At 47.7% G+C, this 120,830-nt stretch overlaps 2 protein-coding genes and 1 non-coding gene across 8 annotated transcripts in view; all 3 read left to right on the forward strand.

Moving 5' to 3' along the window:
* WFDC1 (WAP four-disulfide core domain 1) overlaps positions 1-20,009 on the forward strand; it is a 25,183-nt gene extending 5,174 nt beyond the window's left edge. The window contains exons 2-7 of the mRNA XM_066348557.1: positions 5,649-5,832; positions 9,996-10,079; positions 11,112-11,252; positions 14,740-14,781; positions 16,325-16,397; positions 19,554-20,009. Of these exons, the coding sequence (XP_066204654.1) occupies positions 5,649-5,832; positions 9,996-10,079; positions 11,112-11,252; positions 14,740-14,781; positions 16,325-16,383 (510 nt within the window). The 3' untranslated portion in view covers positions 16,384-16,397; positions 19,554-20,009. The remainder of the gene's footprint in view (positions 1-5,648; positions 5,833-9,995; positions 10,080-11,111; positions 11,253-14,739; positions 14,782-16,324; positions 16,398-19,553) is intronic.
* A 31,186-nt stretch (positions 20,010-51,195) lies between these two features.
* On the forward strand, positions 51,196-117,602 carry ATP2C2 (ATPase secretory pathway Ca2+ transporting 2). Of its 6 annotated transcripts, none has more exons than XM_066348933.1 (29): positions 51,196-51,407; positions 67,360-67,422; positions 68,917-69,027; positions 71,653-71,769; positions 74,323-74,412; positions 76,728-76,763; positions 76,872-76,933; positions 83,883-83,991; positions 92,281-92,430; positions 92,520-92,588; positions 92,921-92,996; positions 94,673-94,739; positions 99,950-100,074; positions 100,204-100,301; positions 101,157-101,258; positions 102,706-102,795; positions 105,487-105,588; positions 107,402-107,555; positions 108,832-109,002; positions 109,773-109,870; positions 109,965-110,015; positions 111,010-111,176; positions 112,335-112,403; positions 112,500-112,616; positions 113,883-114,030; positions 115,118-115,216; positions 115,372-115,513; positions 115,624-115,801; positions 116,905-117,602. In XM_066348933.1, exons 1-29 carry the CDS (start codon positions 51,309-51,311, stop codon positions 116,969-116,971), a joined length of 3,027 nt encoding a protein of 1,008 aa, XP_066205030.1. In that variant the 5' UTR covers positions 51,196-51,308; the 3' UTR covers positions 116,972-117,602. The 6 variants fall into 6 exon arrangements, with proteins under 6 accessions (XP_066205030.1, XP_066205029.1, XP_066205031.1 ...); XM_066348932.1 differs by having other exon boundaries at positions 107,399-107,555; positions 116,905-117,601; XM_066348934.1 differs by lacking the exon at positions 67,360-67,422 and having other exon boundaries at positions 107,399-107,555; positions 116,905-117,599.
* On the forward strand, positions 99,410-99,516 carry LOC136381622 (U6 spliceosomal RNA). Its single transcript, XR_010747113.1, has one exon. It is a non-coding gene; the product is annotated as a U6 spliceosomal RNA (small nuclear RNA).
* Positions 117,603-120,830: the final 3,228 nt, after the last annotated feature.

The following is a 120,830-nucleotide window of genomic DNA, read 5'->3' on the forward strand; positions in this document are numbered from 1 at the left end:
GCTCCCAACATGCACTGAGATGAGCTCGTCCCCAGGATGAGATCCTCGCTTTTGAGTAACCTCTCCAAGGACGTTCCATTAGGCTTGCACCAAACTCCGCTGTCAGAGCCCAGCGCTCAGGTCCCAGGGCATCAGGAAATGGCATTCGTCAATGCACACTGAACCTACGTCCTCTGTTCTAGAGAGAGGCTATTTTTAGAGCTTTGACGTCCAAATTCCAAAGGAAGAGCGAATAATGCTTAAAGGAAAATTGGCTTTCTTCCTGTACCAAGTACACGAGTCCTGGGGTGCACTTTTATTGGTCTGACCGTGTAGTTGCTGGAACATTCCAAAGAAGGGTAGAGCTCTTGCTGGTGGAATGAATGGGGGGTGGGGTGGGGAGGGCTGAGGGAGAGACAGGGGTAAATTAGGGGAGGTCTGGAGATTGGATTCTTTCTCCTTAAATGGAAATGCTTTCAATTTTGTTTTGATTATAAAAATGTTAACTGTAAAAGAAATTCAGACAAACAGACTTTTGTAAATAAGTAAAAATGATTTAAATTCTTCCTGTACGACATAAGCTTTGTTGACATTTTGGGGTGTGTTTGCCTGAACTTTTTCATGAAGCAATTATATTCCATGCACATTGTTTTCTTAATGGGATTTTATTAGTATTGTTTTAAAAAAAATTTTATTAGGATAAAATTCACATAACCATATTAAAGTGAACAATGGCACTTAGAACAAACACAACATAGTGCAACCACCACCTCTATCTAGCTCCGAGACATTTCCATGAGCCAAAAGGGAGACCCCAGACCAATTAGGCGGTCACTCCCCATTCCCCAGTCCCCACCCCCCAACTCCTGGCAGCCACCACTCTGCTTTTCGTGTCTCTGGATTTGTCTATGTGGGATAGCTCATATAAATACAGTCATATAGCACATGGAATCGTGTCTGGCTTATTCTTCTTGTTTTGTACCTTGTGTTTTTCATTGAACAATATATGATGAGTATGTTAATATGGTAGGCAGATCGGTGTCCTCTTTTCAAAGGCTTCTATGTTGTTCCAAGGCCCAGACAGGCCATTATTTGTTTCCCCAGCTTCCTTTGGGTGGACATCCAGGCTGTTTGCTTCAGCGGACTCCAGGCTTGGACTAGCAGAACTGGACTTCCTACCGAAGGAGCCGGAACTGACATTTCCCTAACCCGCTTCCCTAATTGTAGCAGAATGGCTCTGAAAATCTGCAGAGGCCTCCGTCACTATCTCCTAGGGGAGCAGGAAATAGCCGCCAGGCCGATAACCTTCAGGGAGTCAGTCATTTTTATCCCAGTAAGGCAAGCAGCCCTGGAAAGCTCCTGTCTGAGTTGCACTGTGAATGGAGGTCCAGTAGCTGCTTGGAAATGTTACCTGCTATCCAGCCCCTTAGCAGATAACAGATGAAAATCACAGGCTGCTCTGGGGTTTTCATGAACGTTGTCCATCTGGGGTGACCCGCTATTATTTTATTTTCTGCCGAGTGGCAATAGAGGGTTGGGCTGGCTGTGGCTGCCAAGAGTGTCAGTGCCCCGGACGCAGTCGGGAACAAAACCAAGGCCCTAAGGGCAGCATGTTGTAGGAAGAGAAAAACAAGAAAATGACGAGTCTGTCAAACACAGGGCTCCCTTGGTGGTCAGCGGTTCGGACCTACTTAAAAGCCAGAGCCAGGCAGGTATCTTGGGTGAGAGGCACAACCTGTGCAAAGGCCTAGCTGTGAGAACGAAGCTATCGTGTTCTAGGGATATCAGCAAGGCCAGGGCACTGGACAGGAATGAGTGAGGGGGAGAGTGGTGGGTGGGAGGTCAGAGACAGAGGGGTTGGGGGGGGTAGCTCAGGTCTAATCACCCATCAACTGTCCCCGACCCCCACGGGCTGGGAAGACACTGGAGGGTGATCTGTTTATTTCTTCGATAAAAGTCCATTCTTCCGGGCTGGGTAGTTCAGTTAGTTAGAGAGTAGTCCTGATAACACTAAGGTTGTGCATTCAATCTCCAGTCAGGGCACCTATGAGACTCAACCAATGAATGCATAAATAAGTGGACCAACAAATAGATGTTTCTCTCTCCCCCTCGCTCTCTCTCGCCCTCCCTCTCTCTCCCTCCCCTTCCCCTTCCTCTTTCTCTAAAAAATAACCAATTAAAAAAAATTTTAAGTCCGTTCTTTCTCAGAACTCCTGGAAACAGCCTTTGTTTAGGACCTTTTCTGAATATCACCTTGCAGGACATGAAATCTTTTTCAAAACATTTAATCCTTTAATCTGAGCCCCTTTGGGGAAATCAGTTCTTTATCACCCACCCACCATCTGTTATTTCCAAGGCACCATCTAAATAACTCAGGGAGATTTGACTTTTAAGGCGCTTATCTCTTTAGTTCTCTTTAAATTCTGAGAAACATTTGAATTTTCTTCAAAGAGCAGTGGCGCATCTAAAGTCGATCTCTCTACATGCCCCCCCTTCAGGGTATCGTCAGGGGGTCACTGGACCAGGAGGTGTCAGAGGCGGATAAAAGGTATTTCACTTCTGATCTCCAGGTTCCATTAAATTTCATAAATGAGGCTCAATGTAAAAACAGGCTAGGCGGAAGAAACAGCGGTCTCCCCCAGACCACGCATGGGTATTCTCACCCCCACCCCCCGAAAGACAGCCCGGGCAGCTGTCATATTTGATTAGGATTAAAATGGTAGAGCCCCAACATAAGTCCAATGTCGTTAATTCTGAAGAAAATGAACTAAGAGCTAATGTTGTAGGATTATGTTCCCCCTGCTTGCAGCTTGGAAATTATTCATGATGGCACTTGGAATTAGGGTGACCGGGCCGAGCAGGGGATAGTGAAAATGCTGAACTAGGAGTTAGAAGTTTCACACTCCCCTCTTTCCTTTGTTTTAAGAAAGAACCAGCCATCTCCTGAAGCCTTTCTCCTGATCTGTGAATGTTGGCTTTGTGTTCATTTTTACCTTTCACCTATAGAAGGGAGAGAAAAGGAATCCTCTGGGTGAAACTGGAGTGGGAGCCAAGAGACCCACCCCGCCTAGGCTGTTCCCCTTCCCACATGCTTATTGCTTTCTCCCTTCTCTGTCTCTCCATCTCAGCCCTTGGGGGTGGAGGATTGGGGGTCTTTTTGGGTAAGTTTGAAAAATATACTAGTCCTTCTTGAGTGCACCAATTCGAAGATGTGCGCGTTTGAGACCTATTCTCGGTGACCTGTCGCCCTCTACAGGGCACTGAGAGTAGCGCATGGAGTTAGCAGCCACAGCCAGAGATACGCCGGGATGTTCATGCATCCATCCTTGACCTTCCCTCCTTTTAGTTGCGATCAGATGGCATGTGCCATTTTGTATCTTGCCTTTTCATTTTTTACTAACATATCATAAGTGCTTATCCTATCATTAAAAATTCTTCGGCCCTGGCTGGATAGCTCAGCTGGTTGGAGGTCCATCCCCATACACAGAGGTTGTTGGTGGGATCCCCCGTCAGGAAATATACAGGAACCATTTGGTGTTTGTCTCTCTCTCCTTCTCTCTCTCTATCCTTCCTCTCTTTCTAAAATCAATAAAGTTAAAAAATTCTTCTTAAGTACTTCAATAGTTGAAAATTTTTTAATTGTCTTCTTTAAATTGAAAAGAATAACGTGCGTGGAAAAAATATATACATGTATGTACATAAATACTCTTTTGCACTAGTTATATATACAACAAAATAGTGAACAATGAGAAGAAATGTCTCTTGGCTTTAGAACTTAATTATTCTCTCCAAAGGCAATCCTTAATAACAGTTCCTTGTGCGTTCTTGCATCTCTTTAAAAAAAACATATTCTGGGCTTATACAAATAGATACATATTACATATGTGCATATGTGTATTTGAAAACATAGTCAGGAGCACAGCAAACTGTTCTTTGCCTTAATTTCTTCACAAACCACAGTGTTTGTGATCTTTCATTAGCAGGTTCAGGGCAAGTTTTGATGGCCATGTGTTGGGGACCAAAAGCCAACAGGGTCTTTGTAGTTTAGATTTTGGGGGGACAGAGGTGTGGGGAACTGGCAGTAAGCTGACAATCTGCCCAACACTCCACCTCACTTGTTCTGTGAAGTTGATAAAGGCTATTTTTCCCACACCTTCATGTTAGCTCTGGTGCTGAATTGTTTATACTCTTTCTATTCCCCATGTCCCTCAGAAAGACTGGAGATAGTTTCTTTTTATCCTTTGTCTTGTGAAGTTAAGATGTTATGTATGGTGGAGGTTTTCTGCACTTGGGAGAATTCTTGGGATGCCTTGGAAATGTGACTTTGTTTTAATGTTCTCTTTGAGTTGCTAATGGCCTCACTCTGCCCTATAAATAAAGCAGGTAGGGGGTGGTTTGATTTTTGCAAGCTATCTCTTGCATTGCAGAGAGACCTCCCGAGCCCATCCATCCTTTTTCTCTTTAAGCCTGTTTTCTTAATTCTGTGCCCTTCCGACTCAGGACCTGGAATTACTAGCCAAGCTGGTTCGCAGCAGTCCAGTCAGCAGAAGGGCATTATTTACTTGGATAGTAGAGAGGGTGAGGGTGGGGTTTTGAAATATGTGTGCATGGAAATGGGGTGAGGGGTTGTAAATAGGAATTTAGATGGCACGAGTAGTTTAGTCAGAGCAAGCTAGAGTGTTTCTTCCCAATGAACCTATTCTATCTAACTGTGGTGTGTGTGTGTGTGTGTGTGTGTGTGTGTGTGTGTGTGTAGGGATGTGTAAGATCTGCCTTCCATACAGCCCACTTTCAAATCCAGAAGCTGACAGTGTTCCAGGCAGGAATGGGGTCTGGTGTCAGAGACCCAGAGTGAGTTGCCTGGTGTCACAAACTCTCTCAACTTCCCCTCTAATGGGCTTATTTTATTGATCATGTGCCTGTGTGTCCTATATGTTAAGTACTGTGTCTCATTAACTTTTATTGAAACGTAATACCAAAAAGCACAAAAAATAGTCTGTCCAGCTCCATGAATCTGCACAAAGTGAACCAGCAGAATAGGGTCAGCCTTCAGAGATCTCTGTGTCCCTCCTGGTCACTGTCTGCTAAGTGTCCACTATCCTAACTTCTCTCACCAGAAGACAGTTTTGCCTCTTTTTGAACTAAAAATATAAACAGACTGTGTGTTCTCTCGTGAGTTGAGGTTTTTTTTGCTCAATATGCCAAGTTGTGTGAATTTATCCATTCTATGTATGATTTGTAAATTCTCAAGACTCCATATGGATTATAAGATATATAGAGAGATATATGTGTATGTGCATATGCACATTTTTATATATGCGTATAGACACATATATTCACTGATATATATATATGTATGTAACATATATGTGTGTGTGTATATAGTATATCAGGATAGATGCTTAACATACAAACTGTTCACATTCATTTATCCTTTTTGCTGCTTGAGGTCATTTCAGTTGGGGACTGTTACAAAGAGAACAACACCTGTTAATCCTCAGAGCAACCTGCTGAGGTTGCTTCTGTTGTGTTTATGAGAAGACTCAGGTTCAGAGAGGCCCATCCACTTGCCGGCGCCACACAGCTCCAAGGCGGGCCGGGATCCTAACGCAGGTCCCGCCTGCTGCAGCCGGCCAGGGGACACCATTGACGCTGCTCTCTCCCGGCAGGAGGAGGAGGAGGACGGCCCCTGGCAGCCCGGCATGGACAGCTGCCCACCGCCCCCGCGCTTGCTGCCTCCTGGCGCCTGTCAGGTGGCACGCTGCCAGGCCGACTCTGAGTGCCCAGGAGACCAGCGCTGCTGCTACAACGGCTGTGCCTACACCTGCCTGGAGGCTGTGCCACCCCCGCCAGGTAGGCGCTCCGGGGCCAGGAAAGGGGGCGGGAAGGGTGGCGGTGGTGGTGGTGGGGACCCAGGTGAACTGTCCAGCCCTGTCCTGCCCGAGAGTTCCGTCAGGGAGGAACGCAGACGGGCTTAAACTTGGGCCACCTGGGTGGGTCCACCTGTGAAATGTGGGCAGAGCGGCTGGCTCACTGAGCAAGCTTCCAGCTGGATGTTCTGAGCGCCGCTGCCTTCAGAGAGCGCCAGGCCAGAAAACATGCATTCCAGGGGATAGGGCCCTTCCTGTGAAGAAGATGGGGGATATTGCTCAGAGAAATCTAGATTCCTGGCTTTTCTTAAAATACTGGACCACATTCCCTGGGCCACCTGCTGAAGCCTATGTGCTCCTAGATGGCAGCAGGGCCCTCCAGTTCTCCATGGACCCCACCGAGTCCCCTTCACTAATGGTGCCTGGTCTTGAGGGCATTGGAGGTGGAGATCTGGGACCTTAGCAGTCCAGATGGGGTGTTCCCAGAGAGGCAGGGGGGTGCAGAATCCGGGGTTCAAATCCACGAGCTAGCTGGTCACTTCCTTAGATCCCCCCACCCGTGAGACAGGACTGAAATGAGACCATGCAGCTCGTGCTGAGTCTGATCATTCAGAAGTGCTTGGGACCCCATCAGGGCAAGGAGCAGATAATAGTATGTATGATCTTAATGGGAATCCCTTTGGGAAACAGATCTCAGGGAGTGATCTTTAAAAGGAAAGGTTTTCAGATCCCTTCTGGCGATGTTTAGGACGGGATGGAAGGGAGCACGTGGGGAACATTGAGCACTGGGATGGAGAGCCACTTCCCTCTGGATGGGGAGAAGGTGTCCCTCGGTGGTTGGTAAGGGAGCAGTAAAGTTTCCTCCACTGTCAGTTCTTCTAGGGCTGAGCCTTAGACAATAACAGCCTGCATGGACCACACCGGAGGGTTCCATGGGCCTTAATTACCAAATGAGGCCCCAACCCCTCCTCCCAAGCCAAAGCAAAAGCGACTACACTTTGTTTTCTTTGAAATGAGGTCACAGCAATGACAAGGCACTCAGCACCCTTAATGATACACATAATCACAGTCTGCCCTGCATTTGGGAGCTGCTTCTTGTTCAGAGACTGGGCTGGTCCTCGGGGCCAGGAAGCTCCTACAAAGCCCTTTCTAAGAAAGGCAACATGGCGCCGCCTCCTGGTGGAAGAAGCACATGCGGATGCTTCCCTCCAGATGTGAAAGTAAAAAAGATGCTGCCTACTTTGGACTGCAGCAGGGCACAGGAAGTCTCGCCTCACTTGCCGCCTACCCAGTTGCTTTTGAGCGGTGCACAAGCTGTACGACTGTTCATGAAATTCCGGGTGGCCTACCATACCTCATCTCGTTTTATGCTCACACAGCCCGGGGTATGGAGAAACTGTTATCAGCCCAGTTTTACAGTTGAAGACACTGAAGCTCAGAGAAGATGAGTCCCTTGCCCAAGGTCAATGGCAGGCAGAGATAGAGTTTCAATCCAGTCTTCTGTGAAGACTGAATTGCCTTAGTCCCTGAGTGCAGGGATGAGGGGTCCTTGTTCTAGCCTATATGGGGTTCCTCACTGCCTGAAACACCCTTCCCCCAGAGACACCCACACTTACTCCTCATCTCCTTCAGATCTTTGTCCATATGCGGTCACTTTCTCAGGGCAGACTTCCCTCTCTAAATGGCAGTCCCTGCTCCAGCCATTCCTTACCCCTCTTCCCAGCCCAATCTGGAATATTGTGTTTTGTTTAGTCATTGACTGTTCCCCCCACTTGCAGGTTAGCCCATAAAGAGAATTTGGTTCTCTGCTGTATTTCATTCACTGCTGTATTCCCACCATTTAGAACAGCCTCTGGGGCCCTGGCCGGTTGGCTCAGTGGTAGAGCATCAGCCTGGCGTGTGGAAGTCCCGGGATCATTTCCCGGCCAGGGCACACAGGAGAAGCGCCCATCTGCTTCTCCACTCTTCCCCCTCTCCTTTCTCTCTGTCTCTCTCTTCCCCTCCCACAGCCAAGGCTCTATTGAAGCAAAGTTGACCTGGACGCTGAGGATGGCTCCATGGCCTTCGCCTCAGATGCTAAAATGTCTCCAACAGCAGCGGAGCAACGTCTCCTTCTATGTATGCCCCAGAAGGGCTAAGCATCACCCCCTGATGGGCATCCGGGTGGATCCCAGTCAGGCGCATGTGGAAGTCTGTCTGCCCCCTCCCCCCACTTCTCACTTCGGAAAAATAAAATAAAACAGTCTCTGAGACCCTAAAAGTTATCCAAAAGTTGTATCAATGATTGATAAGATAATAAAATGACTAGTTTTCACTGGCCAGCTGGAAGAGCCATTAGTTAGTCATAAGAACAATTGTAATAATAATATTTAATACAAAGTTTCTTACCTTGGTACTCTTGGCATTAGAGGTTAGATCATTCTAACTGAGGATGTGGTGGGGGACTTACCTGGGCATTGTAGGATGTTGAGCAGCATTCTTGGCCTCTATCCTCTAGATGCCAGTAGTACCCCCACCTCACATTTTGACAACCAAAAATACCTCTAGACTTTGCTAAACAGTCCATGGAGGACAAAATTGCTTCATTGAGAACCATGCTCTAACATGAGCAGATGACTTGAAATGCACCGGGCCCTATTCTGAGCAGCTTACACACTTCATTGCATTCCCAGGGGGTGGAGAGAATGTTATCAAATGCAGATCTTGAAATTAGGACTAGGGTGTGGGGAATTTACTCAGCAGGTGATCCCAAACAGAGAGACGAGACAGTGGGCCTCCCGGCCTTTATGAGTCCGCAAATGGATGGGAAACCTCAACCAAGTCTCAGTGTTCCAAAAAGCATAGTGAAATGCATATACTTTCCCGCTGCTCAGAAGCCTTTGACCAGTGCAAAAGAGAATGCAAATAGTAAATATTAATATTTCCTATTTGGTAAAAGATAGCATTGAAAACATTTTCTATCATGTGGTGGGAAGGAAGAGGGAAAAACCAGAAGATAGAGATCGTGGCTGCTGAACCCTGTCAAGCCATCCCTCTAGTTTGGAAATTGCAAACTGTTGGTTTGTTCCTCTGTTGTTTCAGTTTCCACACTGTGAGCCGTCATCTCAGGCTCTTTTAAAGAAAAAACTAACAGCATTTTTACCAATACTAGTCTATGTATTTTCAAAGGCGCTAGACAGCACATAAACCTCTTTATTTTTGTCATATTTCTGATCTAGGCTAAAGCAGAGGTCATAAACAAATGTAACCCTAGACCAGTTATATTTGACCTGCAAAGTGCTTACAAATTTTTTTATTAGTTGCCAACATTTAAAAGCCAGAAAATTTATATTTATTAAAATACAGATTTGTAGTTTAAAAATCAGCTCTGAAAGCATTGGGAATGGCTGGCCAGGGCTGACCAGCAGCTGACCAACGAGGCAGAGACTCTCTCCAGTTTGCCATACCTGTTTGTCCTACCTGGCCTGCTTTTCTCCTTTATGTTACCTGTCTGCCCTGTGGAGGCATTTGGGTTTTCAACCCCTACTTTAAGTTTTTGAAGACACCTTCCACTCTACTCAATGGATCACTCTTCTGGTTAAAAATGTGTTGGTTATAGAACAAGCTGTGCTGCTATAACGAAAAGACCCATAAACCTAGGGGTCCAACCAATTATGTGTTTACTTCTTCCACAGTTAATAGGCCAGAGGTAGATTGATGGTCCATGCAACCAGGTGGCTCTGATCCACAGTCATCCAGGGACCCATCCTATTGCTCCACATGGTCAAAGTGGCTCCCAGACTGCAGGAAGAAGGGAAAAGAAAGACGAAAGGGATAAAATAGGCATCAATGCAAGAGCAAGACCAGCAGTTTCATGATTACTTCTGCTCACGTTCTATTGGCCAGAACTCAGTCACATGGCCACACCTAGTTGCAAGGGAGGCTGGGAAATGTAGTATCCAGCTTGGTCATCCAGTGGCCAGCCAAAACTCAAAAGTTTTATTACTAAAAGGAAAGAGCAAATGTGTGCTGGAGAACCACAGATGTTTCTCCCTCAGGGAGACTCTGTGTTTTGTCATGAAACGTAGGCTCCCCTACCCCCACAGGCTGCAGCATTTCTCAGCTGCCTGAGAAGGGCCTCCATTTAACCATGTGTTATTTTGTTAGTTTTAGATTGGCTGGTAGAGCCGAAACCTCGGTGGCTTGGCGGCAACGGCTGGCTCCTGGATGGCCCTGAGGAGGTGCTGCAAGGTACTGACAGGATGAAGCCCAACCTGACGTCAGAGCCAGGATCCCTCCTTCTCAGGCTGCCACCAAGAGTGCGATAGCAGGGCTGTCTCTGCTCCAGCGGGCTGCCTGTCCCCAGATCCTCAGACTTCTTGGATCCTCCCAACCCCAACACAGAAGGGTGGCACTGCAGCTTGGCCGGGCTCCCAGCATCCTCAGGACTCTGCCTGGGAATGGGGCTTCCTTCCGGGTGGAGAATTGAGAGGGAGCAGCTTGGGGCTTGTTTACAGATCCCTGAAATCATAACAAGGGGTTTGCTGCTTCCTGATGATGAGGCCTCCTCGGGGAGAGAGGGAGGAGAGCAGTTTCTAAAAGAACCCCATGCAGGCCCAGGGCCTAGAGAACTGTAGAGGTCCAAGTGTGTGCACTTGTCTGTGTCACCGTGATTTTGCACACTGCTGTGTGTGTGATGGTGTCCGTTAGAGTGTGCAGCTGCGTGAGAACTGTAGCCTTGTAGGACTGAGTATTTGTGCATCTGTGTTCATGTGAGTGTATGTAAGTATAAGTGTGAATGGTGGATGTGTATGTGCCAGATTTGTGTGTGTGTGAACATGTGTGTGTAGGTGACTGCATGTGTAGTATATACATGTGTGTGTTAGAACCTGTGGGATTGTGAAAATATATGTGTGATGTGTGAGCATATGTGTGTGTGTCAGGATTTCTGTGTGAGCATATGTGTGTGTGTCAAGATTTCTGTGTGTGAATATATGTGTACACATGTGACTGTAAGCATGAGCATGTGTTTCAAGGTGTGAGTGAATATATATGTATGTATGGCACTATGCATGCGAGGGCATGTTCGGGATCATGTGACTTTGGACTGTTCTGTGTTTGTGTGCATGTGTGCATATGTGCATGTGCACACACGAAACTGTGAGACCCAAAGCACAGTCTGGAACCTGGGGACACAGATGAGAGGCGGCCCTTCTAAATAACGTGCATTCACTGCCTCCATGGAGAAGCCACCTGACACCCTGGCATGTGTCCCTCCCACAGCAGAGGCCTGCAGCACCACAGAGGATGGGGCGGAGCCACTCCTCTGTCCCTCAGGCTACGAGTGCCACATCCTGAACCCAGGTGACATGGCCAAAGGTATCCCCAACCATGGGCAGTGCGTCAAAGAGCGCCAGAAAGCAGGTAAGTGTGGTGCCCAAGCCCAGCTCCTGGCTCCTGCCCCAACCTCACTCTCCTTCTAAAGCACCCCCCTACATGTCACAGGTAAAACCGCCAGCCCCCTGAATGTGGTGAAGACCTGCTCCTGTCTTCCTACTATCCTGCTCCTTCTTTCAAATCTTCTATCCTTTCCCTCTCACCTGCATGTAACACAGGCCGTCAACCGCAGCTCTGCCGCCTCCGAGCTGGCTGACCTTGGGGTCATGTGCTGCAGTCTCTGAGCCTCAGGTTCCTTACCTGTAAGAGGTAAGAGGCCACTTCATGCTGTTATGAGATTAATTTAAATCATACATGTGAAGGCCTCAGTAAACATCCAACATTTTACATCCATCTATATGTCTATGTTTTGAACTGTCTGAGAACACTTCATTTCTGCTAGGACCACTCAATGTGACTTAGTTAGTCTTTGTCTTTCGGGAGGAAGGCAATAAATAGATCAGTGAAGGGCATGAACAGTATCACTTTAGTTTACATAATTTTCCCAAGAAGGGCAAGGACAGCAAAGCTAAGACTGATGGTGGGACCTAAAACCCACGTGTGTCTCATGCAGGGGGTAAGGGTGAGAGGTTTGGTGTGGATTTAGAAGAAATGTATGGCAAGCAAAGAATCTGGAATTTCAGGGTAGCTCATCCATACCCTGCAAGGTCATGTCCCCACTTCTGCTTCTCCAAGCTCACAGAGGGCACCCCCAGTCCAGATCAAGGATAATTACCCTATTGGCCAAAAAGACACATCAGAGTGCATGGTCTGCCAAAGCTTTTTTTTTTTTTTTTTGAGAATTTATTTTTCTGAAATGTTTCAGGAAAGACACACACATTAAATCAGTTACACATGTAGAATCATTATCATTACGAATAATAAAATTCTGAGACATTAAAACTGTCTGGAGAATCCTGATCCCTGGAATTATGAGCTTTGGGAAAAAAATACCTATAAAAGGAGTTGAAGCAATTAGGGTGACTTCTACATTCCACTCGCTATTTGGGGAGACATGCAGGTTCTCCAGCCAGGTGGCCACTTGGTCCCTCACTCCTGTGTGTCCCAAATACTAGAACCTTTCCAAACCCCATTTTCCTTATCTTTAAATGGGCTTATAATAGTTAAGCTGCCATGCCTCTTACTTCACAAGCACAGAACAGAATCTTTCGACAGCAAATCAAACTGTAGGTGGAGGGGCATGAGACCCAATAGCTGCTAAACCCCGAGGGCAGGCCAGCCTGCAGGGAACATGCTGGAGCAGGGAAGAAAGGGCCAGTATCAGAAGCGAGTTGCGAGGTGCGTCCGAGTACTTTGGATAGAATGCCATCTTTATAACTGGAAAGGCCTGGCATACTGGTCCTCTCTCATCTCCTGATCTTTTTTTTTTTTTTTTTCTAAATAATTTTATTTTTTTAATGGGGTGACATCAATAAATCAGGATACATATATTCAAAGATAACAAGTCCAGGTTATCTTGTCGTTCAATTATGTTGCATACCCATCACCCAAAGTCAGATTGTCCTCTGTCACCTTCTATCTAGTTTTCTTTGTGCCTCTCCCCCTCCCCCTTTCCCTCTCCCTTTCCCCCCTCCCCCCCGTAACCACCACACTCTTATCAATGTCTCTTAGTTTCACTTTTTATGTCCCACCTACGTATGGAATAATGCAGTTCCTGTTTTTTTCTGATTTACTTATTTCACTTCGTATCATGATCTTGCTCATTTAGTTATATGAGACCCACTTTAAGGATGGAAATAAAGAGATCAATCAAATGGTGCCCGCTGTTGATAGAGTGCCTCAGAGATACTGTCTGGATGCTTTATTGCAAGCCTGTACAAGGGAAAGTGTAACCAGAAGGCAGTGTCACGTGTGCTTAAGAGCACAGGTTCAAAACCACAGCAGCGGCTTCAAATGGTACTGCTTTCTTCCCTGGTGACCTTGGGCAAGTAACCTCCCCTTTCTCAGCCTCAGTTTTTCCATCTGTAAAAGGAGCTGGTGGTGATCATGATAGTAATTGCTTCATGGGGTAGTTACAAGGTTTGAGTGAGAGAGCACATCTGAAGTGCTTGGAGCAGTTCCTGACACATAGTAGGTCCTCAAGGAATGTATGTAGCTATCTCTCTGTCTTATGGAAAAAGGAGGATGAGTTCAAGACCTTGCCCAGACAGTGCACACAGCTAACAAGGAACAGACAAGGAATTTCAAGCCTGCCCCCTGCTCCAAAGCCTGTGTGTGTGTGTGTGTGTGTGTGTGTGTGTGTTCCTCCTCCTCCTCCCACAAGAGAGATCTGAGCTTTGCAGATAGAAACGTAAATGAAGTGTCTGTTCTTGGTCCCAGGGGAGCTGTCACTTAGTCTGTCCTTGGTCCCAGGGGAGCTGTCACTTAGCAAGAATTGTTGGTACTATAGGGAGTTTGAAGACATCCTAAGTTCCAACAACTTACTTGGAGCTGAGTTTTCAGGGAGGAGTGGGGCGCTCTTGACTGGAGCAATCCAAGAAGAAGCTCTTTAGATAATTTTTTTACACTGCATATTTCAAGTCATTTTAGACTAACAGAAAAGTGAAAAGAATACAGGGTGGGGCCAAAGTATGGAAAATAAAACAAGAATTAACAAATAACAATACAAGAATAAACTCTTGTGTTGCATACTTAATAAGTAATACAAGAATAAACTCTGCTTCACGTACGCACAACTGTAAACCTACTTTAGCCCACCCTGTAGCATCTTGGACCACCATTCATCAGTTGTTAAAATATTGTCACATTTGCTTTGTCACTCTCTCTCTCTCCTCCATCCCCACTGTCTCTCCATATAAAGCTCCATATTTATTTTTCGGGACTATTTGACAATAAGTTGCAGATCTCACGCCCACAGGTAAGATGCCAGTCTCCTCAGAGAGCTGACTTCTGGAGGGGCTGATGACCGTTAGGTTTTACAGTCTGTCAGCCTGGAACCTGACTTTTGAGGGGTTCATGTGATTTTACAGTCCATCAGCCTGGAACCCGACTTTTGAGGGATTCATGTCTTTCTCAAAAGGAGAGTAAACATGGACAGGTAGTAAATCTGACTTTTCAGAGAGGAGGGTCAGGGGAATCACTGCATGTTTCTGAGTAGGTTTAAGGTCACTCAGAAGCTGAGTGCCCAAGGCCAAGTTGTGGAATGGGGCCCTGTGCTCACTTCTGACAAGTGATTTGGCAGGCTGTGTCATGTGCCCTTGAGTGGACATCCTCAAGGAGAAGTAGGAGCAGCGCCTGGGGCCATACTCGAATAATTGAGCCACTGGCTGGGGGGGGGGGGGCGTGGGGGAAAAGGAGGGATAGAAAAGAATAGGGTCACTTGTCCTGTGTGCCCTTACCAGGAATTGAACCCAGGATATCCATACACCAGGCCAGTGCTCTATCCACTGAGCCATCCAGCTAGGGTCCTTATGAACTTCCTAACAGGTGTTTAATCCTCTTACTTGTTTTCCAGACAAGCAATTCCTAAGACACACAGTTAACAAAGAATATCCAGGTAAGAGAAGAACCCAGCCTTTCTTTGCAGAGTCCCAAAAAGGACAATGAACATTTCTTGGGTGAAGTTGGGTGAAGAAGAAAAATAAAATCCCATGGACTATTATGAGAACTCAAGTTTGAAGCTGCTGAGTAGGAAAATGGCCCCAAGTACTTTTATGCTGTCAGATGCCAAGATGTTTCCATTGTGAAAAATCTCTCCTTCAACCTGGGCAGTTCTCCACGTGGACTCTGACATGTGCAGAGCCATTTCTGGCTGCAGGCTGGGAGGGTGGAGAGAGCACCTAGACAGGTGCCTAAGACAGGGACTGAGGCAGCAGCTCAGGATAACACACAGGAGACAAAATACATAGAAGCTAAGGTTGGTAAATAAAGTAGAAGACCTGGTGTCTGATGGTGGGCAGAGGAGGTATGAGTCAAGAGGAGTCCACAGCAAATAGGATTTTATGCTAAAGGTCAGTACCTGGGATTGGAGATGCTTAAGTCCCTCCTACTTTCATTCACAGAATTGGAAAATATGGCTGACACCATCATTCTATACAATTATTCATTGATCTAGCCATCCAATAATTTAATTATCTATATATTCATCATCCATTTAATAATTTATTCAGTCATTCATTCATCTATCTATCCATCCATCCATCCATCCATCCATCCATCCAATAATCCATTTAATCATTCTACCCATCTATCATATCTGATTAAGCATTTATCAAGCATTCTGTGTTTATTCATTCTTCATTCTGTTTTTTATTCTGTGCTAGAGGTTGGGGATACATCTGTGAACATGGCAGATCTATCTCTGCTGTCATTCAGCTAATATCAAACAGGAAACTCAAACAATAAGCCCAAGTAGCTTTTTTTTTTTTTTTTTTGTATTTTTCTGAAGTTGGAAACGGGGAGGCAGTCAGACAGACTCCCGCATGTGCCCGACCGGAATCCACCGGCATGCCCACCAGGGGGCGATTCTCTGCCCATTTGGGGCGTTGCTCTGTTGCAACCAGAGCCATTCAAGTGCATGGAGCCATCCTCAGCACCCAGGCCAACTTTGCTCCAATGGAGCCTTGGCTGCGAGAGGAGAAGAGAGAGACAGAGAGAAAGGAGAGGGGAAGGGTGGAAAAGCAGATGGGTGCTTCTCCTGTGTGCCCTGGCCGGAAATCGAACCTGGGACTCCTGCACGCCAGGCCGATGCTCTACCACTGAGCCAACCGGCCAGGGCCCCAAGTAGCTTTTTAATAACAGCAAGTGTGAAAGCCCTGAGGTTAGAAACAACTAAGCCGTCAGGGCAGCTGGATGGAGTGGCTAGTAAGCGCGGGGAGAGAGACAGGAAGTGAAGTCAGAATTGTGGGCAGGGCCAGAACACACAGGTGGTGGGGTATGGTGAGGAAAGGGGAGAGCCTCCAGTGGGGACTGGGGGACCTCATTTGTGGGGGAAGGGAGGACAGGGCTAGGCCGAGGCATTTGGACTTAACTTAGCAGTGTCTGGTGAGCCTTTGAGCAGCAGTCATCACGCCCGCCCTGACGGAGCCCTGTGTTTGCAGAGGGGGACTCCAAGAACGTGGCGGAACATGGAAAAGGACAACAGAGACATTTTCAATAAAGCAGTAACAGCAGGTAAGTGGAGCAATGTCAATGGTAGGGGGTGGGTTTGACCAATGGGAAGGTGAGAGTGGGGCTTTACCTGCCGGTAGAATTTTAAACTCCTTTATAATTTCAGTGTGAACATATGAAAACTTTCTGTATTATCAGAAGTGGAAGTTTCCATACCCTCTAGACCAGGGGTCCCCAAACTACAGCCCGTGGGCCGCATGTAGCCCCCTGAGGCCATTTATCCGGCCCCGCCACACTTCCAGAAGGGGCACCTCTTTCATTAGTGGTCAGTGAGAGGAGCACATTGACCATCTCATTAGCCAAAAGCAGGCCCATAGTCCCATTGAAATACTGGTCAGTTTGTTGATTTAAATTTACTTGTTCTTTATTTTAAATATTGTATTTGTTCCCGTTTTGTTTTTTTAATTTAAAATAAGATATATGCAGTGTGCATAGGGATTTGTTCATAGTTTTTTTTTTATAGTCTGGCCCTCCAATGGTCTGAGGGACAGTGAACTGGCCCCCAGTGTAAAAAGTTTGGGGATCCTGCTCTAGACCTATGTCCAAAGACTCAACTAGATTATAATTTACCTTTCCATCTCCTTTCCACTCCTTTGCCCTAATGCATCCATGAACAGGCAGACAAGTCCTCCACTGTCTCATGACATCTCTCTCTCCCTCTGCCACATGATACCATCAAGTGCCAGCTCTATGATAGACATGCACCAGCACTCATATGCTCTACAGTCATTCACAGGATCTACAGTCATTCACAGTGCCTACAGTCATTCACAGTATCCACAGTCGTTATGATATCTACAGTCATTCATGGTATCTACACTCATTCCTAGTATCTACAGTCATTCACAGAATTTATAGTTATTCACAGAATCTACAGAATGCCAGGAGTTGTGCTGGGGTAACAGTGAATAGAGCAGAATTCCTGCTGTCATGGGTTTACATCTCCTATATCCTATAGTATAAGACTAAACAAGTCAACAAGTAAGGGACAGACTGCGATAAGTATTATGAAGGACACGGACAAGCGATGTGGTGCCTAGTAACGGGTGTGGGCAGCGAGCTGCTTCAGATGGTGGTCAGGGAATCTGGGGCGAGGACTGACATCTAAGCCACAATTTAAGATGAGGAGGTGCTGTCACAGGAAGACCTGGGGAATGGGCACCCAGGCAAAAGGAGCCAGAAGAAACATCTTGAGGCAGGAAAGATCTTGGCTTAGCACAGCAATTTTCAACCATTTTCAACTCATAGCGCACATAAACTAATTTCTAAAATTCTGCAGCACACCAAAAAATATATTTTTTGCTGATCTGACCCAAAAAATTGGTATAATTTTGATTCATTCATACGGGATATCTATTGTTGTGTTGTCATTTTTTTTTTATTTGACAATCTAAGGGAAAAGAGGTTGGTGCCCCTGGCTACATAGTCAGGTATTGCATGTTTTAAAAATTCTTGTGGCACACTGGTTGAAAAACACTGGCTTAGAGGAAGCACAGGGAAGCCACTGGGGTGGGAACAGGATGGTGGCTGGGGAAGCTGGCTCTGAGGAAGCACAGGGAAGCCACTGGGGTGGGAACAGGATGGTGGCTGGGGAAGCTGGCTCTGAGGAACCACAGGGAAGCCACTGGTGTGGGAACAGGATGGTGGCTGGGGAAGCTGGCTCTGAGGAACCACAGGGAAGCCACTGGGGTGGGAACAGGATGGTGGCTGGGGAAGCTGGCTCTGAGGAACCACAGGGAAGCCACTGGGGTGGGGACAGGATGGTGGCTGGGGAAGCTGGCTCTGAGGAAGCACAGGGAAGCCACTGGGGTGGGGACAGGATGGTGGCTGGGGAAGCTGGCTCTGAGGAACCACAGGGAAGCCACTGGGGTGGGAACAGGATGGTGGCTGGGGAAGCTGGCTCTGAGGAAGCACAGGGAAGCCATTGGGGTGGGAACAGGATGGTGGCTGGGGAAGCTGGCTCTGAGGAACCACAGGGAAGCCATTGGGGTGGGAACAGGATGGTGGCTGGGGAAGCTGGCACTGGAGGAACCACAGGGAAGCCACTGGGGTGGGAACAGGATGGTGGCTGGGGAAGCTGGCTCTGAGGAACCACAGGGAAGCCACTGGGGTGGGGAACAGGATGGTGGCTGGGGAAGCTGGCTCTGAGGAACCACAGGGAAGCCACTGGGGTGGGAACAGGATGGTGGCTGGGGAAGCTGGCTCTGAGGAAGCACAGGGAAGCCATTGGGGTGGGAACAGGATGGTGGCTGGGGAAGCTGGCTCTGAGGAACCACAGGGAAGCCATTGGGGTGGGAACAGGATGGTGGCTGGGGAAGCTGGCTCTGAGGAAGCACAGGGAAGCCACTGGGGTGGGAACAGGATGGTGACTGGGGAAGCTGGCTCTGAGGAACCACAGGGAAGCCACTGGGGTGGGAACAGGATGGTGGCTGGGGAAGCTGGCACCGGAGGAAGTTCTAGGTTAGGTGCAGGCTCTGCTCTCAGATGCTGGCCAAATGAGATGTGTGCAGGTGGATGCAAAGGGCCGTGGAATTGCAGGACCAGGAGTCTTAGGTTAAATCCTTAACACCCAACCACCTCTGTGAGAGCTGAATGTCAACACGTGATAAACAAAAGCCCTTGAATGCAAGCAATTTCCCCCGGATGTCCTTGAAAGGCAAACGAGGTTTCAGATTCCAGAGTATTCAGAGACCAGGCCTCCTGGAAAACTAGAGCCAGTGGGGATGGACGCCAGCATGTCTATTACCTGCTGATGACAGGAGGAGTCCTTGGAGCAGGTCTGACCCAGCAGAGGACTATGAACCTTAAACAAAGAAGTGCTGGGGACCAGTGGGGAAGAACACGACTGGGAGAGGCAGTGGCTTTTAGGAATTAGCCAGACCTGGCTTTAAATTCTTGCTCTGTCACCATGTGACCTAGGCTAACTGACTTCAATGCTCCAGCCTCAGTTTCCGCATCTGTAAAATGGGAATGATGGGAGGGATGTTAGGAACTAAATAAGATAGTCCTTGTAGAGACTTTACAGTCAGTTTAGAATTTAGCCTCAGCAGAAACTGGCATCTCTCTGGAGGGGAAGGAGGAAAGGGATGACACAGATATGTCACCTCATGTTCCGCCTAAGCAGTGGTCATACTCATTTCCTCTTTGCTTCCTTTTCAGCTAATTTGAAAGAACATTCTTCATGTTCTGCTAAGCCTTGGAAACAGTTTTATGAAATGCTTTGACCTCCAGAGGTCATGCCCAGCTTGGCAGAGCATGACCTGAGATACTTAAAGACAGGACACCGGGCTCTCAACCCCAGTGTGGCCCTCCCTGCCTGGGTGACTTTGGGGGAGCCACTGACCAGTGCTGGGACCTATTTGGTCATTCTGGAAACGCCTAGGATCTCAGCTGATCCTTCAGCCCCACAGATGCTGCCCTGGAAGAAGTCACTGCCTTGTGAGCGTGTACGAAGCTCCTTCCTAAGACAGAGTTCAATGTCTTGTTATTTACAGCTTTATTCCAGGTTTGACTCTGAGAGGCACGTACCCATCACTTCCAGAGTCTCAAAATACACCCATGTGCTCAAAATATATTCGCTCATTATAAAATGAAAATAAACTTACCTATTATTCATCCGTGATTCATAGTTTTAACCACCTGATGACGTTAAATGGGAGGTGCTGAAGCCGTTCACTCCTGGGGGTGAGAGGGACGGTGGGTGTTCCCTGGGGTGTCAGCTCAGCTCTGCTTTCCGGTCACGTGTTAACTAGTTTAGTTACGATCCCTCTGAAGCAGACCGTGGGAGGAGGATGCAGTGAAAGCAATGTATCAGGAAAGTGCCTGGGAAAAACCGGCAGCAGGTGGAGTGGGACAGGAGAAAGGTCAGACAAAGTGAGGTGTCAAGGTCGTGCAGAGGGTAGCTTTGGTGCCAACCCCTGGGAGTCCCAAAGGCAGCCTGAGTCCCACCAGGGCCAGCTCCAGGGGCAAGAACCTGTGTGGTCACTCAGAAGGACCCTGCACTTGGTATAATGAAATTCTTAGAAATTGTTGAGCCAGGGTCCTACATGTTCATTCTGCCCATCAGGGGGAAGGGGCGCCAAGTATGTGGAAGGCTCCCAGCATCCTCCATGATGGGGAGGGGTTGCCAATCCAGGGGCAGCCTACTTCCTGCACACAAAGGGACCCGCCCCAGGGAACAAGGGCAGAGCCCTGAAGGCATCAGTTACACAATTCAAATCCCACCAGTGTCTGCACAAAAAATGGACCTGTACATACACAGGCTGTGGGGGAACTGATTCAATTTACCCCAGAGCCCGCTTTCAAAATGGACTGTGATGATTGGTATTAATAACTTGTTTGGCAGGATTCAAACATTTTAATTCCAAATGTGGAGACAACATGTGAATACCCATATTTTAAAAACAAGCTACTCTCCTGTCACCTGCCCCCTGCACCTCCCCAGCCATGCACAGACTCCCCCCATGCAATCCATATTTTCTTGGAAACGCTTCAAGTCCAATTCAAGGTGATTGATGGCCTAGTGTGTGTGCCATTTCTAGTCCCCTTCTTTCAATATTTTACTTATTGATTTTTAGAGAGAGAGAGAGGGGAGAGAGAGAGAGAAGGGGGGAGGAGCAGGAAGTATCAACTCCCATATGTGCCTTGACCAGGCAAGCCCAAGGTTTCGAACCAGCAACCTCAGTGTTCCAGGTTGACGCTTTATCCCACTGTGCCACCACAGGTCAGGCCTGTGTGTGCCATTTCTAAGCATCAGTGCATTCAGGCTGCCCAAGGATTCTTATTGTTCATGTATATGGAACATGCATGAAAAAGTCTAGTGATTCATGTAAAAGGTGTATGAAGAGGGCATCTGTCACACTACCTGGGGAGGTTTTGACCTTCCAGACACAAGCTGCATCGTGGAATTAATACATGAGATTTCTGATTTCTGTGGGGGCAAGCCAGGGGTCACAGCTTGGGTGACCCACGAAATACCCAGTGCTCCATGTGTCCTGGAAGGTCGATCTCACTGATCTGGAAGGGGCCTGGGCCTAGGTTTGGCTGTAGTTCCTGGCAGAGAGGGGGATCTAACAAGTAGCGAGGCTCATCAGGGCTGAGGACCACCAGGGTACTGTTGACTCCATGGCTGGCCATATGCAATGGAAGCAAACAATTACAACCAGCAGAGACCGAGGGTGCCTCGGACTCCTCGTGTGGGTCTCGGTCAAGGAAACCAAGCGTGTGTCAGAAATCTAAAGGACTCACCCAAAGTCACATAGCCTGTAGGTGCTGGGGCCAGGATTCCAGCCAGGTTGGTCCTGCCCACAGCTCGGGCTTGGAGACCCTGCTGTTCTGCTGGTTCTGGCCTATTGAAGCACATCCTCCAGCCACCGAGGCCTAGAGGGTAGCACTGCTAGTACGTACTCTGCTTGGGGCTCTGGAGACAGGGCGAAGCTCATCCCCACTTCTGCAGGGGAGGGGGCTGCCCAGGAGATGGGATGAAGAGATCAGACTGGTCATCCTGGTTCCAGTTCTGAGCAAGGTGCTTACCTTCTCTGAACCTCAGTTTCCTCCTCTGTGAAATGGGTGTGATGAAGGTTTCTGGGGAAAATTATGTGAGATGCTAGATGTATAGCAATAAGTGCTTGGTGGACATGGTTATAACGCCTTATTCTCATTATCTTGGCACAGTAGTCTTCTGGGGCAAACTGCCCCCGTAGAGAACCTCTGGTTGAAGCCCAAAGAGTTTCCATCATTTGATTCATCTCTAAGTTTCACTGGAGTATTTCCCTTAGGCTCAGGGTGATTAATTAACTTCTCCACTCACTCACCACCTGTTCACTCAAGCACTCAGACAGTCGTGCTGTCAATAATTATTTACCAAGCACCAGCCACCTTTTCTCAGCGTGGAACTCAGCGTGGAAAAGGGATGTCAGAAGGGCTGGATTCAAAACTGATAACCTTGGAAATGCCTTCTTGTCCCATTTATTTCACTTGATGTTTTCTTCCAATGTACAGTGATACCTCGGTTTTCGAAGATAATCTGTCTGAAAACAATTGGCGAAATCTGAAACTGACACGATTATTTCCATTATGAATCAATGTAAATCCAATTAACTTCTCCACTCATTCACCACCTGTTCACTCAAGCACTCAGACAGTCGTGCTGTCAATAATTATTTACCAAGCACCAGCCACCTTTTCTTGGTAAATCCAAGATGCACGCATTTGTCACCTGTTCGTATCCCTGAAGCTGGTATGTGTCACAGTCACAGCCAGCAGGCAGCAGGTGTCACTGGCGGCATATGAGCACATTGCCATGTGCAGGTTGAGTGTCAGCAACTTGGTGGAAACTTCCAGGAACAACATAGGAACCGCTTGTGGGTTCCAGGAACCAACAACACAGGAACAACAGAGAACCCTGGAAATTCTGTGTCACCAGGGCTCCCGGGGCTTCCGAGGGCCAGACTGGCAGGAAGACTCTGATGCGGGGAACTCAGCGTGGAAAAGGGATGTCAGAAGGGCTGGATTCAGAACTGATAACCTTGGAAATGCCTTCTCGTCCCATTTATTTCACTTGATGTTTTCTTCCAAGGTACAGTGATACCTCGGTTTTCGAAGATAATCTGTCCGAAAACAATTGGCGAAATCTGAAACTGACACGATTATTTCCATTATGAATCAATGTAAATCCAATTAATTCATCCTAGACACTTCAAAATACATACCAAAAACACATTTTATAGAGAATAACTGTAGTGTCTAATATTAAAAACAATAAGAAATTAATATAAAATGAATATAAAAGACTAATGTAAAGAATAAATGAACATTTAACATGGCATTTACCTTTCTGAAGACTCTTCTTGGCATATGGAAGATGGTGAGGAGGGGAGAGAGAGGTGCAGATACTGTGTACGCAGTGATCACTTACATGTAATTGTAGTATTAACACTCGCAATCAATAAAAAAAAAGCACAAAAACACTGGAAAGCAGTGGAATTGTTTGGCAAGGCGCGCGGGGTGATGTTCACACAACGAGAAACAACGCCACACTGAGCAGGAGAATGCGTGGGTCACCCTTTGTTTTCACAAAATCATCAGCGAGTTCACGTGGGCACACTGATGAAATCCGAGGCAACCCGTGAAAACCGAGACAAAATCACCAAGGAAATTCTCGACGAAAACGGAAACCAATGATAACTGAAGTCAACGAAAATCGAGACATTACTGTGTATACAGAATGATACATGAATTTTTTTTAATTTTTTTATTTATTTATTCATTTTAGAGAGGAGAGGGAGAGACAGAGAGAGAGAGAGAGAGAGAGAGAGAGAGAGAGGAGAGACAGAGAGAGAGGGGGGAGGAGGAGCTGGAAGCATCAACTCCCATATGTGCCTTGACCAGGCAAGCCCAGGGTTTTGAACCGGCGACCTCAGCATTTCCAGGTCGACATTTTATCCACTGCACCACCACAGGTCAGGCCTGATACATGATTTAAATCGCTGTCTGAATGCGTCTGAAAGAGGTTTTTAGTAAGTTTGAAATAGAAAGGTGAAAGCATCCTATCAGCTTAGTTGGCAGTACTTCTTTCTTTTACTGATATACACAGTTATGTTTGTGTTATACGTGTGCTGAGATGTGGAGAGGAGCGGCTCAGAAACGGTCCCTGCCTGCACTGCGTTCACATGCTAGTGGAGATTGAAACCACAGCCTGCTGACTCCAGGGGCTCTGCCCCTCTTCCCACCTCCCCAGGGAGGAGCTGGTGAGCCCCCTTCCTGGTGGAACCTCCTCCTGACGCTCACCTGCGGGCCCCCTTGTTGTGTCCTGCCCCCGGTACTCAGTCTGGAGGGGGCGCACAGATGAATCGGTGATCTCAGACAGGGAGAGAAATGCCCAGGGCCCATCTGGGAAGTGGCTGTGTGTTCTGGTTTGGAGCCTAGAGCAGTGCCCTTTGCAGCTGGCACAACCCTCCCTTGGACCTGAATTGTTTGGAAACCAGGTGACAGTGCTCCTCACCTGAGCTAAGGTCTGAGCAGAGGTCCAGCTGTCTGGGAAGGAGAGAGCTCTAGGCATGGCACTGGGTTCCAGCAATGGCCTCAGTTTCTACCACGATGGGATGGAGAATGACACCTGTCACACCTTCCTCAAGACCAAATCAGATCAAGGGAGTGGAAACAGCAGGACCCCCAGAAAAACCTGACCAGGGTCTTCCGGGGCTAAGAAGCAGAGAAGGCACAGGGTACAATGGAGGCCCACAGGGTACAATGGAGGCCCACTCTGGGATGGGAGGGGACTGAGGGGCTATCTGTCCACTGTGCTGGTGGTGATGACAGAATCCCTGCTCTAACCAGCTGGGCAAATGGTGCTACAAGGAAGGGCTGGGCTGATGGGCTTCAAGTCCTGGCTCCGACACTTGTTAGTGTGTGAACTTGCACAAGGTAATCACTGTGCCTCAGTTTCTCCATCTGTAAAAGGGAGCGATGATACTGCAGGGCTATTACGTAGAGTAAAAGTGTTAAAAATATATGCATAGCGTGCGGAGGACCCGGGTTCGATTCCCGGCCAGGGCACACAGGAGAAGCGCCCATTTGCTTCTCCCCTCCTCCGCCGCGCTTTCCTCTCTGTCTCTCTCTTCCCCTCCCGCAGCCAAGGCTCCATTGGAGCAAAGATGGCCCGGGCGCTGGGGATGGCTCTGTGGCCTCTGCCTCAGGCGCTAGAGTAGCTCTGGTCGCAACATGGCGACGCCCCGGAGGGGCAGAGCATCGCCCCCTGGTGGGCAGAGCGTTGCCCCTGGTGGGCATGCCGGGTGGATCCCGGTCGGGCGCATGCGGGAGTCTGTCTGACTGTCTCTTCCCGTTTCCAGCTTCAGAAAAATGAAAAAAAATATATATATATATATATATATGCAGTTCTCAGAACAATGCCTGGCTCACAGTGTACATTACATTAGCTTACTGCTATTGTTCTTGTTGTTATTATTACCTCTAAGAAAGAACTGACTGACCACAGCTTGGGAAGACTGGGCCTCAGCTGGGCTTCAGGGACAGTGAGAGCCAGGACTGGAGTATCTTGGTCTGTCTGTCTTCTCCGGTCAGACTGACTTTCTCCTCATGATGTGAGTGAAATGTGGCCCCGGAAGCTCAGACTCTCCATCCTGCGCACCCAGCCCCTAAATAGGACTGAAAGGAAAACTGTTCTGTGTTCTCCTGACACCCTGGGTAGCTGCCTGGATCTGGGCCTATCAACTGAGGCCAAGGGAAGAGTGAATAGGAACTGGCAGCTCCCCTGTCCCCAACGGCAGTAGGAGTGGGGGTGGGGGTGGGATGGCGCACCAAGAGGGGGTCCAGGAAAATGAGCACATGGTGGGTGGGCAGACTACCTCCTAGAAGTCCACACCAGAGACCTCATTTCACAAGGGAGGACAGCAGGAGCCCAGAATGTATTGTGACTTGCCCAAGGTCACGCACCACCAGGTAACAATAGGCGGACAGTTAACATTACTGGAACTCCATCTGCTCCTAGCACCCCCTGTATTATTTCATTACTTCTCATGGTGACCTTACACAGTAGCGGCACCTTCTGAGCACAGACCGTGTGCCAGGTGCCCTATAAGCCCTTTACAGAAACTAACAACTCATCTGAGCTCTCCTAACACACGAGGAAGACACTATCAATACCCATCCTATAGACAAGGGACCCAGAAGCATGAAGAAGTCAAGTCACCGGCCAGGGTCTCCAGCTAGTGCATGAGTAAGTGAGGACCCAGACCTATAACCTGATTCCAGGGTCCTTGGGAGGCAGAAACCTTTCCTTTTTCTTTCTTCTAAACAGGGAGAAAAAGTGTTGTAGCTTGAGTAGTTACATGAACACATATAGGTATTGTTTGAGTTTTTGATGAAGTATAGACTTCATTGTGACATTCTTATATCAGTAGCATAGAAGTAGACAGAGCTGACACAGTTACTCGTCCCCTAGGAAGTACAAGTTACAGGAGACCCTTCGGGAAGGTGTAGGCAGGAAAGGACACATTTGGGGGTTTTTTTTTGAGGCGAGTGCCATTCATTGTCAAAGTCAGATGACATCTCATACTAAGGTCTTCCACCTATATATTTTTGTCCTTTTTAAAAATAAATTTTAAAAACTTTTTATTTGGAATAATGGAACATTCATGGCTGAGTGGGACCTGCAAGGAAGTGAACAGGGAGAACCACCTCCCCTGGTGACATCTTATGTAACCACAGCAAGCACGGCACCACCACCCGGAAGCTGGCACGGGCACCAGCACAGGACGTACTTGGTTTCCTCCAGCGCCTCAGAAGAGGCTGAGAGGGTGAAGCAATCCACCCAAGGCCACCCAGCGTGGACTGGGCAGAGCAGGCCGCTGGGACATCAGAGCCCCACCTCCCATTGTCCCAGGAACTGCAGGAGGCCAATCCCACTTTGCCCAGTCCCCAGGCTGGAGTTTTCTTTCTTGCCACACAAGACCTCCCAAAGCCAAGAGACAGAAGAAGAAGAAGCCATGGCCACCACCTCTCTGGCTGCCTGAGGACTGTTTCACAGCCGTGGGGGTAGGGTGGCCCAGGCTTCGAGAGGGCTTCGTCCCTCCTCATCGGGCCTCAGAGCAAGGCTGTGAGGAGGGGTGCCAGGAAGCCAGGAAACAGGGGACAGGACCGTGGGCTGTTCCAGCCCTGCCTGCCAGAGACAAAGGGTTTCTCCAAGGCTGCTGAAAAATGCCTGGACCGCGGGGGCACTTGGCTAAAGGCAGGGGCCTGCCAGGGGCCTCACCTGCTGAAGCAGCTTTTCTATAAGAAGGAACTTAATTACAGTCTCTCTGTTCACAGTCTCTTTGTTCCCTGGGTAAACCGACACAATTACAGTCTTTCCTGGGGTCATTCTCCGTCTGAGCTGCCAGAATTAACTAACTGCCCGACCCCAAGTATTTTTCTAGAAAATTCTCACGCAGGTCAGCCAGGTAGTCAAAAGGGGAAGCAGGTGGGGCCCTTCCAGATGATAAAAGTGCAGAATAAACTATCTTATAACCCCAGGGAAGCACCTCCACCTGGGAGGAGGTGACTAGGCCCTAGGGTGAGAAGGAAGGTGAGAGGGGTCCGGCACCCAAACAGACTTCTCCCTGCAGGCACCTGTCTACCTGAAATTCCACCATTAGAGTCTCCTCTGTGGTTGACAGTGCTGAGGCCCCCTTGACTGTGGATCCCTTTCCTCTGGGAGAGGCGGCAGCCATCTAAGCCATTAGCTATGAAGAAGCCTATTGTCTGGAGGAGAAACACACAGGTGTGCGGGTTATCACAGGCCCTCTAGGAAGTGTGAGGATCGGCCATACACGGCCCTCGGTATCTGGTCGGGGTGAGACGTCAGGGCGGGCTTCTCAGGAAGGGGTGTCTGAGCTAAGTCTCTGAATGTGAGTTTCCCAGTGGCTGCCATGCAAATGACCATAACCTGGGCATTTGAACAACAAGAACTTATCTCCCACAGCTCTCCCACAGCTCTGGAGGCTGGAGGTCCAAAATCAAGGTGTCGGCAAGATTGGTTCCTTCTGAGGGTTTGGAGGAAGAATCTGTTCAGGCCTCTGTCCCATTCTTGGGGGGGCCAGCAGTCCATGACATTCCTTGGTCTGTAGATCTATCACTCCAGTCTCCGCCTCCATCTTCCCCTATCCTTTCCCTCTGTGTCTGTGTTTCATATTTCCCTTGCCCTTTTTTTTTTTTAATAAGAATACTTACCCTTAGATTTAGGGCCACCCTAAATCCAGGGTGATCTCATCTCAAGATCCTTAACTTAGATACATCTGCAAAGACCCTATTTCCAAATAAGGTCACGTTCACAGGTTCTGGGGCTCTGAGGGTTAGAATGTGGACCTATCCTTTTGGGAGATACAGTTCAATCCAACAGAGAACCCATTAGCTAAGTTAGGTGGTATGAGAAGAGGAAGGGCGTCCCAGGCATAGGGAACAGTATGTGCAAAGGTACAGACCAGAGAAGTTCAAGGAACTACATACAAACAGTTAGGCTTGACTGGAGAAAGGGGCCACTCTGGGAGTGAGAGGACACAAGGTAGAAAGTTAAGCAGGTGCAAGGCAATTTACATCTTGTGTTTGAACTTGACCCTGAAACCAATACGGTACCACCAAAGACTTTATCTGGGTAATTATCTCATCTGATTCTCCCCACATCCCTGAGAGTCCAGTAGTGTGGTTCCATTTACAGATGAAGACACTGGGCTCAAAGAAGTAAAGTCATTTGCCCAAGAGAAGACCATTAGGGAAATAAGAAAGGCAGGATTTGAATTCAGGCCACTCCTAACTTCTTCATGGAAAGATGAATGAAGCAGGGTTTTATGTGTCTGTGGAAAGTAGGAAATGGGATATCTAGGAAGGAGGAAGGGAACATTTGTAAAGCTTGCTGTTCGGTCTTAGTATGGATATGAGGCTGGGCCTGGGTGTTGCCATGTTGGTACTCTGAGACCCGCCTCCTTGGTCACAGCTGATTGGCCCAGAAACAGGACACTGACTCAAGCTAGACCAATCCTCTCACTCCCCTAAGAAAACATACTCCTGAATCTTTTTGGTGTGAGAAGGTAATGTGGCAGACGCCTAGGAGCCTGGCTCAGGAATGTGAGACCCGTCAAATCCCAGCTCTGACTCTTGTCTCAAATGTGCGGTTCTAGGCAACTTCTTGAACCTCAGTGCTTCAGCTTCCTTTTCTGGAAGCCAGAATGACGAAAACAGCACTCTTCTGCATGGCTACTGTGGGATCACATGAAATCCCGGTGGTGAAGTGTTTTGCCTAAGGCCTGGCACATAGAAAATGCTGGGCAAACGTTAGTGGGCTCTGCTGGTTGAATGAACAGAGGTGATGGTCTTAAAACAGTGTGGAGTCCCCTTCTTACTGTGAATATTAGAGAGAGGAAAACATGGGAGAAAGAGCCAGAGCGACAAGGTGGGGGTGGGGAGAGAAACCACTGGGTTCTTGACAACCTTCCAGGACTTGCTTCCAATTGATAAGGACTTGGCTGCCCTCCTTATGCTAAAGTTCAAGGAAATAACTTCACGGTCCCCAGTCATTAGCCGCCCTGACCCTGGCTCAGGCAAACAGAAATCAGTTTCTGTTGACTACAACCAAAACCAAGCCAAAAACAAAACACCAACCTAAACAACCCAAAACACCTTCACGAGGACAGTTTGGCAACCACCTTTGAACTGGGTGCCAGGGTTTCTGCCCCAGACTTGGTGACCACGTAAAGAGACACCCAGCAGGCCCAAGCCACACGGTGGTTGCTCCCAAGCAGCTGTCCTGCCCGTGACTGCCGGGGACGCCTGTGCAACCCACGGGCTCCACGTTCCACACTCAACCCTCCTGCTCCCACGGGCAGGCCCCTGGCCAGTTCCACGCTCAACCCGGGAACGCGTGGAACAGGTGCCGTGCCATGAGCGAGTCCCTGTGCATTGGGCGCTGCCCTGGCCAGGCCTGGGCTGGAGAACACTGAGAGTGGGATAAACGGGGATGACGGTCACTTCATGAGTTATGTGCCAAGCTGAGTGCTCCAGGTCTAACATCCCTCGTCTCCTCAACTCCGATATTGCAAGTTCATATAGTTACTAGGTGGAAGAGCCAGAGCTTTTTATCTACAGAAAATCAACAAGGTTGATTATTAACACTTTCAAATACAAACAAAGCATAGAAAGTGGTATAACCTTTTTGGACTCATTAGTCAGCTACCGTTGTCTCATTTATACCCTCAACTTTTTGCAAGGGGAGAGGCTGGAGTATTTTACAATAAATCCCAGACATTACACATATCACCTGTAACTGCTTCAGAATGCATCTCTAATAGAGGAGGACTTACTGTGTGTTTTTATTTTAAATATAGCCATAAGGTCAGTATAACAGGACCACCTGGATGAGAATAATCCCATTGGAACCGCCACACTGTGTGTCCTGGGAGGGAGCAGACAGCCAAGTCCTATTCTTCCATGGGGGGCAAGTTCCACTATAGCAGTGGTTCCCACAGTGGGGTCCCCGCACCAGCAGCATCAGCATCACCACTAACTCATTTGAAATGCATATTCTCAGGCCCACCCCTGCTCTACTGAGTCAGAAACGCTGGGTTTGGGCCCAGCAATCCGTGTTTTAACACACCCTCCTGGGGATTCTGATGCTAACTCGAGCTTGAGAACTACTGTTCTAGAGAAAGACAGCACAGGAGGTGATTCAGTTCTCACATTAAGTCAATTTACTTATGCAGATTCTGGCTCCTTCCCCAAAGGCTGCGAAGGGCTGTTCTTAAGTGGTACTGTAGTGTCTTCCGGCTGGAGGTGCCAAGTCTAGAGCCTCACGGTCAGTGGGTGGGAACTGGCTTCTTCTCTCACATCCTAGCTGACCCTGAACCAAAGTCTCCTCACCCATGAAATGTGCACCTGCCTCCTAAGCTGGTCTTAAGGTGGAAAGTAGTTAAGGTATACAAAGTGAATAGAATACTTCCTGCTACGTAGCAAAGATTACGGAAGGACCAGCTGTTCTTACCAAAAACAGGGATGGCAGGGCCAAGGTAGGAGGTTTAACCCACATGCCACCATAGCACACTTAGGAATAAGGTCCCAGGATGTCACCAGGGACCTGATTCTGAGGGGTGGGCCTCTTGAGACAGAGTTCTTGAGGACTGCTGGAAAGAATAAGGAGTAGTCCCCCCCCCTAGACCATGTAAGGAGGTTACAAAGCAGTGTGGCCTGATAAGAGACGGTGTAGGAGGAGCCTGTGGTAGCCCAGGGTTCCCCAGTGTCCCAGGGAGAGGACTAGAGGGGCCCTCAGTGCTACAGGAGCTGTGATGCCTCTGGGAGCCTCCCGAAAGTTCTCCTACTGGCTCTGGTCACTAGATGGCTGGGAGGGTAGGGCTGGGCTCTGAGCTAATTTGTCCCCAAGGCTTGGGAAACATGAGAAATCTAACCAAGTGATAGAAATCTTGTGTCACTGACCTCCATGCACATGAGAGAAGCCTCACAGGATTTACACCTTTGAGAGGATTGAGATGCCAGTCAAATAGCAGATCAGGCCAACAAGCTTTGAAATGGGACAACCAACCATCCACATGCAGACATTGTAGAGATTCATTATGTGAACTCACAATTTCAATTTTGAAATCTACTCTTACATTAGCTAGCCCTGACCCCCCCCCCCCCAATCCCGAAAGGGCCTAGATTCTAGGCCCTAGAAAAATAGCCTAACACACAGGTGTGGTCTTAAAATGCCGTTTCTCTTCTTTAAAAAAATTTAAAAGCAATGTTTCTTAGAAAAATAGCTGACTCCAGTGTTGAAAATGTACAAGATGAGGCTGGAATATTTTTTTTATTTTTTATTTTTGTATTTTTCTGAAGTTGGAAACAGGGAGAGACAGTCAGACAGACTCCCGCATGCGCCTGACCGGGATCCACCCGGCACGCCCACCAGGGGCGACGCTCTGCCCATCAAGGGGCAATGCTCTGCCCCTCCAGGGCATTGCTGTGCTGCGACCAGAGCCACTCTAGCGCCTGGGGCAGAGGCCAAGGAGCCATCCCCAGCGCCCGGGCCATCTTTGCTCCAATGGAGCCTCGGCTGCGGGAGGGGAAGAGAGAGACAGAGAGGAAGGGGGGGTGTGGAGAAGCAAATGGGCGCTTCTCCTATGTGCCCTGGCTGGGAATCGAACCCAGGTCCCCCACACGCCAGGCCGACACTCTACCGCTGAGCCAACAGGCCAGGGCCAAGGCTGGAATATTTTGTTTTTCCAAATGGCAAGGGCACTGTCAAAGAAGGAAACCTAGGTTTATGCCCAAAGGACTCAGAGCCACAGGAGGAAACTCCCCTGGCCAAAAACATGAGAGCAGAGCTTCAGTAAGGATAATAGTGTGACAAATTGAAACCCATCTATGTTTAAATGCATGAGTTCACAGAAATGTTTTTAAAAGTAGTGGCTCAGCCCTGGCTGGTTGGCTCAGTGGTAGAGCGTCGGCCCAGCGTGTGGAAGTCTTGGGTTCAATTCCTGGTCAGGGTACAGAGAAGAAGCGCCCATCTGCTTCTCCACCCTTCCCCCTCTCCTTCCTTTCTATCTCTCTCTTCCCTTCCTGCAGCCAAGGCTCCACTGGAGTAAAGTTGGCCCGGGCGCTGAGGACAGCTCCATGGCTTCCGCCTCAGGTGCTAGAATGGCTCCAGTCACAATGGAGCGACACCCCAGATGGGCAGAGCATTGCCCCTTGGTGGGCATGCCAGGTGGATCCCAGTTGGGTGCATGCGTGAGTCTGACTGCCTCCCACTTCTAACTTCAGAAAAGTACAAAAAATAAAAATAAAATAAAATAAAATAAAAGTAGTGGCTCAGAGGATGAGAAGGAACCAGTTCATTATCTTGAAAACGGGCAAAGGGAACGCTCCAGAAGCGAGTCTGTCTTTCCTGTACCAACTGGTAACAAATTGCAGATGAGGAAATGTATCTCTGTATGAAAGTATGCCAACTAATAAATTATAAGGGAATGGTAGAATTAGAAGACCACAGCTTTGCCAGCCCCCATGAATCAGTGGCTCTGGACATTGAGTATCAGTGAGTACTAAGGTCACAAAAAGAAACCAGCAGTCATTAAAAGTCATCCAATGAAAGAACACAGAGGCAAGAAGATGGAACCAGAGCCCCACGCAGTCTCTGGTCCCACTACCAGTTTGCAGGAAGTTCCGAGGACAAAGGGACATGCAGAACTGCACCTGGAGGTCAAAGAGCCTGGGTTTTCCAACAGATAAACTGTAAGGGAGTGGTCAGCAGAATGATGGCCCAGAACTATTCCCATTCTCATCCCCAGAATCTGCAAATATGTGACCTGATGTGGCAAAAAGGGACTTTGTAGATATGACTGAGTTAAGGATCTTGAGATGGGGTGTTGAGCCTGGATTATCCAGGTGGGTCCAATGTTATCATAAGGTTTTGAAGAGGGAGAAAGAGTCATGACCTGAGGAATGCGGGTGGCTTCTAGAAGCTGGGAATGGATTCTCCCCTAGAGCCCCTGGAAGGAATGAAGCCTGCCAACCCCTGGACTCTCATCCAGTAAGACTGTCTCACGACCTGACCTTCAGAACTGTAGGAGAATCAACGTGTGTTGTTTTAAGTCAGTACATTTGCGATCACCTGTTAGAGCAGCCCTAGGGAAGTAATACAGATGAGAAACTTGTAGCTCAGAGAAATTTAAAGAACATATCAAGTTAACAAAACAGGCATGACTCAACCAGAGTGGCATGGATGGAGGTGATGAACAGAGGAACGTAACACGCAGGAGAACGGGGACATTTGGAGGGAGGGTGAGTGGCGGAGCTCCAGGAGGTGACCAAGTCTTACTCTTTGTTCAAGCTGGTGGTTTCAAGGGGTTCACACCTGATAATAATTCATTAACCTGTACCTTTGTTTTGTGTGGTTCTCTGAGATTGATTTATGTTACATTGAACAAGGAAAAAAAATGAACAATTGCAAGAACAGACTCGTGGTGTAGACAGGGTCTCATGCTCTGCCGCTGTAGAAGATGGAACATTTTCCTCCTAACCTTGCTGGGGTTTGCTTCGCCAGCAGCACAGGAAATGGCAGAAAGAGAAAAGAAAATCAGGTCTGCAGTTTCTAGCTTACATTATGCAAAGGAGTGCGGCAGAGTGGACTTAACAACAAACGGAACAGGGATGTGAAAGTTTTTTGCATGTGCAATAAAAACCTCGGTGTGTGGTAAATGGTCGGTGTCCCTGCCCCTGACCTCAGCATTCTCCTCTGCTGTGAAAAGTTGCTTCCTGACGACACCTGGTCCCCCTGCCAGAGCCTCTTTCCAGCTGCAGGAGCAAGCTCAGCCCAGACAGGGTAGACCGGAAGCGGAAGTGCTGCAGAGCTAATGCCTCAAGAGCAGCCCTCATCCAGAGACAGGTGGAGGTTGGTGGGTCAATACCCCCTTCCCGGCTTCAGGTAGTCACCCATGAAAACCACTTGCATTCAAATCTTTTTCTCAAGATTTGCTTCTGGAGGACCCCAAAGCAAGACATTAAGAAAAAGTATAATAAGGTATATTAATTTAAACACCTGTTGCATACATAGGGTACGTGTGGTAGTTTACCGGGCAGCTTCTGCCACCACCATCGCCCCATCCCTCGCTCCTCACACAATCTCTGGCACATAAAAGGTACTGGATAACTGTTGGATGGATAGGTAACTGGATGGGGACCAGTATCTCACCTCTCGTTAGGGAAGTTGAGAAGGACAGATCTCCTTTCCTCCCCTGGCTGAGTCCTGATGAACCTGATATCCTTTCACTAAATTCCCTTTTTGCTTAAAATAACTATAACTACAGTCAGTGCCTGCTGCTTACAGCTGCCTGATTTCCAACTGATACAGGTGGAGCTTAGCATTAACTGAAGGCTAAGCAGAGCACTGAGTTCTCTGATAGCAAGGACAAAAAGTTGGACACTGAGATTAAGAAAAAAAAAAAACAACTTTCTTTTTATTTGTAAAAATTCATCAGATCCCATAATACTGGAAATAAAGAATAAATAGCATCATAGTGTTTTATTTTGTTTTGTTTTTTCATTAGAAGAAATGTATAGAACATTTAAAATGAGCAAAATAGAGACCAATAATAATACATGAGATTTTCACAGGTGCAGTGGTGTTGGGCATTAAGTTCAAAGTCATGAGCAAACGTTGAACTGGGTGCTTTAGCCTCACCTCATTTAAGTTCATTTCAGTCTCTCCTTAACAGCCCTGGTGGTGGGCACTCTTTTTCTTCTGTTCTCACTTGTAAGAAGTGGGGCTCAGGGCCCTGGCCGGTTGGCTCAGCGGTAGAGCGTCGGCCTGGCGTGCGGGGGACCCGGGTTCAATTCCCGGCCAGGGCACATAGGAGAGGCGCCCATTTGCTTCTCCACCCCCCCCCTTCCTCTCTGTCTCTCTCTTCCCCTCCCGCAGCCAAGGCTCCATTGGAGCAGAGATGGCCCGGGCGCTGGGGATGGCTCCTTGGCCTCTGCCCCAGGCGCTGGAGTGGCTCTGGTCGCAGCAGGGCGACGCCCCGGAGGGGCAGAGCATCGCCCCCTGGTGGGCAGAGCGTCGCCCCCTGGTGGGCGTGCCGGGTGGATCCCGGTCGGGCGCATGCGGGAGTCTGTCTGACTGTCTCTCCTCGTTTCCAGCTTCAGAAAAATACAAAAAAAAAAAAAAAAAAAAAAAGAAGTGGGGCTCAGAAAGTGGGTCGATTTGTGGGGGACTCTCAGAAGTCAGTGGTAGAGTGAGAACTGGCTCAGAATGGATTTTTGTCCCCTAAGTGTTACGTCAACCCTTCTGTTGACTGGAATCTTTCCCGGTCTCCCTCCATGCTCTCTCCGCTGCCTGACTTGACCCAAGGACCCGTGGAAATGTGTGAGGTTCCACGCTCTCAGGTATGGGGCTCACATGGGGTTACCAAAGGCATCCTTCCCCCGGCAGGTCTCAGCAACAACAGCTCCCATAAGCAGTACTGCTGCTAGTTCATCTGACAGCTTTGTAGGGGTTCAAAAAGAGTGCCCAACCTTTGCATGAGCATCTGCAGATGTGTGATTGCTGTCCCTGGACCTCTGCCTGACGTGCTCAAGCCTACCTTGAGCCCTGCCGTATTCTACACAGGGCTTACTCAGGGCTAGGTCATCCTCACATAACCTTCATGGCCACCGAAGGTGTATGTAATTGTCCCCCTCTTAGAGATGAGAGGCCCAAGCTGAAAAGGTGAGATACATGGTTCAAGGTCCCAAAGAAGTGGAGAAGCTGTCAAACTGCAGCCTGGGTGCTGGCCCCACATAAGGGTGTCCCATTGGAGGGCTGATGCACGGGCCACCTCTGTGGGTGTTACCTCCAGAGCGCGGACAACAGCGTGCTTGCTGTGATTACATGTCTTCCTTTCAGCCCCAACATCCAAAGCCCTGAACCAAGGGCTGCAGATGTTGTGCAACTGCCCCTCCCCCAGATGGTGGTATCCACCCCTCTCCCTGGCAGGCTGCTCTGTACTGTTTAGATCCAGATGATATCAGCTGCCTGCAGACTGACACGTGCGCTCCTTTGTGCCCTGACTGGGTCCTGCGTGCAGTGACGTTGTGACACACATCACATGAGTGCTCCCTTCTCCACTGGACCCAGAGCTCTTGCAGGGCGGGGACCATGGACCATGTGTTAGTCCTTTCCTTCTCAACATCTAGCACGGTGCAGGCACATAACAGGTCCTCAACACTGGATTATTGCATTGGGAGTGATTAAAGGGACGGGACTGAGTCTGTTTTCCTAAATAGGCTGGGAGGTTCTGAGGAGGGGCCTGAGAATCCCCGTGGCCGTCACCGGCTCTGAGCCTGGCAGCAGGGGATGGTCGCAACAGGTGTGTGAGTGAATGAATGAGCCTCTCCGTGGAGGCAGTGCCCCATGATGGGTAAGCGTGCAGGTTCTGGAATCTGACTCCAGGGACACAACTTCTGGCTTTTCCTCTTCTCTTAGCTGTGTGGCTGTGGTCCAGTCACTCAGCCACTCTGTGCCTCCAATTCTGTCCCAGGTCTGGTTCCCCAGAAGCCAATCCTGAGATAAGACTCAAGGGCAAGTGATCTATCTGTTAAGGACGTTCCTTCAGCAGCAACTGGTAAGGAAGTGAAAGGAATAGGAGAGGCAAAGGAGTGGTTTCAGGCCAGGTGCCCCGGCTCGGCCCGGCCAGCCGGGAGCTCTGGAGGGTGAGCCTCACCTAAGTTGTCCTTCCTGGGGGAAAGGAGCTGGGCTTCTGCCTTGGGCTCACTAGTCATGGTCAAGGGAAGTCCTGGGGGTAAGAACATTTCCAGGCACTCTAGTCGTGGGAACTTCTGGGTCTGGCTTTCAAAGAGCCACATGTACTGGATTTAGAAGGGGGAGTTCCCCCAGGAAGGGTCCCAGGGGATCTGGGTGGAGGACCACATCTGCTCTATTCCCTCTTCTGTGAAACAGGTGCTGACAGCAAACATGACACGAGCTATGAGGCTTTGGTGAGAGCAGACATCCAAGCGCAGCGCCTGCTGCCGAGTCAACAATATTGTGTGCTAGCATTGTTATTACCAGCAGCAAGCAACCTCTCCCCTCTCTGCAGGCTCTCAACAAATATTTATTGAATGAATAAACCAGCTTTCCTGCTAGTTAGATTGGGTTCACAGTTGCCGCCCAAACTGGTTATCAGAAGTCTCTTTGTATCCAGGCTAATTGGCACAAATGGTAGAGAGCCAAAGCCGGGAGGAAGCTACCCCAGATGCAGCTGTAGCATGTAGTCTTGTCCCCTGGGAGCACGTGTCTTCCCCGAGGGGCCTTGTGTGCTTCAAGATAGCCATTGTCCCTGGTCTTGCGTCTCCTCAGTGTCGCTGTGGCTAATTCACTCAGTTGCCTCTGGCTATGGCTCTCCTATTTGCTTACCCATTTGGTACCTACCGTGTGCCAGGCGCTCTTCTAGGTGTTGGGAAGGAAAGATACAGACAAATTCTCTACTTGATTTCATGAGGGTGACAGTTGAGTGGGGGGGGGGAGGGTTTGATGTTACCCATACACAAATCGATGATGTCAGTGAATAAAAGCTATGGAGGGGCCCTGGCCGGTTGGCTCAGCGGTAGAGCGTCGGCCTAGTGTGAGGAGGACCCGGGTTCGATTCCCGGCCAGGGCACACAGGAGAAGCGCCCATTTGCTTCTCCACCCCTCCGCCGCGCTTTCCTCTCTGTCTCTCTCTTCCCCTCCCGCAGCCGAGGCTCCATTGGAGCAAAGATGGCCCAGGCGCTGGGGATGGCTCTGTGGCCTCTGCCTCAGGCGCTAGAGTGGCTCTGGTCGCAACATGGCGACACCCAGGATGGGCAGAGCATCGCCCCCTGGTGGGCAGAGTGTCACCCCATGGTGGGCGTGCCGGGTGGATCCCGGTCGGGCGCATGCGGGAGTCTGTCTGACTGTCTCTCCCTGTTTCCAGCTTCAGAAAAATGAAAAAAAAAAAAAAGAAAAAAAAAAAAGCTATGGAGGAAAATTAATCAGGATAGGGGAATGTAAGAGGACAGAGAGATACTATCACTTTTATTTTTTAAACTTTTTATTTTGAAATAATTATAGATTCAGAGAAAGCAACAAAGATTGTACAGACTACCCTTCACTTGGGTTCTCCAGTGGTGGCATCTTGCATTACCACCGTGCCTTGTCAGAGCCAGGGAAATTGACAGGCTGCAAAGTGGGTGTGTGGTTTCTGTCATTTGATCACCTGTATAGATTCATGTAAGCACCACCTCCATCAGGATACAGAACTGTCCCATCGCCACAGAGATCTCTACCTTCGAAGTCACACCCATCTCCTCCCCACACCATTCCTAACCCCTGCCAACCAAGAGTCTGCTCTCAAGCTCCATAATTGTGTCATGTCAGGAATGTTCAACAGTGGAATCATACAATATGTGACCTTTCAGCTTCCCATATATTCTTCATCAGATTCTCAAAGTCTGTGTATAGCTGCACGCTCTCTCCCCCCACACCTCTCTTTTCTAACCCCCAAAAACTTTAGGGTGCACTTTCAGAAAGGACATTCCCTTACATAACTGGAGTATAATGATCAACATCAGAAAATTCACAGTAATACAGGGATGGGCAAAAGTAGGCTGACAGTTGTAAGGATGCAAAACACAGTTTATTTTTGTGTTATTTTCCATAGGAACAACTGTACACCTACTTTGGCCCATTCCTGTATAATACTATCATCTACAGACCTTACTCAAATTCTCCAACTGTCCCACAATGGTCTGTTATAGCGAAGATAAAGATAATGTTTTCTGGGTTCAGGATCACAAGTTGCATTTAATTGTTATGAATCTTTAGTCTCTTTTTATCTGGAATGTTCCATGGCCTTTCCTTGATTTTCCTAATGTTGACATTTTGGAAGAGCACATGCCGTTTATTTTCTAGAATGCTTCTCAGGGTGGGTATGGTGTTTCCTCACGAGATTTGTTAAGCACTTTGCCAGGAAAGCCCCAGAAGTGCTGTTGTGTTCCCCTTGGTACAGAGCGTCAGGAGCCACACACATGTCATTTGTCACATCCCTGATCATGTAACAGTCTTCTTGCTTAATGTGAGGTCTACCGTGTTTCTCCACGGAAAGGGGCTGTTTTCCCTTTGTGATGAATAAGGATCTTGTGGGACATATTGTAAGACTGTGTTAATATTTGATTCTCATTAAACTTTTATCTGTTTTTTTTTTTTTTTTTTTTTTTTTTTTGTTTTTTTTTTAGAGAGCAGAGGGAGAGACAGAGAGAGAGAGAGAGAGAGAGAGGAGAGACAGAAAGAGAGAGAAGGGGGGGAGGAGCTGGAAGCATCAACTCCCATATGTGCCTTGACTTTTATCTGTTTTATAAAAAAAAAAAGTTGGGGCCCTGGCCGGTTGGCTCAGTGGTAGAGCGTCGGCCTGGTGTGCGGGGGACCCGGGTTCGATTCCCGGTCAGGGCACATAGAAGCGCCCATTTGCTTCTCCACCCCGACCCCCCCCCCTTCCTCTCTGTCTCTCTCTTCCCCTCCCGCAGCCAAGGCACTGGGGATGGCTCCTTGGCCTCTGCCCCAGGCGCTAGAGTGGCTCTGGTCGCGGCAGAGCAACGCCCCGGAGGGGCAGAGCATCGCCCCCTGGTGGGCAGAGCGTCACCCCTGGTGGGCGTGCCGGGTGGATCCCGGTCGGGCGCATGCGGGAGTCTGTCTGACTGTCTCTCCCCATTTCCAGCTTCAGAAAAATACAAAAAAAAAAAAAAAAAAAAAAAAAGTTGGCGCTCTCCCTGCAGGGGACACAACCGTGCCTTTCCCGGCCCCTCTGCGGAACCCCAGGCACATTAGTGGCACCCTCCTCTCTTTCCAGGTCCATGGATGGCCCTTGCTTGCCTCTGTGACATCTTTCCTGATCCCATGCCCAACTGGCTAAGTTTTCCTACCTCTGTAACTTTCTAAATAAACATTCTCTTATGTAAAAAAAAAAATTAACAGAATTTGAAGCAAAATTTACCTACAGAAAAGTACAGAGAGTACAAGTTCCACCCAAGGAGTTATTACGAAGTGAACATCCCGCAGCACAGCAGCAGAGCATGGTCAGTGTCAGCGGAGGGTTTCCCTGGGGAGGGGACAGCAAGTCTAGGCCTGAAGGGATGAGGGTTGGGCCCTGTGAGTTGATGGGGGCGAACAGTCTGTTGAAGGGGCCTGTGAAGTTCAAAGGCCAGGAAGCTGGACCAAGCTGAGCTGTTTGACAAACAACCTAGAGACTGGTGGGGGTGGAGCTTGGGCTGGAGAATGCGATTGACAGATGGGGCCAGATAACAAGGGACCTTGGAGGCCAATATGAGGAGTCTGATTTTACTATATGGGCTCCCAGATCCCAGGGTGAGATCCCAGAAACAGAAGTAGGGGCAGAGGAAGTGAGACACAGAAAAGAAAGGGTGTGTTCTCCCAATAATTGCCCCTGGATCCTGGATCCTTTGAAAGGGTCCTGGGACACAGCGTAGACCATGCCTCGGGCTATTAACTCCATATTTCTGGCCCAGGTGCCAAAAAAAAAAAAATCCTTCAAGCAAAAAGCCACAGTAAGCACCCTTCACTTCAAGTTGAGTGTGGACGGATATGTCCAATGGCATCTACTATGGGAAGCCATGGAGGGCTTTGAGCTTGCTCTATGTCATCTTTGCAGAGTCACTCAGTCACATGGAGAATTGACAGCAAGAGGAGCTGGGGTGGGGGGACCGCCACCTCTCTGCTTCCTTGTTTGAAGGGATTCCAAGCCCCTTCGGAATTTCTCAGCCTCGGGAGTTGAGAGTGGGGCAGGCTTCACCAAACCCTGGAGAAGAAAGTCACACCCATTCCAGCAGCTTCCTCACAGAGGACTAATGCCACCCCTCCAGGCCAACCGAACCGGGAGCCTTTGGGCTCCAGCTACTTTCAAAGGGAGTAACTAGGAACTTTGAACTCTTTTTAGGATATTAAAAAGCCAACAGAAATCATACATTTAACTTTGGATCAGGCTTCCTGGTTTAACTAAAATATTAATTCATTCATCCTCCATTCAACAAATATGTATTCAGCGCCTCCTCTTAAAATATATCTCTGTAGAGATCAAATTCACCATTCTGTTTGTTTTTGCAGTGTGCAATTCAGTGGGTTTTACTATGTTCACGAGGTCCTGCAACCACCCCCTCTAAATCCAGGACATTGTCATCATTCCAAAGAACAACTTCAGACTTGCAATTTCCCCTCCCCCAGGTCCCGGCAACCACTCAGCTGCTCTCTGTCTTTCTGGATGTGTCCAGTCTGGACATTTCATATGAATGAGATAATAAAATATGTGGCCTTTTGTGGCTAGTTTTTTAGCATGACGCTTTCAAGGTTCATCCATGTTGTAGCATGATCGGTACTCCACTTTTGATGGCTGAGTAATATTTCACCACATGGACAGACCGTTTCCCTGTTTACCTAGTCACCGCTGATAGACATTTGAGCTGTTTGCCTTCAGCACCTTTGTTCAAACTTGTGAATATAATAAAGTGCCACAGCTTTGTGGCAACCACAGGGGTGGTAGGTATCCCTTTGAGGGATGCCTCACTTGGTGCAGTGGTTGGGAGGGCCACAACCTGAAGGGTGAGCAGAAGTTATCAGGGAGAGAGTCTGGGTGAGGGGCCCTGGGGAACAACGCAGGCAGAAGGGACAGCCCAAGCAAAGGGGGAGGAGAGAGAGCTTGCACCTGGGGCCTTTGGGAAATGAAGGGTTTGGGGATGGCTAGAGCAAGGAGGGACCAGGGCTCGTGGCTCTGCTGCGGCATGTAAAAGAGTCTGGACTTTAACTATTCTGTGTAACACGGTAATTAATGGTGGATACATGGCCTCAGGCATTTGTCAAAATCCGCAGACTGTACAACACCAGGAGTAAATTCTCATGTAAATAATGGACTTTATATATGGAGATCTTCTCCTTCAGCCATACCACCACCTTCTAGAAGGTTCTATAACTTCCTCCCCCCCCCCCCCCACCCAAAGGTATTTCTTCCTTTTCTGAAACTTTTTGGTAAAATAGATTTATTGCTGTACCAGGTCCACACAATTGTTGGTAGTTAGTTCAAGTGTGATATGGAGAAGGATGTCCAGGCCTGTGCCAGCCAAAGGGGAAACATTACCCCTGAATAAGTGATAATGTCTGCCATGGCTATAAGGTAAGGAAGTGGTTGCATCTATGCAAGTTATTTACCTCTTGAAATTGAGCAAGTCCCAAAGAACATTCATTTGGCACCTGGTGTCATGTTCCACAGGGCTGTGCCTTTCTCTCCCAGTGAAATTAAGTCTCTTAGAAGTCCAGAAATGCCCACAGCTGTAGGAAGGGCTCAGCCAATGACTCCCCCTTATTTAGCACACGACTATGGCAGAAGTGACAAAGAGAGTATGACATGAAGAGTGCCTGGAACAGCGGTGTGTAAGTGTGACCATAGTTTGGTTGCAAATGTGTGCATTATGCACATACGTGGTAGTTCTCACTATGGTGACACAAGCTAAGGGCCTTGGCTCTTTTCCTTCTCTTTGATTGTAACGCTGTCCCCCCAGATATCCACAAGGGTCAAGGGTCCTGCTTCCTTTTCCTCGTAGCATTGTTCTCTCATTAGTGTCCTGGGGCTGTGGCAATCGTGACCACATGGTGGCTGGCTAGAATCTATTCTCTCCCAGTTCTGGAGGCCAAAAGTATGTAACCAAGGTGTCAGCAGGGCCACGCCCCTCTGAAGAGTCTAGGGCAGGATCCTTCCTTCTCTCTCCCAGCTCCTGGTGGCCTCAGCTGCTCTTTAGCTTGTATCCTCATCACTCCAATCTCAGCCTCTGTCTTCAAGTGGCTTTCTCCCTGTGTCTGTTTGTGTCTCTTCTCCTGCCTCTTATTAGGACATCAGTCATAGGATTTAGGGCCCACCATGTTAATTTTGGATGATCATCTCAAGACCCTTAATTATATCTTCAAAGATTATTTTATTCAAATAAGGTTACCTTCCCAGTTTCTTGGGATTAGGACATGTACATATGCTTTTGGGGGGCCATCACTCAGTCCTGCCCAGCACTGCATTACACACTGACTTGTTTGCAGTCTGTGGCACCCACTAGGAGATAAGACACAGTGTGCAGAATGGAGGCTGTTGTGTTCAGGGGTCTATCTCAGTGCCACATAGCAGGTGCTTAAATATATTTGCTGAGCCCTGGCTGGTTGGCTCAGTGGTAGAGTGTCGGCCCGGCATGCAGGAGTCCCGGGTTCGATTCCCAGCCAGGGCACACAGGAGAAACGCTCATCTTCTTCTCCACCCCTCCCCCTCTCCTTCCTCTCTGTCTCTCTTCCCCTCCAGCCAAGACTCCACTGGAGCAAAGTTTGCCCGGGCGCTGAGGATGGCTCTGTGGCCTCTGCCTCAGGCGCTAGAATGGCTGATTGTGGCAGAGCGAAGCCCCAAGATGGGCAGAGCATCGCCCTCTGGTGGGCATGCCGGGTGGATCCCGGTCGGGTGCATGCAGGAGTCTGTCTGACTGCCTCCCTGTTTCCAGCTTCGGAAAAATACAAAAAAAAAAATATATATATATATATATATATATATATATATATTTTTTTTTTTTTTTTTTTTTTTTTTTTTTTTGCTGAATGAATGCGAGTGGCTTACCTCCCTACACTGCAATTTTTCATTTATAAAATGATTTTATTATTGTCTGTGTGCACAGCCATTTAAAAACAAACATAACTGAGGATCTATATAGAGCCATAACTTCATACTAAGTCCTAAAATTAAAAATACATACGTAGGCAAAATATGTCCTTTGTACCCCATACCCTTCTCAAAAGGATGCCTTCAAATGCCAACCTTGTTATTTGTGAGGTTTATTACCAAATAAATTTCAGGTATCTTGGGGTTGCATTGAGGCTTCCCACCAGGGTGTATTGTTGAGAGATAATTTATGGGAAATGAAATGACACCACTTTCCTACAGAGAGTGAATGGGAGTTGAAGAGCATGACCTCATTACTCAAGGTGCCCAGGGCAGATATTCTAGAAAGGCTGGATGCTTTCAGCTGAGTCCTGCCTTTGACTGTGTGCTGGCCAAGGCATCGGGATCGCTCAGTTGCAAACCTCAGAAAGTTTCTCAGCAACCTGTCTTATCTGAACTGGTTCTTTGAGCATAGATTCTAGAATTCAGCAGTTTGAAGGTGGGGGGGGGGGGGCTTGAAGGAAAAACATCTTGAAGTCAGCGGTGATGACCATGGGATTCAAACAAAGTGACAGCTAAGAAAGAATGTTGAGAACAACTATAAATAGCAAGGTGTAATTGTAGGGAGAAAGTGAAGAACACAGAAGAAATACTCAAAAAATAATCATTTGGATAGTCAGATTAAATTACTAAGAATAAAAAAAGAAGCAAAAGTTAGAAAAAGAAAGAAGAAAATTACAAACAAAATTCCTTTGCATCTATATGAGGAAATTAAAAGAGATGCTATAAATATTTGCCTCTATTACTGACATACTTTCAGATAGTTCCCGGTAGCATTTTCAATGGGATATTTATTCAGAAATCAAAGAAAAAGATGGCAGAAAATAGCATCAAATATCTCAAAAAGCGTGGAAATAAAATGTGAATGAGGATGAAAGAAGTCAGGTTAATGGTAACAGTTATAACAATATAGACACAATACATTTCCCTGTTATAAGCAAATAACCTCAAAAATGTTTTTCAATGATCTTCTGTTTATGTCCAATAAATATTCTGTGTTACCGTGCCAGACACTGAGTGGACACACAACTATAAAGAGTGGCTGCTCTGACAGAGCTCACAGTCTGGCGGAAAATGAAACAGAACAGACAGAAATAAGATCAAGTATAGATCACACAGATTTCAGCCATGGGGAAGAGTGATGATATTAACTCTACGAGGTAGAATTTAAGGAATGCATTTTAATAAATTGCAGATGGCATTGCACAGTTAGAGGAGTTACAACAAACAGGTGAAGCATATGCACTAACCAACAAAGAAGCATAGTACAAAAAGCAAAAAATCAAACATACAAAGAAAAAAAGTGGACAAGAAAACAAGTAGACTGGGAAGTGTTAAACTCTTCATTATATTCCTGTGTCAAATCAAGTAGTCAAAAATAAAGGCATAACTGTATGCCACCAAATTCAACAATCCAGAAGAAATGGATAAATTCCTAGAACAATACAATCCTCCTAGACTGAATCATGAAGAAGTAGAAAGCCTAAATAGACAAATAAGCAGAGAGGAAATAGAAACAAATATCAAAAACCTCCCCAAAAATAAAAGTCCAAAGCCAGATGGTTATACTAGTGAATTCTACCAAACATCCAAAGAAGATTTGGTTTTTGTCCTTCTCAAAGTCTTCCAAAAAATTGAAGAAGAAGCAATACTTCCAAACATAGTTTATGAAGCCAACATAACCCTCATACCAAAATCTGGCAAGGACAACACACACACAAACAAACTACAGACCAATATCTCTAATGAATACAGATGCAAAAATCCTAAACAAAATACTAACAAATTGGATACAACAACACATTAAAAAAATAAAACATCATGATCAAGTGGGATTCATCCCAAAAGCATAAGGATGGTTCAACACATGTAAAACGATTAATGTAATACACCATATCAACAAAACAAAGAACAAAAACCATAAGATCCTATCAATAGATGCAGAAAAGGCATTTGATAAAATACAACACCATTTTATGTTTAAGACACTTAACAAAATGGGTATAGAAGGAAAATATCTCAACATAATAAAGGCCATTTATGACAAACCATCAGTTAACATCATACTAAATGATAAAAAACTGAAAACTTTTCCTCTAAAATCAGGAATCAGACAAGGCAGGCTGCCCACACTCTCTCCACTTCTATTCAACATAGTGCTGGAAGTTCTAGCCAGAGCAATCAGACAAGAGAAAGAAACAAAAGGCATTCATATTGGGAAAGAAATAAAGGTTTCACTTTTTGCAGATGACATGATCCTGTATATAAAAAACCCCAAAGACTCCACAGAAAGGCTATTAGAAACAATAAACCACCTGACCAGGTGGTGGTGCAGTGGATAGAGTGTCAGACTAGGACATGGACGACCCAGGTTCGAGACCCCGAGGTCACTAGCTTGAGCGTGAGCTCATTGGGTTTGAGCAAGGCTCACCAGCTTGAGCCCAAGGTCGCTGGCTCAAGCAAGGGGTCATTCGATTTGCTGTAGCACCCCAGTCAAGGCACATATGAGAAATCAATCAATGAACAACTAAGGAACTGCAATGAAGAATTGATGTTTCTCATCTCTCCCTTCCTGTCTGTCTGTCCCTATCTGTCCCTCTCTCTGACTCTCTCTGCCTCTGCCACACACACAAAAAAGAAAGAAACAATAAACCAATACAGTAAGGTTGCAGGATACAAAATTAATATACAGAAGTCTATTACTTTCTTATATGACAACAATAAAACTTCGAAAAATGAACTAAAAAAAATATCCCTTTTATAGTAGCAACAAAAAGAATATACCTAGGAATAAACATAACAGAGAATGTAAAGGACCTATATACTGAAAACTACAAAGCATTATTAAAGGAAATTGAAAAAGACACAATAAAATGGAAAAATATTTTTTATTCTTGGATAGGAAGAATAATTATAGTTAAAATGGCCATACTACCCAAAGCAATATACAAATTTAATGCAATTTCCATCAAAATTCCAATGTCATTTTTTAAAGAAATAGAACAAAAATCATCAGGTTTATATGGAACCATAAAAAACTCTGAATAACCAAAGTAATCCTAAGGGGAAAAAAAAACAAAGCTGGAAGCATTACAATACTTGACTTCAAATTATACTACAGAGCCACGATAATCAAAACAGCCTGATATTGGCAGAAAAATAGACACACATACCAATGGAACAGAATAGAGAGCCCAGAAATAAAACCACATATATATGATCAAACCATCTTTGATAAAGGAGCCAAAAACACACAATGAAGAAAAGAAAGCCTCTTCAGTAAATAGTGCTGGGAAAATTGGAAAGCCACATGCAAAAGAATGAAATGACTACAGTTTGTCTCCTTGCATAAAAATTAATTCAAAATGGATCGAAGACCTAAATATAAGATTAAAACAATAAATTACATAGAAGAAAACATAGGTACTAAACTCATGGACCTTGGCTGTAGCGAACAGGAGGAGAAGTGAGAGAATGGGGGAGGGGGAGGGACATAAAGAGAAATAAATATAAGGTGACAGGATGATTTGACTTTGGGTGATAGGTATACAACATAATCGACTGTCCAAATGATGTGAAGATGTTTTCTCTAAATCTATGTACTCTAGTTGATCAATGTCACCCTGTTAAATTTAATTGTCTAAATAAAAATAAATTTAAAAAATAAAGGCATAAACAATATAACTAAAAAGAATGCATATCTACAGAACTAATTTTCAAAGATGAGTAGAGCTTACCAATACCCTTATGAAGAATATATCAACTTTTCTAGTGCCATAAATATTTACAAAAATGCATAGAAACCAGACACAAAGTCTCAATAAATTAAGAAATTTTAGCAGCCTGGCCTGTGGTGGCGCAGTGGATAAAGCATTGACCTGGAACACTGAGGTCCCAGCTTCGAAACACTGGGCTTGCGGGCCAAGGCACATAGGATAAGCAAGCAGTGAACAACTGAAGTGAAGCAACTATGAGTTGATACTTCTTGCTCCCACCCCACCCCCCATCCATAAAATCAATAAGTAAAAATTTTTTTTTTAATTTAGTAGACATGTGTGCAGGCTACATTTTCTGATCACAATGCAACAAAAACAATAATTAAATATACTTAAGCCTAAAGGGACCCGTTCAGCTGCTTCCAGTCACATAGCTTATCTCTTTAACTGCTTTCTCTGTGGTCTACCCCATTTTTTTCTTCATCCCAGCAGGTCCAGGTGTTTCACAATATCCACTACCCAGAGTTTTCTTCCTGAATATCCTGGGAGTTTGCAAACCACGAATTCCAGTCTTGACATGTCTGAATTGGAGCAGAGGCCACGGTGATCAATCCAAGGGGCTGGGCTTTCAGAAGAAAGGCGTTTGACCAACAACACATCACTCCCTGACAGTGTTTTACCACCTGAAGAAAGATACTTCATTGATATTCTTGGGAAAGCATGAAGTTTTATGCCAACAAGGCATTTTCACCCTAGATTCAACACTATCTTAACAATAACAGAATCCAATTGGAAAGAACCTGAGAAATAACTGAGCCAACTTCCCATGTATTCTTTTATATTAATAGTGGAATTTCCCCAGGAATTACTAATGTCAGCACTACTAGCTATTCTACCTATGCAAACATTAGCTCAGATCCATATACAACTGGACCGTGAGGTCAGTTCTGGGTATCTCCCCTTCACTCCTGCAGACCCATTCCCCACTCTCCTCCCTCTTCTTTGGATTTTTGGTCTGGGAGCCTGCATCTATGGCTTCCTTTCAGAGCTATTTTCCTCTAAGTCCTCAGCTCCACACAGCTACCTCCTCCAAGTAACTGCTTTCTCCTCTTGACTTCCAGGCCTTGGATGGTAGCATTTTTTCACTGTGGCTAATCTTGGTAAATTACCCAATTCCTCTGGTTTCTCTACACCCTGCTGACACCTTGTAAATAGTCTGTTTCTCAAACGCTCCCCGAATCACTCAGTTTGAGGGTATCATCTGCTTTCTCCTGGGATTGTGACCGGGTAATGTCATCCCCATTTCATGGATAAGTAAAGCAAGGTGGAGAAAAATGAAAAAAGTTGCCCAAGGTCACACATCTGCTTATTATTATTACTTTTTTATTCATTTTAGAGAGGAGAGGGAGAGACAGAGAGAGAGAGAGGAGAGACAGAGAGAGAGAAGGGGGGAGGAGCTGGAAGCATCAACTCCCATATGTGCCTTGACCAGGCAAGCCCAGGGTTTCAAACCGGCGACCTCAGCATTTCCAGGTCAATGCTTTATCCACTGCGCCACCACAGGTCAGGCCAAGGTCACACATCTGAAAGGAGCAGGCCTGAGATTCAAATCTGGACTGACTGCAGAGTTTTTCTTTTTCCATTCTGCTTGGACCTTTGTTGAAATTGGTGGGGCTGGACAGGACAGTCCTGGTAGACTCTTGTTTCTGTAAAGGGGAAGAGGCAAGGTAAACAAGAAGGGCCACCAGAACCTCCCATTAGGTTGAATGGGGCTGAGGTGGCCACTCCTTGCAGTTAAAGTATATGGCAAATATTTGCTCAAAAGGAGTAGCACTGTTTTTTAAATTTTTTTTAAATTTTATTTATTGATTTTAGAGAGAGAGATGAAGGGAGGGAGAGAGAGAGAGAGAGAAAGAAAGAGAGAGAAAGAAAGAAAGAGAGAGAGAGAGAAAGAAAGCAAAACATCTGTCTGGTCCTATATGTGCCCTAACCAGGGATTGACCCTTAACCTTTGTGTATGGGAATGACATTATAACCAACTGAGCTATCCGGCCAGGACAGGGCAGCACAATTTAATGGACAAAGTACACATGCCATGTCCGATAGTTTTTAAGTAACCCCACTTTATAGATGAAAAAACGGAGACATAGAAGAGTGGCACAGTCTTCCACAAAGCCACCTCCCTACTAAGTGGTGCCTCTTGTCATGGATTCTGGTCCCCTATGAAGCCAAAGCACTTACACTTTTCAATACATCCCCTTGGAGGCTGGGCACCGGCTACACTTAGACATTCACTCACATACTTTGGGAGACATTTGAGCCCAGCAACTTCCCTGTGATGATGATAATACCACCAAAATACCCCTTGCCCTGGCCCTGAGCCCTTCTTATGCAACACTATCCATTAAATCCTCTTCGTTTTACTATGATTAGTAACCTAGGGCTCTGAGGTCCCACGATTGGCAAGTGAAAATAAAGGGCTCAGAGATCACCCAAGACTACACAGAGCACAAAGGCTGTGGGGGGCCTCAAACTGGCCCCCCACTCCTGGGTTTCACTCCCAAGGCCCTCCCTGGCAGTGAGGTCAGGTCTTGGTCACATCTTGTCCTTCTTCCATTAAAAACTAGGAAGCCTCTGCTCAGAGAGCCAGGTGGCTCTCTCAGGGACCGCAACAGTGGTAGGAGTCTGATTCCGTTCCTGTCCACCATGCTCCCTGCGCCTTGAGGTTAACCCCTTGGTTCCTCGGGAGAATCACCTGCAAGTTTGTTAAAGCTCAGCTTTCTGCCAGCTCCAGTCCCAATAACTCAGGGCAGTGAAGGGAATTTGCATTTTATTTGACTTATTTTTATGGCTTGATTTTAGAGACAGAGAAAGGGAGAGAGACAAAGAGAGACATTGTTTTTTTCCATTTATTTATACATTCATATATGATTGACTCTTTCTTGCATGTGCCCTGCAAGGGAGATCGAACCCGTAACCCCGGCGTGCCAGGACGATGTTCTAACCAACTGAGTACCCGGCCAGGGCCGAGAACCCACATTTTACACAAGCGTTTGCTTGTCCTCCTCCTCCCCAGCCCCGGCTCCAGGTGACTCTCAAGATGTGGCAAATTCGAGGGGAAAAGTCCGAGTTCTGAGGCGCAGCTGAGGCTCTCAGACCTCTTCAAGGTTTTGGTCATCTGAGTCCCGGGCCAGCTCACGGAGTGGGAGGGGCCAGGTGCGCCGGATGCTGGGTGCGCAGCCCCGCCCCGGGGGCGGGGCCTCACCTGCTGCGGGCAGGTAGGCGGTGCCCTGGTAACCTGGTCCTGGCCCAGGAGACTTGGGCGCGCGCAGCCACCCGGGTCTCGCCAGGGATCGAGACGTGCAGCAGGGGCATCCGCCGGCGAGACGGGAGGCTGAGCAAGGGGCCTCCGCCCGCTCACCATGGTTGAGACACGCTTCTCCAAGTTCTTGCAGAAACTCGGCTTCTCGGGCGCGGGCCATCAGTACGAGCCGTTAGAGAGGGGCGAGTTGGAAACCTTGGTGAGTCTGGCCGACCGGGCGCGGGGCGCGGGGACGCGGGGCAAAGGGCACAGGGCCGGACCCTCCACCCAACTGCACCCTATCCCAAGATCCCGTTGCTCGCTGCAGGCTGCGCTCCTCCAACTCACCTTCCTCCCCCTGGTTCTAGAGAGAAGCCGTCATCATAGCAACGCCAGCTTGTGTTTCTGCTCTGAGCTGGCGCTCAGACCACTTAACCCTCCTCCGCCAGCCCATTTTGCGGCAGTGAAACTGAGGGCGAGACACGTTAAATACGTCCCTCAAAGGGCACACAGCTAGTGAACGACCTTGCTAGGAACTTAACCTAGGTTTCTCCGACTCCGGAGAATTGAAATTCCCGGGTCTCCACACCTAGATTGCTGTATGGATTTTCAAAAGCTACTTGAATTGTACGGGGTGGAGGGGTGGAGGGGGTGGGAGCGAGCGGTTAAAAAAAACACAAAAACAGCAAGAGCACGTGTTTTAGCAATAATAGCAAAAGGATGTAAATCAAGGGTAACAGTAGCCAGGCCTACCAGCTTCGCTTCCCATGTCTCCAGAGCCCTTTTTAAAAACTACTCAGATTTGTATGTTGACTTTGCAACCTCCAGGTGACCCGCTAGGATAAACCAACAGGGTTCTCAGGGAAGGGAGTGTTTCCAGCTGACAAACTATGACAAAGCTGTCCTAATAAAGCCCTTCCACTTGGAGAAGCCAGAGGTGGTAGTGGTGACTGGTGACCCTACAACCTTCTTATCTTAGAAGAACTCACAGCATTGTACAAGAGCAGAGGGTGCTGAATTTCTGCAAAAGCAACTCTGGAACATTGCAGTTTCTTTCTTTTTAAACTTAATAGTCAGTCAAAAATAAAATTCTGAAATAGTCCCCTGGAGGTGCTCGTGAGAATACAATCCTGCCTTTTGACTGGTGAAGGGAAACCTCAGAGTGAAATTTACTTTTTAATGAAAAAGATCAGCTGGAAAAGCTTGATTTAAAACATCTAACCCCCCCCCCCCCCCACGCAAAGAATGACAATAGTCAAAACATTTTGGTTGTAGGATCCCTAAATAATTGTGCATTTTAAAAAATAGCATTTTATAAATGGGTATTAGCATGTGAATTCTGGCCCTAGGGTAGCAGACCACAGGGCTGTGTGACTAGCAGTTTTCAAACCTCTATATTTTTCTGAAGCGACGTGTTTGTTGAACATGGATTGGACATAAAGTTCCGTTATTTTGCCAACATCCATTTCTCTACTTATATAAGACGCGCAATGCATTTGTTAAAGGAGTTTGAAGTTAGTTTGCCAACATGATTGCTTTTTCTACAGTCTTTTTCTATTATTTTCTTTACATTGTTTGATTTTTTGCATTAAGCTGGATATTTTTGCAAGCACCCCTGATGTGTAGTTGGTTATGATCAGATTTTATGAGATGTCCAGGCGTCCCAGGTATCATCCAGGTGTGCCAGGTGTGGGTATAAATGAATGTGAACAGAGATGTTGCACCAAAGCTTATAGGAGGGGCCCTCAAGGGTGGGACAGGTCTTCAACCTGTCTAGGTATGGTGGGGGCAGAGGCTCACCCACCTGGTTGTGGACCTGTGTTCTCAACTGCACCCTGGAGGGGTGTGTGATGACTGGCAGTGTAGCATGACGGGCATACTGGTGACCCAAGCAGCCAGCAGCAAAGGTAAGCTGAGAAACAAAGTGTCCTGTCTCTACAGGTGGCCTTGTGCAAACCCAGGAAAATACAGTAAAGGTAAATGAGGAGTGAGATGAGGGAGGGAGGCTGGCCAGGTGAGTCGACCTGTTTACTGCCAGCTCAGCTCAGAGCCCAAACACCTCCTTTGCTCCCACACTTCCACCCTCCAATGTGAACTCATTCTCTCAAAAAAAATTTGAAAAAGAAGCAAAGTTTGTTGCAGCAACTGTTTCTGCAATTGTCCTCACTGTTTTATGAGCACACGTTGTATGCGGCATCCCACGTGGTCCCTGAACCTCCCAACCACTTTGCCCTGACACCCCAGCATTAATAGTAGTTATTACTGAGAACTTGCTGTACCTTCTCTGGTTCTCTTCGGTTCGAGAGAAGTTTTATTGTAATTGTGAGGGATAAGAATGTCAAGGCTCACAGTGGGGCCTGGCGCTAAGGATACAGCTGTGTACAAAGTTCCTGGGGGGAGGCTGACAGTCACCAGAGAAACCAAGAGATGTTTAAGATCCAGCAGTCTCGGGTCTGATGGTGAATAAAGAGCAGAATGACTAGGCGAGGGACCGGTAGTTGAGATGGGGACTAGAGTTAGAAGCTTTGGAGGCTGGAACTAAGCACAGTTCTCATGGCTCTGAAGACACCTCATTCTGAGTTCATTTCCAGTGTAATAAAAAGAAAGGTGTAAGAGAAACCCCTTTAATTATTGGAAGAAGAGCTGCTCTCTGCTGACTTGATTGTTGGGTAAGAAGAACGTTGGACCAGAAATTCCTGCTTCCAGGATGACTCTGTGGAAGTTATCTTGAACCTCCAGGGCTCCCATCTCTTGACTGAGACTGCCATGGTTCCACCCTGCTCTAACTTCCTGGTTAGTGAACTGATTCATCTTCCTGGGCCTCTGCAGAGTGAAGACTGTGCCAGCAGAGTCGTTTTATGGGAGGGAGAAGGACCGGCTCACAAGCTCACTCCTGTGGTTGTTTGCAGGTCTCCAGCCCTGGCTGTATGGTCCTCTGTACAGGGCTGCCTCCAGGATGCTTCCCCAAGGGGAGAGGGGGACAAGGGTGCAAATACGGGGATAATTGGAGGAAGTCTTAGAGGATGCCTACCACAGTGCTCAAATGAAATAGATTCTTAAACAAGACCATTCACATAAAAACCAGAATGACACCTGGTATACAGTCTGCTCCAGAGTTAACTGTTTTTGTTAGTATTTTTATTAGTCTTAAGTTCTAGTCTTTATTTAGACTCGTTTTAATTTAATTGTGATCATGCTTGTGCTGAGAATGTGTAATGACATGGACATGTCCAAAATGGCATTTTCCTATCTCAAGGATTTGCTAGTTTAGTTTAGGACAGCCAGCTATGTACTTACACCCAAATGCCAGCAAGCAGCCCGTAGGCACCAGATTGAAGGCTGTCAGTGGATAACTGTGGAACTGGCTGGTACATTTGAAGATAAGGTGAGCGTCGGGTATTGTGGAAAGATTATTTCTTCACTTAATATTGATGACTATACTTGGTGCTCATCACCTGTGGCAAGCAGCTATGTACAAAGCCTGGATTCACCTAAAGTCCCACTAGCAATGTGACAGCACTTCTCAATGGTTTGATGTCTTAGGGTTGACTCATTGCTACCGCAGCCACGTGCTGCATGATGCCTCCATTGTTTTTCTGTCTGAGCCACTGAGAAACTCTCATCCCTTCAGAGCTCCATGTGATTGTTGTCACCAATGCAATTGTGACTGCCCCTCCCTCTGTATGCCCCTCCAACAAATACCAGCATATTGACATCTGATCAACAGTTTTGCTTTCATTGAATTATGCTCATATTAGTTATTTTCTTTTTTATCTAATATCTTTGATGAACCAAGAACTATACATATTTTTTCTTCTTGTTCCTTTTTAAACTTATCATAAATTTTTTCATAAACCACAGGAAAAATCTGCACAAGATAAAGTTCCCCCTTCACCCCCCCCCCCCACTTTGCTCCCACGTTTCTCCTTGGTGTGTGTGTTGAAGGGGGTAAGTACTGTTTGCATTTAATCAGTTTGCAGTAATCACATTATTGTTTGCTTGGGTGGTCCTGGCCGCTTTTTATGCAGTTCTAGAAAGGCTATGGTTAAAAGCACTAGAGTCTGTGATCCAGGCTACCTCGATGCAGTGAGACCTGGAGCGAAGTCCTCACTTTGCAGTGCCTCTGTTTCTCCTTCCGTATAGTGCGGTCATAACGGCACCCATGTCTGAGATCTGTCGTGGAGTGGAATGATCGCATAAAGTAGGGCAGCACCTGATCCCTAATTATTATTCACATCCAACTCTGTGTATGTTCTTAAAAGCATACCTAGGGTCATTCTCCGCACCTGCACCTTCCACATTCCTGCAGTAATACAGATCAGGAGCAGTTTTCTTTAATGGCTGTGTAGGCATTTTTATTTAACCCACCCCCTATTGATGGGAATTTAGATGGTTTCCTGTTTTAATGATTAGAACAATCTTCCAGTGAACACCTGTGGAGGCACCATGTTATTTTGAATCCGTACAAACATCCCTGCAGAAATCTGAGGCTTAGAGAGTACAGAAACTTTTCCAGGGTCACACTGCTCTCCCAGGAATTCAGACCCAGGGCTGCCAGAATTCTGTGCTGGAGTTTTCTCTACTCGCAGGCCAGGTTTCTTGTCTATGGAGTTGCTGTTTTCCCCATTGTAATTAATAAGTATTTTATAGAGAGACGTGTTGAGGCTGTCGGTGGCCTGTTTCTCAGACCATTTTCACTCTTTAGTGTTAGCATTCATTGGAGACCTTTACCCAGATCAATTACTCTCTTAATGTCTGCTAAATGGAGGTTTTCTAATTCTGTCACTCCTCCCTCGTTTATTACTTGGTGTACTGGTGTAAGGAAGAGCTGCCACTTTCTTTTTTTTTATTTGGTCAATTATTTATTCATTCATATATCATTGTGAAGTCATGGATTCATATTTTATTAATATGAAAATTATTCATATGAAAATTTGTTACTATATATATATTTTTGAGGCGCAGGGATGTCCCAGATCTGGCCAACAGGAGCCCCTTCATGGTGACATCTATGAATTCTAGACATTTCTTTCATCATTCTTTGAGTACGCCCCTACTTTCTTGCATAATAAGAAATTCCAGTCTCATTTGGTACCTTTCCTGCCCCACCATGGATCAACCATTTCTCCCAGGATTCTTGGCTCTTTTTACTGCAAGAATCGGATTGAGCACCAGATCTGCTGCTAGATGTGCTCATGCTGTTGGCTTCTGGGCTCTCTCGGGTGGAGGGGGGGTGACACCATAGGTTCCAATCCAGTAAATTTTACAGGGTCAGTGCCAGCTGTTTGTCTAAAGCTCCCTTCACCAGCAGTGAGAAGTACAGCTCCTATTATCCTCAGTATATTTACTTATTGCACAATTTCACTGTACATAATTAGTCTCCTCACCTTGCCGACCAACTGTGGCACCTGGTCGCACCGGCCATCACCTAGCTCGGCCATCTCCTTGGCCCCTGACTTCACTGATCACCTGTAACCAAGATATGTACTCAGGTGTCTTATTTTGTCTTATTGTAGCTCTTTGCTGCTGCCTGGGGTTAAGGAACCACCATGGCACACACGCATGTACCACAAACAGTACTTAGATATGATTTCAAGGACTGGGAAACGCCGCTGAGACCCATCTTGGCCTGAGGTTGGAACTGAAGAAGCCCTGCCTCAGTTATCCTCCATATTGGTCTCCTTGGTCCCATTTCATAGAAGGGAAAACTGGGACTTGGAGAGGTCGGGGGATTTGTTGAGGGTTACACAGCTGGGAGCTAGAGGAACTAGAATTAGAGCCCAGATTAGTGAGACGTGGGCCTGGCGATGCTCCCTCCCCCCAGTGAGCTGCATTTAGGGATTCCTCACTAACAGGAGGTGTTGGACAGGCCCTCTTGAGTTCGTTTGTGATGCTCTTGCCCCAGAGCCGGAGCCGAGCCTCCTGGTTTCTGTGCTCTGCAGAGTATGGCCGCCCTTGGCTCCTCTGGGCACAGCCTTTGCCCACACTGTACCCTGCCTGGGGCTTTTCCTTGTTTCCACCTTCTGCTCACCTGCTCTGCCTTTCACTTTCTGAGCATCCCTTTTACCAGGAATCTCCTTCCCTCCTGCACCGGCTCTGCCCCATGGCTTGGTCAGAACTGGTTCTTTCCTCTTGGAATCATCAATTCTTACTGTGGTTCATGACTCAAAAAGTACTCCTATGTCTGATAGGAGTCATTATGATTGGTTAGCTGTTCTTGGACACCCTTTTATTGTCCATCTCCTTCCCTTGATTGTCCAACTTCTGAAAGACCTGGGGGCACCTGATGCCCCAGGCCTTACCCTCACTTTCCCTGCTTAGACTCCCATAGCATTCCTGGGGCCTCGGGCCCTCTCTGCCTCATGCTTGTCCTATTGGCCACGAGGCTTCTCTGTCTCCCAATATGGCAGCCCTTTAAGAACAGGGCCCCACGGGTTTGCTCTTGGACTGCATCTCCCAGCCAGGTGTCCTCGGCTTAGCTCTGGCTGCGTATTACACTCACTCAGGGCTCTTAGGCATCCCGATGGCGAGGCCCCACTCCTTAGCTGGGCTAGGGATAGGCCGTGGCAGGAGTATTTTTACAAGATCCCAGTGGTTCTCCAACTTTGGAGTCCCTGCTATTCTCACCCCCACTTTCAGAAGGGGAAAACTGAGGCAGCGAAGGGGAGGTCTTGGACAAATACAGGGGGTCCTTGGGTTATGACACAGTTCTGTTCCTATGACAGTGACATCCAAATTTTGGTGTAAGTCAAAACACACCCTAGCCTAAATCACTTATCTATCCTAACACAGTTGTGAAATCATAATCTAGAACATAAAAACACAATTAAGCCACAGGAAAAGGAAAAGGACATAAATATACTGTACTATACGCTGTACTGTAGTAACAGAAAAATGAGTATAAAAAAATTCCTTACCTTTATTTCTGCGGTTGGCTTGCACCCTGGAAGGGGCATTGCAAGGTGGGAGAGAGTGACTTACTGGGAGGAGGAAGCTGGAGATACTGGGTCAGGTGAATCAGGATTGCCTAAGGAACATGCAGGAGACGCTGGAGATGATTCTACCTGTACTACAGGTGTTTCATCTCGAGAAACAGCTGATGTAAAGGGAACAGATTCTGTTGCAGGCCTCTCTACCTTCTTCAAGAATTGTTCCAGGCTAGTCTGGAAGGTTGATGACGTCTTCTTTTCCAAAATCTTCCTATAGCATTGCAAGGCATCCATAAAAGCTCTGTAGACCTTTCTGAATCTGTCATCGCTGGGGTCCTCAGCCTGAAATTTTGCCAACCTGTCCTCTACCATAGAAAAACCTTCTGCCAAACCCTTGGTAGTAAATCTCTTGGGTTCTGGGGTTTCTATTCTCTCCCTCTTCATTCAGCTGTTTCTCCAGCTGAATGAGGTCCTCAGCAGACAGCTCCTCTCCATGTGATGTCAGTAGCTCTGTGACATCCATCACGATGGCTCTCCTCTTCTTCGAAGCACTACCATCTGAAGACTCTGACTTTCATTTAGGAGTCCTGATAAGGACCAAAAAGTCACTAAACAAGGCAACACAAATGGAACACTTGCGCTTTTAACAGTCCAAAATGGCGTAGGTAAGTGTAATGGGGGAACGCCAACTCCCCCACTCATATGCTGCATTGCTGCGTTTTCTTCCACTCAACCAAACTAGTTTGCCCACATAAGTACGACACTAATGGTGTAAGCCAAAACGCTCACGTCTCAATTTTAAGTTTTTATGGGAGTGAACGTTATAAACTTGAAACATTGTGTGTCAAGACTGTCGTAACCTGAAGACCCTCGGTATGTTGAAGAAATAAGTGTTTGTATCATTAAACACAGAAGCAATCATTGGGGTAAACTCAGCCAGTAGTTGAAGAACCTCTGAGCTGGATAGAAGGGCAGAGAAAGGCCAGTTCTGGCTCAGGGAGGTGGGTTCACCCCCAGGTGCCACCCACTCGCTTTCTCAGCCAGCTCACCTGTCAGCGGTGTCCTGTTTGCCCTGTGCACTTCCCCCAGGAAGCCTCCGCTAGATTAAATATCTGCACTGAGCTGTCTTTGTTCCACAAAAACACTCTAAGACACCCTCATTCCAGACTATTTTGGGGGGCTCAGGAAAGCCCCGCTCACCATTGCCAGTCCTGGGATCCAGTGTGGGCCTGTCTGCAGTGGGCAAACAACACTTTGGGAATCACAAAGCGGGCACAAAAGGTCACACACTGTACAATTCCATTCATATGAAGTATGCAGAGTAGGTATATCTGTAGAGACGGACAGCAGGTTGGTGGTTACCAGGAGTTGGGAGAGGGGGAGGGAATGGGGAATGACTGATAGTGGGAATGGGGTCTCCTTTTGAGGTGATGGAATGTCTTAGAACTAGATAGAGGTGGTGGTGGTTGGTCAACATTGGGGATGTGCTAGTCACTGAACTCTTTAAAACAGTTAATGTTAAGTTAAAAAAGGAGGCACAAAGGAGAAGGGAGAGGTGGCTCCCCCTGAATCAGGTTTGACTGGAAGCAAGAATGAGGGGTGCCCCTGAGGGCACCTGGCCTCCATCAGGATAGGCCAGCCTCGTTACCAATGGAGCATGCTGTGATTCAAGTCAGGCGGACATCTAATGAGTGTGTGTTCTTTTTCTTTTTTTCTTTTTTTCGTGCAAGAGGGAGAGACAGACAGGCAAGCAGGAAGGGAGAGAGATGAGAAGAATCAACTCATAGTTGTGTCACTTTAGTTGTTCATTGATTGCTTCTTATATATGCCTTCACTGGGGGACTCCAGCTGAGCCCGTGACCCCTTGCCCAAGCCAGAGGCCTTTGACTTAAGCCAGTGGCCTTCTTGCTCAAGTCAGTGACCATGGGTCATATCTGTGGTACCACGCTGAAGCTGGTGAGCCTGCGCTCAAGTGGGCAACCTCAAGGTTTTGAACCTGGGACCTCAGCGTCCCATGTCAACACTCTATCCACTGTACCACCCCTGGTCAGTCTTTTTTTTTTTTAATTTTTAAAATTTATGGATTGATTTTAGAGGGAGAGAGAAAAACATCACTTTGTTGTTCCAATTATTTATGCATTCATTGGTTGTTTTCTTGTGTGTGCCCATTCTGGGGCTGGAACCCTCAACGTTGGCGTATTGGGATGATGCTCTAGCCAACTGAGCTGCCTGGCCAGGGCCCAAAGTGTGTGTTCTTAAGCAAGCGAGAGGGCCACACGTAAGCATCCTGAGCAGAAGTCACCGACATGCAGGTAGGGGACAGAGACCACGTGCTCAGTCCCACGTCCAAGGACTGCTGTGTGAGAATGACAACCTCACAGTGACACAGAGTAAGCCTACGCCGGTGGTGTTTCAGGTCCCAGGCCACATCCCAGAAACCTTGAAATGCAGGAAGGACCTGTAGGACCCCACAAAGTAGATTGAGAATCGGATGGGAGGTGAAAAATTGGAGACAACGAATGTAGACGACTTGTGTCTGAGCTTGATTGTGGCAAATGAGTGGAGTGAGTGTGGACATCTTCAACGTGAAGCCCAGACAGGAGGTTCTGTTTAAGGTGGAAATCCTAGAATAGTATTGAAATGCTCACGGGGAGAAAGTGGAAACAGAGGAAATGGAAGGCCACAGGGGGAAGGTGGAGCTCTGAGACCTCCAGGTCATTCGAGGTTGTGGAGGGAGTTCCTATCCGTGTCCTGTAAATGGCTTAATTTTTAAAAATTTTATAGAGGTGAAATTCAGATAACATAAAATTAACCATTTTATTTTATTTAAATTTTTTTTGAACTGTTGATTGCATTGTATGCCTGTCACCCCAACTCAAATCATTTTCTATCACCATATATTTGTTCCTCTTTAATCCTTTTCCTTCTCCTTCCCAGTAACCACTTCACTTTTATCTGTCAGTCTCAGTTTCATATCCCACCTATGTGTGAAATCATATAGTTCTTAGCTTTTTCTGACTTACTTATTTAACTCAGTATAATGTTCTCAAGGTCTATCCATGTGGTCATAAATGGCAGTATGTCATCATTTCTTATGGCTGAGTCGTATTCCATTGTATGTATGTACCACATCTTCTGTATCCAATCTTCTGTTGAGGTACACGTTGGTTGTTTCCATGTCTTGGTCACTGTGAACAATGGTGCAGTGAACATGGAGGTGCATGTGTCTTTATGTACCAGTGTTTTCAAGTTTGGGGGGTAGACATCCAGTAGAGGGACTGCTGGGCCATATAGTAGTTCTAGTCTTAATATTTTGAGGAACCACCATAGTGTCTTTCATAATGGCTGTACCAGTTTATATTCCCACCAGCAGTGAATGAGGGTTCGTTTTTCTCCACAGCCTCTACAGCACTTGTTATTACCTGTCTTGTTGATAACAGCACATCTAACAGATGTGAGTAGTTTTGATTGACATTTCTCTGATAGCTAGTGAAAATGAGCATCTTTTCATATATCTAATTTGTTTGTATGTCTTCATGAGAGAAGTATCTGTTCAGGTCCTCTCCCCATTTTTTAAACTGAATTATTTTCTTGTTTGTTGTTGAGCTTTGTGAGTTCTTTATATATTTTCAATATTAATCCTTTGTCAGACCTCTTGCTTTTTGAATATCAACTCCAATTTGGTTGGCTGTGTTTTTGTTTTGTTGTTGGGTTTGGTGTGTGTGTGTGTGTGTGTGTGTGTGTGTGCGTGTGCGCGCATGCACAGGCACACACACACAGAAACTTTTTAGTTTAGTATAGTCCCATTTATTTATTTTTACCTTTACTTCCCTTGTCTTTGGGGTCAAATTCATAAAATGTTCTCTACAGCCAAGGTCTGTAAGTTTAGTATCTATTTTTCTTCTATGTAATTTATTGTTTCAGATCTTATATTTCAGTCTTTGATCTATTTTGAATTAATTTTTGTGCATGGGAACAAACTATAGCAAGTTTCATTCTTTTGAATGTGGCTTTCCAATTTTCCCAGCACCATTTATTGAAAAGGTTTTCTTTTTTCCATTGTGTGTTTTTGGCTCCTATGTCGAAGATGATTTGTCCTTACATATGTGGTTTTATTTCTGGGCTCTTGATTCTGTTCCATTGGTCTATATGTCTGTTTTTCTGCCAATACCATGCTGTTTTGATTATCGTGGCTCTGGAGTATAATTTGAAGTCAGGTAGTGTGATACCTCCAGCTTCATTCTTTGTTTTCTCAAGATTGCTTTGGCTATTCGAGGTCTTTTATAGTTCCATACATATCTGGTGGGATTTTTGTTTGATTTCTTTAAAAATGACATGGGTTTTTAATGGGGATTACATTAAATTTGTATAATTCTTTGGGTAATATGGCCATTTTAACTATGTTTATTCTTCTGATCCATGAACATGGAATATTTTCCCATTTTATTGTGTCTTTTTCAATTTATTTTAGTAGTTCTTTGTAGTTTTCACATCTTTTGTTAAATTTAATCCTAGGTATTTTTTTTATTGTTGTAGTGATTGTAAAAGAAATTTTTTCAATTTAGTTTTTGAAGTTTCATTATTGGTATATAGAAAAGCAATAAACTTTTTTTATCTTTTTTTTTTTTTTTTTTTTGATGAGAGAAGGGAAGACAGAGAGACAGACTCCCACATGCGCCTCAGCAAGGATCCACCTGGCAAGCCCACCAGGGGGCGATGCTCTACCCATCTGGGGCATTGCTCTGTTGCTCAGCAACAGAGCCATTTTTTTTTTTAACACCTGAGGCAGAGACCATGGATCCATCCTCAGCACCTGAGGCCAAGTCACTCGAACCAATTAAGCCATGACTGCGGAAAGGAAAGAGAGGGGAAGGGTGGAGAAGCAATTGGTCGCTTCTCTTGTGTGCCCTGACCAGGAATCAAACCCAGAACATCCACATGCCAGGCTGATGCTCTACCCCTGAGCCAACCGCCCAGGGCCTGAAAGTAGTAGAATTTTGTATATTGATTTTGTATCTTGCGACCTTACTGTTTTTGTTTATTGTTTCTAATAGTTTTTTGGTGGAGTCTTTGGGTTTTTTATATACAGGATCATGTCATCCGCAAAAAAAGTGATAATTTTACTTCTTCTTTCCCTATATGGATGCCTTTTATTTCTTTCTCTTGCCTAACTGCTATGGCTAAGACTTCCAGTACTATGTTGAATAAGAATGGGGAGAGTGAGCATCCTTGTCTTGTTCCTGATTTTAGAGGAAAGCTTTCAGTTTTTCCCCAGTTAGTATGATATTGGCTGATGGTTTGTCATATATGGCCTGTATTATGTTGAGGTGCTTTCCTTCTATACCCATTTATTGTGTGTTTGAAACATAAAGGGATGTTGTATCTTATTGGATGCCTTTCCTGCATCTATTGATAGGGTCATATGATTTTTGAACTTTGTTTTGTTGATGTGATGTATTACATTGATTGATTTGTATATGTTGAACCGTTCTTGTGCTTCTGGAATGAATCCCACCCCACTTGATCACAATGTATTATTTCTTTAATGTATTATATTTGATTGCTAGTATTTTGTTTAAAATTTTTGCATCTGTATTCATTAGAGATATTGGTCTGTAGTTTTCTTTTTTTGTGTGTTGTCCTTGCCAGGTTTTGATGTCAGCGTTATGTTGGTCTCATAAAATGTGCTAGAGAGTATTAACCTCTTCTTCAATTTTTTGGAAGACTTTGAGAAAGATAGGTACAAATCTTCTTTGAATGTTTAATAGTTCATTAGTGTAGCCATCTGGTCCTGGACTTTTATTTTTGGGGAGATTTTTGATAGTTGTTTCTATTTCCTCCCTGTTTATGAGTCTAATTAGGTTTTCTGCAAAATTAAACATTTTAAAGCAAACAATTCAGTGGCATCTAGGACATTCATAATGTTGTGTGACTACTGCTTCTAGTGGAACCCCAATAGAGGGCTCAGATTCTGCCCCCTGATAGGGGTCTCCTCAGCCAATAGAGGGTTCCCGAACATTTTTGTCACCCCTAAAGGTAAACCTCACATTCATTAGCAGTCACTCCCCATTCCCCCTTCCTCAGGCACTAGGGGTTAGGACTGCAAGTTACGTTTTTTGAGGGGACACAGTCCAACTCATAACATAGCCTGCCTCAGCACTTCATTCCTTCTTGTGGCTGAGTAGTGTCCTGCTGTACAGATAGAGCACATTTTATTTATCTATCGCTCATTGTTGAACGTTTGAGCTGTTGTGAATGGTGCTGCTATGGACATCCACGGACATGTCTTAAATATTTGAGTCCTTATTCTCAGTTCTCTCGGTCACATAGCTGGGAGTGTGTATGTAGAGCTTCTACATTGGAGGCCAAGTGCCCTCCCACTTGGGGCTCAGAGTCAGCCGCCTGAATGGATTCTTCTCAGCCAGACCCTCTGCATCCCTGCTGCCTGTCTCCTCCACGCCCCGCCCCCAAAGCCACACCCCCACTTTCACCACTTGGCTGACTCCCAGAGCAGACAAGCCTGCACCTTTCAGAGTTCCTGAGAAAGGGTGGGAACTCCTGCTAGTCTTGACGGGCAAAGGCAGAGGAGTGGGTCCTTTGATATTTCTGTTATTGTTTTTTCTGGATTTTTTTTTTTTTTTTTCATTTTTCTGAAGCTGGAAACAGGGAGAGACAGTCAGACAGACTCCCGCATGCGCCCGACCGGGATCCACCCGGCACGCCCACCAGGGGCGACGCTCTGCCCACCAGGGGGCGATGCTCTGCCCATCCTGGGCGTCACCATGTTGCGACCAGAGCCACTCTAGTGCCTGAGGCAGAGGCCACAGAGCCATCCCCAGTGCCCGGGTCATCTTTGCTCCAATGGAGCCTTGGCTGCGGGAGGGGAAGAGAGAGACAGAGAGGAAAGCGCGGCAGAGGGGTGGAGAAGCAAATGGGCGCTTCTCCTGTGTGCCCTGGCCGGGAATCGAACCCGGGTCCTCCGCACGCTAGGCCGACGCTCTACCGCTGAGCCAACCGGCCAGGGCTGGATTTTTTTTAATAGTGGTAAATATGTATATAACATTTACCATCTTAACATATTTTAAGTGTACAGCTCAGCAGTGTTAAGTACAGCCACATTGTTGTGACACCATTGCCACTGTTCATATCCTGAACTTTTTCATTGTCCCTAACTGAAACTCTGTCCCTGTTAAACATTAACTCCCCTCCCCCCGCCCTGGCCCCTGGTAGCCACCATGCTACTTTCTGTGTCTGTGGGTTTGTTTATTCTAGATGCCTCATTTAAGTGAAATCATACAGGGTTTGTCCTTTTGTGACTAGCTTGTTTCCCTTAGATCGCATCCGTGTTGTCGCATGGGTCAGAATTTCCTTCCCTTTTAAGGCTTAATAATATTTCAGTGTGTGGATAAACCACCTTCAAAAAAAACTTATCTGTTGATGGACCTTTTTTCAAGAGTTAAAATATAGAGAAATTATTTGATATTAGTGTCAAATGCAAATCAAGGGGGATTTTTAAAAATATAATTCACAATTTTTCTACCTGTAGTTACTGCATTTGTTAAAAACACATGGATTCAAATATTTATGCATCTTCTAGACCCCAGTGGAATCCTTAACATCTTAGAGAAACTCAGGAAATACCAGTCCCCAGAACGACCAGGTCATAGAGAGAAGCTATCTCTACAGGGATGACCACACCCCCTGGGTCCCTACTGGCCCCTTGAGGAATATTGATTCAATGCACCTGCCACATGTGAGGTGCATTTACAGAGTTGGGTTCTTTTTTTTAATTCTTCAGAACTACCCAGGCACACAGACTATATCATCCCTGCTTGCAGGCTGATTAGTGACAGAGCAGGACTTGAACCCTGGTCTCTGCCATTCCAACCTCTGGGCTCCTTTTGTTGCACTCTGCTGCTTCCTGTTCTTGAGTTTCCGAAACATAGCTGAGCCACCCAAGCAATGTCACCATCACCATGTTTCCAACCAAGCACTGAAGGCCTGGTCCCCATCACGGGTGCTGAGCTGTCATCTACTGGGAGCTCACAGTAGGTCTGGGCAGCATCAAGCCATTGCTATGCATGCATTTGCTTGATTCTACAAAAGTATGACCAGGTGGAGATGGACGTCATCCTCCCTATTTTGCAGAGGAGGAAATTGCAGTTGGGTAAACTGAGACTGTGACTGAGAGCATGTAGCCAGTCACATGTCCAATGGAACTAACTGCGTGTGCATTTCCACTGGTGTCTGAGCTCTGAATGACAAATGCTCCAGTAGCAGCCCCTGGGTACCCAACACTGGTTCCTCTTCTGGAGTGGCTACATTGTGAGTGGGTAAAGGCATCTAGGTGGTAATCACTTTCTGGTGATTGTGTGTAGGTGACATCAAAGAGGAGTCCAGGATGCTGAGAGAGTACAACAGGTTGACTAACTGGTCAGGGAAAAGCTCAAGACAGAATAGTCCACCTATCTCAAAAGCAGGGTTTCTCACCCTTCGTACTGCTGATATTTTGTTCCAGATCATTCTTTGTTTGGGGCTGTCCTGTGCATTGTGGGGCACTTGCAGCTTATCTGTCCTCTACCCACCAGGTGTCAGTAGCACCGAACATGTGTCCAGGCATTGCCAGAGTCTCATGGGGGGAAATGGGGGCAAAATCACACTGGGACTCCTCAGGGCCACTAGAGAGGCCCATTCCTGGGGGACACAGGACTTCTCCAATGGGCAGCATTGTGTCTCATGGGCCTAGGAAGCAGGCTTTTAGCTAGCTTTGCTGCTGCCCCGAGCAAGACCAGGATTCTGTAAAGGAGGCCAGAGAGGGTGGACATGACGTGGGGTCTGCTGAAGCCATATTGGAGACTGTTGGGTTTTCCTCCTGAGAGCAACTGGAATGTCTCAAAGTGTTTCAAGTATGGTGTGGTGTGTGTGTGTGTGAGAGAGAGAGAGACAGACAGACAGACAGAGACAGAGAGAGAGAGAGAGGCAGGGGGAGGAAGAGAGAGAACTGGATTTACATTATCCACGGTCACTCAGGATACTCTGTGTAAAGTGAATCAGGTGCGGCCATGGTCAGAAAAAAATGGCAAGACCAAGGCGGAACTAGCTCTTGAGAACAAAAGAAGCATTTGTGTCACGTTGTGAGGCACAATTTTTTTTAAAAGTCAGTCTTATACAGTGACCATAATGGTGACTTAAGGAAAGCTGTTGAATGAACTGTGTCATCACTGCTGGGTTTCCTGGCCACAGACACAAGTGAGGAGCACGGCCCAGGAATGGACGTGCTTAGCAGAGCATTTCCAAGCAAGCCAGGTATTTGGGAGTTTGTGTGTGTACATGCGGGTGTGTGTGTGTGTCAGGTGGGTGGGGGACAGCTGGCAGGAAGGGAAAAGGGAATTTGCCACCTCAGTTCCAGCAGAAGGAAGAGGGAAGAGGTTAGCCAATACCTGTCTCCTCTTCCTCCTTCCCAGTATCCAACAACCTGGTGGAAAAGGAAAAGATGATTATCATGTCCTGAGTGTAGGAATACACAGAATAATATTGCCAAAACACTTACATCTTCCTGAATCTGAGGTCTCCTCTATGCCATGTCCTCCAGGCACACGCCCTCCCGGGGTTGCATATGACCTGCCAGACACCCAGATCTCCACTGGGTCCCCACTCCCTTTTTCTTAGAACAGGCTGTGATACCACCTGTCGCCATCAGGGGGCACTCTCTCCAGTACACGGCATGCTTGACTGATCATGTAACCCGTGGCCCTGCTCAGTCAGCTTTGCAAGTTCCTGTTCTGTTAAATAAAGTTTCTTTAAAAACAGGTGCATCAGTGTTAGCCAACAACTGGAAACACCCAAATGCCTAGCAACAGTAGAACAGATAAATAAATTGTGATATACAGTAGCCCACCTTTATCAGCTGGGCATATATTCCAAGACCCCCGTGGATGCCTGAAACCCAGGATAAAACCGAACCCTATGCATGCTATGTTTTTTCCTGTGCATACTTACCTTTTCACTCAAAGAAAGCAGTTGGTGACTTTTATTTTTTGGTAATATCTTAATTGCCAGCATCACTATTATTGTGTTTTGGGGCTATTATTAAGTAAAATAAGGGTTACTTGAACATAAGTACTATGATACAGTGGCAGCTGATCAGATAGCCAAGGCGTCTATGAGTGACTAACAGGTGGGGATTGTATACAGTGTGGACACCCTGGACAGAGGGATGATTCATGTCCCAGGTGGGTGGGGTGGGTCAGCACAATATTGCATCATCCTACACAGAATGGCAAGCAATTTAAAACTCATAAATTGTTTATTTCTGTACTTTTTTATTTAGTATTTTCAAACCACAGTTGACTGTGGGTGACTGAAACCGTGGATAAACAAAACCATGGATGAGGGGGGGAAGGATTGCTATGCTTACTCAAAGGAACACTATGGCACCACGAAAATGAGCAAACCATTGCTACATGCAACACCCTGCCTGACTCTGACTAACAGCATTGAATGAAAGAAGCCAGATGTGAAAGAAAACCACATGCGAGTATTTGCATAAAGTTCACACCCTGGCGAAACTAATCTATTGTGACAGGGACCGTGATGGCCAGGTGGTCAGGCAGCGTGCAGGAACTTCTGGGGCGGGACATGTCTGTCTCTTGATTTGGAAGCTGGTTGTATGGATCAGTCTGTGAGAATTCGATTGGCACATATAAGATATGCACACTTTCTACGCGTATGTTATAGTTTAAAAAGACGCATCAGTCCATAACTTCAACGTGTGTAACAGCGACCCTGCTTTTTTCACAGTTTGATGAAGAATGTGAGTTGAAAGCCATCGAAAAAGAGAAGACTGTGGTGGCTCTGCCACCCAAGGAGGCGAGCAGATGTCACAGAGAGGATTTGGCCGAAGCATTTTACGTAAGAATTGAATTTGCATTTGATGCCAGTTGTGGGGAAGTTTTTCAGGTGAAGAAGAAAAGAACAAAGAGTCCTGAAAGCTGCTTTAGAATTCTGTGCTCTAATAATTTCTATAATCATTGTTCAAAGAATACTATTGAAGCTGAACCGTTTGGATTTGCCATGTGGAATATTATTAATGTTGATGTCAACAGAGCTAACCATCATGAGGCCCTTACCAGAGCACAGGTGCCCCCCCAACACTCAATTGCATGTCTCTCTATAACAGAGACACAGAGAAGCTATAACCCACCAGTCTACACAGTAGCACAGCCAGAGATGTCATCCGCGTGCTTTGACATCAAAGCTCAAACTCTTTTTTTTATTTTTATTTAATTTTTTTGTATTTTTCTGAAGCTGGAAATGGGGAGAGACAGTCAGACAGACTCCCGCATGCGCCCGACCGGGATCCACCCGGCACGCCCACCAGGGGCGAAGCTCTGCCCACCAGGGGGCAATGCTCTGCCCCTCCAGGGCGTGGCTCTGCCGCGACCAGAGCCACTCTAGCGCCTGGGGCAGAGGCCAAGGAGCCATCCCCAGCGCCCGGGCCATCTTTGCTCCAATGGAGCCTCGGCTGCGGGAGGGGAAGAGAGAGACAGAGAGGAAGGAGGGGGGGTGGAGAAGCAAATGGGCGCTTCTCCTATGTGCCCTGGCCGGGAATCGAACCCGGGTCCCCAACACGCCAGGCCAACGCTCTACCGCTGAGCCAACTGGCCAGGGCCCAAAGCTCAAACTCTTAACCACCCTCTATTCACACCCTTCATCTTTAATCATCCATGGTGTTGCCAATTACGGAAACCAAATTCTCACAAGTTTCTCAAGTGATCTAGAATGCCTGGCCAGTGTAAAACAAACAAACAAAAAAAACAACACAAAAAAAGCAGAAAAAACCACCCCCATTCCATGAAGTTCTCCTCTGAGGCTGAAGGATGCTGCTTGCTTTATGTTTTTAATTTTCTTTGCCTAGAAACTTGAGCAAACATAATGTGTGTTTGTGTGTATTCATAAACCACCACACTTGGGGAAACCCAATAAAAATCTACTAATAAAAGGGCACGTGCCACAATTTCAAGAAAGTTGGATGTCAGTGTTTCATGCCGGTCTTTCCTTGAGAATAATTCAGAAGTCTGTTTAAATTCAAATCCTGCTTGTTAGTGTTTGAAGAGGGGAAGAAAGTCTTTTTTCCTTGCCTAGACATTTTACTCTGCCTAGAAAATGAGCTTGATTTTCTGCCTCTATTGAAAGGAACCTAGAAATCAATTATGTTTTCTCTGTTGCCTCCACTGCCTGCTAGAACTGTCTTGTCAGCTTTGTAAAAACAGGGCTACCTTTGTTACAACCAGAACAACAAAGTTTCCCTACAAAATTATTGACTCAAACTGGCTATTTTAATGTTAGTTTGTGTAAAGAGCTTGAGGTTGTGACTGGCACAGTGTGTGAACAATATAATAATTTTAGCTAGCACTGTTTCCAGGGACAGGCCTTTTTTCTGTCGCTTTTTTTTTACATTTTATTGTTAACTGTGACAAAATGCACAACATAAAATTTACCACAATAAGTATTTGCAAATGTACATTTCAGTAGTGATGAATACATTCACACTGTTGTGCAACCAGTGTCCAAGACTCTTCGTTTCGCAGAACTCTCTACCCACTGAACAATAACTCATTTCTGCTGTCTGCAAGTATCTCTTTGAGCGCCACTTCCAACTCTTTTGGTATCTCTCTACCCACAGGTGGAACTGCTGGCTCGTGTAACAGTTCTAGTTTAATACTTTCGGGGAACTTCATACTGTATTTTTTTTTATAGTCACTGTACCATTTTAATATTCCCAAGGTCTGTGTTTTTCAAGAAGGAAATGTGTTTCTGCATTTCCATGTGATAGCTACACTTTGTGAAATTTAGGCCCAGGATGGTTTTTTGTTTTGTTGTTTCTGCTGTAGTTGTAGGGCAGGAATGTGGTCTAATTGAAAAAGAATTAAGCCCTGGCCGGTTGGCTCAATGGTAGAGCATCGGCCTGGCGTGCAGAAGTCCCGGGTTCGATTCCCGGCCAGGGCACACAGGACAGGCGCCCATCTGCTTCTCCACCCCTCCCCCTCTCCTTCCTCTTTGTCTCTCTCTTCCCCTCCCTCCCGCAGCCGAGGCTTCATTGGAGCAAAGATGGCCCAAGCACTGGGGATGGCTCCTTGGCCTCTGCCCCAGGTGCTAGAGTGGCTCTGGTCGCAACTGAGCGACGCCCTGGAGGGGCAGAGCATCGCCCCCTGGTGGGCAGAGCGTCGCCCCCTGGTGGGCATGCCGGGTGGATCCCGGTTGGGCGCATGCGGGAGTCTGTCTGACTGTCTCTCCCCGTTTCCAGCTTCAGAAAAATACAAAAAAGAAAAGAAAAGAAAAAGAATTAGACTGTGGGCTTTCCTTCTCTCTCTGACCCTATGCGCTGTGGTCTCTGAACAAGTCCCCTCCTTTGCAGACAGCCCATTTTCTTCGCCATCAGCGAATGGCTGGCTTCCAGGGTGGGGATTCCATGTCTAGGGCTCCTTGATATTCACTGGCCCACCAGTGAGCTTGTGCTTGACTGTCTCCCTCCAGGTGGACTTAGAGAAGGGGCTGTCGGAGTTCTCCGTGACACAGCGCAGGCTGGTCCATGGCTGGAACGAGTTTGTTGCTGACAACTCGGAACCCGGGTGGAAGAAATATCTCGATCAGGTAGGATCGTGGGAGTCATTCCCTGCATGTGTGATCTGGGAGGGCAGGCAGTCTTTCATTCTTTAAATATTCACTGAGGGTGTTCTTGGACCAGTCCCAGGGCGTGGGGCAGCTGTCCTACAATGATTAAAAAGGCTCCCCTTCATTCAGGCTGCTCTTAGCCAGCAGGAAGGACGGCCATGAGTACACCACTATAGACCCAGGCAGCCATGATCAGGAATGGTACTTGTTACATTCACAGAGGGTTTTCCACCTGCTGGGCACCATGCTAACTGCGTAAACAAATAAGTAAACCTTAACTTACTTTATCTTCCTCCTAATCCCCATTTTGAGATGAAGACAGTGAATATGAAGGAATTTAAATGTTTCTCCTGGCTGTGTAGGATTGCCCAATTTAGCAAACAAGAGACACAAAATGTCCTGTTAAATTTAGTTAGATTAAAAAAAAAAGCCAACTTTTAATATAAGTAGGTCCCAAATGTTGCACTGAACCTCCTTCTACAAGAAAAAAAAATTCTGTTTATGTGAAATTCACATTTAACTGGGGCCTTGTTGTTTATCTGGAAACTGGAGCCCAAAGTGACACAGCAGTAAGTGGCAATGCTGGGCAGTGAAGCCAGCCACCTGGCTCCAGGGCCCCTGCCCTTCTTAGCTGCTGCTATTGGTGCAGGCAGGGTACTGAGTGGAGGGCACACAAATCAAATGCCTGGAAGCCACTGGGAAGAAGAAAGAGAAATCTGAAGTAGACATGGCTGCCAGTTCCAGTCTAGAAGTTAACATTCCCATCACCTAGCCAGCACCAGTTCAGAAAGCCCCAGTTAGCATGCAGAATTTCCCAGATATCTGCAGGCATTTGGATTGCCTTGGTTTCTCCTTCCTGGGCTTCTACACCTCTTTTCCCATCCCTGATACCTCCCTCTCCAGTCTCTGGCCCCAACTACCCAGGCTTCAGCTGCTTCCTGTTGGCTCAGTGTTTAAATCTTTCTTTCCTGGTTGGTTGGTTCAGGGACCAATCACAGCACTCCTTGCAGCGTCCTTACCCCCTCCTCCAGTCCCCGACTCTGCTCATTGGTTGGTTCTCAGTATACTGGGGTTGTCATTCATTAGTTACGTTGGCACCAAAATAGTGTTCTGGTTGTTCAGGTGGCTCTGGCTAGCCCAGAAGCTTCCTGGAACCCCACTGTTGGAAGGAGACAGTGGAGGTTCCTGGAAGTTGTAGTTCAGAGAAGGACTGACACACAGGCTATGGGACATTTTCCTCCTACAGCTGGGCCTCCTCAGCTCTGCCCTGCCTGCTTCTTCCACTGTGACCCAGTCCCCCAGCCCCCCCCCCCAGCCATCCTCCCTCCTGCCTCTGCCCTGTCAACACCTCACACCAAGCAGTCCTGTCCGCCAGCCTCTAGCAGGACATTTCCAGAAATAAAATCTCTTCACTTTCTAAGAGTGGGGAGCACATTGATTCATCTTAACCTTGTCAGTTCAGGGGTCCATCTGTGGGAACCCTTTCAGGATTGGAAGGCAGCTCCAATGGCTGTGTTCCATACTCACCCTCTTGATGAATACAAGTCCGCCTGCATTCCTTTATTAATTCTTTGCATTCGCTGAGCACCTGCCACATGCCCAATGTTGTTTCCCTTGTTACTCTCCTCCAGTAATTGGGAACTCATCAGTTCACAAGGCAGACTTATGTCTCTATCTCAGGAACCTCGCTGTTAGGAACTCTACCTGCCCTGCAGTCATGAGGCAAAGGGATATGAGAGTCAGGTTGTCAGGGTTCAAATCCCGCTTTCCAGTCTTGTGACTTTGAGCAAGCTATTGAACTTCCTTGAGCCTCAATTTTCCCCATCTAGAAAATGGGACTAATAAACGCTGTTCTGAGTTTTACATAAGAAGAAAACAGCACATATTAAATTGCTTAATAAAAGTGGCCCCACCCCACTCCTTTCTATACGTTGGCCCTGATGGGAGCATAGCAGTTAAGTGCACAGTGGTGGGAATCAGCTGACCTAAGTGAATCCTTGGGAAATTCGGTTTCTTTCAGAGCCTCAGGTTGCTCACTTATCAAGCAGGAATAACAGCGGGTACGTGTGCTCAATAAATGTTGGTGGTTTTTGTTGTTACTGTTTCTCCAGTGTATCACCAGTTCCGCTGCACATTAAGGTTTCAACAAACCCCCTTCTGCCTGTTGTCCTGGACATGTGGGCTTAGAAGGGGGTCCACGAGCCAGGAAGAGTCTGATTATCCATGGCCAGGGCAGCACTAGTGGCACATGGTTTGTTCTTCCCATTGGGTCTGTCACCTGTTTGCTGTGTGACCCCCCCCCCCCCCTCCAGGAAGCCAATGTCAATAAAAATGCAGTCGGGGCATTTGAGACAGAGGAGAACCATTGGACGGTGGTGGTCTTTCTCCCCCAGCCCTTAGGTCACTGTAGTTGTCGGCTTGGGAGCCTGGCTGTGAGTACGGAACTGTGTCACACATACTGCTACACGGTGAGAAGCCATGGCTCCGTGTGAGACTAGAGAAGAATCCACCCACCCTGCTTTCATTTTCCAGTTTAAGAACCCCCTGATCCTGCTGCTTCTGGCCTCGGCCTTGGTGAGCATCCTGACGAAGAAGTATGAGGACGCCATCAGTATCGCCATGGTGAGTGCGCCACGCTGGGAGCAGCGCCAGGCTCCGGCCACCGGCTGCCCGGGGGCTTGCTGAGTATCTGCTCGTTTATTATGCAAGAAAAAAGAGTTTGGCTGTAGAGAAAAAAGTAGAAAATGCAGCAGAAAGAGAGGAAAGCAAACCCACACCCTTCTCTGCCTCCATATGGAGGTGTCCTGGTTTATTTGGCCATCGCTCTCTTGGTGGATAACAGGTGGCATCTGTTCTTTGCTGTTGGGAACACTGTTGGCAATGAATTCTTCTCTCTGATGACCTGGGATGGAATTGCTCAATCCTAGCTGTGCGCACCATACAAAGAGTAATTGTAATCCATTACCGAGTAAGAACCCCTGAGCTCAGGTGAAAAATCACTTAATAAAAAAATCAATCATTTTAAAGTGAGCAATTCAATGGCATTAGTCCATTCACAATGTTGTACGAACACCACCTCTAGATAGTTCTAAAACATTTTCATTGCCCTAAAAGGAAACCCCCTAACATTAAACAGTTGTTCCTCATTTCCCCTCTTTGGCCCCTGGCAACCACCAGTCTGCTTTCTGTCTCTGGATTTACCAGTTCTGGCTATTTTATATAAATGGAATCACACAATATGCGACCTTTTATGCCTGGCTTCTACCCGAACACCTTTTGTTGGATATCGTTCCGGCTTCCTTCTATCTGTCAAGTACTCTTTTAAAATGCAAAAACAAACTCATTCCAGGCCCTGCCTAGTTAGCTCAGTCAGTCAAGAGCGTCTGGAAACAAAAAGGTTGCGGGTTCAATCCCTGTCAGGGCACATGAGAAGCAACCAATGAATGTACGACTGAGTGGAACAATAAATGAATGCTTTCTTCCCCCTCCCCTCTTTCTCCCCCTTCCTTTCTCTGTCTTTTATTTTACTTTTTTTTAAAGCTACAAGTGTTTATTTCTTAATTGATATAGTTCCATTTCCCATGATAAACATTTATACAAAACCACACAACCTTTTAATCAACACAGATGAAGGCTGGACAATTGCTGCTCAGCCTTTTGGCTGAGATAAAGTGAAGGGTGGACAAAATATAGTCACCAAAAACTCTCCAAGCTCAGAACTCTGTATAAATTATTCATCCAGCATGTTTTTTTTGTTTGCTTATTTTTTTATTTTTTTATTTTTTCTTTTTGTATTTTTCCGAAGCTGGAAACGGGGAGGCAGTCAGACAGACTCCCGCATGCGCCCGACCGGGATCCACCCGGCATGCCCACCAGGGGGCGATGCTCTGCCCATCTTGGGGCGTTGCTCTGCCGCAATCAGAGCCATTCTAGCGCCTGAGGCAGAGGCCATGGAGCCATCCTCAGCACCCGGGCAAACTTTGCTCCAGTGGAGCCTCGGCTGCGGGAGGGGAAGAGAGAGACAGAGAGGAAGGAGAGGGGGAGGGGTGGAGAAGCAGATAGGCGCTTCTCCTGTGTGCCCTGGCCGGGAATCGAACCTGGGACTCCTGTATGCCAGGCTGACACTCTACCACTGAGCCAACTGGCCAGGGCCCTTTCTCTGTCTTTTTTTTAAAAAAAGATTAAACCCTGGCCAGATAGCTCAGTTGGCTGAAGTGTCACCCTGAGCATAGAAGTTGCTGGTTTGATTCCCCAGTCAGGGCACATACAGGAGCAGCTCGATGTACCTGTCTGTCTCTTCCTGCCTCTCTCTCTCAAAAAACAAACAAACAAATAAACAAACAAACAAACATAAAGCCCCCAAAAAACTAAAACGGAAACCCTCATTGCACACTATGAAATTTTCTGATTGATTGATTTGAGAGAGAGAGAGAGAAACATCAATCTTGTTGTTCTACCCATTTGTGGATTCATTAGTTGAATTCTGTATGTGCCCTGACTGGGGATCAAACCCTCAACATTGGTATATCGGGACAATGATCTAACCGAGAACCCAGCCAGGGCACTGCTTCTGTTTAAAAGGCTGAGGTTAGATCCGCAATTTCTGATGTGGAATGATGTTTACAATAGTTGTTGAGTGAAAAGGCCGTTTATAAAAATATGTCTGTTCTATAGGATCCTGTGTTTTAAGTGTGTCTATGCAGAAAAGTCTATAGGAGTATCTCAAAATGTGAACCTCTGGTGATAGGATTTGGCATGATTTTTCTGCCTTTTTTTTATTTGGCTTATCTCTTTTCTAAGTTTGTGCACACTACACTTACTTTGCAAGAAAAAAGGAAATATATCAAAAAAGACAATGAATGACCTCCCCTCCCCTCCCATGGACGCATTCTCTTATTGAGCAGCTGGTGTTAACGTCCTTCTCATTTGCTTCCTAGGCCGTGCTGATCGTGGTCACTGTCGCCTTCATCCAGGTGTGTATTTGTTTATTTTCTGAGGTCCCGGGTTGGGGTGACCCGGGCATAATGGGAGCTCAGTGGAATTTCCACCTTTGAATAGCATGTTTGATGTGCTTCTGCCAGGAGTACAGGTCAGAGAAATCTCTGGAAGAGCTGACCAAGCTGGTTCCCCCTGAATGTAACTGGTAAGTCAGAGACCTCCTGGGATTTTTTGGCTCATTGAAGGAGCCATTGGGCTGGTGAACTTGACAAAATTTGTATCCTTTGTGGTGTGATATAGGAGAACTATGTCTTACTGGGGTTCTGGTCTGGTCTCCCTCCTGCCAGTGGATCACTTGTGTCCTTGGGGCTGTTGTTAGACCTCTCGGGGGGCCTCCATTCTATCATTAGCATCAAATCAGGGTGCTTAGCCCCGGGGGCCACGGATGATGGAAATGGCTTTGGGAAGATTGTTGTCGGTGAAACCTGTCATACACTGTGCAAACTTGTGTGCGTTTTTGCAAAGGAGAATGTTCAGGGATTTCACATTGGATTCTCAAAGGATGGATTCAGAAGAAACTGAGACGTGGGTTTAACAGGCTGAGTCACCAGGGCACTGGTTGAAGGGTAGGATGATGTGAGGATGAACTTGGGGCATTTGCTCTGCAGGCTGTCAGCCTCTTTCCTGCCCAGGCATTTCCATTTTGCCTTTGTTATCCTACAACCCTTACTGAAGATGTTTAAAAAGGGAAAAGAAGGCCCTGGCCAGTTGGCTCAGCAGTGGAGTGTCAGTCTGGTGTGTGGAAGTCCCAGGTTCGATTCCCAGTCAGGGCACACAGGACAAGTGACCATCTACTTCTCTCCCCCTCTCCCTCCTCCTTCTCTCTCTTCCTCTCTTCTCCTTCAGCCATGATTCGAATGGTTCAAGCAGTTGGCCCCAAGCACTAAAATGGATGGCTTCATGGCCTCGCCTCAGGCACTAAAAAATAGCTAGGTTGTAGAGCAACGGAGCAGTGGCCCCAGATGGACAGAACCTCACGTGATAAGGGGCTTGCTGGTTATAGCTCAGTCAGGGTGCATGTAGGAGTCTTTCTCTCTGCCTTCCTGCCTCCCACTTAATAAAAAATAAATAAATAAAAAATTAAAAATATTTAAAAAGGGAAAAGAAAAGATAAAAATATCTGTCAGCACCCCATGGGCATATCTGCTCTGTGCAATGCTGTGCAGTAGAATTTTTTGGAATGTTCTTTAATCTGAGCTGTCTAGTGCAGCATCACTTGTCACATGTGGTTACTAAGGACTTTGTATGTGGCTGGGGCAACTGAGGAATCAAATCCTTTATTTCATTTCGCTTTAATTTTAAAGAGCCACATGTAGTTATTGGCCACTGTATTGGACAGCTCAGGCTAGGAGAATTTGCAGACTGCTGCCTTTTGCAGACATGGAAAGGGACATGGTTTCGGCCTGAATTTTTCTTGATTTAATTTTTAGCATACTGTCAATCCATATATTTACTCTTCTTATAAAAATGAAATGATTTCAACCTGACTGGTGGTAGCGCAGTGGATACAACGTTGACCTGGAATGCTGAGGACCCAGGATTGGAACCCTGAGGTCACCAGCATGAGCACAGGGTCACTGGCTTGAGTGTGGGATCATCAACATGACTCCATGGTCGCTGGCTGGAGCCCAAGGTCGCTTACTTACCCAGGGGTCAGCTGGAGCCCCCCCAACCAAGGCATATATAAGAAGAAATCAATGAACAACTAAAGTGCCACAACTACGAGTTGATGCTTCTCATCTTTCTCCCTTCCTGTCTGTCTGCCTGTCTCTCTCATGTGCACGCAAGCACCAAAAATTTTAAAAAAAGATTTTAGAGAAGGCCAAAATTTTCTCCCTCATCCCTACTATGATAGGTTGAGATCATCTCAGGGTTACGTGTCTTTCCCAAAAATTCATTGCTGCTCAAAAGAATGCAACTATAAGTATTGCATGACCGGAGTTTTTTTGGACAGACTTATACATATAGTAACTGTTCTCTGAAGGACAATTCTTGGGAAAAAACCTTAACATACGTTTGGGTATATATGGCACCATTGAGCCACAGGGTTGGTGGATAGAAAGATCTAGTGAGATAGAGTCCCACCTCTCAAGGAATCAGCAGGCTGTGTGCATGTGTGTGTAACAAGCAGAGAATAATGAATAAGAGTAGAGACAAAAAAGAGGATAATGTGGAGGCATGAGAGAAGATGAGTCCATTCTCGAAGGGTCAGTAAAAATGTCAGCTTAATAATTTGATAAACAAGGCTGTCAGCAAACCAGGTGTGTAAGGTATGACATAATCACATGAGCAAAGGAAAGCATAAATGATTTATGTGGTTTGATGATCCAATCTTAAGTTTAAATATCAAGCCTTGGCCTTTTAGGTGAATAGATACATTATTGATGTCCTCAGAAGTTTCACTTCTAAAAGACATTTTTAGTTTCAAGAACAGTGGTGGCAGGCAGCCTGGTAGAGTTGAAAGAGCATTGCAGATGTCCAGCCTCACTCTCAGAGTCTCCATGACCTGTTCTGCAAATTAGGACAAACACTGCCAGGCAGACCCTTTCTGCATTTCCTCCATCCTATGTGTAGTCACTAAATATTTATTGGGCACCTACTGTGTGCTGGAAGAAATAGTGCTGGGGTTACATCAATGCACAAGATTTTGTAATGCAGCAGGTGCATTAAAGCCAAAAGGTCCCCCCAAAACCCAAAGCCGTACAAGAATCAAAACAAAAAATCCCCCACAAAGATGCAATAGTGATGGGTAGAGGCGTGGGGGCAACTTTAAATAGCTGCTGGTCAGGCCACCCTGATCTGACAGTTAAGGAAAAGCTAACATATATTTACTTTTTTATTTGCATTATAAAATTATACCCCTGAAACCTATATAATTTATTTATTTTATTTTATTATTATTTTCATTTTTTTTCTGAAGTGAGAAGCAGGGAGGCAGAGACAGACTCCCACATGCGCCCAACTGGGATCCACCTGCCATGCCCACTAGGAGGCGATGCTCTACCCATCTGGGCCATTGCTCAGTTGCAACTGGACCCATTCTAGTGCCTGAGGCAGAGGTCGTAGAGCCATCCTCAGTGCCCGGGCCAACTTTGCTCCAATGGAGCCTTGGCTGTGGGAGGGGAAGAGAGAGACAGAGAGAAAGGAGAGGGGGAAGGGTGGAGAAGCAGATGGGTGCTTCTCCTATGTGCCCTGATGGGGACTCAAACCCTGGACATCCACACACTGGGTCGACACTCTACCACTGAGCCAACCTGCCAGGGCCTGAAATCTATATAATTTTATTAACCAATGTCACCCCAATAAATTCAATTAAAATTTTTTAAAAGATGTGTTTTTTATGGTATGGTACATATTTTTAAATTTGGGACATACAATTCATACAGTTCTGCATTTTTGTTTTTCATTTAACATTATAGTATAAGTATTTGCTCTGAAACAAAATATTCTTTGAAAAATAATATCTACTAGCAGAATAAACTCATATCCTCTTATTCCAGGGGTCCCCAAACTATGGCCCACGGGCCGCATGCGGCCTCCTGTGGCCATTTATCTGGCCCCCGCCGCACTTCCAGAAGGGGCATCTCTTTCATTGGTGGTCAGTGAGAGGAGCATAGTTCCCATTGAAATACTGGTCAGTTTGTTGATTTAAATTTACTTGTTCTTTATTTTAAATACAGTGTGTCCGTAAAGTCATGGTGCACTTTTGACCGGTCACAGGAAAGCAACAAAAGACGATAGAAATGTGAAATCTGCACCAAATAAAAGGAAAATCCTCCCAGTTTCTGTAGGATGATGTGGCAGCATGTGCGCATGCGCAGATGATGACGTGACACCGTGTATACAGTGGAGCAGCCCACAGCCATGCCAGTCGAGATGTGGACGGTACAGAGGAAAGTTCAGTGTGTTCTGTGGCTCGCTAAATTCGAATCCATGACCAAAGTGCAACGTGAATATCGGCGCGTTTATAACGAAGTGCCACCACATAGGAATAACACTCGCTGGGATAAGCAGTTGAAGGAAACCGGCAGTTTGGTGGAGAAACCCCGTTCTGATAGGCCATCAGTCAGTGACGAGTCTGTAGAGGCTATACGGGATAGCTACCTAAGGAGCCCTAAAAAATCTGTGCATGAGCCCACATCGAACTGCACTGAATAGGTCTGAAACTGGGAGAGTTTTCCTTTTATTTGGTGCAGATTTCACATTTCTATCGTCTTTAGTTGCTTTCCTGTGACCAGTCAAAAGTGCACCCTGACTTTACGGACACACTGTATTGTATTTGTTCCCGTTTTGATTTTTTACTTTAAAATAAGATATGTGCAGTGTGCATAGGGATTTGTTCATAGTTTTTTTTATAGTCCAGCCCTTCAACGGTCTGAGGGACAGTGATTTGGCCTCCTGTGTAAAAAGTTTGGGGACCCCTGAACTAATCCAAGTTAGGTTTCATTTCCGCCTTTCCCATATTAACTGCTGTGGATACTGTAGGCACCACCAGGGGTCATTGCAGAGCCACTAGTATGCCATCATGCAAGAAAACTGGCTACACAAGAGTCCATCTCTGTTAACAAATCCTATGTGAGGACTATTCCACATAACTAGGCAAATTCCCTTCCAGAGTGGGCTTAATTAATCAGAAATTATCACATTCCTTCCAATTACTTTTGTGTGTATGTGTGTGCATGACAGACAGACAGACAGACAGGAAGGGAGAGATGAGAAGCATCAACTCATAGTTGAGGCACCTTAGTTGTTTATTGATTGCTTTCTCATACGTGCCTTGACTCAGGGGGGCTCCAGCTGAGCCAGTGACCCCTTGTTCAAGCCAGCGACTGTTGGGCTTAAGCCAGCAACCTTTGAGCTCAAGCCAGTGACCTTTGGGCTCAAGCCAGAAACCGTGGGGTCATATCCATGATGCTACACTCCAGCACTGAGCCTGCGCTCAAGCCAGATGATCCCACACTCAAGCCGGCAACCTTGGGGTATCAAATCTGGATCCTCAGCATCCCAGTTCAGTATTCTATCCACTGCACCACAACCTATCAGGCAACCTCCCAATTAATTTATAGTCAGCATTTACAAAACAGCTATTTTGTAAACCGAGCTCTATCCATACAAGATGTAGTATTAGACCTGTTTTTACCTGCTTGGTATGAGATCATTTGTGCATAAAATGCTTGGCCTAACTATTTTATAAGTTTGTGTGAACGTCAAATAAAATATGAAAGTACCTCATAAAGTTATGAAGCAGCATTTCACCTTTTAAGTTGCCCTGTTTTAATGATGTGCTATTCGGATATCTGAATGAGTTATCTCCTATAAAGCCTAAAGAATCCCAGGTAGTAGTATCACAATTATGAGATGAGGTACAAGTGCATCTCATCATCACTTTGGCACGATCACGGATTATTTCATTGGTTTTCCTTCCCCTAGCCTTCACTCCCCCGTTGTTTAAGTCATCATGCAATTAGTAATCAGTTTTTTTCTAGAAGCTGAAGTTATCATTTACAACTAATTTAGTTTTAGTTCTTTTCCATCCTCATTTACTTGAAGCTTCTTCTGGAAAATTACTCTAAGCTCAGGACTGGCTTACACAACTTGCAAGGAGCTGAACAGCAGGGGTCGAAGAGCCACTCCAGGCCTGAACTACTTGATGGGCTCCAGCCCAGGCAGTGAGTGGCACTCCTGGTCTCTCGAAACCCAGAGGTGACTCTTAGAAGCAAAAGGCACCAAGGGCCCTATTTCCCAGCCAGCCAGGCTTCTGACTCAGCCTTCACTCTGCCCTCTGTCCTCATGTCCTTTCCGCTGCCCGGTACTCCACCACCCGGCATCAGGGATGAAGAGGAGCTAGGGCTGAGCCTGCTGGGGACCAAGCGGCTTTCACAACCAGCTTGGTGTGGCCTTTTCTGCGCACAGCCTAATCTGCTGACAGGTCTATTCTGACAAATCCCAGTATACACGGGAACCCGGGCAGAACAGGGCCTGGGAGTCTTTCATCAGTGGCACTTGGCTTCCTGTTGAGCCAGAGCCTTAAGCTCCCTGGAAGAAGAAGAGCACAGAGGCCACAGGAAGACACCAACGATGCGAGCACACAGCCACTTGCACTGCCCTGGACGGCTCCGGAAGAGAGCAGTCCAGAGTCTTCCCCGAGGTTCTGCGTCTTAGAGTAGGGCCTAAAAGGGCACCAGGCCTGACCAGGCGGTGGCGCAGTGGATAGAGCATTGGACTGGGATGTGGAAGGACCCAGGTTCGAGACCCCGAGGTCGCCAGCTTGAGCGCGGACTCATCTGGCTTGAGCAAAAAAAAAAATCCCACCAGCTTGGACGCAAGGTCTCTGGCTCAAGCAAGGAGTTACTCAGTCTGCTGAAGGCCCACGGTCAAGGTACATATGAGAAAGCAATCAATGAACAACTAAGGTGTCGCAATGCGTAACAAAAAACTAATGATTGATGCTTCTCATCTCTCTGTTCCTGTCTGTCTGTCCCTGTCTATCCCTCTCTCTGACTCTCTCTCTGTCCCTGTAAAAGGGCACCAGGCGAACACTACTGCTCTTGATAGGTACAGTTCCTGGTACATAGTAGGTGTTTGATAAATATCAGTTGCATGAATGATGAATGACAGGTTTAGCCATTAGACCAGCATTCGAGGCCAGAGTGCTTGGGGAGACCTACATTTCTATAGTCAATAAAAAAAAGCAATCCTGGGATTGGAGTAGAGGAACTAAGCCTACAGACCTGAAATGAAGTCAAGAGGTTCCCAACAGCTGGACACAAACCCAGGAAAACTCAAGAGCCATACAACAGAAATGCAGCCACCCAGATCAACCACTATTATTATTTAAGAGCAGTTTCTAGTACCTGGGCCCTCACAGCACCTACCATCCCCAGAAGGGCCAGCTTCCTGAGATCATAGTCTAACCAGCTGACCAGTCCCACTCGACGTCCAGGAGGGAGTGGGGGACTCAGTCAGGAGGCTGACACCAGCAGAGAGAAGTACGGGGTTTCCTGTTTCCCTAAAGCTGCATGTCTTATGCCCCCGACCTCATAAAAATGGGATGTCAACATGGGTGCTTTTGCTTTTTACCGTTTCAAATGCAGCATAAGAGAAGGAAAACTCCAGCATCTGCTTGCACGAGACCTGGTTCCCGGAGACATCGTGTCTCTCTCGATTGGAGATCGGATCCCTGCAGACATTCGTCTCACTGAGGTGAGGGGTCCTGGGCCTCAGCTTGTCGGAGGCAGGCATTCTCTCTCTCTCTCTCTCTCTCTCTCTCTCTCTCTCTCTCACACACACACACACACACACACGTGCACATACACACGCACGCACACACATGCAACAGACAAGTCAGGGAGTTAGCAAACAAGCTAATTTTAAGCACAAAGACCCTCAAATGGTATTTCATAAATTAATTCTTCCCATTTTAAGTATAAGCCTATAACAAATTCTGGTTGTGGGCTCTAGTTTTCAGTAGACCACAGCAGCAAATTAAACCAGGGTGGGGCTGAGGAAGGAGGCAAGGGTTCCTTCTGGAAACAGCCACACTGATGTCAGAAAGAAGTGATGGATTGTTCAGGAACGAGAGGGGAACCAGAACCGGTGAAGGCATAAAAAGTAGCAATGGCTTTTACCGCTGCTCCGTTTGGGAACAGGGGTTGTGGGGGAAGCTGCTTCCCCAACCTCTGTGGGTGCCCACGTGCCAGGCTTCATAGAACAATGCCGGAGGCTCTCTGAGATAGTACTGAGTTCTCAAGAAAGGGTTGAAGTTCAGCGGGAACTGTCTATGGGAGTGATCTCTTTTATGATTCCTGCCAGAATGCTTAAGAATTGTTCAAAGCTTTTAGTGCTAAAGGATTAAGCACAGGTTATCCTCCGATTTGTTTATTTTCTCAGGAATTGCAGGATTAATAGCATGCTGTGACACGGAGGCCTGGAGGGTGGGGGTGGAGAGAGGTGCTGAGGTCAGGTGCCAGCACCCGGGCCCTGGTTTACAGCATTCTGGCCAGTCTTTGATGTCGGGCAGAGGCCAGAGGGCCACTGAGACTTTCGGAGCTCCAGGCAGGGCAGGGACCAGGAGGCTGGGGTGGGGGATTTCTCTCTCAGGCTCATGCTGGTGCCCCATCCTGCACCAGGGTGAGTTCCTCGCCATCTGCCTCCCCGTGACAGCGTTCAGTGTACAGGTCTGGGGCACGTGGCTCCCATCCGAGAGTCCCCAGGGAAGGCTGGGAAGCCAGTCTGACACTGTTAGCTTCTCGATCAAGAGGGAACTCTGCTCCCCAGTGCAGAGATTGCAGAGGTACAGGGTCAGTCCTGATGCTGGACAGCCACAGGGGCTATGGAGAGATGGCACTGTGAGAGGCAGTGCTCCTAAATGGTGAGTGCCCTGGAGCTGGGTGTTAGCCTGGTTTGAACCCGATGCCTATCATTCACAAACTGTGTGACCTGTAGCAAGTTACCTAACCTCTCTGTTCCTCAGTGTCCTTATCTATAACATGAGGGGGGTTGATAATGCCCAAAAGGTGGTTGTAAGGATTAAATGGCTTCACAGATACAAAGTGCTCAGAATGGTGTCTGGCACTAGCGAGTGATGGGCATGTGTTGGAAGTCAGAGGACTGTGGGTTTCTAATCCCCGCCCAGCACCTCCTGGCGTGAGAATTTGAGCCTCAGTTTTCTCATCTATCCAAGGGAATAATGCTCATCCGCCACCTGGCAGGGTTATCACAAGGATAACACGAGCCGAGACCTGCAGCATGCTTGGCACTACGCTGATGTGGGTTAGCAGTCACCCAGTATTGCTACTGATTTCATTGTCTGTCATTACTGTTCTCCGCACCAGTTCTTTGAAACAATTTTTTTTAAACCTCAAATAACTTCTTTACAACTTAACTGGTTTGCTTCCTGCCCTGCTTATATAAATTAAATTGTACCTGCTTGTAGACACCACAGGAGTTTCATCCAAGCTGCCAGCTGCCGACACTCAATACAGTTTTCCTTTTTGGTATTTTGCAACTCCGCTGAACAATCGTGAGCTTTGTTATTCCCAGTGGAACACGTTTACTGGCTCTTCAGCTCTGACATCCAGGAGGGCTTCTCTGCATTTGGAAGCCGCTTAGGGCCAGGAAGCAGCAGGTTCAAGAGAGTTCTTCAAATAAGTAACCCAAACACGAGTCCTTTTTGCATAATGTGTGTGTGGAGCCGGAGGGGTAGGGGTGGTGGTGGTGGTGGTGTCACAAGGACATTACATATTTTCTCCTCCCACAGTTAAAACGAAGGCCAAGGCCTCTGTGAAGGGTTGGCCTGCGCAGCCAGTAGAGCAGGACCACTGCTCTTTCTTTTGTCCTATCATTTCTATATGAGAACGGAATTGGATGGAATCTGTCAGGACTCCAAGCAATGCTTTGTCTTGGAGGTAGGAGCACCTGCCAGTGCGAGGAGACAAGAAGAGCTTTGTCTGTCCCTGAGCAGGAAGTGACAGGGAGTTCCTGTGCCCCCTGGAGCTCCTGATCCTTGTGTTCAGGCTGAGCCACCTCCTTGGTGGCCACTGGCATTGTATGATGCTCAACGACTATTTCTTGAGCACCTACTATGTGCCAGGAACTGGGCTGAGTGCTGAGGAGACAGTGGAGAAAATAGACCTGAGCCCCGTACTCTAGGTTTATAGTTCAGACTGACAGACAGACCACAGCTGCCCATGACACACGGGGGATCTTGAGGGAAAAGTACAGCAAATCTTGGATTTCCTGAGCAGGACAGACTTGCTTGGCCTAACACAATCACAGAGGTCTTCCCGGAAGTGGTGGCTTTTGAGCAACCTAGAGTGGACACAAATCAGCTGTTTTAGGCAGAGGAGGCCCGTGCCCCATGCCTAGCTCTGACCTAGAAGCCAGATGCATTGCTGCTTTCGGATGCCTCTATGGTGTGTCTCCATGTGGTGGGTCGCCACGCAGTAGGGCCGTTTCTGCCATTTGAAACCCACTCCCACCCTGGTGACTTAGCCATTCTCATTCCTGAGGTCTCAGCTCACTGTCCTCTCCCCACCCTGTGCCTGCCTTCCCTGACCTCTCTCCTAGGGACCTCCCCTGTGCCCTGCCTACCCGGGAATTCTCTTTCCCCCCTCCCCCCTCCCCCCTTCCATTTTTGCTTCTCTGGCTTGCTGTCTTAAGGGAAGTCACCATTGTCTCATCTCACTCTTCCTTTCCTCATTTTAAGAAAAAAACTTTATTTTCAGGACAGTTTTAGATTTACAGAAAAAGTAGGGAGATAGTATAGAAGATCCCCATGTCCCACACCCAGTTCTTTATTTTTTATTTTTTTATTTATTCATTTTTAGAGAGGAGAGAGAGGGAGAGAGAGGAGAGAGAAACAGAGAGAGAAGGGGGGAGGAGTTGGAAGCATCAACTCTCACATGTGCCTTGACCAGGCAAGCCCAGGGTTTCGAACCGGCGACCTCAGCATTTCCAGGTCAACGCTTTATCCACTGTGCCACCACAGGTCAGGCCCCACACCCAGTTCTATCAGCACATTTCTTCCAATTAATGAACCAATAATGATACATTAGTATTGTCAATAATAATGCTTATTGTTAACCATGAACATGGTTATTTTATTAATAATGAATGTATTATTTAATATTTTATATTATGATATATTTTTTATATATAAATATAAAGTTCACACTTTTTTTCAGATTTCTGCAGTTTTCCCTAATATCCTTTTTCTGTCCCAGGATCCCACGTTACATTTACTCATCATGTCTCCCTCTCGTCACACAGTTTCTCCAACATTTCTTGTTTCTGATGACCTCGACAGTTTAGAGGTGTGCTGTCAGGCGTTTCGCAGAAGGTGCCACAATTGTGATTTGTCTGATTTGTTTTCATGATTAGTCAGGGGCTGTGGGTTTGGGGGAGGAAGACCACCGGGGTATAGCACCCTTCTCATCACGTTGTGTCAAAGGTGCATGCTGTCACCAGGCCTTATCACTGCTGATGTTGACCCTGATCACCTGGCTGACTGATGTTTTGCATGTTTTTTCTGTGTTTCCAGTTAATAGCAGTTCTTTTCTGTGAAAGGTCCTCATGCTTTGGCAACTGGTGCTGTCACTCCAGCTGAGTCATCCCCCCCCCCCCTTCATCCATTCAGCATAGACCTCATAGGGGCCCCTTCCTGGGCTTTGTGTTCACTGAGCCTCTTACTGTCCTGGAACCTACAGTGGCCCCCTGATCCACGTGCATCAAGACCAAACTCTGCCTCTGACCATTCACAACCTGGCCCCGCCCCCTGCCCGTTCCCCATCCTATACAGTGCTTACAAGAATGGAGAATGCACCAAGATCCATCTTTGATACATCCTAGCCTTTAGGCCGTGGGCAAATTTCTTAAGCTCTCAGAGCCTCAGTTTTCTCATCTGCAAAGTGGGAATCAGAGCAACCTTGTCCGTGGGATAATTGTGAATATTTCATGAGAGAATGCAAACACTAAGCAAATGTTAATTATTATTACATCATCATCAACACTATTATTTCATCTCTGAATGTTTACTACATTCTACTTTAGCACCATTCTATTTAGCACTGAATTACCCTCCGTTTGTTTCACCTGCAAAGGTCTTTTTCTGCCAAGTTCTTAAAGCAGAATCTGACTTAAAATTCTCTGGGCATATAATAGTCATTCACTGAAGTCTTGTTGAATTGACCAATTAGGAAACTGGGCAAGCTGGTCATATTTTAATTAGTCTTTAATAGAAAAAAACAAACAAAATTAAGCTGAGTTTTGTTTTTGTGGTTCTTGGTGTGCTGGAGGGGTGAGCTTTGGAACAAGAAATGACTCAGTGACCTTGCAGCCCAGTGTCACCCAACTTTTGTTCCATAAGAATGGAAATCCCCACTTGGATAGTCACAACGCTCATTTACACACTGAAGGCTGAAGGTGCTGAGAAATCTTTGTAAAGAAAACTGGGTGACTGGATTTAACCCCATGTTTCCCAAAAGACTTTTCACCCTGACCCCTTTCTCCACAAAGCACCAATTAACTTCCTGCGAATGAGGGTCCCCAAAATGCAATTGGGAAAATGACGCCCTAACTCCCTATTCATCCATTTTATAAATAGAAGAACTAAGTTTCCCAAATCATTGTCACAAGTGCAAGTATGTTTTTTTTTAAAAAAAGAAAAGAACGCCTGACCAGGCGGTGGCACAGTGGATAGAGCTTTGGACTGGGATGCGGAGGACCCAGGTTCGAGACCTCGAGGTCGCCAGCTTGAGCGCGGGTTCATCTGGTTTGAGCAAAGCTCACCAGCTTGGACCCAAAGTTGCTGGCTTGAGCAAGGGGTTACTCAGTCTGCCGAAGGCCTGTGGTCAAGGCACATATGAGAAAGCAATCAATGAACAACTAAGGTGTCGAAATGAAAAACTGATGATTGATGCTTCTCATCTCTCTCCGTTCCTGTCTGTCCCTATCTATCCCTCTCTCTGACTCTCTCTGTCTCTGTAAAAATAAATAATAATAATAATAATAAATTTTTAAAATAAAAAAGAAAGAACTTGTAAGGAGTCACTAACCCTCCTGGGACCACTGGGAAACCAGAATGGAGCTATAGGGGGCTCTTAGACATACAGTCAACGTGTTCATTAGTCTTGTACAAGGTGTGTACTTGGCTGTGACCTGTTGGCCTCCTGCCAATCCCAAGTTGACTTTAATAAAATATTATCAGGATAAAATATGCATATTTAAAAAATGTTCTGTATGATAGCTTCAGCTGTAAACTTTGGTGACCTCTGCCTGCTTCCACGTATCTTGTTAGTACCGGATGCTACCAGTTCTCTTCTTGTTCTTTCTGTCTGGCTCTTCCATCCACGAGACCTCCCCATTCCTCACTTGAATGTATTTCTTTGACTGTAGGCTTTTTTCCCCAATGCATCTGGTCTACCTTTCCATATTCAAATCACTTTATATATCTCATCCACATCCCTTCCTTCTCTGCTCTAGACTTTCCTTGGCTCATCATTACTAACAAGGCAATATCTACATTTATTTCTTAAGGCCGAAGGCAATTGGGTTCCAACCACACCTTTCACAAGGGGTCAGCTCCAGTCAGGCTGGTCTCCACACGTGTCTCTAGCCGGACCAAACTTCCTGCCTTTGCCTGTGACCTCTCCTCTTGGTTGAGTCCTGTCTTCCATTCTAGGCCCCCCGAGGGCAGGGGCAGCTCTCCTTCCAACCGTGGCTTCAGCACCCCGGAAAGTGCCCACCTCTGCCTACTCCCAAGAACCCGTACCCCAAAGAGAGTGAACTGGTGCCAAGCTCAGCACTCCTAATTTCTGTTCTGTTAGTGCTGGTGGGTGCTGGGAGAAGAGGAGTCTTCTTTGTGTTCTCCACCTCTCAGTTGCTTTGATCAAGCGTGTTATGACCATGTTCTCCCGTTATCAATTGCCCAAATCACCTTCTTTTCGCTCCCTGGAGAACCTGCCCGACTCACTCATCAAATGCCTGCTCGTCCTGCAAAGTCTGTCTCATGTCCCAGATCCTCAGGAACACTCCTTCCCTTCCAGCTCATCCTTCCAACACCAGCCACTCCACCCTCCCGTCTCCCACGCCCGAACCTCCTGCTGCAGACTAGATTGGTTAGAACATCAGATGGTTCTCATTACACCTCTCACCCTCAGCCAATAGAGGGATTCCCTTCCCATGGTTGACTTATTTTTACTACAGTGTTACTTAAATGGGGACAAACATAAAGTTAGGTACAAATTCCATGTACTTCAAACTTATACACAACCGTCAACCTAAACCAAATGTTCAAATCCAGTACAACTTATATATTATTGTCATTTCCCATTAGACAGTTTTCTGGGGATGAAATCTCGGCTTGCCGTTGGGATGCGGTGCCAGGTTCTGCTGCCCAGGACCTCCGGGTCAGCAGCCTGTGGTCCTGGGTGACTCGGCTCTCCCATGTTTTCTTTCATCATGAGTTAGGAGCTGCCCCATGAGGTCATTAGACTTTCCCTTGATGGTCTGGGGATTAAAAAGTACAAATGCAAACTCTAGCTCAGTTAGTAGTTGTGGTTGACTGGTAATAGATTAAGATAAATATGTGTATTGGCTTCAACTGGCCAGGGATTTATTCCTCTCACATAATGAAAGTCCAGAAGTGGAGTGTCCAGGGCCAACATGGTGGCTCCACCGTGAAATGAGGGGCCTGGGCTTTCCCAGCCCCTGCTGTGCTTTCCCTGGGTGTGGTCATCCCCTTAATGCGTGCAAGATGGCTTCCAGAATTCCAGCCATGATAACGAGGTCAGGGCAAAAGGGGCCCATCAGCTCAGCCACCTTTAAAGATCTTCCCCAGGACTATGGTGACTTCTTACGTCTTGTTGTCTCATTGTAGAGACACTGTGAGCTGCAAGGGAGGCTGGGAAATAGGATGATGTGGTGGTGCCCAACACCATGGGGGTTCTGTTAGGGGAGGAACGAGGAGATGGGCATTACCTGTGCAAGTGGTAGCCCCTGCCGTCATGGGGACTGGGATCCCATGGCAGTGGGAATATTTTCAAAAGACTGTTATTGAGTTTTAAAAGTTTTAAATTACAGAGAACTCCCGGGCTCCTATTGGAGAAATGCTGATCTAATGTTTCTCTTACGAGTTTGCGGAAGGTGGCTTCTCTCTTTCACTTGATCACGCTCAAATAACAGAGTCTTGAGGGGTCGGGCCCACCTAGGCCCCTTATGTCCTCAACAGTACCTGTTATAGTTCTGGCCACAGGAGACTACCTCTTGAGTGATACCTACTGCGTCTGTGGTCAAGTAGAGTTAAGGTGCAGTTTTTGGAATCAGAGCCATGATTCAACCACTGCTTTGTCACTAAGTAGCTGTATAGAACCTTGAGCAAGTTACTTACTGTGCCTCAGTTTCCCCATATGTAAAATGGAGACGATAGCCTCTTCCATGGCCGGTGTGAGGATTAAGAGATAAGCTTTGTAAAATGCTCAGTGCAGGGCTTGGTACATAGTAGGTGTTATAGAAATGTTAGCACCTTCCTCCTTTTTTTCAGTGTGTGTGTGTGTGTGTGTGCGTCCATGTGTTGTTACTAATATAACCTTAGGCTGTCACTGAATAACCTGACTCAGTGATGCTCACGCCACAGAGATTATATGGGCATCCTCCAAGGTGTGTAGCATGTGGAATGTTTGGTGAAAGGCATAGGTACTTTAAAATAAATAAACCATTGCCTAAGTTTTAAATATATATATATTAAAATTTAAAGTAATGTAAAAGAACATACAAGATTTTTCATGGGTTTTAAGAGGGGCCACACATTCAAAGCTTTTCTAACTCTTGAAGCATCTGAGGTTGTGTTGATTTTTGTCCCTTGATTTCAAGGTGTTTGCTGTTTGTTGTCTGTTGGCAGCTGACATTAAGGTGTTAGGTGTCGTTCTGTGCTTTTAAAGCCAGTTTACAGGGTGAGAGGGCAGATTGCCCTGTCATTTCCCTTTGCTGCCCTAGGTCACAGACCTCCTGGTAGACGAGTCCAGTTTCACGGGAGAAGCCGAACCATGCAGTAAGACGGACACCCCGTTGACAGGCGAGGGGGACCTCACCGCTCTGAGGAACATCGTCTTCATGGGGACCCTGGTTCAGTGTGGGAAGGGGCAGGTAAGCCTTGGGGTGCCCTGGAGGGCTCTGGCTTCTGTCACCAGCAGTCTTCCAACCTCAGACCTCACACTTCTCTCTCCTGAACACAGGGAGTCGTGATCGGAACAGGGGAGAGGTCTCAGTTTGGAGAAGTGTTTAAGATGATGCGGGCTGAAGAGGTAAGGGCAGGTGGGGGCTTTGGTTGTCTTGTAAGCTGGGGTTTGAGACTATTCTTGGTTAGTGGTACCAGCCCTGCCCGCCCCTTCGAAATGAGGATCATGCAGTTCATGTGAGTATACTTTTTAAATGTTTATTTTAAGACATTTATTGGGATTTTTGTCAAGACATAACTTACAGACAGTAAGGAGCACAGATATTAAGTATAGAGGTCAGTGAATTTTCATATGTGTATGCCCCTGTGTAATTGTGACTCAGCTCAAGCAAGCCAGGCAGAAGCTGTGGGACACTGCTGGGATGTCATCTAACAAAACCGCTGCTCCCATTCTTTCAGACCCCTAAAACTCCCCTGCAAAAAAGCATGGACAATCTGGGGAAACAACTGACACTGTTCTCGTTCTGCATAATTGGTAAGTGTAGCAGTTTCCACACTCTTTCCTGGGGACTGGGGACAGCTGTCCTGCATAGCCACAGCTGTTTCTCAAATATCTTGCTCCTTACCTGGGGGAAGATGGGGGTTTGGGATCAAAGACTATGACAGTGACAAAAGACTTCTGTATTAGTCAGACTCGAGGCTAACTGCTGTAACAAGCAGCCCTTGCATTGTAATACTTAACGTGATCAAAGTTGACTTCTTGCTCACAACACAGTCCAAGGGTATGTGCTTAGTCTAGCGGCTTTCCTGGATAGCTCACCTCCAAATGCCAGCTCAGGAGACCAGGCCCCTACTGTAGTTTTGCTCTCCCTTTCTCTGGGGCCTTGGAGGCTGGTCATAATTCTACTTAGCGAGTAGCTGGGAAAAGAGAACACAGAGGCTTGTATGGGAAATTTTTAAGGCTTGGACCAGCGAGTGAAGTCATCACTTTTGTCCGTTTCCAGTTGGTCGGAATGGAGTCATACGGCCTGCCTCTCTGCAAAGGAGACTGGAAAATGTAGTTTGGCAGTGTGCCTGGCCATATTTTTGTGCCACTAAGTAGGCTGTGCTGGGCTCATGCCTCGTGGCCGTTGGCAACACCGCAAAGACAGCATGAGCATGGTGCTGCAGACCTAAATTCAGGCCTTCTCCTGAACATCACTGTGGAGCAGCCCTGGTCCCTCACCTGCTCCCTTCTGCTGTCTCCAGCTCTGGCTTTGAGTCTGTGTCCTTTGTTCCCAGCTTCAGGACCAGCCAGTTATTGAGTTAATGAATTCATAAAGAAGCAAAGCAAAACCACTGTCGTTGGCCTGACCAGTGGTGGCGTAGAGGGTAGAACATCGACCTGGGATGCTGAGGTCCAGGTTCAAAAGACCGAGATTGCTGGCTTGAGTGTGGGCTCATCCAGCTTGAACATGGGGCCATCAGCTTGAGTGTGGGATCGTCAGCTTGAATGTGGGCCACCAGCTTGAGTGTGGGGTCACCAGCTTGCGCATGGGATCATGGACATGGTTCTGTGGTCACTGACTTAGCCTAAAGGTTGCTGGCTTGAAGCCCAAGTTGCTGGTTTGAACAAGGGGTCACTGACTCGCTGCAGCTCCCTGGTCAGGGCACATGTGAGAAGCAATCAGTAAACAACTAAAGGGCCACAATGAAGAATCGATGCTTCTCATCTCTCTCCCTTCCTGTCTCTCTCTCTCTCTCTCAATAAATAAATAAATAAATAAATAAACCACTGCCCATAGTACAAGCATTGCTAAGAAGAAGTATAGTGAGTTTGGCTAAAATTGGAGCCACCAGGAGTTTGTGGAAGAAACAGTTGTCCCTCCCAGCAGCAGTGCCATGCCTCTGGTCACCCAGATGCATGAATTTGTTGAGTGTTTTATGACACACTAGATCCTATGATAAGTTCTGGGGCCACCAGGATGAGTAAAACACAGCTTCTGCCCTTTGAAGGGCCACAGGCAAATAGGGGAGAGACACCTGAACAAATACAAAATGTGAAACTAGTAGTTAATCTGGTGTGGGAGAGTTGGGAGGAAGTGATATTAAACCGGGTCTATGTCCCTGCTAACTCGAAGGAAATGACTTTGAAATGCCTCCGTGGGTTCAGATGTTGGAGGACGTGTTTGCATACATACACTCTTTTTTTTTTTTTGGTCTCTTCCCCAGGCGTCATCATCCTCACCGGCTGGCTGCAAGGGAAGCACCTTCTCAGCATGTTCACGATTGGAGTCAGGTAAAGGGCTCTGTGCCGTCCCTCCCTCATCAGAGCAGCACGACAAGGTGGGGAGAGTGGGGAGCAGGAACAGTGTGGGGAAGATGCACCCTGCTTACCGCACACCCCAGTCTCGCGATCACGTGCTATTGGACGGGTCGGGGCACCCAGGGAACACTTGCAAAATGAATGAAAGCTTATGATTTGGAGTTCTCGTTCTTGTCACATTTTTGCCAGTGGGTTTGATCTTTCTGGCAAATAGTGTGGACTCCAGAGCCAGCCTGACTAGGGTTAAATTCTGGCTTTACCACTTGCTAGCTCTGTGACCTTAGGCAAGCTTCTGCGCTTTCTGTGTCTTAGTTTTCCCCTCTGTATAATGGGGTGAAGAGGTGGCCCGGGGTCATAGTGAGGCTGAGATGAGAGCACGTGCAGGTGCCTGCGACCATCTGGAGTGCACACTGTGGGTTTGATCCTGTTATTCCTGTGAAGCTCAGTCTATGCCTTTTATGGAGGAATCTATAGGAGAGGATAAAGGACATGTCACTGAGGCCACACAGCTAACAGCAGGTGATGGCAGAGCTGGGAGTCCGGGGCCTTGACTTTAAGGCCAAAGAACCTGCCTTTCCTCCACATGGTGATTCTAGCAAGTGAGTGTCACACCGGGTCCTGGTGGACAATGCAGAGATGAGCAGGGAGCAGGCCCAGGGCACTGGCTGAAGTCACCCCAGCGCTTCCATGGCTGCTGGCCAAGGCAAAGGAGGCAGAGTGCCAGGGATGGGCCCTAACTAGACCACCCAGCAGAAAGGCAGCTGGTGACCCTTCTGGGATGCAGAAAAATGAACACATTTCTAGGCTCATATTAAGCCCCATGGTTTGCGGAGGGTGACCTCCATGCTGTTGGTGTCTGCGAGATGCTTTAGGTGATACAAAGACCCTGTTTCCAAATAAGGTCACATCCATAGGTCCTGGGAGTTGGCACTTCAACATAGCTTTTTGGGGGACACAATTCACCCATAACACTGGGTGGAAGTTGCTGAGGTAGCTGGAGGAAAAACTCAGTGGAGGAATGAGTTCAAAGAAATACAAACAGGGTGTGTGTGAAGGACCATCTATGAGGATGTTGAAGTTGCCAAGAATATGATGCAAATGGAGAGAGTGCTAAGAAAGTAAGTTCTAGACTCTTCAAGGGGTTAAAAGGGGCAGAACTGGGGTCTGTTGATGATGCAACAAGGAGGGGGGACTGCAGGTGAAACACGTGACCTCAGTTCATCGTTACAAAGCTCCATGGGATAGGCTGGTCTCCGTTTCACAGATCAGGAAACAGGTTAAGGGTAGCACATTTGCCCATAGTTACAGAATCAGGTTGTGGAATGGACAGATTTCAAACCCAGGGCACTCTGAGCTGAAGCCAGGGTTCTTGTCAGCGCACCTCACCGCCTACCCTTGGCAGCCACCAGCAAGTGGTTTGTTTATGTGCCCTACAGCTATGTGCTGGGCATTTGTTGACTATCTATTTGCATCACTGGGTGCTGCTGGAACAGGATCCTAGAGTTTGCTGGCTGGAGGGGGAAAGTAAATGTAAACAATTTAAGTAACTGTTAATAAAATAATTACAGCTTATTATCAGTTCTACAAAGGAAACAATTGCAGAGACAGAGATTAAAAGGGAGGTAGGAAGGGGCATGCCCTGAAAAGGTGGCTGGGGAAGGTTTCTCCTGAGGAGTTGAAGCTGGAAAGATGAGAAAGAGCTGCTAAGGCAAGAGGAGGAAGGGCATTCAGGCAGGGGGAACAGCATGAGCAAAGGCCCGGAGGTGGGAACCAGCACAGCGTGTCTGAGAGACAACAAGGGGAGACTGTGGCTGGGCTGGGTGAGCAGAATGAGATGGTGAGGTTGGCTAGCAGCCAGATCTTGGGGAAGCTGATGGGCCCCTTTCTCCCTCGATTTTAATTATTTTATCAGAATCCTCCTCAACCAGGCCAGGCCATCAGCACTATTCTTTGGCGGAGAGAGATGAAAAGCGTTGGCCATTCTTTTTGTATCGGCCGTTCTTATGTAGCCTGAAGATGACTGGAGGCGTGAAGTCCAGCTTGTTACGGAGGAGAGGGAGGAGAGAGCAGTGGGGAGTGGGCAGCTGGCCGCACTGAGGGATGTGAGGTTTGTGGCGAGGGCACGGCGTGCTGGCAGAGTGGATCACTGCAGAGTGGGGTCTCAGACTTGAGTTTGAGAACCCCAGGCCACTGGGAGAGCTTGTGCAACACAGGCTACTGGTGCCCAGACTCAGTAGGTCTGGATGGGGCCTGAGATGCTGCATTTCTAACAAGTTCCCAGCAGGTGCTGATGCTGCTGGTTCAGGAAGCGCCCTCCAAGCAGTGAGGCTGCAACTAGAAACTGTCTCAGGCAGGGTCCAGCAAGAAGAAGGACCAGGGAAGAAGTCTGAGCCCCTGAAAAGAGTGACTAAGCCCCCAGAGGGAGGGGCCATGGTGGAGGGACAGAGAAGCCTGAGCACTCAGATACCATGGCGCTCATGAACCTCCGCGAAATAATGGGGCCTTCCATTCCCATCTTATAAACCATGGAAAGTTCCATGAGCCAAAAGACAATTAAACATTTCCAGGTAAATAACAAAAGAGGCTTCCAAATCCACGCCTCCCCAGGGTCTGTCCTGATTTCTTGCCTTAACATTCCCTTTCGTCTCATTCATTCTACTTGACCTGTGGTGAACGTGCGATGAAGAGAAAACTGTTGTTCATTTCACTGCTGACTTTGAAAGGAGGTTTCTAGAGGAATCGAAGTCACTCAGAACCACCAAATTAGAATGTAGGCATGGCAGGATAGCCAGCAAGGAAGAGATTCTCCAAAATAAATAAAATGAGAGTCATTCTTTTAAACGCTTTCTCCTAATTCCCTCTGCCTTGAGTGACTCTAGGTCAGTGGTTGGCAAACCGCGGCTCGCGAGCCACCTGCTCAATCAGATTGAGGACGTTTTTAGCAAAGGCCAGCTTAGGAGTACCCTAATTAAATGAACAACAATGTACCTACCTATATGGTTTAAGTTTAAAAAATTTGGCTCTCAAAAGGAATTTCAGTCGTCGTACTGTTGTTATTTGGCTCTGCTGACTATGGAGTTGGCCGACCACTGCTCTCGGTGATCCACCGTGTACTTTGTTTTCCGGCTCCATTCTAATCTTTATCAGTTGGTAGATACGTGTTTTATTACTGTGACAGCTTCCTGGTACAGAATCACCCTTCCCACACCATATAGGGGACAAGTCCCCCTCATGACCCTCACACATGTTTGCTTAGTTCGCCTTATCAGCTTGTTCCATAAGGCAAGGAAGCCTTCTTTGCCATCACCATAGAAACCGGGCACAGGCCCTTGACCAAATTCAGTCATCTTGGTTTATATAACTGAATGCTCCGTTGTCCCTGGGTAAAAGGCCACCATCAGGTCCTGTTTCTTTGACTCTAAAATGTACATCCTTCTTCACATTTTAACTTCTCTGAGGTCAGACGTCGCATAAGTGGTGTGATAAAGCACCGTGTTGCTGATAAATTGGCAGTACCTTTTCCTCTCTTGGTGGTACACAAGATAATGGTGTCCCTTCACCAGCAGCCCTACCTTAGATTGGATGAACTACATTAGCAGCCCATGGCTTTGGTTGAATGGGCCTCCCCAGCTAGGCTGTGTGATTACTAACCAGCCACGTAGAGCGCTCGCTGGGCCAGTGTGGTCTAGATAGACACCTGCCATCTATTCACTTGTGTGTTTGCTCATTCAGCAAAATTTTACTGGAGTCCTGCAGGACTCTGCTGGAGGTCCTAGTGCAGCGGGCGACCTGTGGTGGGTGCGGCATGGCAGTGCTCACTGCATGACTCTGCACAAACACCGCCTCTCACACACTCACCTGCAGTCTCCCCCATTGGCCTGAGGTTAGCTGGTCATTAACCAGCCCTCTGCCAGGCCTGCTCAGAAATGTGCAATGGGGGAGCAGTCAGCCCCAGTATTCTGAGCTGAATTAAGACAGAAAGAACCCCTTCTTAACAGCCTATCACATGTTGACATACTGCCCACAGGATGGGGATCCGTGTTCTCAATCCCAGTTCAGATTCCCAAAGAAGAGAAGCTCATTGGTTCAGCTTGGATCACGTGGTCTCCTCTAATCCAGTCAACACTGGTTATAGGAGAGTGAGGTCACATGGAGGAATGATAAGGAAGTGAGCAGATACCTCAATCAAAATAGATCTGCTATAATAGGCAAACGCACAACTGTGTCACCTTGCCTCACTTGATTTTAATTTCCTGCCTGGCTTCCTTACCAGAAGTGTCTAAACCATTGGACCAATGAAAAGTAAACTTTAAGGGAGGATCCTCTGAACCAAAAAAATCCTACTTTCTTCTTATTGCCTGATTCTGAAAATTTCTTTCCTAGGGCCCAGAGACTTGGCTCTTTAATAAATGAGGGCAATTCAAATGCAAAAGCACTTAAAGAGGCAAAACAACTGATAGACTAGTTTACTCTAAAGTGTGGGTATCTGATAGATGAGATCCCTTCCCAAAAACGGGTTTGCGAGGTCAAGGGGAGCTCAGAGCAATGTATGTTGAAGACAAAGGCAGGTGCATCATGGAATGGGAAACAGAAAGGGACTTTGGGGACACTAGAGACAAGCTTTAGCATGTAAAAGTGTTGCCGTGCTCACTTCGGCAGCACATATACAAAAATTGGAATGATACAACGAAGATTAGCATGGCCCCTGCGCATAACAGTGTTGCCAATCCCAGATAGATTCTATATCATTCTTTTTGTGTGTGTGTGTGTATTTTTCTGAAGCTGGAAACGGGGAGGCAGTCAGACAGACTCCCGCATGCACCCGACCAGGATCCACCCAGCACACCCACCAGGGGGTGATGCTCTGCCCATCCAGGGCGTCGCTCTGTCGCGACCAGAGTCACTCTAGAGCCTGGGGCAGAGGCCAGGGAGCCATCCCCAGTGCCCAGGCCACCTTTTGCTCCAATGGAGCCTTGGCTGCGGGAGGGGAAGAGAGAGACAGAGAGGAAGGAGAGGGGGAGAGGTGGAGAAGCAGATGGGTGCCTCTCCTGTGTGCCCTGGCCAGGAATCGAACCAGGGACTTCCGCACGCCAAGCCAACGCTCTACCACTGAGCCAACCGGCCAGGGCCTATATTATTCTTAAGTGCATGTTAAAGTTAACCTATTTGACCTTTTGATCCAGCCTGGCTGTGGCCGCCATTCCAGAGGGTCTGCCCATCGTTGTCATGGTTACACTGGTCCTGGGAGTGCTACGGATGGCCAAGAAGCAGGTCATTGTGAAGAAGTTACCGATTGTGGAGACTTTAGGTGAGGGTCTCCAGCTAGCTGAATTCTTATAAATTAGATTAATGGATGTTTTGGTACCATGTTAATTCAGCCTGGGAGCTGATGGTGATGACCACTTTTTCCTGTAAACTCTTCGTTTTCTTGTGCCAGGTTGCTGCAATGTCATCTGTTCTGATAAGACGGGGACTCTGACTGCCAATGAAATGACTGTCACCCAACTTGTTACATCGGATGGGCTCCATGCCGAGGTGAGTGCTGCGTGAATTTACAAGGTTCCAGACAAAGGTGTGCCTTGCTGGACCCTTTTCTTCCTACAGGAAGCACAGGGAGTCTTCTAGAAAACAGTAACAAGGGAACAAATATGGTTATGTTGTGCAAATTCCTTGTTACCAATAGCTGCAAGGAGCATGACTGTCTTAAGGTAACCATCTCTATTTTTTATATAATCACCTTATACATTTAAAAGCGAGAAAACAATTATAACATCCCATGGTAAACTCTGTAAACAATCCATAACCTCCCATGGTAAACTCGCCATGATTAGTCCATCTGTGGTTTGTAAGCTTTCTGAATGTGCAATTTTGTAGCTTGCTACTTTTTTTCACAGTATGTTCCACACCAAGGGGTCGACAATTACAGCCCCTGGGCCAATGCCTATTGTAAATAACATTTTGTTGGCATGCTGCCACACCTTTTTGTTTATATGTTGTTGATGGCTCCTTTTATGCCACAACTACATAGTTGAGTCTTTGCGACAGAGATTTGCATGAGCTGCGAAGGGTAAAATATTTGCTATCTGGCTCTATAAGAAAAAGCTTGCCTACCTCTGTCTTAGAACAGAAGCACTCTTCTATGCTGTCATTTGGTTTCCTTAAGCAGAATTTTTACTGGCTGCAGCATATCTCATTGAGCTAAATTATTGCCATTTACTGACACGTGGCAGTTTGTGAGGTATTCTGATTAATACACAATCCTGCAGGGAATGTGTTCAGGCTTGAAGCCTTGTTTGTGGCTAGGATTGTGTCCTCAGGATGGATCCTCAGGTAACGGGGGGAATGTATTCTTGACACTTGATGATATCCTTCTCTCCCTTTGCCCTGCAGGTCAGCGGAGTTGGGTATAATGGCCAAGGGACAGTCTGTCTTTTACCATCAAAGGAAGTCATTAAGGAGTTTTCCAATGTCTCAGTGGGGAAATTGGTGGAGGTAAGAGTCAAAAGCTCCATCGGAGAAACATGCATTTAAAACGGGGCTGATAGGGATTCTCTCTGAAAAGAGAAACAGCTATTGGACCAGCTGGTTCTTGGCGACACCTGGGCCACCCCCCCCCCTCCCAGGAGTCAGGTTGTCACAGTGGCCCCAGAAATGGAAACATCAGAGGGAAGAGAAGAACTGGAGCCCCTGCTTCCCCTCGCTGCCTGCTGGGAAGGCTTTAGAGGAGCCTGGACAGAGAGGGTGCTCAGTGATTGTTGGACAATAAGCACGCGATAAATGCCGCCTGCTGTTACTGTCAATACTTACAGTGCTGGCCGCACCCATCCTCCCACACGGCAGTGCCCTCTGTGAAGCCTGAGCTCGGCCGGCTCCCTTTATGACAGTTACTGTGCACCCACTTCTCCAGGTCCCACGTCCAGGGCCACTTAATTATCACAGCAACCTTGGGAGGCCCATCCTACACCTACATGTTGTGCAGATTAAGAAACGGGCTCTTGCCCTGGCCGGTTGGCTCAGCGGTAGAGCGTCGGCCTGGCGTGCAAGAGTCCTGGGTTCAATTCCCGGCCAGGGCACACAGGAGAAGTGCCCATTTGCTTCTCCACCCCTCCCCCTCTCCTTCCTCTCTGTCTCTCTCTTCCCCTCCCGCAGCCGAGGCTCCATTGGAGCAAAGATGTCCCGGGCACTGGGGATGGCTCTGTGGCCTCTGCCTCAGGCGCTAGAATGGCTCTGGATGCAACAGAGCGATGCCCCAGAGGGGCAGAGCATTGCCCCCTGGTGAGCATGCCGGGTGGATCCTGGTCGGGCACATGCGGGAGTCTGTCTGACTGCCTGCCCGTTTCCAGCTTCGGAAAAATGAAAAAAAAAAGAAAGAAACAGGCACAGAAAGCTGATGTGCGTGCCCAAAACCACTCGGCCAGGGAGGGAGGGAAGCCAGAGCTCTTTTGAGTGTTTCCTTTTTTTAATTACTATTTTTAATTGTATATAAACTCAGATATAACTCAGATGCCTCAGAATCCACCCTTTTAAAGTATACAGTGCAGTGGTGATTAGTATATTCACAAAGTTGCTCAGCCACCACCATTGTCTAATTCCAGACACCAGTCACCCCGTACAGAAACTCCATGCTCAATATTGGTCACTCACCATCACCCAAGCTCATCACCACCAGCCTGCAGGCTTTCCCACTGCATTTCTTTACAAAGGCTTTAAGACCACCAGCATTGAGCAGAGTCAATAAATATTTGCTGTTTATTTTGAGAGCGGGGACTCTGATGTATTTCAAAGAATAAATCTTATCTCTCATGCGTGTCCCAGCCAAGCTTCCGAACGGGTCAAGTGTTCAGTGTCTGACTTTCTCACACCTGAGTGAGCCCAGGTCCCCGGGGGGGTGCCACCTCCAAATAGTAATTAGAGACACTTGGAAATTTCCCCCTTTCAGGCCGGCTGTGTCGCCAACAACGCGATCATCAGAGAGAATACTGTGATGGGACAGCCCACGGAAGGTGCCTTGATCGCCCTGGCAATGAAGGTGGAAGTTTTTTTATTTCCTTTTAATTCATTGAATTGGTTCCAGGGCTCAGTGGTTGGACCCTGAGCTCTGGGACTGGGCAGAAATGCTGCCCACTTGGTGCCCCAATGCCCGGCCCAGAGCGGCTGCTCACCAGTGTTGAAGGGGTGGGTGGTGGGTTGACGACTGTGCTTTGTGCACAGGGGACAGATAACAGGAGAGGTCCGATCAGAGCCCTCTGTCCTGGTGTTTGTCCTGCGGGAACGGACCCTCTTGCTCCTTCCCAGCCACTCTGCTCCCGACCGCTGCCGCCTAAGCTATGACCCTTCCTTTCCTGGCTACCTCAGCGTTTCTCTTCGAGTTCACTGCCATTGCCACCTCTGTGGATGCCTCTGCCCACACAGGCACCCCGAACTGCCACACATTTGCACTGTCCCTTGTTCATTTGTTCATCTGTCCTTCCCCTGGCACAGACCCGGGTCCCCTCCTCTCTGCCTCTCGCCCATGTCACAGCCCACAACAGGGTGTTCCAGGAGCCAGTACTGTGGGCAGATGAGTGGGGAGAAGGCTGTCCTTGCAATACGTCCCTGTAAAGGTAGACAAGTGCTTTAAGACACTGCTACGCCATATTCTTTTCCTTACACTCACAGAAGAAAATTCTCTCCAGAATGTCCATAACACCAAATGGAACTTATTGCCCCCTGTAAAACAGTAGGGGCCAGCTCCACTCAACCAGTCCCACAGCCCTGCAGGGAAGGGACAGCTGGCTGGGCTGGCACAGCAGGAGGGAAACCCTGGGTAGAGTCCCTGTCCTGTTCCCTCGCCAACCACCTGTGCAGGGGCGAGGGGACAGGGGTTCCAGAACCTTCTTTCCTTTATGTGCTAGGGTTTTACTCTTTCATGAGTCCAAACTATTTGGGAGGCCAGGTTTGAGATTTTAGAATATACCTTTTTAAATAAATAATAGCGGACGTGTATTAAGTGTTTTCTGTGTGACAGGCATAGTGCTGGGCACTGTGTGTGTATTATCTCATTCATCCTCGAATGAACGAGAGTACTGCTGCCAGTGGTCTCAGGTGCTGCTTGGTCTGCAGACATATCACTCTCATCTCTGCCTCAGTCTGCACGTGGTGTCCTCCCTGCACCCGCTTCACGTGGCGTTGTCCTCATCTCTGCCTCAGTCTGCACGTGGTGTCCTCCCTGCACCCGCTTCACATGGCGTTGTCCTCATCTCTGCCTCAGTCTGCACGTGGTGTCCTCCCTGCACCCACTTCACGTGGCGTTGTCCTCATCTCTGCCTCAGTCTGCACGTGGTGTCCTCCCTGCATCCACTTCACATGGCGTTGCCCTCATCTCTGCCTCAGTCTGCACGTGGTGTCCTCCCTGCACCCACTTCACATGGCGTTGCCCTCATCTCTGCCTCAGTCTGCACGTGGTGTCCTCCCTGCATCCACTTCACGTGGCGTTGTCCTCATCTCTGCCTCAGTCTGCACGTGGTGTCCTCCCTGCATCCACTTCACGTGGCGTTGCCCTCATCTCTGCCTCAGTCTGCACGTGGTGTCCTCCCTGCACCCGCTTCACATGGCGTTGTCCTCTTCTCCCCAGGACCCCAGACATGTGGGCTGAGACCTGCCCTAAAGACCTCCTCTTACCCTGATTCCACCTCCAAAGACCCTAATTCCAAATAAGATCCTATTCACAGGTACTGGGGGTTAGGACTTCAGCACATCTTTTGGAGGGACATATTACAGCCCATAATTCCCTCCTAAGGAGCCTTTGTAGGCATTTTTTTCTAATGACTCCTTCCATAGAATTCTGACACGGCAGATACATTGTATGTTTGTTTCTGTACTGTATGCAGATCTGTGCTTTATATATAAAAGTACTGTTTTTGTTTGTTTTTCTTGCCTCCTCTAAGGACCCATTTTTACCCCCTTGTGGGGCAATGGGATGCACAGGTTAGGATTAGTGTACAGTTGGGGAAACTGAGGCTCAGCTATCAAATAACTGGCCCCCCAAACTGTCAAAAAGCCAACAAATGTCAGGCCTGGCAAGGACCCCAGGCTGTGACAAGAGGCCACCCTGCTAACCCAGGGGTTCCTTTTGGGGAAATTGCTACATCTTCAAGTCTGAAACATTTCTTCTGACAGAAACGCCACAGGCTTCTGTGTCTGGGCAGGTTTCAGCTGGAAGCTGTTTCAAAGGCCATGTGGTTCTGCACCTGGAACAAGAGGCTTTTTTTTTTTCCTGGTTGAGACATTTGACAGCAAATGAGGCCTTTCTCTGTGAGCTAAAGGCTTGGATTCAGCTGCCTGAGGTGGTGTGAATAATGAATCATTTAAGTCAGTGGTTCCCAAGCCCCGGCCGCAGACCAGTACTGGTCAGTGGGCCATTTGGTACCGGTCCGCAGAGAAAGAATAAATAACTTACATTATTTCTGTTTTATTTATATTTAAGTCTGAACAATGTTTTATTTTTAAAAAATGACCAGATTCCCTCTGTTACATCCATCTAAGACTCACTCTTGACGCTTGTCTCCGTCACGTGATACATTTATCCGTCCCACCCTAAAGGCCGGTCCATGAAAATATTTTCTGACATTAAACCGGTCTGTGGCCCAAAAAAGGTTGGGGACCACTGATTTAAGTGACCTGAGCTTTGCAGCGATTGCTTTAGGGTGGCTCGCTGAAAGCATCCGTTTTATTATCCTAGATGGACCTAAGTGACGTTAAAGATTCGTACGTGAGAAAAAAAGAGATCCCGTTCAGTTCAGAGCAGAAGTGGATGGCGGTCAAATGCAGCCCCAAGACCGAGGTGAGTTTGCCCCTCTGCCCTTTCCTCGTGTCCCTGCGCCACCGAAGTGAGCGAAAGGAGTCAGGGAGAAGAGCTTCAAGTTTCTGGCTACTTCCATGAGGTTCCAAATACAGGGAAATACAGTTGATGTCAATTCAGTCTTTGACAATCTTGGGTCCTCTTCTGAGATTTTTTTTTTTTTTTTGTATTTTTCTGAAGCTGGAAACGGGGAGAGACAGTCAGACAGATTCCCGCATACGCCCGACCGGGATCCACCCGGCACGCCCACCAGGGGCGACGCTCTGCCCACCAGGGGGCGATGCTCTGCCCCTCCGGGGCGTCGCTTTGCCGCAACCAGAGCCACTCTAGCACCTGGGGCAGAGGCCAAGGAGCCATCCCCAGCGCCCGGGCCATCTTTGCTCCAATGGAGCCTTGGCTGCGGGAGGGGAAGAGAGAGACAGAGAGGAAGGGGGGGGGGTAGAGAAGCAAATGGGTGCTTCTCCTGTGCGCCCTGGCCGGGAATCCAACCCGGGTCCCCCACACGCCAGGCCGACGCTCTACCGCTGAGCCAACCGGCCAGGGCCTCTTCTGAGATTTTTATCCGAATTCCTGGTTCTCCAAGTGGGGTTCCTGGACCAGCACCTCAGCATCACCTGGGAAGTTGTTAGAAAGGCAGATTCTCAGGTTCCACCCCAGAACTCCTGAAATTCTGGGGAGGGAGGACTCAGAAATCTGTGTTTTGGGGGATTCTGATGTACACTCAGGGCGAGACTCACTGGCCTGTCCCATAGCTGCTGAGTGCCCACTGCTGGAGCGCCTGTCTGCGTCCACTGCTAACATGGACCCCCTGCTAACTTGGGGTCCTCCTCTCACATCTCCATGTTAAGTTCTTTACACACATGAGTTCAGTTAACTATCACAATGGGGGACCGAGTCTGCATTCCAGAAGGGGCTCCGTGGTGTGAACAGCGAGCTCACGCGTACACATGCGCATCAACACAGTTGTGTGCACACGTTATAAGTGACCAAAGAAATATACACCAAACTAGTCATGGCTATCAGCTGTTTTTCTTTTTCCTTTTTGATTTTTGAATTTACTGTGGCTTTTCGGATTTTTACAAGGAAAAGTGCTTTTTCTTTAAAAAAAAGGTTTTTTATTACCTTCCACCTTTTCTTCCAGCCTTTTTCTTCTCCCCTGCTCTCTCTGGAATCTATCATGTCTCATCTGTGCCAGGATTACTCATGTCATTCAGGGTGGGGGCAGCTTGGCCAGCTCGTTTCAGGTTTGGCCAGGAGTGGATGGGTGTGTCAACTCCGGTGCTTAAAAAGGACTATGGATTTTAAAAAAAAAATTTAATACCTTCAAATTTTTCCTATGAGAAAATTATATTGTCACCAAGAAAAGTATTGAAATGTGACTTTTAAAATGGAGCCTCTTTATAATTTTGCCTCTCTTCTCTCCCTACCCATCCCCTTGACAGTCTGGAATAGAATGTTCCGAAATAGATATCTAGCGATCAGTCCCCCACCTAAGACAGAACAGTGGCTGAAATATGACCAGTTAATGAAACAGGATGCTCTGAATGACATGAACAAGGTGACTGAATGCAGAGTGGGGGTCAGAGATCAGCCCCCCCCCCCCCGTTCCTTTTATAGCAGTGTAGCATTCCATCGTGTGGATTTCCGATAACTCATCTGGCCTATGTTGGGGAAAGCTGAAAGTTTTCTATAAATAACCCTGCCGCGAACATCTCTCTGTGGGTGAGGTGACAGTCACCAGGAACCAAAGCACCCAGTGCTAGATTTTTTTTTTCCTTTTGTCTTTTTCAAGGAGCATGAAGACATGTACTTCATGAAGGGGGCCTTTGAGGAGGTGATCCGTTACTGTACCATGTACAACCACGGGGGCATCCCCCTGCCACTGACCCCCCAGCAGAGATCCTTCTGCCAGCAGGAAGAGAAGAAGATGGGGTCGCTTGGCCTGCGGGGTCAGTGCCTGTGACCCCAGCCTCCAGCTTTCAGTTTGCATGTAATACTGACTGACTGCGTGCATGAAAGCAGGGTCCGTAGTCAGGTGGTTGGTCGGAATGGTAGTCAGGCAGCGTGCCAAGAAATGTAAAGAAATTGTGAGGTTAATAGGGAGCCCCCCCTCCCCCCACGATGCCCATTGATCCAGATGTGGCTTGTGTGTGAGAGGAGGTGGAACCCTGCCTCCTGAGGGTTCTAAGACAGATGAATGGGATGCCCCCCAAATACTGATTTTCCCAAGTGGTCTTCCTGCTCATTGCTCACTGTCAGGAAAACCTAGAGCTCTTTTAAATCAAGGCAGACATTTCATTCCTTGGCCATTTCCAATTTTCTGCACCAGGGCCAATGCACTCCCTGATGGGCCGAACATTTAAAACCGTGTTTCCCATCACATCATGTGTCAGACTGCCTGTTTTCAGAGAAAGTGTCTGAAGACAGTGTGGAACATTTGTATTCCCTCAGGGGACAATGAGAAGCATTGGGCTTGCCATATTGGTTTCAGTTGCCTTGGTTTTCCCCTTCAGGGAGCACAATTATACATTGCTAGCAGCTTGTGGGCAGGTGTGCAAGGTGAGGACATCGCAGCTTTGGGAATAGCCCCCGCATCACGGGCACATGACAGCTGCATTAGGGAGGTGCAGCTGGAGGCTTCCTGGCCACAGCCCTCCTCCGTGATCAGTAGGGTGACAAAATGAGGTCGGTCCTCATGCCACCCCCTCTGGGAGCACTCGTCCCCAGGAGCGGGGCCTGGCTTCTGTGCCACCGAAACAGAGTCAAGGCCAGGACAAGCCAGCGGAGTCCTCTCACCCATGTCCCCTCCCGCATGATTTCCTTAACCTTTGGTGGCTGCCATCCCCGGTCTGCTGGAGCTGACAGGATGAGAACAGAGCAAATAAAAGACCAGGGGAGACCTGTCAGAAATGTCCCGTCAGAGGCCACCTCCCAGGCTTTCCCGTGGCCGCTCTTGTTGGGGTGGGTTTGGGTTTTATGAGAGGTCTTATTTTCTGCCAGGAAAGTTGTCTCTAGCCTCTCTCTGGGGTGAGACTCGCTGCCCTGCACAGGCCTGGCGGCCACTCCAAAGACCTTTGCCTCCGCTTTTGTAGTCCGGGAGCTCAGTGCCCACGCCCCTCACAGAACAAGGAGGAACTGCAGCATCGTGGGGACCAGGGCTGACTGGAGATCAAATCGGTCCCCTCGGCCATCAGTGACATTTCTATGGGTCTGGTCTCTCCACAGTCCTGGCCCTGGCTTCTGGGCCCGAGCTGGGGCAGCTGACATTTCTGGGTCTTGTCGGAATCATCGACCCTCCGAGGGCTGGCGTGAAGGAAGCCGTGCAGCTTCTCTCCGAGTCCGGCGTGTCCGTGAAAATGATAACGGGGGATGCCCTGGAGACGGCCTTGGCAATCGGTAACGTGGAACGGGTGGAGGGTGAGGAAGAAAGGACCGGCCGTCCTTTACAATGGGGTCGCTACCATTGGTTAACCCTCGACAAACCTGGTCAGGAGCGCTCACCTGCTCGGTGCTTAGGAAAGATTCTGAGATTCGTGTACCAGCATTCCACCTTTAAAGGTGGTTGTTGCTAGAATGTGGGCAAATTCACCAAAAGGGGGAAAGACCTCATGTATAATGAGAACCTACTGTGTGGCAGGGCTTTTCATCCATGATCTTAGTTCATCTTCGCAGCCAGTATTGTTCCAGTCCAGCTTCTGCCATCAGCTGTGTACCCTTGGCAAATCGTTGAACCACTCTGACCCTCAAGCTCTTCGTCAGCAGAGGGCTAGCTAGCAACCCTCCGCCCACTACTCTGCTCTTTACTGATGCGAAGATTATCATGTCTTGGATCTCTTGCCCCTCTGTCTGGAGGCAGCCTGGCACTGTGGAGCCAGACAGAACCCTGTCCGGTTCCTGCATTATCATGTACCAGCTCTGTGACCTTGGGGAAGTTACTTCCCTCTGTTTCCTGATCTTTAACGTGGGGGATAAGGCCTTTGTTGTAGGTTAATTCTGTGGATGCAATTCGTTCACGTGACATAGCAGGTGCTCAGGGTAGCTATAGTTACATGTTACTCTGTGGCCAAGGCAGGGACTGATGTCAGGTCGGTGGAGTGAGGGTTGGGAAGAGGGACCCCAGCTGCAGGCCTGGGACAAGCCCAGAATGGATTCTCCCAACCACGCAGGAAGGAACATCGGCCTGTGCAACGGGAAGCTGAGCACCATGTCTGGGGAAGAGGTGGACCGTATGGAGCAGGACCAGCTGGCTGACCACGTCGGGAAGGTAGGATCCTCCCGGGGGCTCGCTGGGAAGTTGTAGAGAGGAGTGTGTTTCCAACTTCCCATCTCTGACTCTGCTTTCATGCCTCTATATCCAGGTATCCATCTTCTTCAGGACCAGCCCAAAGCACAAACTGAAAATCATAAAGGTAAAGGGTGTGAGGGGACAGGTACTGCCTCCCTCGTCCCTCAGGGTACAGTCCGGGGCAGCGCGATGGCTCTGCTCTGCAGGGTGGTGCAGGGCCCAAGCTGGCGGGAGCCTTGGCCGTCCTCAAGCCGTGGCTTCCTCCTCTGGGTCCAGGGCAGCTGCATCAGCAGTCGCCCGTCGCCAGCCTGTGGAGCTCCCCATACACGGAGCTCAGGGAGCGGGAGTTGGGTGAGGCCAAGGGAAAAACAGAGAGACTATCCTCTTAGTCATGTGCTCTTTGGCATAGTCTTGTTGACTGCAGGCCAGTGTTGTCTGTCAGGTGGCATAAGATGAATGACGTCAGCTAATTCACAAGGTTGGTGAGACTATTAAAGAAAGCCAGGCCTGTGAGTCTCTTGGCATAGTGCCCGGCACACAGCAGGTGCCAAATAAAAGAGTGGGTCTGATTTTTGGATTGTGCATCAAAAAATGGAAGTGCCGGAACGCAAGTCCGCAGGTGTGCTCGGTGTCCCGCATATATACTTTGAAAACATGCTCTTCAACTGTGTTGGTGGTTGTGTTGTTTCTTTTATGTTATTTTCAGGTCTCTTTATTCTGCAGAGTAAACCTCTATGCAAGTTATTCCTCAAAGAAAATGTAGGGCTCCACATAGTGTCAGGGGATGAGTTGATTATTATTTATTAATGGGGAGAGATACCACGTCTGAGCCTTTACTATTGCTAGGCACAGTCACGTCCATGGTCTCGGCTTAGGCCTCACCACAGCCCTGAGGAGAGGGACTGTCGCTCCCATTTTGCAGATGGAGAAACCAAGATTGATAGGATCGAGGCTGCCCAGTTCCTACAGTTAGAGCAAATGGAGCTGGGATGCAGACTCGGGCCAGCTGACTCCAGTGCCCCCCAGGGAGGGGTCTCTGCCATCAGCCCCAGTGAGGGGCAGAGCATTGGGAGAGGACGGGGGATCTGCATGCCTCCACTCCTCTCCTCTTTCCAAAGGCTTTGCAGGAGTCGGGGGCGATCGTGGCCATGACGGGGGACGGGGTGAACGATGCGGTAGCCCTGAAGTCGGCGGACATTGGGATCGCCATGGGGCAGACAGGGACAGATGTCAGCAAAGAGGCTGCCAACATGATCCTGGTGGATGACGACTTCTCAGCCATCATGTAAGTTACTCTTTAGGTGTTTTTTAGTGGCAAAAATGCGTGTGTTAACCAGCTGTCCCCTACGATCTGCTGTGCTGTAGCTGTCCCCAGGCCCGTACACCACTTAAAGCAGGGGCATTGGGACCGCCCTAGGGTTCATGACAGGCAGCCCTCAGGGGAATGTGACAGGTGCAGCAGAACCCTCATTTGTGCACTGATGGAAAAACTCGGGTCACTTGTGCAAAAGAGCCACATGCTGGTGTGTGAGCTGCAGCACTGTGTATAAGGACATCCTGGGTCACCCTAAATGCCAACAGCAAGAGACCGGAATACTATGTGGCCATTAGGAAACATTTTAAAGAACATTTTCATGACAGAGAAATGCTCACAACATAGTGTTAAATGAAAAACACCAACAATGAATGTATTCAGTTTGAGAAAAATGAGTATATTCAGTTTGAGTCTAGTATTCTGTTTGCATTGAAATGTACATTTCATGCACTGAAAAGAGATTGGACAGAAATGCCCAGGTCATTAACACCATTGTGTTCTAAATAAATGATAATAACTGGGAGTGAGAAAAACTTTTCTTAAACCTGATATGAAAAATCTGAAAAACACTGAAGTTTGGTAATGACTGTCAACTTTACAAAAGGGGTCTTACCTTTACAAATGTATCCACCATAGGAATTCTTAAAACAGTTCCTCTTAATAAGAACCTGTCGCTAATACACAGCTCTATAGCTTTAGTTCTTTTGCAACATTTTTTTAATTTAAAAAATGGGAGGAGGAATTACTTTTCTACTACATTAGTGACTCAAGGAATTTCACAAAGAACCTTCTAAAAGTACAATAGATGATGTTTTTGACCTCAGTTCTCTTTCTCCTTGCTGTGCCCTGGATCCAACTATTGGATTTCATTGGTTTTGCTGTCTCTCTTGTCAGTGGTGAATCACAGGCGTGCATTAGGTACCTCAGGAGCCCGGGGTGAGGGCTGAGGTCCCCGGGCTTGAATGATGGGAGTAATGTACAAACTTCAGACAGAAGTGTGATCATGGCTCAGGGACCTGTCCCCACCTCCCCAGAGGTGACGCCACCACTTCAATCAAGCAGCTGACAGCTGGCTGAACCTTTCCGCCAAGCCCTCCTTGTGAATAAATGCTTTCTCCTCTCTTGCAGGAATGCGGTGGAGGAAGGCAAGGGGATTTTTCATAACATCAAAAACTTTGTCCGGTTTCAGCTGAGCACGTAAGTCGAGGCCTGCATGGCCCAGTGCCATCGGGTGCTGCGTCTGCATCTGACAAGCAGCTGCTGACGGGGCCGTTCTGCCGCTTGTGCCCGCAGGAGCATCTCGGCCCTGAGCCTCATCACCCTGTCCACCATGTGCAACCTGCCCAACCCCCTCAACGCCATGCAGATCCTGTGGATCAACATCATCATGGACGGGCCGCCGGCACAGAGGTGAGGAGCGGGCTGGCTGGGACCCCCACACCGCTTCTGCCCCTCCTGACTGCACAGGCGCCCCGTGCTAGCGGCGGGCAACATGATGACCGGCCACAGGAACCCCAGAAAACTTAAGTGTGGTGCACTTGGGGGAAGGACAGCGAGGGGAATGCTCTGGGCTCAGGAGGAAGTGCCCAGGCAGACAGGGCGGGGGATAGCGGAACTTTCTGCCCCTCCTGCCTAGAAAGCTCTCCCTGGGCTAGCGGCATGGTCCAGTCCTCCCTGATTACTCTAACAGCAGCCACCTCACTCTGCTTTATTTTTCCATGAATGGGAAAATATGTATTTCCTTGCTTACCTGATTATATATAACCCATCTCCCCTTTAGCACGTCAGCTTCTTGGAGGCAGGGCCTTTGTTTCGTTCCTTGCAGAATCCCAGCTCCTACAGTGGTGCATGGCATATAGAAGCCCGGTAAATTGGTGGCTGTATGAAGGAGAAGGGGGAGGTAGGCTCGCTGAGGGATGCAGGAGGAAGAATGGGCTTTGGCGTCAGGAAGACCAAAGTAGACGAGGCCCTTCACTGTGCTTGAGCACCTAGCGGGTGTTGTTTCAAATGTAGACCTCCATGTCCTTGCTGGAAGTCCACCATTTAATGTAATCATTGGCAGTGACAGTTGCTAATGGAAAGAGGGTTGTCCTTTGTTGTCCCCTCCCAGCCCAGAGTAAGGGCTCTTCCCGAGAACAGGGCGGTGGCCTCACCCAGCAGCTCCCTCCTTGGTGCCCCCAGATCACCTACCACTGTTTGGGCACTGGCTGAAGGCGGGTGCCCCTCAGTTGGTGGGGATCCCTGCAGTGGACAGGGCCAAGGTTCTGTTTCTCCTGGTCAGCTGGGACAAGGCTGGGCCTGGCTTTGGGGCGGGTCCCCTTCTGGTGATGGAAATGAGTCATAGAAATGACTAGGCGTGGTTCCAAGATCAAGGTGTGTGGGGTGGGGGGGAGTGTCCAGGTGGAGGTGCGCAGGCTGTGGGGGGCTTCCTGGAAGGAGCGAGGAGCTGGGCAGTTAGGGAGAGGCCAGAAGATGGGAATGGTACACTTCCAGCAAGGACATGAGACTGAGGACACCCCTGGCTCATGCAGGACAACATGGAGGCCTTTGCTACCTCCCTGTCCTGGCTGTGCCTTTGATGGTGACTTAAGCATGTCTTTGCTCCATGTCACTTTTTTTTTTTCTTTGCTTAACCGATGCATGCCTTTTGAAACTGTCCTGTTTTGCTCCAAACAGCTTGGGGGTAGAGCCAGTGGACAAAGACACCCTCCGGCAGCCGCCGAGGAACGTCAAGGACACGATCCTCAGCAGAGCCCTCATCCTGAGGATCCTCCTGTCGGCCTCTATCATCATCAGTGGGACCCTCTTCATCTTCTGGAAAGAGGTGAGCGAAGTCCTCACTGGCTCGGCCCATGCAGTGCCTGGTCAGTGGCTGACGGGGGGCCGGGTGTGTGGGAAGCAAGGTGAACAGTTCTTGCTGTGTGTGGGGGGGGGTGACTAGCATAATACAAGGCAGCATGGCGGGGACTAGGAGCTGACTTTGCAGAGGGGGGAAGAGGTGCAGTGAGCTAGATGGAGATTAAGCAGGTGACCCGTCCAGACACTCAACCCCAATCACTCGTGTACAGGAAGGGGGATGGGACGCTGGCCTGCCAATGTTCTGCTCTGAGAGGAGCTTTGCTTTTCCCAGAATCTTCCTCTGCTGGGGAAGGGGGCAGCCGTGTCCTAGCCTGGTGGAGGGAGAGACACACACCTTCCTGCTGTAGCATGACTGTCCTCAGCAGCCTCAGTTCTCTGGAACCTTGGGAGAAATGCAGGTTCTCAGGCCCCACCCAGGACCTCCTGGGTTTCCCTGTTCCCAGAGAAGGCTCTGTGAACCTCTGCTCCAGCAGATAAGCTCAGGTGGGGATGGTGACCACTCCCTGGGCCAGAGGAGTCGTCAGCACCTCTCCCAGGAAGAGGGACGTTCCTGGAGAATGCCTAGAACCTTCTCACTTGGGGTTCCAGCCCCAGCCCTTCAATGTCAGCCAGAATGAGAGCGGAGACAGGTCCCAGCAGCAGTGCCAGAATCAGGGAGGGGTTTGTGGCTTTGTTCATTCAGCCTCATGGTGAGGATCCTTCTGCATCCTTTGTAACTGTAGAGGTGTTCCCTCCAGGGAGGCAATGTCACCTGCTGAAGGAAGGGTCATTCCATTTACTCCTGTGAGGTTTCCTCCCACGAGCATCAGGGGCAGCTGCAATTCCGGAGGGAAGGCTAACGGCCCCTCCCAGCCACTGACAGTGGGGTCAGGTCCTGGGTCACACCAGTTGACTCAAGACTGAAGGAAGGTTTTGATCAATTCCCAGTAAAATTAAAGGACTGTGTCCCAAACCTGAGTGGCGATGACAGGCGCTCCATGCCCCGGCTCTTGGTGAAAGATGGGTAGATGGCAGGGGACCACATCACCTCAGCTTATGTACTTATGTTCCAGATCCCCGAAGACAAGGCGAGCACCCCGCGCACCACGACAATGACCTTCACCTGCTTTGTGTTCTTTGACCTCTTCAACGCCCTGACCTGTCGCTCTCAGGTGAGTCCTGCTGCCCCAAGTGCCCTCTCAGCCTCCTTTCCTGTAGCACTGAATTGTGTTCTCTGTGAGAGACTGTGGTCCCTGATCGGTCGCTCAGGAGCCCCCGGATACGGGCATCCTTGCCTGAGAAGGGTTTATGTGCCCTTCTCCTGCAGACCAAGTTGATATTCGAGATCGGCTTCCTCCGGAACCACATGTTCCTCTACTCAGTGCTCGGGTCCATTCTGGGGCAGCTGGCCGTGATCTACATCCCACCCCTGCAGAAGGTCTTCCAGACGGAGAACCTAGGCGCTCTCGGTGAGTAGGAGGGGCCCCAAGGATGTAACCAGAGACCATGCCCATCACATACCTGGAGGGGGCGGGGCATTCCATCCCCGAAGGACCTGATTGGTGCCTGCCCTGGGCAGGAGGGCCACGTGATGAGGACAAGTACAACCAGGGAGGCTTCAGAGAAAACCGGCCTCTGGCAGGAGGGGACTTGGCATCTCGGTCCCTGCCCCAAAACAAGGAGGCTCAGAGCACAGACAGCAGCTACAGGGACAGTCTGGACTCGGCCTGTGACAGGCTGTGCGCCCCAGCTGAGGAGTGAGTTTTCCCCCATGAGCCGTGGGGGACTTTAACAGGGGCCAGTGTACTTGGACACCCGCTTACCCAAAGAGAGGGAGTTGGCCATCCAGTAGTTCTTGTTGGAAGGGACACGATTTATTGGCCAGCTCTCTGGGGGCTGAGCAGACATTCCCTGCTGCAGAACCCCAGGGGCTCTCCTCCATCCTCGACTAGGCTTCCTAGGGAAGACCCTTATTCTTTGGAAGCTGCCCCGAGGGGGCTTGGCCTCCATCGCCTGCAGCTGTGATGATCATGAGCAGAAATGGGAGGAGGGTTGGTTCTGAGGGGGAGGGAGCCACCTGGGAGACACAGTGACCACAGGGACTTGGAAGGAGCAGGGGCAGCTACCGCGGCCTTCCCTCCTCCTCCCTTCTTTCTCGCCCAGGCTTTCCATTGGCCAGCCCCAACCCAGAGCAGGCAGGTGAGGCAGCCCCCAGCGGAGCAGGGGGGTCTGAGGCAAGACGAGGGAACATTAGCGCTTTCTTCCCAAAACCAAAATAGTAGTGTCCAGGTGGATCTCCTGTGACTGCCCTGTAGGCACAGGCAAAAGAACCCCCCAAATTTTAATGGATGTTTCCATCCACTGGGAATTAAGCCAGCTCACTGACTCTGAAGGGCACTTGTCATGGATCACTGACAATGGGGAGCCAGGGATGGTTCCAAACACTAAGAGAGTGCAGTCGGGGGGAGCCTTTAGGAAATGAACCCACTGGAATAAGTCAGGGTGGGCTGGGGCCAGAAGTGATGGGGAAGGGGAAGCTTCCTCAAGGAGCAGTGGGGGCCAGCATGACCTTGGCCGCATGCCGCTCCCGGCACATCGCCCCTTGCCCTGAACCACGTGGAAAGCCATTGGTCCTTGTGGAGCTGGCTCCAGGGGACGGAAACCGTTGGTGCCCAGCTCCTGGCCCCCTTGCCTGTCTCTAATTAGGGGCGCAGCATAGGGACACCCCACAGCAAAGGTCCCTGAGAGCTACGGGCACCCGCAGCCACCTCCATGCGGGGCCCTGCCCTGGCTCAGGGGCAAGTCCTGGGCAGAGCAGGGCAACACCCTGTGTTCCCTGACCCTTTTCTCACCTTTTCAGATTTGTTGCTTCTAACGGGATTGGCCTCATCCGTGTTCATTTTGTCAGAGCTCCTCAAACTATGTGAAAAGTTCTGCTCCAGAGCCAAGAAGGCCCAGATTCACCATGGAGATGTATAGTGGAACCCGGCCAGCGTAAAAGCCCTACATGACCGATATTTTTATATGATGCGGCCCCGCCCCCAGCCCCGCCTCAGAGGGGTGTTTTTAGGACACCGTGGCATTAGGTCGCTCACCCAGTGCCTCCTGGGAGGCCGCAGGAAGTGCAGGCCCTGGCTTGCACCCACATTTCTCACCCTCCAGGCTCTGGACAGGCTGAGAGGAACCTGGACAGAAACACCTCGCTATTTATTAAATCACAGTGATTTTTATAAACCATGTCTATGTACTCGTGCTGTAGTTCAATGCAGTGTAGCCCACTCGTGAAGAATGCATGGGTCCTGACCAGGCGGTGGAGCAGTGGATAGAGCTTCGGACTGGAACGCGGAGGACCCAGGTTTGAAACCGCAAGGTCACCGGCTTGAGTGCCAGCTCATCCAGCTTGAGCAGAGGCTCACTGGCTTAAGCGTGGAATTATAAACATGACCCCATTGTTGCTGGCTTGAGCCGAAAGGTCACTGGGCTTGAAGCCAAGGTCGCTGGCTTGAGCAAGGGGTCACTGGCTCTGCTGTACCCGCCCCCCCCGTCAAGGCACATATAAGAAAGCAATCACTGAATAACTAAGGAGCTGAAATGAAGAATTGATGCTTCTCATCTCTCCCTTTCTGTCTGTCCCTCTCTCTGTCTCAGTCAAAAAAAGAATGCATGGGTACCTGGCAGGATGAGAGGTGGGGGCTGGGGGCTGGGCCTGAGCTTCTGGTCATTTCTCTGCCCGTTTTTGGCCCAGGTGAGGCCCCACCTCCTCCTCCACAAAATGGGCACTGTGGGTATTTCTGTTACGTGCTATGTGAGGAGGCTGGTTATTATTCTGATAAATTTAATTAGTATTTTTCCTACAAGTGGCCAGGTTGGAAACCCACAGCCCGTGCTCATTAGCACGTATGTGGGGAGAAGCAGTCACAGCCTGAATGGCCTCAGTGAAGACCCGAGCGTTATTTTTTTAGGTGAGAGGAGGGGAGATAGATTCCCACATGCACCCCAACTGGGATCCACCCTGCAACCTCATCAGGGGCTGATGCTTGAGTACTGAGCTATTTTTAGGATATTTTGAGGATAACAGACCAACTGAGCTATCACTACCCTCAGTGTCCAGGGCCACGCTTGAACTATTCGAGCCACTAGCAGCAGAAGAGGGAGAGAAGCGGGAGAGGGAGGGTGAAAGAAGAAGGTGGTCGCTTCTCCTGTGTGCCCTGACCGGGAATGAAACCTGGGATGTCCATATATATAAGGCCAACGCTCTATCCCCTGAGCCACCAGCGAGGGCAACTCTAGCTTTTTAAGATGAACAGTAAATAGCCTTTCCTTTCAGAACATGAAACTGCAATGTTCCCGCCTGTCTTACAATGAGCCTTATTACCCACTACCCCAAAGACTTCTCAGAATGTGTCTGCCCTTCTAGTTGAAAGATGACAGAGTAGAGAGGTCTCCGTCCCCTTTCCCTGTCCGCAGCCGGGCAAAAACCACCGCAGAGAACCAGAAATGAAACTCCATCTTTCATGAAATGAGGCCCCAACTATTCCCTGGCCCCCCAGGTATTAGCCAGGGTTTTTTAGAGAAGTGGAACCAACAGGATGGAGAGGGAGAGATGTGTTTTAAGGAACCGGCTCATGCGCTCTTTGGAGCTGGCGAGTCCGACATCTTGAGGGTAGGCTGGAGACTCAGGAAAGGATGAATAGTGCAGCTCAAGTCCAAGGTAGAGCTCCCTCCTCCTCTGGGAGCTCAGTTTTTTCTCTCAAGCCTTCAACTAACTGGATGAGGTCCAACCACATTATGAAGGTAATCTGATTTATTCAAGGTCTACTGATTTAAAGGTTAATCCCATCTAAAAAATATCTCGCAGAAACATCTAGACTGGTGACTGACCAAACAACTGGACACCGTTGCCTAGCTCAAGTTGACACATGAAAGTAGCCATCACACCGGGCCACACTAGCTGTCAGACAGACTTCCTGGGATGGTGACACCTGGGCCAGATCAGGGTCAAGGTCAGAGTGAACCAACCCCTGCAGCTCCCAGACAGAGTTCAAATCCCTTCCCAGTCTCTGGAAGAAGGTCACTATGGTCCTCTGCTGCCCCCTTACCCCCACCAAGAGAGACCAGAGCTAAGTGGGGACACACACACGCATGCCATCCTTGCAAAAAGATGTGGGGGCTGGCTGCAGAAACCTTTGAGTGCGGTGATACCTGCCCAGCAGCTGCCAAACTGGCACCTGCTGAGAGGTAGGGCCAAATGATTTCTCACATACGGCCTGCCTGGGGACTTCGCTCTGAGTCACGGACACTTCCTGCTGCCCCATCCCTCTTCAGGACCCTTTATGCTTCCCCTTAAAAAAGAATATACTAAAGAAGCAGAGTCAATTGATACTTGCAATAACAACAGCAAAAATCACTCTTAAGCCTTACTTACAGCATACAAAAAAACCCATGGTAGACTGTAAATGGAAAACATAAAACAGTAAGGCTTTGGGGGAAAAAAATAGAGGTAGGTAAAATTTTACTAAATAAAACACAAAACATGAGCCATAAAGAATACAGTTTGATTTGTATGTAGTAGAACCTAATGTAGGAAAAAATGAAAGGAAAACAAGAGACAAAACCCATAAAAGATTTCAAATATTTTAATCAATCCTTAATAGTTAATTTGAAGACAAATAAAATGGAAATTTTGGGGATATACAAATCCTCTAAATTGATCCCAGTAGAATTTCAAACAACCCAGAAGATAAAAAATGGATAAGGTCATTCAGAGTCAGCCCCTTCTCACCCACCAATCAAAATGTGCCAGAAGAATTTTACCCAAACTTTAAGAAACACCTTTCACTTACATTTTTTTAGAACCTGGAAGAGGGAAAGCATCTAAATTATTATTGTAAAACCAGCACAACTTTAAAGCATGATTTATATAAAACTGGACCAAAATAAAAAGACCAACTCATTTACACATATTGCTACCAAAGCACCAAACACAGGCCACTGAACTAACACATTGGAAAAGTGACAGTTAAAATATAAAGCTAGCTCAATATTTAGAACCCTATTTCTTATTAATAACTGAAAAATAAAATCATGGGTGCTAAAAAAAAAGCTTTTTATGAAATTAACATCTACTCTTGATAGAAACCCTTTAACAAACACCAATAGATACTTCCTTTACATGAAAATATTTATATGTATGAAATATCTCATAACAGCCGGCATCATTCTTAATGATGAGACAGACTAGCTGCATTTCCATTGAAGTCAGAAACGAGAAGGATGTATCATTCCTTTTAACATTCTCAAAATATGTGCTGATACAATGAATCAAGAGGAAGGAATAAAAGGACTAGAAATTGGAAGAGTGGGGCAATTATCCCTACTTCCAGGCACGCAATCATAACACCTGCCATCACACACTGTATATCTTGAACTTTCACAATGTCCCACATCAAGTATATCGCAACAAAGCTGGGAGGGGAAAAATAACAAAACAGAAATCATACAAGCCAAAACATAACAGAAAGACATCTTTAAAGTGGTTGGATGACCCTGACCTGTGGTGGCGCAGTGGTTAAAGCATCGACCTGGAAATCCTGAGGTTGCCGGTTTGAAACCCTGAGGTTGCCTGGTCAAGGCACATATGGAGTTGATGCTTCCTGTTCCTCCCCCCTTCTCTCTCTCTGTCTCTCTCTTTCTAAAATGAATAAATAAAAAATTTTTTAAAAACTCTTTAAAAAAATAAATAAAATAAAGTGGTTGGATGAAAAAATATCTTTGAAAAAAACAAAA

Source organism: Saccopteryx leptura, chromosome 9 (assembly GCF_036850995.1).
Source record: "Saccopteryx leptura isolate mSacLep1 chromosome 9, mSacLep1_pri_phased_curated, whole genome shotgun sequence".
Lineage (NCBI taxonomy): Eukaryota > Metazoa > Chordata > Mammalia > Chiroptera > Emballonuridae > Saccopteryx > Saccopteryx leptura.

Bases quoted from the DNA above. Each gene is read 5' to 3' on its own strand.
- ATP2C2 (XM_066348932.1), top strand. From the start codon at position 51,309: ATGGTTGAGACACGCTTCTCCAAGTTCTTGCAGAAACTCGGCTTCTCG. The intron at 76,934-83,882 runs GTAAGTCAGAGA...TTTCAAATGCAG, and splicing joins GTTCCCCCTGAATGTAACTG to CATAAGAGAAGGAAAACTCC. The intron at 111,177-112,334 runs GTAAGTTACTCT...CCTCTCTTGCAG, and splicing joins GACGACTTCTCAGCCATCAT to GAATGCGGTGGAGGAAGGCA.